This window comes from Alexandromys fortis, unplaced genomic scaffold (assembly GCF_014885135.2).
Source record: "Alexandromys fortis isolate MF-2015 unplaced genomic scaffold, M_Fortis_MF-2015_v1.1 scaffold_55, whole genome shotgun sequence".
Lineage (NCBI taxonomy): Eukaryota > Metazoa > Chordata > Mammalia > Rodentia > Cricetidae > Alexandromys > Alexandromys fortis.
Window position 1 is genome coordinate 10,217,415 of NW_026067936.1, and position 144,179 is coordinate 10,361,593.

At 45.4% G+C, this 144,179-nt stretch overlaps 1 protein-coding gene across 2 annotated transcripts; it reads left to right on the forward strand.

Annotated features, from left to right (window-relative positions):
- Positions 1-40,090: 40,090 nt before the first annotated feature.
- On the forward strand, positions 40,091-120,446 carry Mfhas1 (multifunctional ROCO family signaling regulator 1). Of its 2 annotated transcripts, XR_007592587.1 has the most exons (4): positions 40,091-43,211; positions 105,069-105,195; positions 112,412-112,522; positions 117,783-120,446. XR_007592587.1 is itself a non-coding variant. In XM_050146728.1 (3 exons), exons 1-3 carry the CDS (start codon positions 40,226-40,228, stop codon positions 117,814-117,816), a joined length of 3,147 nt encoding a protein of 1,048 aa, XP_050002685.1. In that variant the 5' UTR covers positions 40,091-40,225; the 3' UTR covers positions 117,817-120,446. The 2 variants fall into 2 exon arrangements, 1 of the variants encoding a protein (XP_050002685.1); XM_050146728.1 differs by lacking the exon at positions 112,412-112,522.
- The last annotated feature ends 23,733 nt before the right edge of the window (positions 120,447-144,179 follow it).

Here is a 144,179-nt window from a genome sequence, read left to right on the forward strand (position 1 = left end):
GTCTCTATGCAGATATAAGCAAAATTAGATGAGGTCATACGGGTTTAGGGTGGGCCCTACATCCCTTATCTGGTGTTTGTGGAAGAGGAAGGGTGGGGAAGACTTGACACAGAAACACACATGAACACAGAGTAAAGTCATGTAAGGACAGGTGGACACTGGGGTGATGCAACTCCAAGCTAATCTGCACCGAGGACTTCCAGCAGCCTCCAGAGGCTCAGGCCTGGAGTGAACTCACTGTAGGAGCTCTGGGCACCCTGATTTTAGACCCCAGGCCTCCAAAGAGCAGGTTTCTGATTCTCATTTATGTTTTGCTTTATGTTGTTTTGCTTCATCGTTGATACTGAAATGGAATTCGACTACATTACCTACAATGGCTGAGACTCCCTGGGCTCCAGTGATCTCCCTACTTCAGCCTCTAAGGAGCTGAGACTGCAGGTCCTCAGCAGCATTCCTGGCATGATTCTCATTTTCTACATCATTCTGTTTGTTGTAGTTGCCATAGCAGCCCAAGAAAATGAACTGAAATCCACAGGAGTAGCTGGACCTCATGACATAGGCCTGTAATTCTAGTACTGGGAGGCTGAGGCTGGAGGAGTGTAAATTACACACACACACACACACACACACACACACACACACACAGAGAGAGAGAGAGAGAGAGAGAGAGAGAGAGAGAGAGAGAGAGAGAGAGAGAGAGGCCTCATCTTAAAAGTAAAAAGAAGGCTCAATGTATATGTACTGGGTAGTTTTATGTCAACTTGTCACAAGCTAAAGTTGTCTGAGAGGAGGGAGCCTTAAGAAAAATGCCTACATAAAATCAGTTTGTAGGCAAGCCTGCAGGGCATTTTTAAAATTAGTGATTGATGGGGGAGGGCACAGCCCACTGTGAGTGGTGCCATTCCTGGACTTGTTGACTTAGATTTCTGTTCCAACCTCTCCTGCAGTCAAGTCGTTCAGTCCCAAAGAAACACACAGAGGCTTACATTAATTATAAACTGGTTGGCCTATTAGCTCAGGCTTCTTATTAACTCTTACATCCCACATTAACCCATAATTCTTGTCTGTGTTAGCATGGTACCTTTTACCAGTGAGGCATTCGCATCTTGCTTCCTCTGCATCTGTGTGGCGACTGCAGACTGCACCTTTCCTCTTCCCAGAATTCTCTTGCTCTCATTTTCCCACCTATACTTTCTGCCTGGTCACCCCGCCTATACTTCCTGCCTGGCTACTGGGCAATCAGCATTTTATTAAAGCAATACAGTTGATAAATCTTTACAGGGTAAAAGATGATTGTCCCACAGCATGGACTGGCAGTGCTGGGTTCTATAAGAAAGCAGGCTGAGCAAGCCACGAGGAGCAAGTCAGTAAGCAGCACCCCTTCATGATCTCTGCATCAGCTCCTGCCTCCAGGTTCCTACCCTGTTTGACTTTCTGTCCTGACTTTTTTCAGTGATGGACTATGATGTGAAAGTGTAAAACAAATACACCCCTTCCTCTCCAACTTGTTTAAGGTCATGGCATTTCATCCTACCAATAGTAACAGTATAACCCTAACTAAGATAGTATAGTAAAAGCAAAGCCCCAGGTTAAATTGTTGTCCAGTAATGCAAAATAAGTAATTAATTAATTGAAAACAAATTGTTTAAATGTAAAAAGGTTTTCTTAAGACAAGTTCTAGAATACTTTCTTTGGTTTGCTATTAACAGATTAAAATGCGAGCTTGGTTGCTCATTGATGCTTCTCTCTGCTTGGGCCACTGCAGTGTTTGGCCTAAACATTGTCACCCAGCCACAAAATAGTACAGAACAGTTCATGAGTGCGTGTTTCTCTTCCCTTCCTTTAGTTTTAAAATCTTGATATGCTTTTCAATATCATTATATTGATTTATATTTTTATGTTGTTGCTAGCTCTTTTATTATTAATAATATAAATATGATTATTATTTTGGACTAAGGCAAAATTAAAAAAAACTAAACTAACTCTAGTAACTGGATAAATGGGTATTTCTCTTCTCCAGGGGCAAGAGCTGAAATATTATCGGTCTTTATTATTAGCTCTGAAAGAGGCTAGATTAAACCTTGAACTAAATTGACCTTCTCATTTCAGAGGTCAGAGTTCAGTCTTCTCATCTTAGACTTAGGAAATGGAAGTCTAAGGTCAGATGACTGAATAGTAGTAGATGCCCTCCTCTGTGCCCCTGGCTATTCAGACACTGCCCACTGGGTATCAGCTGCAGAGGCCAGGAGCAACACTCAGTGGAATTTCACACAGTGGACCACATAAGGATGCAACTTGAAAGTATTTGCTATTGCTAATAATAAACAATTCTTTATTTGATAGCCTCTAAAAGCCACCCACCTACATGTTAATGGAAAGCTTCCCCGAGGAATAGCCTTTGCAGGGGGGGTTTGCTGGGAATGAAGCATACATAGGTCCTATGCTTCTAGGCCCACGCTCTACCACTGCGCTACACCCCTCCTCCCTCAAAACAGCCTCTTGAGTTACCCTACCTTTTGTTAATTCCTAAAGCTAAGTGATGTTAGCAAATGAATGTCTTGAGTCTACAAATGGTGGGCTTGGTTATTTGGATTGCATTAAGAAATTGAAAAGCCAAAAAGAATAACAGACGGAGACTCTCTCAGGTTTAGGTAAAGCCTTCTTGGGAATAACACCTGTAACACCTCTGTCAGCAGATGGGCACAGCAGAGAAAAGAGCAGATTGGCGAGAAGTAGCTCAGAATATGGATTTTCATAAAGTTTGGGACTGGGACCAGGTGTGTGAAGAGTTAGGGGTAGGAGGCAGGAGACAAGATGAAGGTCATCCTCAACTACCTAGAGAAGCAGAGGCTGGCCTGATCTAGATGAGACTCAGTATAAAACAAAAAAAGAATTTCAAATAAGAATGTCATAAATATGTAATACAGAGCAGAAAGAGAGACAGGGAGATGGAAGAGATGGGGAATTATCTAACACATTTTAATATATATATTAAAATATATCACAAAATCTCCTCACAAAAAGAAGAGAAGGTTTTAAAAAGAAAAGTGTGTGATTCTTAAAATAGTCACAGAATCGCTACTATGCCTACAAGTTTATAATTCCTTAATCTTTTAAAATATTTAGTCCAGGACATATATCTAACATCAGCATCCCAGAAAGCGGGGAAAGGGTGAAGAAGACTTTCATTTTCTTTTTTTTCCCTTTCTTTCTTTTTTTCTTTCTTTTTCTTTTGTAGCATTAATAGAAGACTCAATTTCTGTATTCACAAGACCAGTTAATAGTAAGAAGTGACATCTGGACATAGTTGAGTAAACTGGAGAAAATAAAAGACAAAGGGGGAAGGCAGAGGAAGCACAGAACGTCAGACTTCTTCCAAAGGGACAGCAATTAGAGGCACAGTGCGACGATCCCCGGAAATAGCTGCCCGCTGGACTCCATGATCATCAGGAATGGCCTGAGAGCCACTGTCTATGTTGATCACGCACTCCCATGAAGCACGGTAAACACAAGCCCATCAGAGGTGACACACAGACACACAGGACTCCAAAGCCTTTAGACTCCTTTACGCTAACATTCCCACCTATCCCACTGAACCAATACCACAGTTAATTGCATGATGTGAATGTCTCCAATCTCACACTCTTGTTTTGTGACTTAAAAATTAGCTTGTTTTATTTTTTTTTATTAGCAACAAGGTGTGGAACAGAATAAAAGGGTGAGTTGGATAGTACTCGCTTCACAAATAAAAACAATTTCAAGAACATTGTGACAGAGGTGGTCTCACATACACTAATTCTGCCTGGGGGTGAATAGCTTTGTATTAGAGTCAGTCGACTGGCATGCAAGTGACCCTAAATTCATTTCCAAGTACCAAGATGATGATGGTTTGATGATGGTGATGATGATGATGATGATAACAAAGACAGATACATACTAATTGCTGGATGATTGGGAAAGTACTTTGGAAGGCAATTTTGAGATTCTCAAAGTATTTATTCCTTTTGTCCGGTGACTCTAATACTCAAAAGTAGCTAACAATAATAAGTCTTCAAGTCAGAGGAATATGCCACAATATGCTTTAATAATAAAAAGTAAAAATACCATACAAGCCTTACAATAAGGTGGGCTTTCAAAATGATGCAAGTTGAGTCCAGAGAGATGGTTTAGCAGTTAAGAGCACACTCCACTCTTGCAGAAAGAGGATAGGAAATCCATTCCCTGCACCTACATGGCAGCTCATAACCACCTGTAACTCCAGTTCCAGGGATCTACTCCCTCTTCTGCCTCTCCAGATACCCAGTATGTGTTCCGCATAATTCTATGCAGGCAAATCACTCATATACACAAAATAAAAAAAATCTTTAAAAAAATGATACAGCCATGTAATGGGCATTTGTACATAGTAAGAAGATGTTTACATTGATAGGAAAATATTCATGATCCTATGTTAAGTGGGAAAAAACAGGTACAGATTGATCTCTTCAATAGGATTGCTGTAAATGTATATAAAAACCATATCAGTGCTGTTGGCCACTCTTGGGTAAGAATATGATGAGCCAGTTTTCTTCTTTATTTTTAGACTGCCTAAAACATCTACAACAAACATAGAAGAACACATGTATATATTGTCATGAAGAATTTGGAAATTGGAATTTAAAAAAAAAGGGAAAGTCAATGGATAGAAGAGTTGTTGGGAAAGCCAGTAAGAGTGAATAACACACAATCAGAGGAGAATTATTTAAATTATATAATTTCAAAGTTACATAAAGGTGATTTGAATGAATATACCCATAAATGTGAGCAGAACACCTCTTATTTAGAGTCCACAAAGGGCAAAGGTAGGTAATAGAGGACAAAGGGAGAAAATTCTGTTAAACTCAAATTCCCAGGGCCAGGTATAGTGGCACACAGTTTTAATGCAAGTGCACTGGAGGCAGAAGCAGGTAGATCTCTGTGAGTTTGAGGCTAGTTTGGTTTACAAGAATGAATGAATTAAATAATAAGTAAAAATTCCTCTCACTTTCTTTTCTCTCTGACTCTTCTTCTCTCCCCGCATTATTTATCAGTTAGGAAGCATTCTGGGCCTGCTGATCCTCAGACGTGTCCACTTGTCCCAATCCTGCTGTTAAATTCACTACCCCACGACCACAATAGGCTCATTGCTGGTCTCACTGCCACTGCCTAAGGGTTGCCAGACTGTGGTATCAAAGAGATGCATCTATCTGGTGAATTTATGCCCGAGCCTCCACTTTGCCCATTTGGTGCCAAGAACTACGGTCAGCAGTGAAGAAGGTACATTAGTGGACAAAACAGGCCACGCCCCTGCACTCAGTGAACGTAAATTCTAATAGACATAAATTATTCAGACCCGCACTTGGAGGTCTCGTCTAAGTCCTGACCTTCCTGCCTTCCACTCTGATGCTTTTATATCATTCCACTCACAAATCCCAGCGTTTCCTTCCTCGTGCTTTTTGTTCAAATACGGGTCTGCCTATTGTGGTTAAGCTTAGGCACCACCTTCCCTCTGAAGCTTTATTTTTTTCTTTTTTGAACTTCAGATTGGACTCTGTGACCCTCAACAGTCCCTCCATAGCCTGTGGTGTGTACCTTTTCCCTGGTCCTCCTGAGTCTATTAAACTGAAATGTATGTGTCTCCATGAGACTTCAAGTTCTCTGGAAACATTGGTGTTGTCTTCTTAATGATTTATGTACTTTCAGTGCTCCGTAAAGTGGAAATAGAAAAAAGTGGTAACTGGGATTAGCAGATTAAAACAATTGGCTGTGTGATATTGGTTTCATTCATCAAGGCTGACAAGGCAGGTGGCACTGGGAGGCTTGCCCGGATCGGTCAGGAGTAAGAATGTGGGCTGGAGAGATGACTCAGGGTAAAGGCTTACCTGGAAACATAAGGACCCATGTTCAATCCCTGGAGCTCTCATAAGAAAATCCAGGTGTGGTGGTGTGTATTTGTAATCCCAGGAGTGGGAGTGGGAGGCTGTCTCTATTGGTGACGATTTGTTCTTTCACTTGGACCCTCCCCCAGAGAGACTCTCTGCTCTGTCTGGGACTCCCAGCAAGCTCCAGCTGACTGTTTTAACAGGGATTCCCCATTCAGTGTCTGGTGAGTGTTCCCGAGTTCCTGATTTGATGTCACCTTCCTTCAATTATTTCTTTCATCTGGAAGCTTCACCAGAGGGGACACTCTGCTCTGTCTAGGCCTCCATCAGGAACTTCAACTAGATGTCTTCAAGGGGCTTCTCGGCACATACCTGCTGGCTATTTTAAGTTGTCGGGTGTGACAATGCTTTGCTCTCTCTCTCTAGAGGACAATCTATCTACAACTTGTTATTTGTCCATCCATGTTGGTTTACTCTATACTTAGTAAACTCAGGGAAAACAGAAAGTATGGCTATCACAGATCATTCTCTAAACCATACAGAACACCAAATAACCAAATGGTGAGTGAGCTAGGCCACTGAGACATCTTATTTAAACAAAAACAAAAGCAAAACAAACAAGCAAAAACAAAAACAAAACCATAATGTCAATGGTGCTGAAAAACCACAGCTGAGGTTGTTCCCTTGTTTCTGCATACATCACTAGCATATATGAACCTAGACCTAGACACACACACACACTCACATAGGCACACACAGGAGGAAAGAGGGAAGAAAGAGAGGGAGGGAGGGAGGGAGGGAGGGAGTAAAAGCCCCTTAGTAGAGCATTCATTTGGCAGGCACAGGGCCTGGAGCTCGTTCATGAACACTTTTGATTCTTCCTCAATACTCAGTTACTTGTGAACATGATTATGATGAGGGTGTAATCCTTATAAACAAGCTAGTACTCGCCCCAAAGAGACAAAGCTTTGCAGAAGACCAAGTCAGGTCTTTATTGTCTCGTTAAACTTCCTCACTTGATCCCCAAGTTTCTAATCCCCGTTGAAGCATGGGACTAGGACTTATGAGTGCGCTGATCCAGAAACATAATCCCCCAAACATGGATGAGGCACTTAGGCCTAATTTAACCTTTTTTTTCTTACCTTATGATATTACTTAACGTAATTGGCTACTAGACCTTTTAGTAAGTCATTAGGAAGAGTTAAGCTATTAGCTAGGATCAGACTAGGCACAAAGGTGATTAGACTCAATCCTTAAATGGAGAGACGTTTTCAGTGAAGAAACAATGTGTTATTTTAGTGAATAAAGCAAGTGGGGAAAGCACCCAATCAGAACTGCCACTTTAGCCCTTAGCAAAACAAACCCCACCCTTCTCTTTCAGAGTGATGGCCTTGAATGAATGTGAGGGCCAAACCGAATGAACAGGACAGCCGCGAGGCCACCGTGTAATTATGAGGTGGGGTTTAGAAAGGGATCAGGTATTGTGTTCTTCTAAACAGCAACGGAAGACCCAACCTAAGCACGTCCAAACAATAGAACGGCCTTTGAGGAGAGTCAGAGCGAAGGATCAGGGGAAGAAAGTGAATTAGTCAGGCAACCGCAGACTTTGAGTGATAATACAGTAGAAACTGACTTCTTCATGCAATCGATGAGTTCTTCTTAGTTCAGGTTTTCTGTTCTCAAATGAGCTTGTACTTTTATAAATTAGAGCCTTCATTGCATGGAGCTCTTCTCCTGGAGTACATATCCAACTGTTCTACTGCTCTCTCTTTCTCCATCTGACTACAAACAGTAAGCAGTAACCGCACTACAACCTGGAGAGTATGTTGTTTTGATCTTTCCTCTGTCAAGCAAACTAGTTCTTTGCTTTGGAATTCAGCTACACCTGAGATTGCATACAATGCAGTGAGATTGTATGCCGGGCTGTAGCATCAATGTCCCCTCATTCAGATCCCAGTTAAGTCCTTGATCCTCCTTGGAACTTCCTGAGCATTTTATTGCAGTATTAAGGTCTTCTATACTCTCACCCATAAGGAGCCATTAAGTTCTTCTCATTGTATCCCAAGTCAAGCCCTACAGCTTCTAACTCTCCCCCACTCTTTTCGCAAACCACCCCCAAAGGTCCAAGCGCACCCCAGGGTCACATTTGTCACACTACCTCTCTTTGGGACAAACTTCTGGTACCTTTCTCATTACTGAGATAAATACCCAAAGGAAAGAATTTAAGGAAGGACAGGTTTGTTTGGTTTTGTTGGGTCAGGGGTAGAGGAGTTTGGTTTGAATGAAGAGCGTCATAATTTGTGCATCCAGTCGTTAGCATAATTGTCAGAGCCTGAAGCGGGCAGTCACATTGTATCTACAGCCAGGAAATGGAGAGAGATGAATGCTGATGTCTATCAGGCATCATTTTTCCTCTTCAATCCAAGAGGCCACCCCATGGGATGGTGCCATCTACATTCAGGGCGAGCAGCTCAGTGGTATATTGCTTATATAATATGCATGAGACCCTGGGCTCAGTGTTCAGTACTACACATAAAAAATTATACACATATGTTTACATCGATTCCTTGATTTTTGTGAAATGTTTATTCAATTAATAGTCTTTGTTTTTGAAGATTGCAAAAACTAAATGTACTCCAGATCCTCAGATTGTTATTATCAATCACACTTCATGTTTGCAACTGGACTCCCATTAGCCCCGGGGAAAGAATGTTCAAGAAACTTGCCATGTGAAATTGAGATTGTGAAATCTAGACCATGTTCCCAACCCACCATCTTGTATTCTGGCCAAACCTGTTCAGTGATGTTTTCTACCTTTTGCTAACAGCCTGGCTGGGTGATGATAGCAGAGAGGAAGCAGGGGGGATGGGGAGGGGAATGGGGAGGGGGAGGGTTGAAGATAAACAGAAGAGGGGGCATCCAGGAGTGGGGATAGAATGGTGTGCTTTGTTCTCTCCTCCTACCTCCTCAGGCCATCTTAACCCTGTTATTTCTGGAAATGCAAAGCTTATGACAATGCACCAATTCAATAGGCATTTGTTTATTTAGGCTTAGCATGTTCTGGTTGCTGTGCAAAGCATGCCCCACCCAACCAGAGTGTTGAGCCGTGGAAGCCATTGAAGTATCATTTAGTAATCAATATATAACGAATATTGGAACAACTATTGACTAGCTTTAAAATGAGAATCCTATTACACACACACACACCCAAACCTGAGAAAGAGTTCACAGGACAGTGTGCATGTACACAGCATAGCATAATATGACCCCTAGCTTTGACTACCTGTGCGTGGTGTGTATGTGTATGATATGTGTAAATGGGTGTGAAAGCCAGTGTTTGATATTAAGAGTCTTCCTTAATCACTTGCTACCCTATTATTTTTAATTAGTTCTTTGAGAGTTATACAATGTGTTTTTCTTCACCATTTTTTTTTGAGACAGTGTCTCTCACTGGCTGTACATCTTGAGAACTCAGCTTGACTGGCTAGCTAGCAGACTCCAGGGACCTCCTGTCTCACCCTCCCTAATGACAGAATTAGTCCTGGAATTACAGACACGTGGATGCCTGCCCAGCTTTTGAGTGCCGGTGATCAAATTCAAGTCCTTATGCTTGTGTGGCAAGCACTCTACCAAGTGAGCCATCTCTCAAGCCCCGTTTGATTATTTATAAGCCACAAATAATAATAAAAAATAGATACACAGATGCACAAAGGAGTTAGCAAGGTTTAGAGCCCAGGAAATTCTAACTCACACAGGACTGTGCCAAGACTCTGAACTTAATTTTTTTTATATATAAAAAAGACTCCCAAACACTTTAGTAGAAAACCTGAAATATTCCCTATTAAATGCATGACTTGAATAATTTATTGGTATGGCATGTGATGAGCATATTTTTCTACCACACTCACAGAAGCCCTGTGTGGTGATCTCTTCCCACATCAACCATCCCTGCCAATCTTGGGTTTTCTATACCTTATCCCCTAGTGATGTTCTCTATATTCCATTAGTCTCCATGTTGCTTAGCCTTTGTCTTCAACTTGATTAGATTGGGAAAGACCTATCAGCCGGGCAGTTGTGGCACACACCTTTATTTCCAGCTCTCAGGAGGCAGAGGCAGGCGCATCTCTGAGTTTGTAACCAGCTTGGTCTACAAAGCAAGTTCCAAGACAGCCAGGACGATTACACAGAAAAACCCTGTCTTGAAAAAAACAAAATCAAAAGACTATCCATGAGACGCCCTTTGGATAGGTCTATGAGGACATTTCCAGAGAGTATTAGCTGGAGGAAGACTGACTGTGAATGCAGACAGCACCATTCCACAGACTGGATCCCAGACTTGAATAAAAAGCAGAAAGCTAGAGCCGGTGTTCTTCTTTCTCTGGTTCCTGTTCTGCCCAGATGTGAGCAAGCAGCCTGTGCTCCTGTCTCCATGCCATCCACGTCTGGATGGACTCAGTGCTCAAACCATCCACTTGGTCCTGGTCAGATATTGGTTACAACCCTGAGAAAAGATGCTAATCTAGTTTCTCTGCTGTCTCCACCCTCCCCTCTTCCTGTTCATTTTCCAATAAAAAGTTAGAGACCAAGACAGTACAGACACTTGTTTTTAGAACAGAGTTTGTCTTTCTCCTTCTTGTTCATCTCTTTCTCCTAGGCCTGTCTAGTCTCAGGTTCTTGGGCCACTTAGCAGGTTCAGGTACGGGTTTGATCTCATGGAGTGGGCTTTAAATCCAGTCAAATCATGGATTGGTTACTCCACTCCCATAATTTCTGTGCCACGGTTGCTCTAGGATACCTTGAAGGTAAGTTGTTGCTACTGCAGGACACAGCATTTGTAGTTGAGTGATACTGAAGATTACTTCTCTCCTCTGGAAGAAAGTCTGTCTTCCAGTGCCAGGCATGTTAGCCAACAGGGGTAAAACTTCAACTGGACAACAACGTCCAGAGAGTGAGAGACTTTGATGCACTCAGTCCTCATCACACCCCCTCCACGCAGGGCTCAGGGATCTATGTGACAGAGGAGGAAGAAAGATTGTATGAGCCGGAGGTGATGGATGACTTCAAGGGAACTGTCTTCCAGTACTAATGTACATGTGAATTCATAGAGATTGTGGCAACATGAACAGGACCTGTACAGGTTCAAGCCAGATGGGTTTCCAGCATCAAGAGGGGGGTCTCTTGTCATTGGGTGTATCAGCCATAGTCTAGGGCAAGCCCTATGACAAAGCGTGATTGGTCAACACAAAATGAACTCTGGTATTTTTTTCAGACTTTTCAATTTTGCTTTGTTTGGATTTTTTTTTTAAAACCATGTGCCCCCGTTGCCGGGCTCCATGGACGGCTCTTTTTTTTTAAAAAGATTTATTTATTCATTAGATATACATTGTTCTTCAGGCCAGAAGGGAGCACCAGATCTTACTACAGATGGTTGTGAGTCACCATGTGGTTGCTGGGAATTGAACTCAGGATCTTTGGAACAGCAGGCAGTGCTCTTAACCACTGAGCTAACTCTCCAGCCCCCTGTTTGGATTATTTTTTATCTTATTGGTCTTTTTGCCTATTGGATTTTCATTTTTGTTAGTTTTTTTTCTTTTGATCATTGCTTGCTTATTTGTTTTTTGTCTTTTTTTTTTTTTTTGAAAGAGAGAGAGAGAGAGACAAAAAATACAAAGTTTATTGGGTAAGGAGATTGTTGGCATCTGGGAAGATGAGGTCTGCCGAACGTTCAGTATTTGGCAGGGGTGGGGGATCAAGTGATATTTTTATAAAGATGTAGCACTATAAGAAACAGTCAGAGAGCCACCACCACTGCTTCCTATCTGAATTACGTCACTGTTCCGAGATCAGGAGAACTCGTGCCAGACTCACGTGCCTGTCTGACTGCAGAGCTGAATGATAGACAGCAGAACAAAGCACACAGCCCGTCCAAAGAGCTATTTCTATTCGTGCTGAAAAAGAAGGAAAATTCATCTTCCAGCTTCTGATACTTTCAAAATCTCTCAATGAAATGTTAGAGTAAAATCTATTAAATGGTGTGTGTTTTCTTTTTAAATCAGTTAATACAGTGTTTAAAAAGGGACTGAATGTACTTCTAAAGATGCAGGGGGAAAAGAGATAAAATGAAACTAAGAGCAGATTAGAAAAATGATGGGTGAAGATATGAAAATTATAGACGTGGAAGTACGTTCCGGGTCACTCTGTCAGCATGCCCTATATATAGAGAAAGCAGAGCTCAGACTCCGTTGACTCTGACTGCTGCAAGCAGGCCTCCTGCCTCCCAAACACTGCTTCCTCCTACCATGGCAGTCCTCTCCATTCTAAAGGGTCAGCCGACTCTCAAGAATATCGGTCTGCTACTTCTGCACTATTCTCCGTTAGGTGCTGTGGTTTGGATGCTGAACGGCCCCGAAAGACCCAAGCATGAAAGGGTTGGGCATGGTGGTACTCTTGGGAAGTGATGGCCACTTTGAGAGGCAGGTAAACCTTGGTGACGAGCACTTGGAGGGGACTGGGGGGACTCCAGAATCTTCCTCTCCCTTTTGCTCTCTGGCTATTAGAGGAGGATTTTATTCATCATGATAGGCCACCTTGCTACAGACCCAAAGCAAAAAAGTCCGATTACAGACTAGAACCTCCAAACCCATGGGGCCAAATTACACTTTTCTTTATGAGTTCCTTATCTTGTATATTTTGTTACAGCAATATCTAACAGAAGCTAGGACAGTTAGTTTGCCAGGTAGAAGGTCACTGGATGGCTCAATGCGTGACCACGGCATTAATTCACTGAGTACTGATTTGTTTCATTCTTTCAAGTACATATCACGAGACGCTGCGAAAGGAAGAGAGAAGACAAATGAACTCAGATCTTACAGAAACAGACGGCTGTTATTTGAGCAAGAGCAGGCAGATGATGAGTGTATGAACTATAATTGTGGTAAGTGATACTAAGGAAATAAGCACAGTGCACTGATAGGAAAGAATGATAGGTGGTGGTGCCCGCCTTTAATCCCAGCCCGGGAGAGGTGGGGCAGCAGGGTCTCTGAATTCAAGGCCAGCGTGGTCTACTTACGGAGCAAGTTCCAGGCAAGTTAGAGCGCAACGAAGTCCTGTCTTAGACAGAGACAGACAGACACAGAGAAAGGTGATATTTTGTTTGTGTTTTAACAAATCAAGCTTGCCTGAAGATCAGAGTGCAAAGCTAAGATACTAGAGGCCAGCACACACTTTTAATCCCAGCACTTGGGAGACAGAGGCAGCTGGGTCTCTCTGAGTTCAAGGCCACGCTGGGCTACAGTAGATTAATTCAGCGAAACAGATCCAGGTGGTGCTGGCTCACACCTTTAATCTCAGCACTTGGGAGGTGGAGGCAGGAAATGATACAGCCCGTGGAGAGAGGAATAGAAAAGTCTGAGGAGACAGGAGCTCGTGGCTGACTGAGCATGCAGTCTGAACACACAGTCTGAGGATTCAGGAGAGGTGAAAGGTCTCTCCAGTGCCTGATTGCGCTGCATCTCTGATATTTTAGCTTTCAACCCCTAATATTGACTCCAGGTTTTTATTATTAAGGCCAATTAAAATTCGTGCTACAAGAGGGAATCGCAATGAGGGAGAGGTTTACATCTAACATGCTGGATTACAGCTAATAAAGAGCTATTTTTCACAGATGCAGCTTTGTTTACAAGTGCCTTGCCTTGCTTGAATTACCCAGAGCCATCATCCAGGCCAGAAGAGCTGTAGCAAGGAGCAGCTCCAAAGCCTAGCCTGGAGCCGCCATTTCCCTCTATCAACAACACTCTCCAGCACCCTCTGTGTCCTACCTGTCTCTTTCTTCTCCCCACAGTAAAACCTGACTGCTCTTTCTATTGTCTTTATGAGCCATCACAGTGTACACATTAGTGTTCTGACTGATGTGATGTCAACAGCCCCAACCATGCAGAGAAGAGAGTCGAGAATTAAGTCTCTATGAATCCATGCTCCAAGGTCAGCCTTGCCCAGTGTCTACAGGTGATGCTGACGTGCAGTCATGTTGGCAAAATTGAAATTGCTGGTGATCACAGAGCTGGGAATTGTACAATGAATCGCCCAGGCAGGTGAGACAATGGTGGAACAGTCAGCTTTGGTGTGCAAATCAAAGATGTGGAAAGTGAAGAGTATTCTGCTCCCATTTTTAGTTCAGTTTTCTTGCTCTGGTGGCTTTGGCTGATGTCATCAACTAGGAGAAGTAGGATAAAGAAATACACAAGAGAAAAAAAATTGGATTATTTTTCTAGAGGCATAATATTTATATGTACACACATATATACATGCAACAACATGCTTCAAAGACAGACAGACAGATAGATAGATAGATAGATAGATACATCGAGTTCCCAGAATCATTGGAAAATCTATAAAAAGTTATGTGCCTGGGTTCTTTCTTTAGAAATTAAATGGTTTTTGATGGTCTCAGGCATGAATCTGGTTTTAAAGTCTCTAGGTGATTCCAATGGTTATAGAGATAGAAGATCAATTCAAAGCAACACTGTCAAACTTGGCCACATACCAAAATTACCCTGAGGGATTTGCCATGGTTCCACTGACTAGCTTCCATGGTTTTTTTTTACCCCTAACTTTGTTCCATGGAGCAGCCAGGCTGCCCCCCAAACTCATTTACAAAACTCTGGGTTTTTTTTTTTTTTTATCTTTGAGTTTTATACTTTGGTTCCTCTTTCCCAAACATTTACTAGGCATAGGAATTAGCTGGGAACATTGTTAAAAATGCAGGTCCTGGGTGTATATCAGAGACTGGGGACAGGAGGGAGGGTGGAGACTTGTACAACAGGTATCAAGTTTCCATTTCTGAATGGTAAAAAAGAGTCCTGGAAAGGGACTACATTATTATGTGAGCACACTGGATCCACTTATACGTATACTAAAACATAGCTATTATGGATAGATTCTAGATTGTATGCATTTTATTGTGATCTTTTAAAAGTGTAGATTCAGTAGGTCTGGGCATAGCCCAGGATTCTGCATTTCTTTTAAATAGCCAGGTGATTCTGATGCTGTTGTCCAGGGGACCACTTTGGAAGCCAGGATGGTCAAGAAGTGCATGAACATTCTCCATCACCATCTTCTGGAACCCTGATCTTAAAAGGTGAGATTGGGTCCAGCCAGGGGTGAGTGAGTCCTCTAAATTCTCTCAGAGCAAACTTTTCTGTTTGCTTTAATTCCAAAGGTGATGCGGGTAGATGGATCATTTACAGATGTGTACCACTGCTCCTGAAATTTCGCTTCTTGTCCAAGGTTCAAAGTTTTTGTGTTCTCTGCAGCTCTGGAGAGCACAGACCAGCCTACTAGGACTAGAAAAGATCTCTGTTGGAAGAGGGGGTGGGCTCCAGGATCTAATCAACCAGGGCTCATTTTGACAGACTGTGGGTTCATGATTGGAGCAGCTGTGGTACTATCTACCTCACTAGATCAGGATTCTACACATCTGGCCATACACTTCCAAAGCCCCCTGTGCTGCGACCAAACCATCCCTCATCCTGCTCAGGTCAGAAACAGCAGCCAGCCAATCCACGTTTATTCATGGCAAGTCTCTGGAGTCCCAGAGTAGCCCAAAGACATACTAGACTTTAGATCTTATATCTTGAGGATTTACTATTATGTTTGCCCTTTTATGGGTGGAAAAACAGAATCTTGGCAGAACTGAGTGACTTCCTGAAAGACAGAATAGAGCCTATTGATGACAGAGCCAGAATTTGAAAAACTAGCTTTGTCTGGGAAGGTTGTCCAGAATCTTCTCACTATGGAGACAATGTTCCAATGGGCTCGGAACCAGGGCCAGCAGTGGACCACTGCCCAGGAGCACAGATTAGCATTTAAATTGTGTCAATGATGCCTGGAAGGAGTCCTTCATTCAAAGCACGATTCTTCAGTGCCCACTGTCCCTAGTAAGTCATTCTGCAGAAGGAGTCATATAAAGAATAACTTGTACTAAGGTGTAAATGAGGCCTAGACTTCCTAAGAAGTAATAGGATTTGCTTAAGATCAATTCGTTAACTTAAATGAATTCATGGTTGCTAGAAAGTGTAAGAGAGGACCAGCGAGATGACTCGGTGGGTAAGGGCTCTTGTCTCCCAACCTAATCATCTGAGGTCAATTTTCAGGTCCCAAGTGGTGGAAGGAGAGAAACAGGAAGAGGAAAGAGGATAAGCTATCCTCTGACTTCTACACACCTGAGCACGTCCTCCCTCATACAACATAAGTCAATTCAATTTAAAAACAATATGAGAAGAAAGGAAGTATGAGAAAAATTCGTGGGCTGTGTTATGAGTGGGCACATTTCTTTTTCTTGAAGAACTTTTCTTTTAGATTCATTAAGACCCTTGGAAGGGAAGGGGATCTTAGACCACCTGGTCTCCTTTTCCTTGTTTCCAGATCAGTGCTTCTCAACTTTGAGTCATGAGCCCTCCATGAGTCATAACAGTAGCAAAGTGACAGTTATGAAGTGGCAACAACAATAATTCTATGGTTGGGGGTCACCACAACATGGGGAACTGTATTAAGGAGATGCAACATTAGGAAGGTTGAGAACAACTATTCTAGATGAATTTCCATCAAGCAACTTTAAGTACAAGCATGGTTGGATATAAGTTTCCACAAGGGCTTTATACATCCTTTTAACATCTACCTTCCTCACTTACCTTGTACTAAAGAGGAATTGGTGATGTGCTTATTAGCACATACTAGTACATACATCTACCTATTTATTCAGTGTGTATCAAAACACTTACTTACTAAATTCTGACAATGCTGGAGTTCCAGAGTAGTGAATGAAGTGTGAATAAAGTTAGTGAGTAGGTGTGGTGGGAGGTTATTGCTTATTTGCTCTTTGGTTTGCTTGCTCCTTCTGAAATAGTTTCGCCTTTTCTGAAAGTGCTGACAGGGACACTCAGGGGTTAATTCAACTCACAGTCCTGTGCTGATAGTGACCCTCAGGGGTTAATTTAACTTGCATCCTGCTGTATCCTCTGCTCCTTCTCAGCATTAACCCACTGCACTGCCCTCTCTGCTTCCTCTCAGAACTTCCAAGGTTGCTGCCTCAGCATCCAGAGGAGGCTCCTCAGGCTTCCTGACAGCTTCCCTGGACCACGAGGTCAGGGTGGTCTGATTGCTGTTCTCCCACCCTGAAGAGAGTATGATGGGATTCACAGCCTGCTTTTTTTTTTTAACTGTTGATGTCTGAAGAGTGGGGAATGTCTCTCCTTCCACCCAACCGCCAGCAACCTCTCATCCTCACCATCCACACAGAGGTGTTATGATAGCATAGCAAAATGACTGGACCTGGAAGTTCTTTGCCCTGAGAGCTTTACTCAGAGGTGAATTCTCTCAGTCATTTATCCTCCGGTGCCTTACATGGAGGAGAAGGGCCTTTGTTCTCTATGGAGCCAATATGAAATCTGGAGAAAGACTTTGGACTCCACTTAAGGCCAACATGAGTTAAGTAAATTGGGTTAGGTCTGGTCATTCAGCTGCTTAGTCACTAAGTTGAGCTGGTAAGTCAAATCTTAACTGGGCTTTTCTGCTGTCTGTACTTCCTGCCTTGAAAATGATCTTAACTGGTTTTATATATGCTGACTTGTTAACACCACCGCAATTAGAATTAGCTTCTTAATTCATCTGAATTATGGCCTATCATCATTAACTAGTTGTTTGGGTAAGCTAAGAAGACATTCATCATTTAAACAAGAATGTCTCAATTCTATTTAGAACCATTTATTGCACTTCCAGGAATTCATCTAGAGGAAGCATTTCAAAAGGGAAAAAAATGCTAGTCACGCAGAAATGTTTATAAATAGCTTTATTTAGAGAGCAGAAAGCAAGAATGAAGAACAATTTGGCAGTGATTAAACAGGTCTCGATTCAAATAGAATAATACACAATCACTCCAGAAATACATGAGGAGACATTCAAGAAGCAAGCAAGTGAATATTATGCTTCCTAATTGTATGCTATAGAGCCTGGGAATTCTTTTTATGTTACATTATCTCACTTGTTTTCACAACAGCCCTGCAAAATTAAAGCACCTTTCTCCACTTACTGTGTGTCTCGGGTCATTCATGCAATATTCATCACATTGACCACAGTGATTTGAACCACAGGCAAAGTAATCATGGTTGGAAATATAAGTTCCAAGATAGCTGCTCCATTAAAACAAGTGTTTGGCTGTACGCATATATACATATGCCTGTGGGGTTTTTATCTTGTCAAATTCCTTTAATCCCTGAGTATTTCCAAGATAAGTTATCTTAATCATAGAAGCTACGTCCTTTAACTAAATACTTAGTAAGAATTAAATATCAGAATCTTGGGATTCTCTAGGGCATGGGTTCACTTTGAATTAAATATCAGAATCTTGGGATTCTCTAGGGCATGGGTTCACTTTGAATTAAATATCAGAATGTTGGGATTATCTATGGCATGAGTTCACTTTTAATTAAATATCAGAATCCTATGATTCTCTATGGCATGGGTTCATTTTGAATTAAATATTAGAATGCTATGATCATCTACGACATGGGTTCACTTTGCTTTGTGTAGGCTCACAGGCATCATATTAGGGTCTGCATTCCTCTGTGGAGAAGACTACTAGAGGTGGCCAAATAAGTGATTTTGTCATCTGCTCTCCCCACCATGTTACCAGTCCCAACAATGTCTCAGACCCAAAGGATCCCATCCTCACTCTTCTTGGGTGACATTCACTTGAGTAGTCATTAAAGAGTTCCTCTCTGAAAAGCAAGGCCGTGAGTCTCTGGTCGGAGTTTTAGGAGGATTTCAGGACAGTCTCCTGTAGTAGTCAGAGTGATCTAATAGGTAGGTGTAATTAGATTCTGAACCTGTCCTCAAAGTCATGTGATGAATCAGCCATCCTCGATATTTTGTTGTTTCTTATTGTTCTATTTGAACCTCAATGTCTTTTCTAGAATAAAAGCATTCTGCTGTCGGAATGCTGTTTCCAACGTGAATATCTCTAATGCTGGGACCACTGGAGCATAAAGCAGGATCATGTGTCGCCTTGTCAACATAGATGTCGGTGCTCATGAATGCTGTGCCTCCCCTCTTGCAGCACAAGCAGCTTCTGCTCAGAGCTGATCTGAAAAGGAATGCCTCCTGGCTGCAACTACGAACAGAGGGCCTGACAGCTGGAAATAATATTCAGATATGACTGGATGCCTGAAGATACAGTGTGTGTGTGTGTGTGTGTGTGTGTGTGTGTGTGTGTGTGTGTCTTAGCCAGCCAAGTGTGATGGTGCACACTTATAATCCTAGCACTCAGAAAGCTGAGGCAGAAGGATTTTGCGTTTAGACCAAGCTACAAAACAAGGCCCTGTCTCACAAAATAAAAAACAACACACACGGCACGGGGGGGGGGGGCAGGAAGAGTGGGGTAAGGGGGTGAGGGGGAGATGATCTCAAGTCTTATAGATGGAGAAAACTTTCAAGAATCCCTGTTTAACACTGTTCCAAATCAGCTCTCTGTGCTCCAACCCTTTCTTGACTGAGCAAGCTTTATTGGAAAAATAAAAACCAAACAACAAAAAAAAAAAAAACCCACCTCCTTTTTTTTTTCTGTGAGGAATTCTGGCATTGGCCCCACTGGACAACTCCTGCCACTACACAACAACTGGCCTTCCAGCAGTTCCTTTTGAGACTAAAGAGGAAGCAGGCCAAGGCTAAAAACACTGTTGTACAGCTTTCTGTGTTCTCCTGACTCAGCGTGGAGTTCCTCCTGCAGCCTCTCACTACTGACATTTGCATGTGCTCGCACTGGAGAAAGCCTCAGTTAAGGATGGGAATCACCCATAAATACCCGAAATATTCCATCTTCAAGTGGAACAACTCACTTTTTACCTCCTGATATTTCCCCAGCTGTCTCTAAGAAAAACTTGCTTGGTAATCCCTAGCCCGCTTCCTTGGTTTCTCTACTCTCTTTTGCTCTCTCAGTTGCCATAGCCAAATAAACAGTTTGTTTCAACTCAACCTATCAGGATGTAACTTTAAAGGGTGCTAAAAGGAAACACTGAGTTCCTCCCCTGAAAGTGAGTCCTTCTGAAAGTTCCTAAAGCAGGGCTATTGGCCGCAAACAACCAGAAGGCAAGGAAGTTGGTGGATGGAGCAGCTCAGTGAAACCTGAGGCCTGACCTGTAGGAACCATCACAACAGACCACTCTAATGGGCATGGCAGAGTGGAAACAGACATCTGGTCTACCACACTACTAGGCTAGACTGCTGAAAGGCATGCAACATACACACAGGATATTTGGGGCCTCGATGAATTTCTTGATTTTTCTATAATTTATACATTTGATTTTCAACCAGAAAAAAAATTAGATGTATATTTACATATATAAATGTAGGAATTATGCTTTTAAATAAAATGGTTCTTTTTTCATGTAGTATATTTTGTTCAAAATTTCCCCCTCCTCAAACTTCGCCCTAGATCCTCCCCACCTCCTCACACCAATTCTACACCCTTTCTCTCTTTCTTTAAAAAACTAACAAAAACAACAATAAGAAAAAAATTAAGAAACACACACAACCCTCAACCCCACAGAAACACAGACACAGAAACCAAAATGTATAAACAAAAGATCATTGTTGTAGTTTGAATGTAATTGGCCCCCATAATCTCAGAGGGAGTGGTATTATTAGGATGGGTAGCTTTGTTAGAGTGGGTACAGCCTTGTTTGAGGAAGTGTGTTACTGTGAGGATGGGCTTTGAGGTTTCCTTTGCTCAAGATACTGCCCAGTGTCTCAGTCAATTTCCGGTTCCCTGCAAGCCAAGATGTAACCCGCACCACATCTGCCTGCCCCACCATGCTCCAGCCATGATGGTGAAAACGGTAAAAGAGCCACCCCAATTGTCTCCTCACAGCAACGAAAACTCTACCTAAGACAATCATTAAGATAAAAAAAAAAAAAATACCCAAACAAAACAAAGTGAGAGACCAGGTCTACAAAAATACCATTGAATTAGTTTTGTGTTTTACTGTGCCTGGGGCCTACCCTGAAGTATGGTTAATTTGCCTAGTGAGATTCTGTTGGAGAAAACTAATTTTTCTTTTGGAAATAGCTTATGGCCCAATCTTATGAAGTATCTTCTCAGTGGAGGCGCCTTCCTCTCTCATCTTGTGTAAAGATGTGCTGCATTTGTTTAATTACGTAAAGGTGTGTTGCTGTTTGATTTTCCCTGCCTAAAAATTGGTCTAATAAAAAGCTGAACAGCCAATAGCTAGGCAGTAGAGAAATAGGTGGGGATGGCAGGCAGAGAGAATAAATACGAGGAGAAATCTAGGCTCTAGGGAAGAGAGAGAAGAGAATGAGGGAGAGAAAGAGGGAGACTCTCAGGACCAACTAGCCAGCTAGGCACAGAGTAAGCAGGGAAGTAGGACATACAGAATGAAAGAAAGGAAAAGAAAGATAAAAAGTCCCAAGGCAGAAAATGTAGATGAAAAGAAACAGGTTAAATTAATGTATAAGACCTAGCAAGAAACAAGCATGAGTTGAACATTCATAACTAATATTATATTAATACAATAATATTATAATACTATTATATTCATAACTAATATTATATAAAGTCTCTGGGTCATGATTTGAGAGTTGGTTGGTGGCTCAAAAGAAAGCCCGCTACATGTTTTATAGAAACTGAGCTAAAATTATAAACAAGCACACTGTATTTTTCTCTTCCAAGTCTTTCAGTGCTGTGCGTGCTGGGTGGAGAACACGGACTCTCCTTTCTTATCTCGCCTTTTCCATGGGTAACAGAATTACCCAACGATATTTGGCTGTACCAGGGTTTTTCTTTTAGGCCACCAACAAGCTCCCAAAGCCTGACACAGAGATTTATTATTAGTTTTGAGTGCTTGCTTTAGTTTAGGAACATTTCTGACTAGCTCTTTTAACTTAAATTATTGTTTTTCTTCTTCTATGTTTTGCCTATGGGATTTTTACCTTTTTTCTTTCTTTCTATCTTATTTTTACTGCTTCTCTATGTCTAGCTGGCAGGCATCTGCCTGGATTCTTGTCTTGGGGTGAGTCCCTCATTCTCTCCTCTTTCTCTCATTCTTTTCTTCTCTCTTCTTCCCTTGAGCCTAGGTTTCTCCTCCTATTTATTCTCTGTCTTCCAGCCCCTTTCTCTGCCCAGCTATGGGTCATTCATTTCTTTATTAGACCAATCAAGTGCCTTAGGCAGGCAAGATGAAACAAACACAACACGTTTTCATCATTAAACAAATGCAGCATAAACAAAAGAAACACCCTTACAGTTAAAAGTAATATTCTGCATCATAAACAAATGTAACATACCTTTGCCTTGCTAAAATAATAATCCACAATAACTGGCTTCCGCCATACAGAATCATGTCTTTGAGAAACCATGGAACAGCTGCAGTTGATAAAGCTGCCTTCCATCCATCAGTGGTAATTTTCATATTGTTGCCATAAGTACTAGAATTGACCACTTAGATAAACGGATAGTGGAGGGTGAGAGCCAGGTGTCTCACTAGGAATGAGGGAAAGAACCTAGTATGGTGGAGGTAGACATGGAAGAACTGGCCTTATGTCTATGAATGTATGCTGGCTTAATATAAATGTGAAAAGCTACAGATAGAAATACTAATTGAGATGTGTATGTTTTTGTGAACACAGAGTTCCTTTTCCATTTTGCTCCGGGGCAAGGACACTCAGCAGCAACATCCATAGTTAGCAACCAGACTTCACTTCTGGGAATCCCCTCAGGAAGGGACAGGGGATCCTAGGAGAAATGACGGATTCTAGGACTGGGGTAGCTAATATATGTGAAGAGGTTGGATGAAGCATCATATGGAAGGAGAGACAAAAGAAGGCTGCCCCTGCTTTCCAACTCTGTAGATACAAGGAAGTTTGTCAAAAAGCCAAAAGACTCAAAAGACTGTAAACTGAAGGAGTGATGGATTACCATACTATTATAAGGAAATGACTAATTAAGTAGGAATTTTATATAATATATACAAATACCCTGCCTCAAGGAGGCATGCATAGTTCCTGATAACTTAAGTGTGGGCTATAAAGTGACTTCCCTCCCAATAGTGCAGAATAGAAATTGTGGGGACAGAAATTTGACAAGCACTCCCTCAGCCAAGTGACCAGAGGTCATTGAACAGTGACCAGTCCTGTGGATGCTAGGTAACCTTGGTAAGATGCGAAAACAATGGCACCTTGCCTCTGGAGGCTTCCTTAAAGGGATACTAAGTAAATGAAGTCTAATGAGAGAAACACTTGGCAGATCCCGCGGAGGGACTTCCTTTAAAATGCCTTAAAATGGTTAACTTCCTCGAAAAGAAACCAAGCCTAAAGCTAGACGTGGTGGCAATGCCTGTAATTCTAACACCTGATGATTGGGTCTGAAGGAGCATGGGTTCAACGGCAGCCTGGGCTCCAATGTGATGTTCTTTATAAAGGACAAGAAAAGAAAAAGAAAGAAAGAAAGAAAGAAAGGAAGGAAGGAAGGAAGGAAGGAAGGAAGGAAGGAAGAAAGAAAGAAAGAAAGAAAGAAAGAAAGAAAGAAAGAAAGAAGTATCTGTCACAGTTGGAAGGATCCCAAGGAGACACGGTGACTATATGTGTCTGCAATGGTATTGCTGCATGCATTGTTGGGGACAAAGAAGCTTTAGAAAGAAAGGGTTTGCTTCCGTTCAGTTCGAGGTACAGTCAATCATAGTGGGAGAGTTAGGTCAGCAGGAGTTACATCAGCTGGAGCATAGTAGCTGGACCCATTTCCTGGCCGTCAGGAAGCAGAGAAAGATGAGTACTGGGCTCAGCTCACTCTCTCTTTTGTACGTAGTTCAAGACCTCACCCAGGGAGTGGTGCTGTATTTAGGGTTGGGTCTTCTCACCCTAGTTAACCCAGCCTAGAAACTCCCTCACACAGATGCCTAGAGATTTGTTTCCATGATGATTCTAAGTCTCATCAAATTGACAATCAAGATTACTCTCACCCCTGAAGGGATTCCAGAACAGATAAAACCCAGTAAGCACAATGAGCTTTGCTAATCATTGTGCATGGTGATTGATGTAGTATCTCGTCATTCTGCTCACTATAGTGTAGGCACCATGCTGAGGTAAGATACTAACAATAGCAGAAATTGGATATGGGATATATGGAGACTTCGTATTGTGCTTGTGATTTTTCTATAAATGTAAAATAACTCTAAAAAGCCTTGCTTTTTATTTTTCATTATTATTATTATTATTGATTATTGGTGGCAGTGGTGGTAGTGTGTGTGTGAGTGTGTGTGTGTGTGTGTGTGTGTGTGTGTGCAGGGAGGTCACAGCACAGCTTTCAACAGTTGGTTCTTTCCTTCCAACATGGTGGCTGGGGCTTGAACTTGGGTTATCAGGCCATGAAGGAAGCAAGCATTTTTACCCCAAGTCAACTTCACTGCCCCACCTCAAACAAGCTTTAGTTTTTAAAGCTAGACTGTAGCAAGCTTTCTTGTTGGGGTATATTTTAATTGCCAGCCCCCAAATATCAGCACAGAGACCTCTTATTAATTATGAGAGCTTGACTACTAGCTTAGGCTTATCCCACTAGTTCTTATAACTTAAATTAATCCGTTTTATTAACCTACATTCTGCCATGTGGCTTGGTTACCTCTCCTCTGTATGGCACATCTACTCTGTACAGCCCTGGGTCTACTGGTAAAATCTGCAAGCCTAGATTACTCCTGCTCTTCCTCTCTCTCCTCAGAAATACCATCTATTCTCTCCTGCCTAGCTATTGGCCATTCAGCTTTATTAAACCAATCACAGTGACACATCTTCACACAGTGTAAACAAGTATTCCACAACACTAAACATATGAACCATGTCTGGCACACTGAAAGTATTCCCTCCATGAGTGACGATGACCTGAAGTTCTGTGTCTTTGGTGTAATTCCCCAGTTTCAGAGAACAAAGGACTTTCGCTGCCCTGGGTGTCTACACAGTGGGCCGGCATTTTGGAAACCTTTTCAAATTCCCCTGTTGTCTGTTGTGTGACTTTCACTCTTGAGAGCGAATATAGGATGTATTTGGAGAAAGAAAGCATATGGAATTTTATACAACAGTCTCCACTCAGGAAAGTATATAGGTGAAGACATCAGAGAGCGGGACCAACAGAAGCACAAAGTTAAAGTGGAGACTCGCTTCCCAGATGACAATAGCAATGATTCCTGGCTGACTGATTAGTCACACGCCTACTCTAATGGTGATTGCAAAAGCCAAACTGTCTTTATGGGCAACACCCAACCAGCCAGACTAAACAGGAGGAATTGAGGGAGTGCTTAAATGGGGGTGCTGAGTGATGACACCAGTCTGGTGGCTTCTGAGAGCCTACATCAAATACAAGCCCACAGCCTGCAGCCAAGCAGGGGAAAGGACGCCCCAAAATGACTTAAGCAAACTAGTGGCAAGAAAGGAGGAAGATCCATAGCCAGAAGGACAGTGGGGACCAGAGAGTCCAAGAGGATCAATGGTTGAGTCACTGGGTATGGCGGTTTTTAGCCTTAACTCTTAGAGAAGTGGCTTCATATGCTTCCTCTTTCTTTGGTATTTGTTTGTTTGTGTATTTATGGTGTGTGTGTGTGTGTGTGTATGTGCGTACACACATGTGGAAGTCACACGACAACTTGCGGGCCTTGGTTGTCTTCTGCCGTGGTGGTTTCATTTGTGGATTCTCTGAATTCCCTGGGGGCAAAGATACAGGCAAAGCCTGTGGCACGATGCTGTCCAAGAGCCAAAGAGATGTGCAAGCCCAGATCCCAGCACTGAAACTCAGCTCTTTGTAAGATGTTGAACAGAAGCGCTGTGACAGTCACTGCTCTTTCTTCTTGTTTGTTTGTCTCTGGCAATGGGAGCCACACATTCTAAGCAAACATTGTGTTGCTGAGCCACGGCCTCAATCCACTTCTGTTTCTTTTGACCTCTTGACCTTCTTGACTTCATTTTTATTTATTTTGCGTCCGCCTTGCTAAATTGCTCAGGCAACCAGCCTTGAACTCACTCTGTAATCCAGCAGGGTTTGAGTCTGTGCTCCTCCTGCCTCAACCTCCCTAGCAGATGGGTTTATCAGCCTGTGACACCAACCTTGCCTTAAGATATACCACATAAAAGTTATTTATTTTAACTGCATGAATGTTCTGCCTTCCTGGGCATGCCTAGTGCCCTTGGAGGCTAGAGTGGGCATTGGAGCCCCTGGGGCTGGAATTACACATAGGTGTGAGCCATCACATGGGTGCTGAGACCCACTCCTCAGTCCCCTGGAAGAGCAGCCCATGTTCCCACCCACTGAACCCTCTCTCCAGCCCAACATGGACCACTTTAAAACAAAAATAAACAGCTTTCCACAGTTGCAGGGCTAGGCTGTTTGGTTTTGTGGGTGTGGTATCTCTCTCTCTTGTACCTCGTGGCCGAGAATCCAGCAGGAGAGGGACAGTCTTTTGCTCATCAAGGCTGGCCAGGAAACAGGAGCCAACACACTGACTCAGTTGCTAGGCACAGACAGTGTCTGAGTATGCGATCTCAGGCATCATTTCTCAATCAATCTTAGTCATCACCTAAAGCTGCTCCATGCTGTGTGCTCACACTAGCGAGTCCTTCCTGATGTCCTCTCTTGAAAGCATCTTACAGGTACATGTCTGGCAGGTGCGCGTAAATAGGTATTTTGCAAAATTGATATTAAGCAGGCAGGGGTAATCTGACCACTCAAAATGCATTACGGTCAGGTCACTTACTTACTGAGAGGCCTGCATCTTAGAAGTATGTTTTCTCTGACTCCTCCCACATCTTTTCAGTCTACTCTTTGGTTTGTTTGAGGCAAGGTTTATCTATGTCTCCCTGACTGGCCTAGAACTTGCTGTGTAGACTAGGCTGTCCTTTGCCTCCTGAGTGCTAGGATGACAGACGTTTGCCATCATGCCTACCTCCGGTCTACTTTAAAAATAACGGACTGAGATCAGCATCAGAATATTATGCTGATGACATGAAATATAGTTATCTAATTCAGTGGTTTTCAACCTGTGGCTCACAACCCCTTTGAGGGTCACATATCGAATAGCCTACATATCAGATTCACAGCAAAATTAGTTATAAAACAAAATTAGTTATAAAACAAAATGATTGTATCACTGGGGGAGTCAGCACAACATGAGGAACTGAACTAAAGGGTTGAATTTAAAGCATTGGGAAGGTTGAGAACCACTGGTCTAATTATTTTTAAAATGTGCTGTGTATGATGGGCACTGGTGGCACACTCCTTTAATTCCAGTGCTCAGGAGGCAGAGGCAGGCAGATTTCTGGGAGTTTGCAGCCATTCTGGTCCACAAAGTGAATGCTAGGACAGCCAGAGCTGTTACACAGAGAAACTCTGTCTCAAAAACCAAAACAAAACTAACAAAAAACCCCAAAAGTATTAAATACAAAATTCAAATATGACTAATTTCACACTATTGCAAAATTCCTTTCACTGACATATAAGTGGTCTATTTAAGTAATCTTTTTTTGTTTTGTTTTGTTTTGTATTTTTCTGGCTGCTGTGAGTGCAGACCTAGAAACCACTTTCACAGAAGGCCCTTGGAGTTGCAGAAGGGAACATAGCTTTTACATCACCCTGGAGTCCAGCCAGCTGTACCCTCCTGACATATTTAAAAAACCCAAACATGGTATAGAATAAAATTCTCTAATCAGGTAAAAATGGCATTCAAAACACGCAAGCGTGGAGCATCATGCAACAGTGATGTCAAATGGGATTTAAAGTTTGAGGAATTCCATGATCCCTAATCTCTTGGGTTTGTAAATGGAGAAGCCAATTAAAGCCCCGGATCTTTTCCCTCAAAATATGGTGTGTCATTTGGCTTATCGTTTTTTCTGTCCATGTGTCCTCTGACGCGCACTGTCAGGCTTCAGGTTAAGAATCTGATGTGAGGAGATGTTCGCCAAAGGACACATGCTCACATCTAGGTAGGATTGATGAACAGGAGACAGAGCCGCACAGCATGCCTACCCATAATGCAGTGTACTCTCGCCACAAAAATGAGAATTATGAGAGGTAATCGGCACCATCTAACCCTCCTACCAAGTCTATGCATTTCAAGATATCGTGCTGGCCATGATAAGTACATGTAATTTTATGGTTAAGCTTTAAAAGAAAATCAATTGATTTTTAAACAGATGTGGACGTCATTTAATTCCTTCCTTTACCGTGGTTGGAACTGGGAGGCATGGCATCTGGAGGACGGTGTGCTAGGGTAAGGCGGGGTGGAGAGTTCACCACAGGACAAAGTAATCATTAATATCAGTTATGAAACTCCTTCTGTGTATTAGTGGGGTTATTTTTGTTGCCGTTTTTAAATCGTTGGGGCCGACTCCAGGACCTCACACGTGTAAGACAAGAACTGTCCCATCTGCTCTCTGTTCCTTACCCTGGTTATGAAACTTCTAACCAGATTTCACTTAACTTCGGTGGATTGATGTGGGAGGCCCCCTCCACCCAGACGTGCCCTGCCCCTCCACTTCAGATAGAGCCTCATATGCTCATATATAGGGTCCTTTGCTAACATGTGTCTAGTAACTTCAGCAAGCCTTTAAGCACTGTGCTCTGTTCAAACACCAGACACAAGTATGATGGAGTATGCTGTGGGCCCCTAGCCCTGAACCCAGGTCTCCCTACCTGCTGTGAAACTGGACCACGATGCCTGCCCACTGCTCCAAGACACAGCTCAACAGAGCACCATGGAGATGCTGGAGAGACCTGGAATCTCTTAAACAGCCTTGCCGAAGCAGACACAGGGCCAAAGCGTCTGGCAGGATTAACATTAAGCAAAGACAGCATTTGGAGGACTTCATCATCTGTTTCCTCTTTTTCTTTTTTCCCCCTTTCCAGCTAGAGTTCTGGAAATGTTTTGTATTATAATCCTAAGCAACTGGATTCCTGACATTGTTGAAATGTATTTTTAAAACCCCCCCAATTTTATGAGTCCCAGCAATTAGCTTGGATAAACTGCACATGCTGGTGAAGGGCCATGTTAAGGCCAAGGAGGAAGCTTCAATTGATATTCCAGGAAGAGAGAGATTTCCCTGTGAACACGTTTGCTCTCCAATGATCTCACATACAGAAATGTATCATCGCACGGAACAAGAGATTTTAGTGACTACCGAACACATATGTGTTACTGCACGTATTTCTTAAAAATTAAAAAAAAATAGTATTTTATGTGCATGAGTGTTTTGCCTGCATGTATGTCTGTGCACCACATGCATGAAGTTCCTGCAGGAAGCTAGGAGAAGGCATCTGATATGCCCTAGAACTGGAGTGATGCAGTTGTGAGCTGCCAACAGGGGTGCTGAGAATTGAACCCAGGTGACCTGGAGAAGCAGTCAGGGCTCTTAACCACTGAGCCATCTCTCCAGACTCATAGGCGTTTCTTTTAGGACATAAATGATTCTGATGATGAAGATAGTGCCTAGTACAGAAATTGTAAAGTACAGGAAGGGAAGAAATAAAATTGACAGAATTCCAATAAGCAGAAATGAAAGTGGCATGTGATGCATGCATTTCCAGGCTTCTTTCTCTGACTACTCATATATAATATCATTGCCCACGTTCCCATTTTAGATAAAATATGGTCATGTGTTATATGGAAACTGCATCTTGATATTTTCAACACATGTTACAGGATAAATTTTTTTAAAGTTATTAAATTTTCCTAGAAATCCTTTTTGTTTTTAATGTGATGCTGGGAACGAAATCCAGGGATGTGTGCCCGCTAGGCTTGTGTTCTCCACTGGCTGATTGTACAGAGGAGCCTTCTGGAAAACAGCTCTATCACGGCTCCACGCTGACGTCTATTTCACGCTTGCTCTGCTGTTAGCAGTCGGGGTATCTTCATTTTTCTCCAACGAATGCTGTTATGCATAGGTCCTTGAATATGTCTCTCTTTTTAAGATTCTTTTCAGTTTTTTGCCATCTATTACTAATATTGTCTATGTGGCTATATTAACTTGTACTCCCATGTACAATATATGAAGGTGCCCCCCCCTTGCCTATTCTCTTATGAACATTGGGTGCTTGAAAATTGATGGCAATTTAGTAGACTGAATATGGCTTCTGCTAGGGTTTGGTATGTCCCCAATAGGTTCCTGTGACAAGAGACATCCTGTAATGAACTTGAGTTTCATTGTGGCCATAATAAAGCTTGATGGATCTTTAGGAGCTCGATCTCATGTGCGGTCATCGTCACTATCATATATGTATCGGTGTTTTGTCTGTATATATGTTGGTGTACCATGTGTGCAGTGCCTGCTAGTGTTAGAAGAGCGTGTCAGATCCCCTAAAACTGGAGCTGTCGTGTGTTTTTTTGTGGTAACTCTAATGAAGATTTATAATGACAAAGAGCAAGATGAGCAGTAAAATACAAAATGGAAATTTTGAGAAGAAAAGAGCATCAGGTAGTGGAATAGAGCTATATTCTGTGTTCAAGGAGACAAAGAGATTAAGAAATCGAATATAGGGAGTGGTGACCTCAGAGCAAGATCCAGCTAAGTTTCCAACATGTGGAAAGGTGATAAAGGGAAGTTTAGAGCCAGTTGTGGTGGGGCACACCAGAACTTTTAAGGCAGAGGCTGACAGATCTCTGAGTTTGAGGCCAGTTTGGTCTACAGAGCAGGTTTCAGGACAGCCAAGCTTAGGCAGTGAAGGACAGAAAGCTGGTGAAGATGTGATTGCATAAGGGGCCATGTTCCAGCCCCAGTAAGGAGCAGAAGTTGGCAGCTTCGGCCACATGGCTCTGGCTTTAGGGTTAAGGATGGAAGAAATGGGTTATGGAGTTTGCTTCCCTACCTAAATAAGGCTGCGGAGGCCAGACATGTGTCAGGGGTGTCCCTGAATGGAGACCTATTAGGCCATTACGTGAAGCTGTGAAGTTGAAGCCTAGATTGCCTTGGAGAACTCACCATGTTAAAGATGCCAGAGCTGGGATACCTGCCAAGGAGAGCTGCTAACAGGGAGTGGAACCAGTCCAAGAGAAAGACGTATGTTTCAGTCAACAGACTCGAACAAAGTTGGAACTCTGAAGAGCATTTTGACATCAGACACGGAACTGTAGAGTTTGGAGTTTGCCCAGTTTTCGGTCTTACTTTGGTTCAGTATTTCCTCGTTATGCTCCCCTCTCTGTGTTTTGGAATGGTAATGTATATACTGTGCCACTATATGTTGGAGGTATGTGGTTTGCTTTCTTCTTTTGATTTTTACAGGGGGATTGCAGTTAAAAGATTACCATGCATCTCAGAGAATCTTTGGACTTTGAAACAAGTTTGAAACTGTAGACTATGGGGACTTTTGAAATCAGACTGAATAATTTTTTTTCATTGATAAGTCTATAAGCCTTTGAGGGTCAGGGAGTGGAATGTGGTGGTTTGAAGAAAAAAAAATGGCCCCCAAAGGGAGTGGCACCATTAGGAGGTGTGGCCTTGTTGGAGAAAGTATGTCATCGTGGGGGTGAACTTTGATGTCTCTTTTTGCTCAAGCTTGCCTCAGTGTGACTGCCAGTTGACATCCTCTTGGCTGCAAGATGTAGCCCTCTCAGCTCCAGCACCATGTCTTCCTGCAAGCCACCATGTCCCTTGCCATGATGATAATGGACTGAACCTCTGAAAACTGTAAGCCATCCACCCTCCATTCAACGTTTTCTTTCTAAGTGTTGCCACGGTCACGGCTCTATCAGCTCTGCTTCTCTAGAGAATCCTGACAAATACAAGTGTGTACTACCCTACAAGAGGCCAGAGTTACAGTCCCAGTACCCACTTCAGCTATGTCACAAACCACCCATAGCTTTTAGTAGGTGATCAGATGCTCTCTTATAGCCTCTGCAGGTACCTTCAGCTATGTGTGCACTCACCAACACACACGCACACACACACACACACACACATGCGCGCACTCACACAATTAAAATAAGTCTGTTTTTTCTTTTCTTTTTTTTTTTCCTTTTGGTTTTTCAAGACAGGGTTTCTCTGTGTAACAGTCCTGGCTGTCCTGGAACTCACTCTATAGACCAGGCTGGCCTTGAATCTACTGAGATCCACCTGCCTCTGCCTCCCAAGTGCTGGGATTAAAGGCATGTGCCACCACCAGCCAGCTAAAATAAGTCTTAAAAATTAGAATAGCAAGGTTCAAAAAGGAGGGCTTACTATTACAAATGTGAGATCCATTTATAAGTTACTCTTTTTTTATAGGTTACTCTTTTTTGGGATATGTTTGGAAAAACTGTACTTGTTGAAGTAACATCTTAAAGCATCCATCTGACTCACTGTCAGCAAATCTCATACAACTTTGGACACGTCATTGAATCCGTAAGAGAGCTGTGTAGGGTTCGTGTGCCACGCACATACTGCTCTCAGAGGGAGTAAGTGGAAGCTAAAGCCAGACTGGCTTCTCTGGCTGGGGGAAATCACTGTGAGGTCTGCCTAGAGTCATGCTCACCGTGGGGACAGAGGGGCGCCAGTATAAAGCCTGCTGTGGAGAATTCCCCGTCCCACTTTTAGCCCCTGGCACAAAGCAGGCCCTGCGCTTCTCCTGCACTCTATTTCCATCCGCCCTCCTCCACATACTTCACCAAAAAGCACCAAGTAAATCATAGCCAGCCTCGTTTGCCACAACTACTCCACGAGTGTTCTCCATTCATTTTTCTACGGGCCAATTTGCCTTCTTTTTCTCACGAAGAGGAGGCCGGCAGCAGGACTGGGACTGGAACTGGTGGGTAGCCAGTAAATGCGGTGGTGGTGAGGAGACGCACTTACACAGCCCTCGAGAAAGTTCTGGAATTTCAGGTGACAATGTGATAAATCCTCTGGCCTCCTGGGAAATCAGCTAGCCCCTGCCAAATATCCTTAGTTGAAGGTACTGTCGACAGACGCCAAAAGTACATCGTTGTTTATTTTCTCCGTGGGGAGCCTCTGTGTTCCCTCTTGACCAGAAAACAGAAAGAAAGCCGATGTTCAGTCTAATGCTGCCCATTCCAAGATAAATTTGTTTTCTGTAGACCCAGGGAAAGAACAAACAGTAGACATATTGGCGCAATTTGCCTTTGCCCTCTGGAGAAGCTGGCATCTCGAACCCATTGTTTATGCTCCCTGTTTGCAGACAGGTGATGAGGCTCAGGCTACTTCCCCGGTGCTGATGGGAACTGGCTTGCATTTAAACCAGATGGCACGTCCAAGGCAGATTGATTACATTTGGAGAGAAGAAAGGGCGAGATTTAAAACACACACACACACACACACACACACACACACACACACACACACAGAAAGACGTCTGATCTTTGCTTTTAATCTTGGCTTGATCAATTAGTGCTTGAAAAATATCCTTAGCAAAATATAGAACAGGAATTGCCTTTTAATTGAGATGCATGTTCTATAGACACTCATCTGTGTAAAACAAATCAAATAACAGCTAGCAGAGACCACATATGCTTTTCTTGTGGTAATGGTACCGAATGCCAAGCTCTGACCTGGGGCTGGGGGAAACTTTTGGTTTAAGGGATTTTTGCCTGCCCAGAGTGATGTTCTTCTAATTTATCTGTAAAAGCCCAGTACAGTGGCTCCTGGAGCCAATGCTAGTTCTCCTCTGCCCCTGGTCTTACGACTCTTCGACTTCAAACACAGCAATAGCTCTCAGGGACCCAGACTGGTCACATCCATCTCCCCAAACCCTCAACCAAAGGGACCAGCTATGTGAGTGTTGCACCCCACCCTCCTTTGAGCCTTGATTCTTCTGTTTCATGTCTTTGCTTTCATTTCTGGGGTAATATGAAGAGCTACTACTCAGGGAGGTTGTGAGAATTAGATGAAATATAGTGTGAAGAGCACATAGCACCATGCCTTGCAGACGTTGAAATGTGTGTGTATGTGTGTGTGTGTGTGTGCATGTGTGCATGTATGTGTATACAATTGCATTCACATACCCATATAGGGCAAGAGTGGTAGAAAAACATTAATCATCTGAGGACATTGAATTTTTTTTTTATTTTCGAGACAGGGTTTCTCCGTAGCTTTTTGGTTCCTGTTCTGGAACTCACTCTGTAGACCAGGCTGGCCTCAAACTCACAGAGATCCGCCTGCCTCTGCCTCCCAAGTGCTGGGATTAAAGGCGTGCACCACCACCGCCCGGCTTTGAAATTCTTAATATACCTCAGCTCCTATAACTGGCAGTTACTCTGGGATGTTGCAGTTATTGGGGCTCGATGACATGATTCAACCAACTTTGCCTTCATTTCTAGCTATGAAATGAGAACCACAGTGTTGGTGGAGACTGCTCATTTGTTCCTGGCCGCTCTGACCCCGATAATCACACATAAACTATATTAATTACAACCTTGTTTGTCCCCAATAGTTTAGGCTTATTCCTGGCTAACTCTTACATCTTAAATCAACCCATTTCTATTAATCTGTAATCACCATGAGGCTATGGCCTACTGGGAAGGTTCTATCTGGTGGCTGGTGTCTTTCTTCTCTGGCAGCCACGTGGTGTCTCCTTGACTCTGCCCACACACTCTCTATTTTTTCCAGCCTGGATATATTCTGTTAAGCCATTGGCCAAAGCAGCTTCTTTATTAGCCAATGGTATTTACAGCATACAGAGGGGAATCCCACATCACTACAGTGGACATTTCTATTCAAGTTGTCTGTCGTACCTTGAAGACTCCTGCCTTCACCAAGGACAGTGGGCCAGTGCCCCATGCTTCTCCTCTCTTGTAATTTTAGACATAGCCAGCATTTTGTAACACTGCTCCTTCCTATCTGGCTTAAGACAGCACAGATAAAATCACCTCCATGATTTTGAATAGACCATCTCCTTTTTAATCTGGCTTTATAGAAATGGAGGCCATCTAAGGGAGAAGGAACAGGTAAAGGGCCATCATTCTAAAAGGTCCTACGCTTGCTCCAAAGAGACACAGTAGTCAACCTTCCCAGACTGAGGGAGAGTTCTGATGTGGGATATCCTTCTGCGTTGCTTTTATTGGTTGATGAATAAAGCTGTTTCAGCCAATAACTTAGCAGAGTATATCCAGGTGGGAAAGTCGAACACACAGAAAAAACGAAGGCAGAGTCAGGAAGATGTTGTGTAGCTACCAAAGAAGGACACCACAACCTCATGGTGATACACAAATGAATAGAAATGGGTTAATTTAAGTTGTAAGAGATAGCTAGAACTACACCTAAGCCACCAGCCAAACAGTGTTTTAATTAATATAGTTCCTGTGTGATTGTTTGGGTCTGGGTGGCTGGGAAACAAACGTGCAACCTCTGTTTAGGGAGCTCAAGGTCACCTTCCTGTGAAGTGTAGTAACCCAGCCCTGGTTGACATTAGCTCTGCTGGGTCCATTGATTACTGAATTTCCTTAAAGACCAGACAGGTCCTTCCTATACTCTAACATTAGTCAGAACCAGAGCTAGTCACAACCTCTGGCCATGAGGATTTTTACTTTGAAGCTCCAAAGTTGCCGGGTGAATGAAATCAGCACTATTCTGAGAGCCTAACGCGGCTGGATTAAGAGAAGGAGCTGAGTTTCTGGGACACAGTGTTTTCTGGAACTCTGAAAGCATAAAAGAAGAGCAAAAGGGGGGAAAAAAGCTCCTTTTAAAGAGCCAGTAGGTGAAGAAGCGATACTCAGTTCCCAGGGCTGCCTGGTTCTGAGCCCAGACTGTCTCTCATTGTGGGAACCCCATAGCATTGTCTGAACTGGAACATTAGGTCACTGCAACAAAAAGGTGAATTGCTACTGACCAAATTAAAATTCCATGGCAGAGTATGCTTAATGGATCTTTAGAATCATGCCTCTTAATCCAGATAAAATAATGTAAACAGAAAAAGGTCAGGTGGCAAGTTGTCTCCTAAAAAAACTGTCACTATCTCAGGGATTCCTGGTCAGTTGTCCCTGTATTTTCAGTCCTTCGGTAGCATCTACTCCAATTGCAGACTTGATCCCTGGGAGGAAATAATTAATGCTGATAGGGTTCTTTTATTTTTTTCTTTTAAAGAAACCCAAACTGTATTACAACACCAAACACCCTACAGACCAAGGACAGTGTCCAAAGGAAGTTTCCCATGTCAATAATGGGTCTTCGCAGGAAAGGAGGGTGACGTGACCTTTGAGAGAAAGAGCAGCCTGGTGACATGCTGGAGATGGGGCTAGTGGAAAGGACCAAGTCGACAAGGATGGCAATGAGACTTCAGTCTTTGTGGGAGTCCGACCAAGAGGGAAATCTGTCAAGACAAGATGGAGGAGAGTTAACTATGCTGAAGATGGACCAAAGCTCAAAGATGAGAACGCTCACTGGAGTTTGTGACTGGTCTTAGTTAGGGATAACAACATGCTATGTAAATGGAAAGAGACCTTTACCTGGGATACCCAGGATGCTCCTGGCACCTTAGGCACATTTTGACAGCCTAGCTCAAGACATTGCCTTACACACACACACACACACACACACACACACACACACACTTTCCGACATTGCCTTACACACACACTCCACCCCTGAAAAGACTGGATGCTCCAAACTCTAGTGCAAGGCTCCATACACGGGATGTCACTGTACTCACAGGGCAGCTGCTCCAGGGCTAACAGTGTCAGAGGCAGAGAGACAGTTAAATAAAAAGGCCTATACTTGGAAGGTTTTAGACCGTTCATGAACTGGATCCATGACGTCAAACATCCAAGGCAAGAGAACTTCTGAGTCTTCCTTTGTCAAGCAGACGTTTGTGTTAGGAAAAGGGATCAAGAAGAGGCTTGCCAATGCAGAATGTGGAGGTAGCTCTATAGGCCCATATCCATATGCTGAAGAATATACATGTGCTACTTCATGCTAGCAGATGTGTACTTGCTTCATGGAAGCTGGAGAGAGAGAGAGAGAGAGAGAGAGAGAGAGAGAGAGAGAGAGAGAGATATTGGGAGGGATTTTCTTTGAGGGCACAGTCCTAAGGACCCAGCTTCCTCTAATAAGGTGCCATTTCAAAATATTTCGGCCACCCCTCAATAGTGCCAGGCTAGAAACTAAACATTTAGTATGGGGGCCTTTGGGAACATCCAAGAGCCAAACTACAGCACCCCCCATTTATGTTGGAAGCTGTCAACACCTGACATTTAAGTTCTTTCATACCTAAAATGTTCTAGAAGGTGGAGGGGGCATGTTCCCTTGGCACATCAGAAAATTAAACACTTGGAATTGGAGCATGGGCTCAGTAGACCAGGGTGGGTGTCCATGCAGAAGTTCTATATAACAGAGTTCCCCTTCCCTTCGTCCCTCCGGCCCTCCCTTTTCCTTCCCTCCCTCTCTGCTTTCCTTCTGTTATCTAAAACATTCTTTCTCCTGATTTACTATTTTAGTTTTCAATTGACTGGCTTTTAAAGAATTCCGTTCTCTTCTTTATTTGAAACACCATTGTAGCCAAAATTGGCTTCACACTTTAAATGGTCTTGGCCCTTAGGCTGCTGGAGCGACTGGCTTGCACTACCGCACGTAGCTTCAGAGACTCTGGAACAGGCTTCTCCCAAACTTCCTCAGCATTGACTTTGCTCCAGGAAGATACTTTGTCTCACATGCCTGACAGACAGTCTGGGCTCCTACTCTCATAGTGGTGGGGCCGGGTTAGGGGCGGTGGGGGAGCCTTTCTAGCCAAGGTGATCTTGAAACACTTTGCAAGCAGAGAACAGTTCCTTGCAGGCAGACTCACTCAGCTCATTTATACCAGGCTTGGGAGGGGCACAAAGGCTGACTGGCTGGACACCACTCAGCTCCCTCTATGAGCTAAACAGATTATCTAAAGATGAAGGGAGAAGAGTTTTCTGAAGATACTTCTATTGGAAGGGTACTATTTTTTTTTTTTGATCGCAACTGTTTAGTAAGGGCTTTCTAGATGCAATCTAAAGCACTTTAGGACCAAGGTGGGGCTATTTAAGATGCAGTAGGGCACCGAGGTCTTGCCTGGGTTTCCTCCTCAGGCAGAACTTCAGCTTATTCCATTTGTTAAAAGTGGAAGATTCAGAGCTGACACTCAAGAACAGCGTAGGCCAGGGTGTGCTCAACCACCCCACCCGTGGAGTCAGCAAACCTCTCAATATTTACTGGCGGATTAGAGATTGCTTAATGTCTTTGAGGCTCTTCCTACCTCCGAGAAAAACCAAAGGGTCAGCCTCCATGATTTAGAACACACACACACACACACACACACACACACACACCACCTCCAAGAGAATACTGGTGTCCATGAGTATGTAATTTCTCAGGATGTCCTTCAGGGTGAATGCAGATAAATATGGACAGCTAAATTACTGATTTTGCCCGAGGTATCCAAGACTAACCCTGGGAGCGTTCTTACTACAGGATGCTCGCCGAGGACTTGTAGTCATCAGTGGTGTGGATGTTCCGTTTGTTTCTCTCTCTGAAGAAACAAATGCACTGGACATGGATGGCCCTTGAATGTCTACAAGTGTGCAGTAAAGCTAGAGTATGGTAAGCAGTGAGTTTAATCAGTTTAATTTGAATCCCAGAGGGTGAGAACTATTTGATTACTTAAAAACTCCATTGTATTTATTCGTCGAGAATTTTATACATGTACAATGAGTATTAATCATAGCTAGTTTTCCCATTCAACTCCCTCTACCCCTCCCCCCCATTTCCCTCCTAACTTCATGTTTTTCCTTTCTTCTCTCGCTCTTCCTCTCTTTGAGTTCTTGCTTTCTGGAATCTTTATTGACTCCAAATAGCTGCCCTTATTTCAAGGTGTGGGGCCAACTGCTAGAGCCTTAGCTGCGCCCTCAATGAAAGTGACTGTCCTTTTCAACCAGCCATTACTCGCGAATGGTTCCTTAGATAAGGTGACGAGCCAACTGTGAACAGGGTTTCAAGTTCACAGATAAATTCGGAGGAGATTTTTTTTTAGTATGGATATGCTATTAGACCAACTCCTTTCAATGGGAACAAACCCAAGCTGAACACAGAGAAAATAAGTCTTATGCCACCGTCATTCTCTTGACTCTCCAGAGCAACAAGAATGTCGGATTTAAGATGTAGCATGTTTCATGAGGTTGTGACGCTAAATGGGTAGGGATAGCCCAGATAAGACACTAGAGAGGTGCTGGCTCAAACGAGGGGAGCTGGAAACTAGGCTTTAGTTGACCTAGTACACATGAGCCCCAATAACTACTTATCAAATGGATTAGAGGTTGTCTACTCTCACCTATCTGCCTTTGGTTTAACCACACTCTCGTTCTAAGCTCCTTTGACACCGGGTCCTTGCATTCTGCCTGTTCCGCAATGGTGTGGATGAAGGGTGCAGGGTAGGGAAAGTGAGTAAGAATGAGTAAGGAAGCCGGCTAACTCCTACGCTTTAGGAATGAATAAGAAATCCTTAGAGACCCACAGCCAACAAAGAACCCGATGCAGGGGAACCCAACTCAGAGACCCCAGAGTCCCACACAGCCTTGAGGGTCGTGTAAGGTGAGCCTCACAGAGGGACAAGGTCCACACCACTAACCCCACCAAGCCCGGCGCCCCCAAGCCTCTCAGTTTGCGCTCCCTTTGCAACTCCCGCCCCCTGGGCGGTGCCGGGAACCAGCAGCGCCTCCGCCGGTCACGTGGGGGCCGCTCCACCGGGCGGCGCTGTAGCTTTCCAATCGCGCCCTCCCAGCGCCGGGGACGCGGCGCTCGCGCTCCCGCCCGAGCCGCGGGGAAACGGAGACAAGGAGACGCCGCCGCCCCCGGCGCGCCCCGGCCCTGCGCCCGCAGCATGCCGGCAGCGGAGCCGAGCGCTGCCCTCCTCCTGCTGCTAGCGGAGGCGACGCCGCCGGCCTCCGGACCGCCGCTGCGAGGGTAGCGGGGCTGGAGTCGGCTACCCAGACACAGCGAAGCGGCCGGAGCTGGAAGAGGAGCAGGCATCCTCCGCGGCGCGGCGGGCGGCGGCCCTGCTGCCCGGCGCGCCCATGGCCCGGGAGCACGGAGAATGCGAGCCGCGCTACGCGGTCGCAGCCCAGCTCCGAGCCGCTTGCCCGGAGCCCCCCAGAGCTGCCCGCGTCGCCTCCGCCCCCCAGCTGCGGGCACCCGATTGCTGGCTGCGCTAGGACCCACGGCCGCTGGCCGCGCAGGGGTGGTGGCTCGGGAGCAGCGGGAGCGCGAGGGCCCGGGCGCCGGCTGGGGTGCAGCGCGGCATGCTGCTGCGGGCTCCGGTGCCGGCGTGAGGGTTGTCGGCGCGGGGCCCCGCCATGGCTGGCACGGACAGTGGCAACCTGAAGACGGTGAGACTGTGGCGGGACGCCGCCCTGCGCGCCAGGAAGCTGCGGAGCAACCTGCGCCAGCTCACGCTCAGCTGCCCGGGGGCCGGAGGCGACGCACTCGACTCCCCAGACGCCCCCCAGCTGGTGCTGCCGGCCAACATCGGGGACATTGAGGTGCTGAACCTGGGGAACAACGGCCTGGAGGATGTTCCTGAAGGTCTGGGGTCAGCTCTGGGCAGCCTTCGCGTCTTGGTGTTGCGCAGGAACCGCTTTGCCCGGCTGCCCCCTGCGGTGGCGGAGCTAGGCCATCACCTTACTGAGCTGGACGTGAGCCACAACCGGCTGACAGTCCTGGGTGCCGAGGTGGTGAGCGCCCTAAGGGAGCTGCGCAAGCTCAACTTGAGCCACAACCAGCTGCCAGCGCTGCCTGCCCAGCTGGGTACCCTCGCCCACCTGGAGGAGCTGGATGTCAGCTTCAACCGGCTAGCACATCTGCCAGATTCCTTCTCCTGCCTCAACCACCTGCGCACCCTCGACGTGGACCACAACCAACTCACCGCCTTTCCCAGGCAGCTGTTGCAGCTGACTGCCCTGGAGGAGCTGGACGTATCCAGCAACCGGCTGCGAGGCCTACCTGAGGATATCAGTGCCCTGCGTGCCCTCAAGATTCTCTGGCTTAGTGGGGCCGAGCTTGGCACCCTGCCCAGCGGCTTCTGCGAGCTGGCCAGTTTAGAAAGCCTCATGTTAGACAACAACGGGCTGCAGGCTCTGCCCCCCGAATTCAGCCGCCTGCAAAGACTCAAGATGCTCAACCTCTCTTCCAACCTCTTTGAGGAGTTTCCTGCTGCGCTGCTGCCCCTGGCTGGTCTGGAGGAGCTCTATCTTAGTCGCAACCAGCTCACCTCAGTGCCATCCCTTATCGCTGGGCTGGGCCGGCTTCTCACCCTGTGGCTGGATAATAACCGCATCCGCTACTTGCCAGACTCCATTGTGGAGCTGACCGGCCTGGAGGAGCTGGTGCTTCAGGGCAACCAGATCGCTGTTCTGCCCGACAACTTTGGCCAGCTCTCCCGGGTAGGCTTGTGGAAAATCAAGGACAACCCACTGATTCAACCCCCTTACGAAGTCTGCATGAAGGGGATCCCTTACATCGCAGCCTACCAGAAGGAATTGGCTCATTCCCAGCCAGCTGTGCAGCCCCGCCTCAAGCTGCTCCTAATGGGCCATAAGGCTGCAGGGAAGACCCTGCTCCGCCACTGCCTCACCGAGGACAAAGTGGAGGGAGATCAAGGAGGAGGGGACAAGGACAAGAGCTACCTACTCTTCCCTCCCCTTGGGAGCAAGGGCATCGAGGTGACCAGCTGGACTGCGGATGCTTCCCGGGGCCTGCGGTTCATTGTGTATGACTTAGCTGGTGATGAAAGCTATGAGGTGATACAGCCCTTCTTCCTCTCCCCAGGAGCCCTGTATGTGCTGGTGGTCAACTTGGCCACCTATGAACCTTGCTGCTTTCCTACTGCTGTGGGCACCTTCTTGCACCGGGTGGGGGCCCGGGTGCCTCACGCTGTGGTGTGCATTGTGGGCACCCACGCGGACCTGTGCGGGGAGCGTGAGCTTGAGGAAAAGTGTCTGGACATTCACCGCCAGATCGCCCTACAGGAGAAGCACGATGCAGAGGGCCTAAGCCATCTAGCCAAGGTGGTGGACGAGGCCCTGGCTCGGGACTTCGAGCTGCGCTCTGCCAGCCCCCATGCAGCCTACTACGGTGTTTCAGACAAGAACCTTCGGAGGCGCAAGGCCCATTTTCAGTACCTGCTTAACCACCGGCTGCAGATCCTCTCCCCCGTGTTGCCTGTTAGCTGCAGGGACCCCCACCAATTGCAACGCCTTCGCGACAAGCTGCTCTCTGTCGCTGAGCACCGAGAGATCTTCCCCAACTTACACAGAGTCCTGCCTCGATCCTGGCAGGTGCTCGAGGAACTGCACTTCCAGCCACCTCAGGCACAACGACTGTGGCTAAGCTGGTGGGACTCAGCCCGCCTGGGTCTGCAGGCGGGTCTGACGGAGGACCGGCTGCAGAGTGCCCTTTCCTACCTGCACGAGAGCGGCAAGCTACTCTATTTCGAGGATAGCCCGGCCCTCAAGGAGCACGTCTTCCACAACCTCACCCGCCTCATTGACATCCTCAATGTCTTTTTCCAGAGGGATGCTTCTTTGCTGCTGCATAAGCTGCTCCTAGGGACCAGTGGAGAGGGCGAGGGGGAGGGGGAGAGTTTCCCCACCATGGCAGTGCCCACCTCGGGTCAGGACCCACTCCGGGCCACCCAGCTTCATCATTATGTGGAAGGCTTTCTGCTGCATGGGCTCCTGCCAGCCCATGTCATCCGATTGCTGCTTAAGCCTCATGTCCAGGCCCAGCAGGACTTGCAGCTCCTCCTGGAGCTATTGGAGAAGATGGGACTCTGTTACTGCCTCAATAAACCCAAAGGCAAGCCTTTGAATGGCTCCACAGCTTGGTACAAGTTCCCATGCTACGTGCAGAATGAGGTGCCCCACGCAGAGGCCTGGATCAATGGGACCAACCTAGCTGGGCAGTCTTTTGTGGCCGAACAGTTGCAGATCGAATATAGTTTCCCCTTTACCTTTCCACCTGGATTGTTTGCACGCTACAGTGTCCAGATCAACAGCCATGTGGTGCACAGGTCGGATGGGAAGTTTCAGATCTTTGCATATCGAGGGAAAGTCCCTGTGGTGGTGAGCTACAGACCCGCCAAGGGGGTCCTGCAGCCGGACACCCTGTCCATTGCTAGCCACGCATCGTTACCAAATATATGGACCGCATGGCAAGCCATCACCCCTCTGGTAGAGGAACTGAATGTCCTACTTCAGGAATGGCCTGGACTGCACTACACTGTGCACATCCTCTGTTCTAAGTGCCTTAAGAGAGGGTCCCCCAATCCACACGCTTTCCCAGGTAGGTGGAGGGGGTATTGGGGTTCACTGGTGGTTCGCGTTACATTGCGAGTTTGGAGACATTTGTTTCTCATGTGTGGGGATGCTTCTGTAGCCTCCTAGGCTCTCCCAGGTGGATCCAGAGTGGCTATGACAATCGCCAAAAGCTACCTGAAACGCATACCGCCCAACTTAAAACATCTCCAAGTCTCCTTTATTATTCTTTGAAAGTCAGCCACAGTTTGTAGCGGGAAATCCCAGGCGACTGGCACAGAAGCTGGGATGAGGGTGGCATTAGCCCTGTGCTGAGCCTGGGTTCTCACAGCCATTAGACACATGTTGTCGCGGGGAGGAGCCTGAGTCTGTGTCGGTGGTCATAGTCTTTTGTTTAAAGTCCCGATGTAACCTCGCAAGTCAGAGTGAGGGCATGCGTTTCTTGAGCCATCCGAAGAATGTTCTGTAACCGTGGTGAGTGATGGCTGTGTGGTCTGTTAAAGCATGCTTGCCTCTGGAGAGTACAGACTTGACCAGCTCAGGACAGAGCGGGCTCACTCTGAGGGGGATTTCCTCCACTATTTCCTGGTGATATTTGAGTTTCATTGACATTGTCAGATATGTTCCTCTGGTGAATGGGACTTTCCAATAGTGGTTCATAAGTAACGAAAGGGAAAACGAGAAAACCCATGGGTCTCCTAGGGGGTGTTTCCCAAGTCATTTTTTTTTTTTGGTCTGTCTTTTTCTTTTGTAAGCAGTTATAGGCAAGTGAGAGAATTTGAGGACTGCTTGTTTGAGATTTAAAAGGAAAAAAAAATCCTCATGTTTGAAAGTGCAGCTTTAAAGGTGCAGCAGCACTAGGCAGAGGGTCTGGATTGTGTCCACCTGCCCCTCCCTCACATATGCATAGCCTCCAGGTCCTCATCCATCATGCTCTGCGCAGGAGCAGTCCAGTCCTCCATCCCTCCACCCACTGGAGCGAATCCTTGTCTGGGGATTTATTCCTGTGGGTTTGGGCAAATCTGTCATGACTGACACATGCCCATCATGGTAGTAGTTTCCTGGGCAACTGTCCTGGAAACTCCTGGTCCTTTTCTGCTTTGCCTGGGATTTTTCTTTTCTTTTCCTGATTAATGTGGCTCAAGTCTTTAGCTAGGAACTGTTTCCTCATCGTTTATAGTTCTGTGACAGCCGATTTGGTCGATAGTGTCACAAGCATCCTTAGCACAGATCCTGTGACAATAGAAACCACTCAGCCTTTCTCACCTTGGTCCCCACCCCTCGGGGTAGGCCGAGGGGTGACTGAATGCCGCTCTGATCTTTGTCTCGGCGAGAGTGCCAACAAGAACGCAGCTGGCAATAGTATCAGGGAGGCACGGGACACCAATATTTCCGAAGGGAAAGCCTTTCCGTTGCCCTAGATCTAGGTTTAATTCTTCAGCTTGAAAAAAGCCACCATATCGGGTTACCAGGCAATGGAGCCAGCCATTCTCTGTGATGATCTGGCATCTTGTCGCAGGCTCCAACTCGGTGGATGCCTCGGTTGTATCGTAGATTTGCCATTGTCTTTTATTCATGGAAGCCAAACACTTTCCTTTTCATGTTGCTGCGTTGCACAGAGTGGTTGGGCACACTGTACTCACCGCCTGCTCCACTGAAGGAGCCCTCTGGGACTAGTTCCTGCTCCGCGCAGAGGCCGGGTGTGAATTAAACTGACGTCATGCACGACAAAGGGAAGGACATAGTTGAACACGGACCAATCTGGGCTGAGGAATTCTGTCAGTGAAACAGTGAGGCTAGCAGGATTTTTTTTTTTTTTACCCTCACTTCTGCTCTTAAATTTTCACCTTCATCTATTGCATAAAGGAGCCGGCAGTGAGTTGGGAAAACAATAAGCAGGGGGCGGGGCTTGTGTCTCCATTTGCCTTTCAAATGAGGCACACCTCCTTGGCAATCCGGGTTATAAGGATTTTTCAAGTTGAGAAAGGGAAAGAGAAAAATTGTAAGAACACACATCTATATTGAGAAACATGGCATTAGTTATTTTTTATAACACGTATGGAATATTTCTGACAGAAATATTTTTTTTAATTTGTTTTCGCTTGTATTTTTCCCCCCAAAAGTAGCAGAGAGATCAGAATATTGGGAAAACTGACAATATTGTTTTTCTTTACATTATGGCAGTAGCAGCAGCAACAATAACAAAAGAACAGGATTTTTTTTCCTGTCATATTTTTCTGTGATTCCCAACATTAATTAGTAGTTGCCATAATTTTTAAAGATCTGGTAAGAACCAAAAATAATGAAATCTAGAATGTCACATGGGAGAAATGACAACATTTGATGTCCAGTTATTAAAGGACACGCCCATAAGCAATGGGAACATATTTTAGCTTAGGAGAAGCTTTGAATCTGCGTGTAGCTTTCTGTCTTTCTATGAAGTCTTTTTATGTCTTTCATTTCCTTTTGGGGGATAGGAAATTGGTGACTTCATTTTACACTTAAAGTATCAAGTTTTCTTGTAAACTCACGATTTTACATACAATGGTTTAAAAACTGATTTTTAAAAGTTTTTTTTGCTTTTGTCTACTCTGGGACATCAAGTGCCAATTCCCATGTTGCTTGGGACCATTCAACAGAAGCAGTCCCAACAGAAAGCATTAGTACCTTTTAAAACGCTCTTATACGGAAAACTCTCCTGGCCCTGCCCAGTTGCCTTTTCTGTTGAGAGCTACTTAGCTGGCTGGATGATGCGGGACTAGATTCCTCTGGCTTTCATTTTGGAGATCCTTAGCCAGCAACCATGAGTTTAAAATTTCTCACAGAGAAGATCGAATCACACTGCCAAAGGAATGACAGGTGTGTTTCACTGAAGGCAGTTGGGCCGACGTAGAGGCGTTTGTTTAAGTAAAGGTTTATGTACTTTATCTGTGGATGTTTAGTCTGCATGTGTGTCTGCATAAAGGAGAGGGGTTACAGACAGTTGTTAGCCGCCATGTGGGTGCTGGGAATTGAACCCTGGTACTCCAGTGCTCTTAACTGCCCTCCAGGGTTCTTCCAGAAACGGAAGACAGGTCTGTAAGATGCTTAAATGTCACGGTGGTTCAGCAGGTAAAGGCACTTGTCTAGCAATCCCAGGGACCTGAAACTGGCCTCCCCGTACGTACTGACTCGTGTGCGCACACATAAATGCAATAGTTTTCCAGAATATCACTGGGAGAATCTAATGCTTTCTCTGGGTGCCGACTCCTGCCTGTCCCCCCACCCTCTTCCGTTTCTGCCCCATAGTTGGTTCCATACTCTCGTTCCCAGAGCGCACTGCTCTTTCTATGGGGTGTTTGTTCACGTTTCATTCTCTTCGCCTGTGTCATTTAGACCAGAATGGTGGGCCCTCTGAGGCTGGCTGACCTGATGGACTGAGTGGCTAGAACTCTGGCCTGCAGCAGATCACAGTGGATGGATAGCATTTCTGCTATCAAACGCCCGCGGAGTGCTTTTAAGTTGGAAGAGTATGTCTTTGTCTAACTGATTTTGAATATAAGTTTTCACTTCTATTCAATTATTCACCCTCCAAGTTATGAAGTGTAATTTTTTTTTTCTTTGAGACAGGGTTGTTCTGTAACTTTGAAGCCTGTCCTGGAACTAGCTCTTGTTGACCAGGCTGGCTTCGAACTTACAGAGACCTGCCTGCCTCTGCCTCCCGAGTGCTGGGATTAAAGGTGGGTGCCACCACTGCCCGACTTGAAGTGTAATTTTTAACAATAAGGAGAAAGCAACCCAGTAAGCTTAATTAATTGTGTGGTTTTCTTTAATTTTGGATACATTCATTCACATATCTCACAAGTGTCCATATCTCACAAGTGTCCTTTGCTCCTTCATTTTCTACACCTAGTGTGAACCTGTCTGACTGTGTGTGCCCATGTGATGTGTGCCTATATGACAGTGTATTTGCCTGCCTGTGTGTACCCATGGGTACAATGTATGACTGTCTGACTGTGGATGGTTGTCTCATTGTGTGTGCCTGTCTGACTGTGTGTATCTGTCTAACTGTATGTACCCATCTGGCTGTGTGTGCTTGTCCGACTGTGTGTGCCATGTGACAGTGTGTGCCCACATGACAGTGTGTGTCTGCCTGACTGTGTGTACCCATGTAACGATGTGCCCATCTGGATATGTGTGCTTGTCTGACTGTGTGTGGCCATGTGACAGTTTGTTTTTACCTGACTCTGTGTATCCATATGACAGTGTGTGTTCATATGACAGTGTGTGTCTGCCTGACTGTGTGTACCCATATGAGAGTGTGTGTCTGTATGACAGTGTGTGTCTGTATGACATTGTGTGCCCATGTGACAGTGTGTACCCATATGACAGTGTGTGCCTGTATGACTGTGTATGTCCATATGGACAGTGTGTGCCTGTCTGACAGTGTTTGCCTATTCTAAAGTGCCCATAGGATGTTGTGTGTCTATCTGATAGTGTGTGCCCATCTGACAATGTCTGTTTGTCTGGCTCCATGTACCTGTCTGACCACTTGTGCCTATCTGATTGTCGTATGTACTCATCTGTGTGTGTGTCAGTCTAACAGTGTATGCTTGTCTGACTGTGTGTGGGTCTGAGTGTATATGCCTGTCTGATGGTACATGCCTGAGGATGGTGCACGCCTGTCGTCTGCCGCTTAGCATAGTTCTCCTGTCCCAGGAGTGGCTGTGTACACCATAATACGCCTTTGATTAGATTGTTCACTTGCTTCCTCTATGTGGAGACCTGCCCCAGGCTTTGTGGTCTCCGGAAGCCTCTCAGGTGTCCCTCCATGACTGGCGCTTTAGAAGAAGAATCTCTTTGTTGTCCTGTCAAGTTCCCAGGTGGTACCGGACAGCAAGTCTGCCCTGTCTCTCCCCCCCACCGGGCCCCCCCTCAGCTGTCCCAGCTCTCCTGCTGGGTTTGGACTGCAGCGCTTGCCCCTGAATGGGCCCTTCATTGTGACTACTGGAGCGAAGCAAAGTTCTTGCCTTATTATATCTAACTCTTACAATGACTGGAATCTGAGCATGACCTAGTTGCTTGGATTGAATTAATCATTGTTTTGTAACTTCACGAAGGTTCTTCAATACCTTTTTAGTTTAACTTTATTAATAATCGATGCCCCTGGGCCTTTATTTTCCTAAACAGGCCTCTTTGAACTCAGTAGGACTTTGCTCCAAATAAAAAGAAAGACTGGAGAGGTTTTAGTAGGGCTCAAATTATTGTAAGATTTAGGTGTTTCCGTTCTAGGGTGGACTCTCAAGGCTGTCCCTGCTCAGCTACTTGAGAACTTCCCAGAGAGAGACTCTTTGTTTGTAACACAGTTTTTCTTTCTAGTTTGTAGCACACTGCCTCCTGTTCCCCTTGCTCCCTTGAACCTGGCCTGGTTTAGCTCTTCCTTAAGTCACTTCATCTCATATCGAATACACTGATGGGGTACACTCAGGGATGTTTGGGGGCCTAAGGGAGGATCTAGAATAATAGTGTTCTCCCTGCGGTTGGGAAGAAGTGCCAGTGTTTGCCGATTACGGGGAGGGCCAGTTCTGGAGTGGATGTTGTTGGAGGTCTTCCCCGACTTGCTCCTCAGCTCTCTTCCCTCCACCGTTGCACCTTTCTCAGAGACCCAGCAGCCATCCTTAGCTTTCGTTTGAGATGAAAAACCAGAGCTAGTGCTGGTCCAGTCTTTGCTCTCTCCCGTCAGTTGCAGCTCCCATGCCCTCATGCCTGGTCTCTGCAGCAGGACACCAGGATGGTCTGTTTGGGGCAGGTGCCCTCAGCCAGGTCTCAGGTCTCTCAGACTCTGTCTTCCTGATGTAAAACCAGTTGCTGAGTCTTGCGGGTGTCGGTTTGTCTTTGTCTGGGGGTTGATGGCCTTTCCCTCAGAGGACACGTATTCTCTAGTCTGTTCTGGCATTAATGAAACTGGCCTTCTTGTCCTCCAAACGATTGATAGGGACCTCAGACACCTGCAGAATGCATGCAACCAACTCATAGACCTAGAGACACCCAACCCCTTCTGAAGAATGGTACTGTGTCCCAGAGACTTTTCTCTTTTTTTGCCTTCTGATGTTTTGTGTATTGGCAGTCATCTGGGCGGTACTGGAATGACGGAGCAGATGGGAGGGTCTCCACGGACCTGGTTTCTGAGAGCTCAAGACATGATGTTATCTCAATGATTCCAGCAAGTGGTTTTGGGTTGTTCCTAGTGTTCTTTATCTGCAAGTGTATACGTTGAGGTTTTCCGCATGATTTTTCTAGTGTGTTTGTGTGTTTTAAATCTTTGTGTATAAACTCTACACTTCCAGAAATGGGTGCATGGATAAGGGGTAGATGATTAGGATACCCAGTTGAGTAGGATGTGGGAGCCAGCCGCCCGCCGAAAGCCTTTTGTGACCTGACCCCACATTTATTCTCCTTGAATCACTGGTTACCCTAAATAAAGCACAGGTGTTCCTCCTCCGATCGACTCGTACTTTCCCCTTAACCTTGACTTCTATCAGGAGGAAGGGATCGATGCTGAGGAATACGAAGCCTTGACTGGTAGGGTGGAATGGGTACAGGAAAACAACTTTCTGCAGCTGCTTTACCCTCTCCCAGGTGATGTTGCCCCGAATTTAGCCTGCTGACTGGAGACCAGGGAAGCCCCTGGAGGAGTGACTGGCTGCGGTATAGACAACCCCCTGCGTACTGCATTCTTGGCAGCCACATCCATAACAATTCCCAGATACCCTTGCCAACAGGGCTGACTTATTTGTAGAGAATGAGAAGGAAAATTTCGGAGTTATTTTTGTTTTGGGCAGTAAGTGCTCAAAAACATGTCTTACTTATTTTTTTATTTTTAATTTTTTTTCTTCAGTGTAATATCCTAGCTAGAAATACTGGGTTTTGTTATTTTTCCACAAAAGGCAGTGGGGTGCAGTGTTCAGGGTGGTCTGAGGAGCCAGGCAGCCTTGTTGGATGCTAAGAGCCTGGAGACGCTCCTTGCTTGCTTCTGAAAAGTTCCTGCTGCTCCAAACCTTAGCCTTGGGCACCCAAGCTATTCCAGCTGTCTCTTTTTCTCATACAATTTGTACAGAGGCACTTGGTAGCAGAGCATGTTTTGGGGTGGGGTGGTTTCGTGAGTCACATGCTTGGTGTGGCTGCCTTTGCGGTTATTTGCTTTGTGTGCCTTCTCCCTTCCGTCCTCCTCCTCTCTCTCCTTCTCCTCTCTCCTCCTCCACTCCCTCTTCCTCCCTTCCCTCCTCCTCCTCTTCCTCCCCTTCTCTGTCCTCCTCCTCTCCCTCCTCCCCCATCTCCTCTTCCTCCTACCCTCTTTTCCCCATCTCCTCTCTTCCCTTTCTTCCTTCTCCTCTTTCTCCGTCCCCCCTCCTTTCTCCTCCCCTCCTCTTCTCTCCTCTTTCTCCCTCCCCCCTTCCCTTTTCTTCCTCTCTTCTCCCTCCTCCTCCTTACTTTTTTCTTCCTCTCAAGGTTAAATTTATCAAATGTAAGATCAACCATTTTAAATATGAATAATTCCCTGGTATTTCCTACCTTCACAGAGCTTTGGAAGCGTGACCTCTGAGCCAAGTGCTTGCGTAGGTAAGGAGCACTGAGGCAGGACTTGGCACCCTTCCTAGGATGAAATGTCTGGGAATTCTTCCGCCTGGCTCCAGGTGATACCTCTTTGCAGGACATGGCTTAGAGTAAGGGTTTGGGTGCTTCCCGCGGTTCCCCATTGACTGGACATCTCTCACATGACCATGTTGGGATCCTCTTTTTAGGATTGGTGAAGCTGCCTAGTCCCTTGGGTCTGTCTGTGGTAGGTAGTCTTTACTGTGTATGTGTTTGTTTTTGGTAATTTTTAAGCCATAGATACTCGGAGTGCTTGGTCCTTAGGTCATAGGTAGATAAGCAGATAAGGGCTGGGAATCTCTCAATATTAGGGTATTACATATAAGACAAGTCATTAGCTTGATTTGGCCATCGATCACTTTTGAATGCCTGCTGTATACAGACATTTGAGCTGAACCGGGAGTTTTAGGAGGATAAAATACGAGGCATGACCGTGGCCATAGAGAGCTGGGGTGGGATCTTAACATGATGGTTGAGCCTTTGGCGATAGAATCTGACCATACAGAGAAGAAATCATTGTGTGCTTGTGAGACGGCTTAGCTTTTGGTTTTTCTAGGAAAAAAAAAATCCGTTCATTTAGAATGAAGCCAACTCCCAGTTTGAATTTCCCTGAGGGAGAAGAGTGGACAGAGAGGAATGCCCACATCTCTCATTTTAATTGACTTGGATTTTAAATCATTTGTTGTGGTAACTCTGAGGCAGAGCCTGAGAGGATGCTGAAACCAGTGTCACCGCCGAGTCTTTCTAAAACTTTCCAGAGCGATTTTCTTGGTCATCTTTTAGGCTCCTGGTTTGGAAGGGTCAAGGCCATCGGTCATTTCCGAGGGCCTAAGACCATGACTGCTGACTCTGAAGACAGCACACATTAAAGTGGGTGTGGTCGCATCCCTGACTGCTGCTTACAGGTTTCTTTGTTGAGGGAGGCTTTGGTGAGCTGTCTTCCTGTTATTAACCTATTAAATGTTGAGGGAATCAAAGAGTTAAACATCTCAGATCCTCCCTGCTCCCAAGGTGAGTCATGTGCCATTGACTTGGTGTTGGAACCACGTGCCGATGAGGTGGCTCAGTGGGTAGCATGTGGACCTGGCTTAGGGTCGCCGGGACCCATGTAAAAAGCTGTTTGTCTTGGCGTGCAGCTGCAATCCCAGCTTGCAGAGGTAGAGACAAGAGGGTCCCTGGGATTTGATTGCCTGCTCGTCTTGCTGAATTGACCTCTGGCCTCCACATACACATAAATACACACACACACACACACACACACACACACACACACACTCTAAAAGTTTTTTAAAGGTAACGGGAGGTGACAGTGTCAAACCAGGAGGATACTTTGAGTTCTCAGCTGGGTTGTTTTAATGGTCTCAGCTTCCGTGCCATGCAGGTGATCTATTGTGTGTGTCATTGTGACTGTCTAAAGGACACGGCTGGGGAACGCCATGAGACTGAGTGTGAGCTGACTTTACAGCCTGCTCAGAGACTTCAGCTGGCTGAGCTCATTCAGATCCCTGGTAACCTTGTGAGATAGAGACCATTGTTGCCCTCCTTTTCCACCGGAGATGAGTTTGAGTAGGGGGTGAATTCCTGGTAAGAGCATTTTGGCTTTGCACCAGCCTTCTGTTTACCCCTCAGAGAGGTTTAGCTCCTTAGCAGGCGGCTTGCAGTGAATGTCTTTCATACCGCTAATAGCTGGGCCTGCAGGTAGTGTGGGTCAGCAGAGGTCATGGTCAGGAGTGTGAGCCACAGGGAAAGCATGCCATCGTGGTGCCTGCAAGACTGCTCTGCAGCTGAGTGTTAAAGAGAGCTTCCAGGTGACCATGGGAGGAAGATAGTGGGTCTCAGTATGTGAAGGGTACTGATAAGTTAAGTGGGTATGGCATGGATTGTGTGCCCTACGAGTTTGGTGTTGAGTTACGATGAGGAGGGAACTTCATTTAAATGACATTTCTGGACCCATCAGCTTTGGGAGCCACCCCTGCTGGCCCTTGAATGAGAGCTTTGAAGCACTGGTCCAGCATAGCCTTTGCCATGGACAGAGAGAGCTCTGCTGTGTCCTGGAAGAATTTGCAGCTGGGACCCTAGAAAGATAGGTAGCCTCAGATGACCTTTATGGGACGCTATCTAAGTGTGACTCTGGCCACATTCTCCAGGTCAGAGTACAGGGAAGAAAGGGCCATTGATTTTTCTCACAGTGGATAACTGCATGCCTTGGTAATCCATAGGACAGTATGTGAGAACATTGATTTTCCTCGCTGTAAATCTTACCATAACAGTCCCTGAGAAAGGCAAATTTGGATCTAACACATCTCCGTTCACTTTATGTGCTGCTTATGAAAATACTACTTTAATTAACCTTGCTTCCCAAAGCCCTTTTTGATGCCTACGGTTCACATGGATAACTGATTTCAGGAAGACAGGCTTTCTTGCATTGATCTCTCTGTCATTGTTTGAGTTTGTCCTTACCTCTGAGTTCATCCAAATGAACTGTATTGCTCTTTGACTGAAGTGCGTGGAAGCGCAAGATGTTTAAAAATATTCTTTGTATTTTTTTTTTCTGTTTTGACTCGGAACAAAGAATGTATGTTGCTTTTTTAAAATTGAAGCATTCTGAGCTGGTAAGATGGCTTGGTGGTGGAGGCGCTTGCCATGCAAGCCAGATGACCTGAGTTCAATCCCTGGAACCCAATCGAAGGCAAAAGGAGAGAGTAAACCCCACAAGGTCATCCTCTGATCTTTCTATTTGTGCTTTTGCACCTTATATATGCTATACATGTACTATACATACTATATACATCTACTATACATGTGTGCATGCACAAACATGCGTAACATGCATGCCATAATAATAAAATTTTATTAATTTAAAAGGGAAAGTTTTTTTAAGAGAATAAAATTAAAGCATGCTAATACAGTGGTTGGAGGTGGAAGGCTGGACTCTCTTCTATTTCTGCACCTGTCAGAGTTGTGACTTTGGGAGTCACAGTAGTTTTTGTCCTGTGGACTGGTCCCAAGGGGGTGAGATAATGCATGTATGTTGTTCAGAGAGCTGTCTCACACATGACCAGAACATCAGGGATTTCAACTACTACTGGACTGCCATTTCTCGGGAAGATCCCGAACTTTCAGATGTGCCTTTGAAAACTGGATAAGCCTGTGGGTAAAATCCTTCTTTTTTTCATAGTGCGGTCTTTTACAAGCTGACTTGCCCCGTACTGTAACATATAAATCTGGAGGGCGAAGGGAAAAGATATCACTCATAACTGAAATGTTCCACCATCACTCCACTCGTTTCTCCCAGGCCTTCCTTTAAGCTTAGGTTCTTAAACTATGTACTTAGCTCATACATATTGTACAATCATGTATAAATGATTCAAGTATTGATCCAAACAAGAAACAAAACTAATGTCCGTTACATTTCCGGGGATTTCTGCTTGCACAATAATTGTGAGCTCTTACACAATAGCGAGCAAGGCGGTTTTAGCTGTTTAATTAGTCGTGTTGCCTTGGCTCAGCCATTTGGACTCCTGCGTTTTATTGTTATAATTCAGTGTAGACCTCTTCCCTCTTTTTATTCCTTTTCTGATTTCATTTGTTTGTTGAGATTTTTTTTTTGCCTAGGATGGTCTCAAATTTGTAGCAACACCCCTGCCTCGACCTTCTGAGGATTGCAGCCATGAGGTACCACACCTTGTTTGGTGTATTTCTTTCTGAAACTAGTTTTTGTTTTTATTTTTTTGGTTATTTTTTTTTTCTATTTGGGCCATGAACTTTTATTATCATTCATTGGCTTTACAGATAAAAGAACCTAACAGAAGGGTGTGAAAACTGAATCTGTGGTTGTGGTTGTCCCTGTGTTTACACACAGGGTCAACACTGTTCCCACATAGGGGGCAGCAGCTACCAGATGCCCTCTGCAGACAGCCCTGGGCACACTTGGAGCTGCAGCATTCCTGCAGGAGGGCACCTGGTCTTAGCTGCAGCTGCAGGAGCTGGAGCAGCAGGAGCAGAGACTGCCAGTGGTGTGTGCTAGAGCAGCTGGGGTCTATTTGCAGTGCGAGCCAGTCAAGGTCCAAAGGAACCAGCAAAAATCGGCCATGCTTTTGGAAGGCATGCTACGAGAGTTTTGCACTGGGATGGCCTTTTCCAAAGGAGCACCACTGAGTGGTTGGCAGAGAATTTCATGGTCTCAGAACACGTTTACACTGCTTTCCCGCTACCTGCCAGAGCCCTTTGCCGGGCTTCCTCTCGACTGTCCATCACCTTCAGGATGCACTGAGATTTAATGGAAAGCAGCTCCTCCAGACGACTTGGTTCTGATTAGTGAGGATGTTCCCTCGTGTGCATGTTGCGTAATTATGGTGCTACTTTTCTGAGTTTTCAGATAATATCTTTTGGCATCATCTTACTGCCTTTCAGCTGTAAAGAAATTATCACACACAGTGTTTTGTCAGTTTAGATGAACTCTTCATGGAGTTTTGCTGCCGTTAAGTTTTCTTTTCTTCTTGCCTTTTTAATTATCTAAGATTTTTTCGTTTTAGCTTTACATCCCCACTCCCCCCCCCCACCCCCTCCACAATTCACTTCTTAGAGAACTTAAAAAAAAATGCATAACATCATAGCGGAGAGAGAACAGAAGAAATCATACAATGGTTCAAACAGTAAGAAAGTAGTAGCTGCTTATAGAGAGTAAAGTGAATAGTAGAAGCCCCGCCCCATCATCAGCTTCTCTTCTTTTCTCATCTGTAGATATTCTTTCAGGATAACCTGACAGAGGTTATGCATGCTCGTTTCGCACCTTGCATTTGGTCACAATGTACATTTTAGGGGCTGGAGAAAAGAATATGTACCACTCTCCCAGAGGCCCGGAGTTCGACTCCTAGTACCCACATTAAATGGCTTACAACCATGTATAACTCCAACTCTGGGTGGGTCTGACATCTCCGGTTCTTGGGGCACCTGAGCTCAAGTACACATACCAACACGCATACCCTGTTAAACCATGTATTTTGGCAATGCTTGCCATCATGGCAGTGTGAAAACAGGCACACACGGATACACGTTGCATATATGTCGACGACACATTGCATATTCTGGCCCCTTCTGTCTGTGCTGTGCGGACAGCGCATAATGACAGACCTCTGATCTCTTCTGAGCTGTGTTCTAGATTTTTAAGCTAGGAAGTTTTCTCCCTTTCAGAGTTTTTTTTTTTTTTTTTTTTTTTCCGAGACAGGGTTTCTGTCCTGGCACTAGCTCTGTAGACCAGGCTGGTCTCGAACTCACAGAGATCCGCCTGCCTCTGCCTCCCGAGTGCTGGGATTAAAGGTGTGCGCCACCATCGCCCGGCTCCCTTTCAGAGGTTTAACAATGAGCTTCTTTTAAAAAAACCTTTTGAGTTTATCAGACACCCTTTGTGCTCAGGATACTCTGGAGATGCACTTAGTCAGAATGGTGGGGCGGGAAAGAGGCTTGGGAATGAGGAGAGCTCAGCATTGCGATTTCAAAGGAGGTGACGTTTCTAGCTGGCTTCCTGTGGCATGCTGGGACGCTGTTGCTTTGAGCGTAATTATGCTTTTCACAGCTTAATTCAGCCATTATTGTGCGATGCGGTATTTAGACGTAGACGTAATTACAAATCCCAAATGTTTATAAATAAGATCACCGATCACAATAGGACTGTGGCAGTAGGCATAATGCTTGGCCCATGTAAGAAATCAATGGAAAGTAATTGGTCATGAACCATGTCCCACTAACTCAAAACACTGCCCCTGCCTCGCTGCTGGGGGCAGGGTGGTGAGTCTGTCCTATGCCTGGCCTCTGGAGTGCCACACCATCGCATCCTCTAGACCCATGCTCGGTGTGATGTCTATAGAACCAGCACTGGATGTCGGGTTCTCATAGCAAGTGGGGGAATACATTTTAAGAGGTTACCCACATGGTTTGCTTTTTTTCTGTGCATAATGAAGAAGGAATGGGTCTAACCTAGAGCAACTCAGGCCCTGGCCAAACAGGACAGAATTAAACTCCTACGTTTCAAAGATCCTTGCTGGCGCAGTTCGCTGGAAGCCAGCAATTTCAGAGTCGGCTTCTTCCAGCATGGGTTTCACCATATGTTCTTTAAAAATCCTCCTCCTCACCCCGAGAGCCCAAAATCAAGGCAGACAGTGTGGAGGGGAAGAGTGGCTCACATTTTCTGTGAACATTTACTAAAAAAATATATATATTCACTGGGACTGGCAAAGCCGAGGTGAATTTGATTCAAATATTGCTCATGAATTGCACGCGAAGTACTAAAAAAGAAATGTGAATTTTCCAATAGACTTTGCCATCAAAACCGACTCCCCTGTCTGCTCAGAGCTGGGCCGTTTTATGCTCGGGGGTACAGGAACAAAAAAAGACCTTTAAAGCCCTCCGTAGCAATTCATCTGTCCCTGCCCCTGACACGGCTGGTCCCCAGATGGCTCCAGAGCGGCACAGCCCCGGTTCTCTCCCTCTCTTGGGCGATGCAGGTGTTCTTTTCAATTTATTTCTTATCTTAAGCCCCTGCATTTTTACAGATGTAAGCAAGCCGCCCTCTGCTGCTCCCAAGGTACGCTGTTTCATCCTTTCCTCTTGGTGTAAGGAAAGGCCAGTGTACTGGTTTGCTAGTTGGTCATTTCAGGACCGTGGCAGGGGGCTGTGGCTCTGCTTCAGCGTATCCAGTTTATCTAGCCGCAGTCCATTCGCCTCCCTGGCCTCTTCTTGAACACTGTGGATACAGCTGAGCCTTGTCTCTCGAACGTGCTACAGAATTCACACTTAGCCAAAAAAAAAAAAAAAAAAAAAAAAAAAAAAACCGAGGGTTGATTGTATCTTGTTGATTACCAGAGTTGTCCAAATTCTCTTGCCTAGTCAAAAAACAAAACAAAAGAAAATGAAAACAAAGGAAAAAACAAGCAACCCTCAAAACAAAAACAGAAGGAAACAAAAACACAAAAGCAAAAAAACAAAAACAAACAAACAAACAAAAAACTAGCATCAGCAGCATCAACAGCAACAGCAACATAAAATCCCAGACAAAACAGTTTCCGGGACTGGAAAAATTGTTGCACCTGCAGCCTCAGGTGTTCTGTAGGCAGGAAGCTGTGGGGTCGGGGGACTCAAATCACCCATCTTTTACCGTCCATAAACCTCCTGATTTACAGGGCCCTTTGTGATGTGAGACACGCTTACTCATGGGGGAATCTCCATTGAGATCATAGCGCACCGGAAACCAGAGAGGAAGGATGGAGAGTTAGAATGGCGTCCATTGTTCTTTGTCAGAGAAGAATCCCATCCTTTGACCGTGGATAAATATTTGCCTTTGAAGAATCTGGTGGCGTGTCGGTGGCTTTGTTCATAGCCCTGCACAAACACATGCTCTCTCACCTCCGAGGGTGCTGAGGCGTGAGCTCTGTGGATTTTCATGCTTGGAGCCAGGCTGTATGCTATGCATGCTATGAATTGATTTCTGCCTCTTCCCCGTCTGTGGCTCGCCCCTCCTCTGACCCAGCTCATTTCTATAAAGGCCCTGACTTGTCTCGAGTCCACATGGTTTCTTATCCTAGTCGACACAGAACAAGTGTCTCTCTTGCTGCAGTCAGAGATGAGAATTGCCATACAGCTTTCTCTCATTCAGCTAAATCAGCAGCAGAGAAAGAGCCCTTGCTTCTGTTTTGTTTATGTGAAGTTCAAGGCCATGGGCTGATACCTCTAGGAAGCTCCTTTGCATTGGAAAGCCTCAGCTTCATCCGAAAACAGGAAAGAAAATTCTCTCAGTCCCTAAGCATTTGTTCCTATGTCACCATCTCCTTAGAGGTTGTGAGGACTAAGTAACTGAATAAGCATCCAGTCCCTAATACAGTTTCTGCGACATGGTGAACTCTCGATAAATGCAGACTGTGGTTGCCATGATCTTTGTTCACAGAGGCCTGAGGAACCACTGATGCCCGAGAGGGCTAAACACTTCGGGCATACTGTGCGGAGGAAGGGAGGCTGTTCCCCAGAGCCTACCATCTCTGCTATTTCTGAGTAGTTCTTTAGGGGGAAAAAATTAGCTTCCACCTGTGAGAAGTGAGGACTCCTTTAATGGAAAGGGAGCTGACCTATGAGCCATTCATATGAGTGTTTCCAACAGGGAGACTGGACTATGGACGTGAGCGAGGGCTCCCCAATGACTAGGCCCAGGGTGGGGCATGGGGTATCGGAGGAGAGTAAAGATGGAGAGGAGGAAGAAGAGCAGGCAGTAAACAGCCACCGGGCTCTGCAGTCAGTTCCAAGGGCAGAGGCCTTCTGAGACATGGGAGCCAGGTGCGTGGGGCAGGAAAAGGCCTCCAGAAGACGCATGCCCATAGATGTTCATGGAGCCCACTGGGGAGGAGAAAGGTGGTGGACACTCTAGGAGCACAAGTATTCTCTGATCAACACCCACTGAATGCAAATGTGGTATGTGTGTGTGTTTTATTTGTGTGGCTAGAAGAGAACTCTAGAGTGTTGAATCCCGTGTTTCCCCCTTGTGAGGCAGAGGGGCAGTATTGAACGGGCAGCTGGAACAGCTGGGCTTGCGTGTCATAGGCACGATCATGGCAGAGGAGGGAAGACACCTTAGAGTGACAAGAGAATGAAGTCTAGCGGCCACTTGAACTCATTTAGATGTAATGAGTGAAAAGGCCCCAGAGCATCCTTGGGGACCAAGGAGCCAGAGCCTGGGATGTTATGGAGGCAGACCTGGGTTCTTCCTCTGGTCCTGGCTCCCTCCCTAGGTGTCACTCTCCTTAACTGTCCTGTTCATGACCGGACCCTTTGATTTGAGTGGACAATTCAGGGTGCTCTTTAAGCGCCAGGAGACGAAAATTGGAGCATTTATTTTAAAGACAGAAAAAGCAGAAGTGATTTGATGACATTGGTCTCAACAGGACTGCTGGCCTGATTGGTTTATTTAGGGTTATTAGCCTCCCCGTCTCTGATGGATAACACATAAACTCCAGGAGATTTATGATCTTATGTGTAAGCTGTGCCGTTTCTCAAAATTGGCAGGGTCCTCTGGAAATAAGAGACTTTATAAATAGCATCTGGTAACTTTTCTCCGATTTAAAATATGGAAAGGCTACATGATGTCGATGGCGGCTCTCTTAGCGTCATGAATTATGTATGCTGCAAACCGTGGCATTCTCTATGGCGGCCCATAACCAATCTTCTTTTGTTCTAGTTCGTTTTCAGCGGTGGTGCCTGTGAAAGGGGAGGTCAGATTAAGTGCATTGAAGGAGTCTGTTTGGGGTAGGACCATCAGGTTTGCTGTCTGAGCCGCTGCATTGTTTTTGTTTGTGTTTTGTTTTTTTCCATCATCAGATTTGGAGCGGCTGGGAGGAGGGAACCATGTGCTGCTCACAGCTGTGGGTTGGGCTAATGATGGAGTTCCGAGGTGGCATACTCCTTGGTTCACGGCCCCTTAGAAGCTGCTCCCCCCTCCTCTGTGTCCTGACCAAACTCTTTACACTGCATGCAAAATCATGCTGGTTTGTAACCATTTTCTCATCTAGGAAGTGAAACAAATTGGAGCAAATGATTAGGAATGTGTCCGTGATCTTTTCTCATGGTGAATTTTCTCTAGTCGCTGGATGAGATTAGACAGGATTTCCAAATGTAAAATGCATGACCAGTGTGCCTCTCTCTGCTTTATTCTTCCTTTGCCCCACGAAGGGATCTGAGTGAGTCACAGAAGGCGGTGTTGAGGTTCCCCACATGAAAGTGGCCATGGCTGTAAGTTGAAGCCACTTGTGACGATGCTTACCTCTTCCTGCCGGGGAAGCTGCCACCCAGCTGCCTGATGCAGGTGTCCTTTGTAATTAATTGGAAAGAGCCCCAACCCGTGCATCTCATCTCGGGTGTGTTGCTGCCATTATCATCTGTAAAATGGTCTAAATCAAAGATCCAAGTTGTTGAAAGTGGCCTCTAATTGAGAAGAGCCCACAACCTGTGGGCCGCTTCTGTTTAGAAGCATAGGTCTGTCTAGCAAGGACTGTCTCCGAGGCATTTGTTAAAGAGATGCTGTAATCATTCAAGACTAGTTTAAAAGTTCTGGTGCTCCTTCTAAAGGGTTCATTTGGGGTGTTTGCTTCCTACTGGATTTAAAAAATCTTGGGAAGAATAATTAAGTTAGTTTATTGAGTAATGATGCGGCATTCTGCTCCTATAATATAGGAGATGGGATCAGATGCTGGGTTTTCATGGGCAGATGGTGGCTCTCACGATATTGATTCTTTCAGGCCTGCGCTCATTCAGCTAGAGTTTGTGGTGGCCTTCCACCCACAGGCCATTAGCAGGTCCAGCTTTGGAACCTGCCCTCAAGGACTTGGGCTCAGGCTGAGCAAGGCTATATAGCACAATGCAAGAGGTCAGTAGACCAAATGCCGAGAGATTTCAGAGGAACAGGAATCCTTTCAGTTGAGGGGGCCTGAGAAACCATTGTTCTGTTGGTTACTGGTGGAAGAGGCATATGGGAATAAATGCTCTTTTTTCTTCTACACAAATCATCAGGTCCCCGGGTTTTTAACTTGTCATAGACACTGTTCAGTCATTACTACTTTTGAATCACCATGAGCTCATCCTAACCTTTGTATTACCTTTGATATCCTGGGATTAAATTAAAGGAGTAGATTACTGAAAATGGTTTTCTAAGGGAAGCCATGTAAGGAGGTGAGTGTATGGGTCCTTTTATTTTTACAACCTATCAGGAATGCTTATTGTCGCTATCCTAGCATTTGCTCAAAAGCGCTCTTTTGTGAGTGTGAGATTGTATTCTTAACTTCTGCTATAAAAATGTAGCGGGATGTGGAGATGGAAAAGCATTTAGTTGGTCTCTGTGTACTAATTATGCGATTTTAATGCTGTGGGTTTTGTTTAGTTGTGCTCTCTTTTGGACCAGTCTTGACGTACTCAATTCATTTGCTCTGTCCTCTCCTTTTCTTCAACCCAAAGACATCCTTTTTCTCCGTCTGCGTTACATTAGTAGAAGAGGACACAGCTGAGCTATACACCGAAACCAGACCATACCAGTTCACCTCTTTTTCTGTGTTACCTTTTACATTTGTGTTATTTACAAATGATGACGTTATGCCTTACAAATTGTCTTGTCTATCTGTCTCTATAAGATGTCTATCTGGCCCAATCCTCTATACAAACTATCTTGTACATTCTGTAGATGTATATCCCCCGTCCTCTATACAAACTGTCTTGTATCTCTAAAGACATGGGCAACTACAGTTTCTTGATCCCTGAATTCATATCATAGCTACTTTCAAACTGCCCCAGGCAATTGTTTATTAGGAGAAACCATAAGGTCGAGAGAGATCCAAGTAGTGATAGAACATCCCCCCCCACCTCCTTGCCCCGATGTTATGGTGGGCGAGGCACTCACTTCTGTGTGAAGACATAGGAGCCAGAGGAAAGGGGGTTCAGTGGCCATCTGGTATCACAGACCCCCTCCCCGGGTTTAGGACTACTTCATGCTAGGTAGCCATCCCTCACACTTTCAACCCCCACTTCAGTGTTCTAAAACGACAGTCACCATTAGAAACGGACAGGCACAGGACCTGCGGTAGGACTGACACCCAGGAGACCGTGACCATGGGCCGGTGGTAAAGGACATTGAACCTCATAGATTCCCTGGGTCCCCTTTTCTATATTCATATTGCTTGGAGAAAAAGAACAATAACATCACTTTAGCTACAAATAAACCTTCCCCAAATTGCCCTGTTAGACCTCAAGGAGCCAGAATTTAGGTTTCTTTATCATCACCGTCTTTTTCAGGTTGGCTGGCTGGGTGATTTTTTTTTCCCACAGCTCTTCTGTGCGGACAGCCAACTGGCAGCCTGGATAAGGCGGGTGGGGACCTCTGTTCTGAGGTAGGAATAAACCCTGCCCTAGTTTTTTCGCTCTTCCTGAGTCAAATAATAGAACTCCAATTGTTTTATATAAGAAGCAGCCTGCTGATGTTTTGGCCTATGAAAATTAAAATTTCCCTAGATACTTAATATCAGGTTTGGGAACACAAAGTAGGCAGACTAAATGGCCGGGCAGTCTAAGAGTAGCAGCCTAATTTTCCTAATACTTGCTAGGTATTTCTGGGACACCTTAGGCAGTTGAGGGCTTGGCAGGAACCTGATGCAGTAGTATACCTGTATGTAGTCATTTTCTAAAACTAAGGGTTTTCAGAGAGAACTAATGTCTAGTGTCATCAGTGTGACTCTTCTTAGGGTTTTCCTGGGTGGCATCTCTGGGGGGTCCCATTCCATCTGAGTCAGGATGGTCCCAGCCCTCTTCTTTTCTAGCCCCTGAACCCGTGGCTGCCTATCCATTTTTGCCATATTCCAGCATTCCCAACCTCCATCTTTTAAGTTTATTATCTTAAACTGAGTGGTTCTATATTTTCTTAACCTCTCATTTTGAGGACAACCCTATCTTTTTATAATTTGATTTTTTTTTTTTGCTTAGATGGAATCCTACTTGATTTGTTTAGAAACTGGATATCCTTTTGAATATCTCACATGTGAGTCCTACATAAAATCATAAGAGAGCCCAGGCAATCTTTTAGTTTTGAGACCATGTCAGTGCTATAACTATATACGGCACCATCTCTTCTCAGCCTGTCCATCTGTCTGTCATCTGCCCTTTCTTTCCCCCTTTCTCTAAAGTCTTGTGTTAGTTACCTTTCTAGCTGCTGGGACAAAATACCTGACAGAAACAACTTAAGGGGAGAAGCATGAACCTGTCAGTCACCTTGGGTCAGCACACACACAGCGCCAGGAAGGTACCAACTTCCTCTCCCCTGAACCCCAGCCAAGGACCATGCACTGGAAAACAGGAACCTATGGGAGACAGTTTATATTCAAATTTTGGCCAGCATGTAGGTGAGCTTGTACTAGTGACTATCAAGTGATCCAAGCCCAAGGACCTCAGTCCTGAGATGCAGCTGTTGCACGATACGTTTCAAAACTGTCCTGTAGGTAGCTAAACACTGACATAAAATATTTGAGTATTTTAGGACAAAGAACGTTTTAGAAGTTACTGTGGTGGTTTGAATGAGAATTGCTCTCATAGGTTCATATATTTGAATACTTGGTCTCTAGAGAGTGGAAATGTTTGAAAGGATTAGAAGGATTAGGAGGTGTGGCCTTATTGGAGTAGGTGTGACCTTGTTAGAGGAAGTTTATTACTGGGGGGTGGGCTTTGAGGTTTCAAAAGTCCACATCAGGCCCAGTTTCCTTCCTCCCCCATTTCTCTCTCTCTCTCTCTCTCTCTCTCTCTCTGTATCTCTCTGTGGATCAGATGGAGAACTCTCAGCTACTTCTCCAGCACCATGTCTGCCTGAGTGCTGCCCTGCTCTCCATCATGATGACAATGGGCTAAATCTCTGAAACTGTAAGCAAGCTCCCAATTAAATACTTTCTTTTACAAGAATTGTCTTGGTCATGACATCTCTTCACAGCAATAGAGCAGTGACTAAGACAGTGACCAATGAAGAGTCAGAGTCAGGAGAAGGATATCTTACTGCTTGGTGAACTGAGAAGTGGGCCACTGTGTTGGCCATGAGCTGTTTCAGTTGGTTTTGAGTTGGAAAGAATTCATTTCATTGCCTACAGGCAAAGGTGGCTCAAGTGAGGTCTAGACTCTGAACTGCTCCAACATGGTCTAGCTTAAGGATCAGCATATTGAGGCGGTGATTCTCTAAGGCAGATCAGAAATAAATACATGTTTCTCTTATGGCCAAAACAGAGATTAGAAACCTTTCAGTGATATCGTATAGAAAAATTACAAAACTAGAAACCAAGTATTGAGGGGTCATGGTTGTAGTAAGAAGGAAAAAGTTGTGGCAGCCATATGAATCATGGCCAGTGGGATAAAAAAAGAAATTTGTACTAAAAATATAGGTGATGTCAGCTGCCTCATGTAAGCGAGAGATTGGTGTGTTAGAAGGAGCCTCTGGGAACATAAAAAGAACAAGAGATGATAGAGATGGAAGCCATATTGAATACACCTTCACTGAGAGTGAACTGGCCCCTGGAAACCAGTCTATAGTCAGCAAGTGATTTAAAAACAAGAGCTCTAAGTTAGAGACCTCACTACCTGTTTCTACTACTTATTTGAAGCTATAGTTACCAAGACAGTATGATACTAAATATAGACAGATTGGCCTGAAATATGTAGCCCATTGGTTTTGGATAAAGTTACGAGTATTCTCTTTGGGCATTTTCTTTTCTCTTCTCTTCTCTTCTCTTCTCTTCTCTTCTCTTCTCTTCTCTTCTCTTCTCTTCTCTTCTCTTCTCTTCTCTTCTCTTCTCTTCTCTTCTCTTCTCTTCTCTTCTCTTCTCTTCTCTTCTCTTCTCTCTCTCTCTCTCTCTCTCTCTCTCTCTCTCTCTCTCTCTCGTTCTTTCTTTCTTTCCTTTTTAGTTTTTTGAGACAAGGTTTCTCTGTAGTTTTGGTGCCTGTCCTGGAACTAGCTCCTGTAGACTAGGCTGGCCTTGAACTCACAGAGATCTTCCTGCTTCTGCCTCCCAAGTGCTGGGATTAAAGTCATGCACCACCACCTTGTCCCACAACGAACACACAGATTAATTTGAAATGGATTACAGATCTAAAATATCCAAAATTATGAACCTTCCTAAGAATATATATGAGAAACATTTTATGTACAGGCAAAAACTTAATATTGTGATTTTTTTTTTACAAAACAGACCTCAGTTTTTAACAATTGTTTGAGGTTCACAGCAAAATGTATTGAAAGGTACAGCAATTTCGTTTATGCTCAAATGTCCCTGAACATGCAGCCTTCAAGATGAACATGCTACTATAACAGACCTCTACTAAAACGGTCACTGTCACCTTGATTTCATAGTTCATGCTAGGCATCCCTCTAAGTGTGTTTCCTACATATAGTTGAAAAACGTACAATGACATGGATCTACCCTGTTTACAGAATGGTTTTCCTGCCCCAGAAATCCTGTGTACTCAGTCCATCCTTCCTGCCTAATAGCAACACTGGTTTTTACATGTAGAGGCTATCTAAGAAAAAAATGTGGTTATCAAAATTAAAAACTTTTGACTCTTAAACAAACTGTTAAGAAAATGAACAGGCAATATACAAACTAAAGGGAGTATGCTTGCGAAACACTTACCTGGTAGAAAAGACGAAAGGAAGAAAGGAAGGGAGAGAGAGAGAGAGAGAGAGAGAGAGAGAGAGAGAGAGAGAGAGAGAACTACAACCCTTAAAAAGTAGCCAAATGGATTTGAAGAGTCTTGGCCCTAACCCTAATGTGGTGTGGTATTGGGAAGTGGGTGTGTAAGAAGGTGCCATTGCAAGTTATTAGGGAAATGTAAACCTATGAGGCACCACTCCATACCCTTGCCCTGGCTGAGATGCTTATGAAATGTCAGGAAGGTATATAAGGGGACTTCCACCTCGTGATGTTTGGAATAGAAAATAGTGTAGACACCGTGAGAAAATCTGTTAGTGTCCCACAAAGTTATTCAACACAAACTGCATTCACCACGTAGCCCAGGAATTCATTCCTTATTGTTTCCCCAAGGGAAATAAAAGCCCGTGTTTAAAGATGACTTACATAGATACTCCTACAAGATTTGTTAGTTTGTCGTCGTTGCTTAATAATCATACACCAGAAATGGCATCCTTGTTGAATGGTAAGAAACTGTGGCCGTGTAACTGTGAAAAGCAGACAGTGCTGAGAAAGAGCTCGGATGCATCCCAGACCCATAATCCTCCGTGGCAGAAGCACACACGGAAAAGCACATTCCGTGTGCTTTCTCTCATGTGGAAAGTTAGAAGATGCAAAGCTGTCGTAATGACGGAAGGCACTACAGGGACCGATGACGTAGGGAGGTGTCATAATTTAAAACACGGCAGAGACGGCATCACGTGACTGGGCTCACATGGAGGGTTTTTTGTGGGGGGAGGGAATAGGAAAGGGGGAAGCGGAGGGGGAGACTGGTTTCTGGAGACAGAAGCCACAGAATTGAGGAAAGAGAAGCAGAGAGACAGAGACAGAGAGGAGCAGGCAGGGCTCACCTTTTAAAGCGAGCGAAGCACATGCGCACAGACACCAAGTAGCCAGGCCCCTGAGCAGGCCAGAGTACTGCCTGAGTACTGGCAAGCGCATCCTGCCAGGAGACAGTCCAGCATAATGCCTGAATGCTAATATCCCTCCTTTTTTGTTTACTATAAGGTGAGTAGTTAGAGGGAAGAACAAGTGGGGCAGGGATGAGGGTGCAGGGGTACAGGGAACTTTGGGGGTACATGGATGTACCACATTATCATGATTGTGTTAGAAATTGCAAGACGAAATAGGTTTATCAAAACTCCTCAAATTCAACAGCTAAAAATTATTGAATTTTATTACATATACATTATACCTTATTCAAGTTCATTTAAAAGTTATGGTCTGGTTAATATAATTTCCTTAGGTACTCTGACGTGCCCCCACCCTCAACATTCACTTGGCCTATGTCTCTGGCTATATGTAAAGATTCCTATGTAAAGATTTTCCAAATGGAATATTGTTATGAGAGCCACACTGATGTCTGAGATTGTGTGACTGTGTTCTCCTAGGTTGAAGCAGATGGAACCACTGATGCCCATTACTCTTCCAAATTTTTTTTCGACTTTTATTTATGATTATTGTGTCCTGGGGACACACATACTGCAGAGGGCCTGTGTAGGTCAGACATTCCTCTCCTTTTGCCCTCACTGCTCTCAGATGGTCCGCCATGCAGGGCAAAGCCTCGTTGCCTCCTGAGCTACCTCACTGGTCCCAGACTGCTGACCAAGTATACAGCCAATTTGACCCACAAAAGCAGAAAGTCCAGGATTTTTGTTTGCTTTTTAATGCATTGCAATGACTTGGCAAGATGATCACACCTCATGACTGTAGTGATTGTTAAATTTTAGGGTACTTTTAATTGTGTGTGTGTGTGTGTGTTTTTGCATGCACGTGTGTGTGTACAAGTGTCTGCATGTACTACAGAGACAAAGGGGAGGGTGTTAAATCCCCTGGAGCTAGAGTTATATGTGGTTGTAAGCTGCTTAATGTGCGTCCTGGGGACCAAACTCAGGTCCTTTGCAAGAATATTTTAGCCCAATTTAGTGGAGTGTGTGTGTGTGTGCATGTATGTGTATTTAAAAGACATTCTTAATGCCTTAGGGTTTTTTGTTTCAATTTATGTATTTTATTTTGCTTCATTACATTTTAATTGACTTCAATATATTTACAAGATGCACATGCATGCGCATGCACACACAGGTGTCTTTCAGGACATTCTACTTGGAATCCACTTGATTGGCATAAAGATGAATTAGATGTTGTCCCACTCCCAAACTTAGATATGATTAAGTTAAAAGACACGTGTAGAGTTTTGTCGTTATTAATAAGCTATTATGAAATATAGTTTTCTAGTCATGGCGTGCTTGTTATCCTTCTGAGAATTGTTTGGGCTTCAGACTGAAGCAATTAGCCGTTCTGGATTTGCATGCATACGTCTGCACAAACATGTATGCACATGAGCCTGAAGAAATGGAAGGAAGATTGATGATTCAGTTTGCATGAAAATTAGAACAGCCTGCCAAGAGCAAGCTTTGCTCTAAGCTTTCCAGAGAAGTCTGTGTGGTTTGTCATTACTTAGAGGGTGACCTCACCCTGGCTCCTCCTTTAGTTACTGGTTGAACACATTGAGCATTAGTCCTGTGAGATGGTTTGGGATGACTTCACGGTATTTCATTTGGAGGGAAAATGACCTGGGGAAATTGGCTGTCACTTCATCCTAAAACCTTATTTGCCACGGTGAGGGCACAGACCACCCTCAACTTCACACGAAGAGCCCCAGAAATGATGGGAAGCACACTCTAGGGAGTTCAGCTTGATGCCATGTTTTCATAGATCCATGCAGCAAAATGGAAATGCATGAAATGTATTCTTTGCCTCCCCAACGGTGGCGTATGCGCTTCTCTTTTTCTAATAACCGTGTATAGGACTGAGGACGCAGGTGGTGATTATTATCTGTGTACGTCACAGCAGAGCCCAGCAGTCGGGTGACGCTGTCCACACATGGTACTCGGCAGCCTGTTGTCTTTGGATATGGGCCACAGAAGACAGTGTGCCCAAGAAAGATGCTGTGCCAATGAGATTGGTTTCCATGCTTGCTCTGGCTGCTTCAAGGATTCCTGGGTCTGCCTGTGGGTTCCCTCTGACAGTGCCTTGTTCTGGATTAAGGTTTGTACTCTGGGAGGGAGCAGCTGTACCTAGATTAGTTACTTGGAGAGGCATTTTCTTTCAGAGGGGGCCACTTTGAGGCAGACTTTGGTGCTAGTTAAATGTGGCTTCTGATCCTATAATCTTGACCTAAGGCAGTGGTTCTTAACCTTCCTAGTGTTGTGCCTCTTTCCTCACGTTATTGTAGTGACTCCAACCATAGAGTTATTTTTTTCTTGCTACTTCTTAACTGTAATTTTATTACTGTTCGGAATTTTCATGTAAATATCTGTGTTTTCCAATGGTCTTAGGCAACCATGTGAAAGGGTTGAAAGGGTTGTTTGAACCCCCCCCCCCCCAAGAGGCCATGACCCACAGATTGAGACCTGCTGAGGCATATACTATTGGGGAAATTACTTAATCTCTTTGAGTTGTTGCTTTTTTTTATTTGAAAATAGGGATAGACTGGTTAGAATGTGTAATGGGTTTCACCACTCGTACCACAAAAAGAAACAAAATTAAGTAAGGGTTAGTGGTATACCTCAGAGGTACTGTGAAGCCCTCCATTTGATCCTAGCACTGCCCAACCCAAACCAAAACAATTGTCAGTTAAAACCAGAATATTATTTAAAGCTTATCACTTCATTAAATTGACTTTTTTGGTATATAGTTATGAATTTTAACTCATGTTTATATTCCTATAACCATTACCACATTTGGAGTACAGAATGATCTTTTATATTAAAGAAATCCCTCCCTCTTGTCCCTCTGCCATCCTATGACCTGTCTGTCTTATACTTACTCAACAAGAGGCTTGAGGTACAGATTATTCTTAGTTTATAGTACATATTACACAAAACCTTTCTTAGTAAATTAAAACACATATATTATAAATAAAAATATGTAAAATATACAATATACAAATATATCTGAATATATATTTCTATATCTGACAGGAGGGAGATGGCGGTATGTGCCCTTGTTTTTCTTTCCTTTGCCCAGAGAAACTGGCACAATCCTGTACCTCCTTGGAGAAGTTGAAGCTGCAGAAAGTCTGGTTCTGTTCTCCCCCTTTATATAGTTTTTTTCTAATAAAATCACACATGGTCATGAAATTCAGCAAAACTATTTTGGGACTGGGACTCGGTAGCTCAGTGACAGAGTGCTTGCCTAGCACACACAAGACTCTGGGTTCCTGGGTTCAACATCCAGCATCGTGGGGAAATACAACAAGTATAACAATAAAAACACACACACTCCTTAGTGCCATACTTATCTTCAGCCCCAAGGAATGTTGGAAAACATGCAAAATATTACAAAATAGTAAAATTTGTGTGCAGTTTTGTTTTACCTTTTGAGGCAAAAACTATTTTTGATATAGTTGCATCCTTTTCTGTTGGGTAGGCCTAGTTTGTGACTGTAGACTCCGGTAAAGTCAGTCTGTCACAGTTGTCCCTTTTAGCTTTCATAATTGGATGTGCTATTTAACTAATTAGATTTTCTTATATTTAATAGCATTTTAAACATTAAATTTAGATGCTCTTTCACTTAATAGAATGATGAAAGGGTCATAGAAAGTATATAATTAGTAATTTTGTATATTTAGATTTCAATAATACAAGGACTTCCAAGCTCATTTTCTTGGTTTTAAAAAGCCAGAATCTATTTCATCGGGCTAGTAAAGGGTTAAATAAAATCATTTATGTAAAAATGCGTTAAGACAATGTTTGTCATACAGCATTTGAAGCATTTCCTTCCTTCCATTTCCAGTTCCTTTCTTTTCTTTACTTTTTATTTTATGTGTGCAATATTTTGTCTGCCCATATGTCTGTCCACCTCTTGTATGTCTGGTACCCACAGAGACACGAAGAGGGCAGATGCTCCTGCATCTGGAGTGATGGACAGCTGTCCATGTGAGTGCTGGGGATTGAACCTGGATCCTCTGGAAGAGCAATCAGTGCTCCTAACTGCTGAGTGAGCCATCTCTCTAGCCACCCTTCCTGGTGTCTTCACTGCCTGCCCCCACTTTCCATCCTCCCATCCCTCAGTTGTGTTCAAACACTGGGATGGCTGTCACTTTGAAGTAGACCACAGGCGCCAGATTTGCGGATCCCTCATACCCTCTTGCCCTTGAGTTGGAGCATTTTCTTGTGTGTTTCTCGGGTAGCCAGGTCATCCAGGTCTTCCTCACAGTGACTTCTGGGAAAGGAGTCCTGGTGGGTGGGGATAGCCACGTGTGCCTGTGTCAGCCGGTAGGGGCGGGTCAGCAGGTGGAGCTTATACTTAAGTAAAGCTTGCTTTAAGCTGTAGCTACTTGAAACATGAATTTCTAAAAGCTGCTTTCTGTTAAAGAAGCAGTTAAGAGGCAGTCAGATATCAAGTGAATTTAGAAAGCCCAAGACTAATTTTGAACTTACTTTTAATTAAAATGTTTATTTTACTTAGTAGTTGTCTGTACCTATTTAACAAAATTTTATACACACACTACTTATGTTTTATATATATATATATATTTACACACACACTGCATATACACACACGCACGCACACACACATTTATCCATACATATTAATGTGGTTGAAGGGGCTGAGTAAGAGAAAGTCCCTAGACCCAGGAAATTGGCTTTGTTTCAAAGTAGAAAAGGTGACATATGATTGCCTGGAGGATACCGCATTTTGGAGTCAGATACTTAAGTTACTCTAATGCCTAGCCTGTGTTGGTAAGCCGCGAACACCCTTGACTATCTATCGTACACTAAGAGAAGAGGGCCACTTCTGGAATTTATTTGTTGATCTCTTATGAAATTTCTATTTAAACTTTACTCCTTGGAAATGGTGAAAAAATTCCCTTTACATTCTTTAAAATGGGCTGAATTTGGGGCCCTTTTTTGTTCATCTTAGAATTTGTTATTGCTATCTGTTTTCCTTTGAATTGCTTTCAAACAAAATTATAAAAAGGTTCTCACACGCATGCATACATAGTGAGTTTTTTTTAAAATAAAATATCTGGTTTGGGGTGAATTATAGTGCTGGGTCCCTGAAAAATGAGAACTCAAATATACTTTCCTTTATCAATTAGAGTATCGGAGTAGCTGGAGGGATGGGGTATAAACAGAACTATGTGGTTGCAGTGTTTCCTGTGTGCACTAATAAACGACTGTGTGTTGGTGGGGACCCTGGCTCCTAGAGTTGAGTATCTGTGCACACCATTCATTGACAACAACTGTTGGGACATTTGCAGTGATGCTATATATGGGGAACTAAGTTAGTACTCACATGTCCCCATCAAGATCTTGTAAGTAAAATACTATGAAGCTAATTACTCAATTACCAGACTCGAAGTGTTGGTACATCTTTGAGCCTTGCCTGTTGCTCATACCTGTCGTCCGGCTGTAACTGTGCTCTTGGAAACTCCAGCAGGAAGTGGGTACACCACCTCTCACTTCTGGCTTCTTTTCTTCCCTGGCATCTTATGAGAAAACACAGGTTATAGAGAGTGAGCTCCAGATGAGGTGGTGTGATGCAGCTCTTCGGGAGGCCCAGGGTCAGCTATTTCTGTGCCAGGCCGTGCGCATCACACCTGCCCTGACATCATGATAAGGACTAATGTGAGCTTGGAGTAGGTCACGGCAACGCTACTCTTGCTTGACCTCACCGGAACAGTCCCCTCTGGTGCCTTGCCCATCTCTCATAGCCACTGGAGTAAAAATAGCTGGAGGGGTTCCATCTGTGGGGCCCAAATCTCCCTGCGTGCAAAAGTGTGTGGGAAATCCTTCACTTTCAGCAGCATAAGTGGTGGCGACTAGCTTCTAGAATGTTTTTGAGTCAGGGACCATCCAGGCTGTCAATACTAGCTTTCAAAATAGAAAATGATTCATTTTGCATGTGTGTGTGTGTGTGTGTGTGTGTGTGTGTGTGTGTGTAGTGGGTTTGTTTTTGTTGTTGTTCCTTTAGATTTTTTTTAAAAATTTTAACTGTTTGTATGGATGTGTGTCTGTGTGGGTTATGTGAACATGAGTGCAGTTGCCATGGAGACTAGGAGAGGGCATCAGAACCCCCAAGGTACTGAACATGGATGTGGGGAACTGAACTCATTTCCTCTGCAAGAGTCATTAGGATATACCTTCAACTACTGAACCGTCTGTCCCGCCCCATCCTTAAGTTTTTCAGTATGTTTAATGACAGTGTGCTCTAGGTCCCTTCACATGACCTTGGCAGTAACACCCTTCTGACATGGATACAGGCAAAGGGCCTCATTCATAGATATTTTCAGTTACTTGGGTTTTAAGGATTGTACATGAAGTAGGTGTGGAATTAGTAATTACTTTTTTTTTTTACTAATTGAAGGTACTAATTGAAGGCATGTCTCTTGCTTGCCTATACTGTTAAATTTGAATTTCTAATAAATGATCATTTTTTTAGTATTGAAGTTGTCATGAAATACTCAGATTTGATTGCTTGCCCTACATTATTATTTGCTATACTACACAATTCTATATAATGTACACTACTTAGAAACTAATTTTTAAATTCAAAACAAGGCATGAATTTATAACATATCCCAACTAAGGCATATCAAGGTGTTTGGAGATTTAGGCTGTCCTGTGGAAGGCACGGTGGGCGTTGCAGATAGCATCGTAGCCATACTAAGCAAGCCCTGAAGTGAGGACGGACTTTGACCTACAGCAACTATGTGACCTTGACACAGGGTGTGTATCAAGGGCCTGAGTTTTCGGTGCTTCTAGCTTTCTCTTTTCAGGCACTTGCAGTACCGGAGATTTGTTATTTAATAATGAGCAGACATCTCTGGCAACAGTGCTGATTACCTAAAAAGGCAGGTGTGTGGGATTCTGGAATTGTGATTAGAGTCAGGTTCTCCCCTCAACCCCCTTCTGCCTCTGTTGCTGCAGCTGAGGTTCTCAAGATAATGCCATATATATATATACACATATATGCATATATACGCACACAAACACACATATATATGTACATTTATACACACAATATATACATATATATGTTCACACACACACACACACACACACACACACACACACACACACACATGATTTTTCAAGACAGGCTTTCTCTGTGTAGCCTGCCTCTGTAGACCAGGCTGGCCTTGAACTCAAGAGATCTTCCTCTGCCTCCCAAGTACTTGGATTAAAAGCTTGTGCCTGCCTGACCGTGTCCTCTGTTATTCCTTAATTTCTGATCAGAGGACAGCCAGGCAGAGCAAGAGGGTATCATCAATTGAGCTAGAGGGATATAGCCTCGGAACACACTGTTGGCAACATGGGTGTGTTAAGCCTCACGTTCTCTCTGGCTCTGTTGCACGTGCATGTGTGTGGGTGTCAGGGGAGATGTGTGGGTGTGTGTGTTGGTGCACATAAGCTCTGCGTAGCTCAGCTAGCCTGAGTGGATGATGGTAGCCTCACTTTTATAATAGGAAATAGGGCAGGTGGGGGCAGCAGGGACAGAGCTGACCTAACAACGAGGCAGTCACTGCTGCTGCTGATAGTCAGGATCTCAGTCCCCTGCATGTGTATTCCGCATCCCATGCACCTCCCCTCCCCTTCCTAACCCCAGAGGAAGACTTGGAAATGTGCTGGGTATAAATGTTTTTATAGCACTATAAACAGTCCTGACCTTCCCCATGTCGGAGAATCAAACCATTCTCCTGGCACATAAAATTGACTCGTTAGGGCTAAAACACAATGACAACCTTGTATTAGAAAGCATATCAAGACAGCTCTGTTGTCACCCACAAAAGAGCTTCACGTGAAGGTGTGCCCTGTTGGCTGTTCCCTCGTAAGGAATACAGAAGCAAAACGTCTGTTCTCTGAGCTTCAGAACTCAAATCAGTGGTCATTAAAAGCATCAGTGGCCTCAGAACTTGGAATCTTGGCTTTGGTGGGTGGGACAGAGGCTGGAGAACCCATGTGCACAGACATGAATGTTGCCATTGACTTTAAAGCCCCCACCCTGAACTTTCCAAACGGGGCTGTGTGTTGCTGTTTTAAGGGACCCCTCAGTTCTTATTAATGATCTGCTTGGGGATAATGAACTTCATGCTGAAGCTGCACTCTGTCAGAGAAGATACTACATCGTCAAGTACGGGGGTGGGGGATGGCAGACACGACGGCTCTGCATAAGCCAGGAGAAGTCTTGTTTTATGGAAGGTTCGAAGCATTCTGTTTCTCCCGTCTATCTATTATAGCACGAAAGTTATGGTGAGGTGAACTTGCAGTGTTTGTTTAAACACATTCTCTCGCTAAAGCGTTGGTGAATGGAAGAAGAAAATTAAGGCAAGAGGATGTTGTTAGTGAATGGAGATTTGCTTCGAGTTGTTTTGCAGGGGAGCATGTGAGCCTTTAACTTCCTTTTCTGCAATTGTTTGCCAGCTCCTGAAAATACTGTTTTGCAGTACAATATGGTCTGATAAATTTGCCTAGACAGTCAAATAGGTTTTTATGTTTAAGTAGCAACTCTACATTTAGATTTGGAGAGACGTTTAATTGTACCTAAATCTCACTTTTTTATTTGTTTGTTCAGTTGTTCTTTTTTGAGACAAGAGACTTTCTTTGTAGTCTTGGAATTCACAAGATAGCCCAAACTTGCCTCTACCTTCTGGCAATTCTCCTGCCTCAACCTCCTGAGTGCTGGGATTAAAGAGTAAGTCATCATGGTCTCTTTTTCTTAAGTATTACTGTTACATATAGGTGCATATATAAATATATATTGAGTATATATACATAATATATATATATAAATACAATATGCCAAGTCTCTTTAGTATTTTTTGAATGTATATGTTTTTAAGGATGACCACTTGGAACTGGATAACAAATTAGGAGCTGATTCCTGAGGAGAGTTAATCCTTCTTGTCTCAGGTTGTTAATTGCCTATGTTTAGGGTAGAATCCCATGAGATTTCCCTCTTCAGAGTTAGCATGTCTAGTTGTATTGTCCTTACTCAAGTCTTGTTTAGACAGCCACATTACTGATCTTTAATGGGTGTTAGCATCCTGTCATTTCTAGGGGACATAAACTCAAAGCATACTTCCTGGGCTTTGATGTTTCTTCTACCTTGAGACAAGATCTCACTATGTAGCCCCGGAATTCTGGAACCTACTACATAGACTTGGCTAGCCTAGAACTCACAGAGAACCAGGAACTAAAGGCATGCTTGTCTTTAAGTAACTGTTAAATTAACCTTTACCAACCAATAGAGCTAATAGTTTATAAATGCTAACCAGTTTCCGAGCCTGCATCTTTCACTACAGCTAAGTGTTTACATTTTGACTTTTAGCTTTGGTTGCTTTAAATCTAAACAAGACAAAAAACGGTTCAAGGAAAAATGTCTTCCTGGGAGAGGGGTGCTATCGGGTGTCAGTGTTGCTCACCGTGAGCTTACATTGCTCATTTCCTTTGTCTTTCTGGAAGGTTCCAACCATCCCGAGAAAAGGCCAGCAACCTCTCTGAAGAACTAGTTACTCTCTGTCTCAGAGGATTTCAAGGAAAAGTACATTTTCTCAAAATGGAATTTTCCCTGGGTCACACCAGGCAACGAGGGCTTTTGAGCTGTGAGGTCTCCCAAGACTTGGTTGCCCTTGCTAGAAAGTAAAGCTATCTCCCCTTATCTGTCTGTTGTTTCGGCAAAAGGCTTCACTTGACACAGAAGCATAGCTTCCTTGGGGCACAGTGAAGCTGCAGCCTGGGCTGCTCATTCCTAGATTGCAGTTGGTGCCAGACTTGGGCCGAATAACAAGGAGACTGCGAAGAAGTAAATGGGGCCGGGTAAAGACCTTTAAGATAACCCTGCCTCCTCCTTCCTTACAGGCACGAAAACACATGCACACACATGCACACCTGCACGTCTGTGCTGGCAAAGGAATGGGAGTCAGTGAACTGTGGACCCACAAGGTTAATCACTGTAAAAAGCTCCGTGCCTTCCCCGTGCTGTTGGGAGGAAGGGCGAATTCAGCCGCTTAGTAATTAAGAGGAAATAAGTATCATGGTGGTTGGAGTTGGGAGTAAATCTCTCTCCCACCTTCAGTCTGGGGGGTGCGGAGAGCATGCTGATGATCTGATTCAGCGGTCTCCTAAGCCAATATTACAGGAAGCTGCTTGGCCCTGCTTGGGGAGAGCCCTGTTCTGGACAGTCCTCCCTTTGTGCTCAGCAGCCTCCTGCCTGCTGGTGCCTTCCCGATGGGCACGCTCTGCTTTTGTTTGCTTTGAAAAGGAAAGGACTCGTGTGAAGACCAAAAGTTTGTTCCTTTCTCTGTCGAATAACTGAGTGATTGTTTAAATATGACCTACTCTTTGGCGCGTCAGGAAGCTACCCTTCACCTTGTGCGGCGTTCTAATGTTCCCGCTCAGGTTAAACGGTGACGTGATGTTGATGTCCCCATGAGTCCCTTTCGCTGTCAGACAGTGGCCTCTGTATTAATGGTTTTTACTTTTACTGGATTGGGGGACCTTTTTTTTTCTTTAAATCTTCTTTATTTTGAAGCCTAATTGGCTTGCACACTGTAGAATAGAAAGGAGTCGCTCCTTCAAAACAGCTAACGCGGGTCAGCTGTGTGTGAATTAAGGTCACCCTCCTTTCTCTGAAGACCGGTGGGGTCGCTCTTATGGTAAATGTTGTAGACATTTCTGTAGGGCACACGTGGCAGTCTCGGATCCTTTGGTGCCGTGGCACTTGCGGACTGAGCAGCAGCAGCAGAGTGGATGAGAAGCCATCTTATAGATTGATTTTTGAAGACAGAGTTAATGAACCTGTTGCTGTATTGGTTCTGGGTCAGGCAAGAAATTAAGAAAATGAAAAGACAAGCCCCTAAAGAAAGAGTTGAAGGTTTGGGGCCTGAGCAAGCAGGATGATGAAATTGCCTTTATTTGTCAGCCTGTGTTCTAGGGAGGAGCAGGCTGAGAGCAGAACATCCGACATTAAGTGTGACACCTGCTTGGTTTTCGATGTAGGAGCTATGGAAAGCTGCGCTTTCCTAAGTCATCTTACTCTGTTTCCATGGAGATAAGCGTGCTTCTGTTTGTAGTTCCCGGGGTGGCACTAAACTTAAGGCATGGAATTTTTAAGTCAAGGAAAGAAAAACTCAGGGACGAGGACCAGAAGAGGCAGTGAGGAGAATGTTTTCCCAGAGCCTGACACAGGCCTGGAAGGCACCTTCGAGAACCTGTGCATGCCTGCATGAGCTCACTCCTACACAGGCCCACGGATGGGGCAACGACTGAGCATGCTCCCTGGTATAGAGGTGGCTAACCAGAGCACTGTGTGCTAGTATCCATGTCACTAAACAGGAGTCTGGATTTTTGTTCTTCTTAATAGATCAATCAGCCATCATTTTATCAATATTGATTATTCGCTGGAGGGCTCTTGTAAAAGCTTTCTAATTCTGTTTTGCATTCTGGGAATTAAATCCAGAATCGCATGCATGGTAAGTACACAGTCTATGATTGCTCTGAAATGCTAGCCCTTAAGCTTTAATTTTTTTTTTTTTGTGGAACTATTTCTGACAGTGTGTTTATGATGAGAGAGTATGAGTATGGCCCAGGTCTATGTGAAACATGCCTGTGAAGGTGTGTGTGTGTGTGTGTGTGTGTGTGTGTGTGTGTGTGTATGTGTGCGCGCACATGTCTCTCTGTGTGTGCATGTGTGTGTGCATGTGTGCATGTCTGTGTGTGTGTATGTGTGCGCGCACATGTCTCTCTGTGTGTGCATGTGTGTGTGCATGTGTGCATGTGTGTGTGTGTGTGTGTGTTGTGTAGGAGCACACAAGTGGGAAAGCAGGGGACAAGGTTGGGTCCTCTACTCTGTCACTACCTGTTTTATTCTCAAATGACAGGATCCCTCACTGAAACTGGAATCAGGCTGCCAGCCAGCAAGCTCCAGCAATCCTCTTATCTTTGACCCACACAGGACTGGGGCAACAGGCAGGTGTGTAGCCATGCCAAGCTTGTTATGTGGGTGTTAGGGATTCAAGCTCAGGTCCTCGTGGTTTGTACAGCAAACATTTCTACCCACTGAGACATCTCCTTAGTTCCTGGTTTTGTTGTTGTTTGTTTTTTTTTTTTTTAAGTAAAAAAAAAAACCCTTTTATTCTTTGTGGCTTTCACATTATACATCTGCATCTCATTCATCTCCCTGTTCCTTTGTATCCACCCTCCTCCCTTGCCACCTCCCCATAAAAATAAAATAAAATTTAAGAGAGAAGAGAAAAAAAGAAAGAAAAACAAGAAGAAAAGTCTCGTCGTGGAAGCTACACTGTGACACAGTGAGTCAACTCAGTCCATATATCTTTACCTGTAAGTGTTCATTGCAGAGTCCATGGTCTGGTTTGAGGCCTCTGTTCCCTGCTCTACCATCAATACAGAGCCTCACTGGGACTCCTCTTGGCTATCCTGTTGTTGCAGTGGAAGGGGTTCAGGCAGCCTCAGTGATGAATAGAGAGGAGTGGTCCTGCACCTCAAGAGTGGAGAATCCGGGGCTTCAAGGATGGAAGGATCCAGTGTAAGGCATCTAGAGTAGTATGAACATCTAGTGTCGTATGAACTTGAGGGCAGGTGATAGAGAGTTGAAGCATAGAGGGGGTGGGCAGTGTGGAAAAGACCAGAGAAGGTGGCACCCAAAGCATACGTCTGTGTTTTTACAAACACCTCAGCTTTGGACGTAGTCCTGCCTCCTCAGACACACACACACACACACACACACACACACACACACACGCACACACGCACACACGCACGCAGACTGTCTTGTTCCAGATCTCAGATAAGATGCGAACACAAAGTCAGGCTAATTTTAAACAAGGATGGGAGTGGCGTCTGTGCCAGTGCATATTTTATTTGCATTTTTGTAAAGGAAGCCACTGAAGTGTGAACAGAAGTGTATTTTGAAGAAGAGTGCATTGTTTCCTATAACGACATTGAAACTGTCTGCTGAAACATCTGTGAGGTTTTTTTTTTTTTCTTTTTTTCAAATTTTCCTTCTGGTTTTAAGAGAAATAGTGATAATGGAGCAGTGGCTATTTGATTTAGGGTCAGACAGTTTGGGGCAAGATTCTGGGGCTTCTCCTGGCTGGTTTCTTCCATCTCTTTGGATGCCAATACTGAGGCTGAGATCCCCTGTCAGCATTCCCAGAGAAGTCTATAAAAGGACAGATGCTGCAGGGGTAGCGGCTCTGTGTCCCTGTCATTCAGCATGAGTGACACCCGTGCCGTTGGAACCCCAGAGAAGAGCAGACTACAGACGACTTCAATTAAGTAGACCCTATCACTGCCTAGGAAATGGCGGAAATAGCTTTCTGCTCTTTGCCTTTTACCTCTTGAGGCAGGCAGTTCTGCTTCAGAGATTATGACAACGGATAGTTCCTGACTTCTTTTTCCCTGACCGTAGTGTGACAGTTAGACTTAATAGATCTCATTTAAGCCCGGGGATGTCTGCATACATAAGGGAGCTGATGCTTCAGGAGCGGGCACAGGGGGAACGATGGTAGATGAGCAGCCTCTGCCCTGCCCGTCCCCTGCCTCCATCCTGCTGGCACCTGCCACCCTAGACTCTGATTCACACTCTGTGCAGTTCTCTCTCTGGAGTGGGAACCTCTCTCCCCTGCTTGCTTCTCTCGTTCTTTGATGCACATCAAACCGCTGCTTTCTTGTTTGTTCTTTCATTAGTCAAAGCTGCTAAGTTGTCAGAGGCACAAGTGAGGAAGTGGAGAGAGGATGGGGAAGGTGGGCATGTGTACCTGCATGCCCCCAGAGCACCGGGTGAGAAGGACAGTCAGCCGTGCAGTGCCCTCACATGGCTTAGGGATGGGTTATGTGGTTAAGTGGTTACTGAGCTTGGTGAATGCTTCTCCATCTTTACTGTGCTGGGAAAGGGAGGGAAGCTGGGCAGATGGTTCAGTGGATAAGAGTGCTTGCAGCACACGCATGAGGACCTGAGTTTGTATCATGTTAAAGAAAATATATAAAAACAGCTAGGTGTGGCTGCATGTACCTGTGACCCCAGCTTGTGGAGGCTGGAGCCGCAAGTATTGCTGGAGTTTGCTAGCCGCCAGCCTAGCTTCACGTTCAGTGAGAGACCTGTCACAAAGAAATGACCCAGGGAGAGGCAGAGCAGGGCACTTGGCATCCTTCTTTGGTCTCTGCATGTACACAGGCATGTATACCTGCACTTCAGTGTGCATGTGTGCACTACCCATATACGCTAAAAACACACATGTACACACACACAAAAAAAACTGCGAAAAAATATATTCTCAAAACTTTTACCCTGCTCACCTAGTGCCCTCAGATGGGGGTCCCCAATCAAGGGGTCAGGACCAGGGCTGCCATCCAAGGCCCGTGTTTCTGAGCAGCTCCAGGTGAAGCAGCTTCTCTGCCTGTGGTGCAAGTATTTAGCGGGATTTGTGTCTGCCTCCAAGTCACTTTGAAGCTATGATTCACTGTTCGCAGAGGAAGTGATAGTATCTAAAATTAGGTTCTGCAATTGTAGCCACTCCAGCAGCCAGGGTGGGGTGTGCTTCCCCTTTGGGGGCTTCCCTTGAAGACCTGCACCGGGCAGTCCTGTGGCTCAGGCCGGGTCATCGCAGAGGAAGAACCTCTTTGTACTCTGCTGCACGTTTTTGCTCTAGAGGCAGACCCTAGTTATTTTTAGCCTTAAGCCTTGCTGAGACTGGGGTGAGGTTTATTTCTAGTACTGGTACAGAACACACATCCTTTTTTAAAAAAAATGCATAAAACCTCACATGGAGTTGCCAAAATAGGATGGCATATTTTATAAAAATATGAAGTAGCAGAGGGAGTGGCTTGCTCTGGGTAAGTGTGGTGAGGCTGGCTTTTGTCTTGTTCGGTACAGTAGTGAATCCAGGGTGCTGTGGCATGAATGGGGTTTTGCGGGGGCTGTGAAGTGAGGTCTGCTTCCTAGGACGTTTCAGGTACTGCCAGTTCCCAAGGCCTCTTCTGCTTGGTGTGCTTGCTTCAGGACAGAGTGGGGCATTTGTCTGTGATGAGTTCATTCCTACATACGAGAAAGAGCAGTAAGTGCAGCCCCGCATTAGTTACTGCTTTCCCTTGTCAGTGTGCTGTTTGGGGCTGGAGTCCAGATACAAATGTGTGCTAAGCATGTGCTCTGCCACTGTCCAGATAAACACACATGCTAGGCATGTGCTCTGCCACTGTCCATGTACACATGCAAGCCCGATGGTCCATGAGCTGTCTGCTCCCGTGTTATTAGAGCAGTAATATTAAATGCATGGAACCACGTGTATGCACACAGCCCCACACTGTGGAGCACTGAAAAAAAAGCACCATTCTCTGCCACTCCCTGCATGCTGCATGGGATGGACTCACAATGTTGGATGAAAAAGCCGACTCATGCTTTATAGCATGCATGTTAAAAAACAGAATTTAGAAGCTGGTATGTCAGTGTAGAAGATAATAGCTATGAAAAGAAAAAGTCCTGTCAACATCATATTGGCATGAAAATGTCCTTGTGTAACCTGGTACTATGTGCAAGGAAAAAATAGAACAGAACAATTAAAAAAGAAAGAAAGCCTAAAAGAGGTCTATTTTCCTTGTGAGTAGCATGTCCACATCTGCAGTGCAGCATTGGTACGGGGTCTCCTTTGAACAGGGTTAGCATGGAGCAGTGGTTCTCAGCCTTCCTAATGCTGCAACCCTTTAATACCGTTCCTCATGTTGTGGTGATCCCCAAGCATAAATTACTTTGTTGCTACTTTATAACTATAATTTTGCTACTGTTGTGAATCATAACATAAATATCTGTGTTTTCCAATGGTCTTAGGCTACCCCTGTGAAAGGGTCGTTCAACCCCAGGGGCTCACGACCCATAGAGTCTCTTCTGTATTGTCCCTGACTTGCCTGCTGTTTTTACTCTTCTGCACCATGGATTTTGTGGGTCTAGCCCTCCTGGCTACAAGGTGGTTACACACTAACAGACCTCACATCTGTACTTCCACGAAAGAAAGGGGCATAAGGGGGAAAAAATTAGTGAGATGGCCATGTCTCTAGTAGCCTAGAAAAGTATTGAGAAACCCCCAACCTCCTTGTACCGATAAAGCATTGGCTAGAATTACCCCCGTGGCTTCCCAGATCTGCAAGGGGCTCTATGAAAGCAAAGGTTTTCATTAGGCGTGTGTTCTGTCTTCACACACAACCCAGGGTTCAGCAAGTGTGGAAGAGGATGAGAGGGGTTGCTAGGCAGGCAGGAGAGGTGCGGGATGCAAACAGCCTCACGGCTGGGCTGTGTCCATTGACACTGTCTATGGAATGTACCTGAGAAACGGATCAGCCATTACCTCTGCAGAATGGCCGCCAGTCAAGAGGAAGACAGACAATTATTTTTCACTTTATATTGTTCTTTTCCACTGAGATTGTTCTTTTAGACAATGAGTATGTTAACTTTAAAGGAAGGAAGTTGACATCAGTCCATGGCCAGAATCCGCGGGGGGCAGCTGTCCAGTTCGTCTGGTATTCCAAGCTGGGTCATGGATGGTGTGTTTTAGCTTCAGCTGTCCAATCAGAGGTTGCCTTAAGTGCCGCTGTGGTTCCCTCTATACTAGATCTGCCTCCAGGTAAGTGCACAATCCCAGGGAATGTCCACAACCCAAACAGTTCCTTACTGTGTGCTGGGTTCCTTTGTGGCCCCTCCAGATGCCCGTGTTGAAGATATGGCCCCAGTTCTGAAGACTGTGGTTGGTTTTTGGTGGGGGAGATCTTTGAGGAAGTAATGAAGGCTAGGATCTCCCTTCATCCAGCAAGGCCGCTCTCCCCATAAACCCGGAGATGGGCTATGCTATACACAGAGGACGCCTCCCCTGCCTCCTAGACACAGAGAAAGACAGACGAGATGCTGTTTCCCAACTAGCCAGAGAGGCTTGCAGAATCCAGCTCTGCCAAGCATCCGTCTCAGTGAGACACTGAACATCCGTTAAGTCCTGCAGCCTGCGGACTGCCCCAACAGCCCGGCACGGAAACTCAGGCTTTTGCCCTTCCTGCTTTAGTGAGGGTGGTTGGTTCTTCATGCTCTTTTCTGCTTTGTGTTCTGTTGTTTGGGAAAATGGGGATGGGCATGAGAATAGGACATGGCCCAGCAGGGGTTGACCACTGCTGTATCACTGACCATCTCTAATCCAGGAGGGTAGCGCTATGTTTTGCTGGTTCTCTGGGACAGCATGGATGCGCACTAACCCTGGCTGCCACCTCTGCCCACTTCCCTGGTGTACACAGGGAGTCTAGCCTACGTAACACTGACTTGTGGGTGAGGAGCAGGAAAGCGAGCAAGCTTTCTCCAGGGCCTTGAAGCTGAGTCCTGGTTTTCTGATTCCTCTAGCCTGCCTACCTGTGGTCTGATGCTGAGTACTGGTTCCCTGGTTCCTCTAGTCTACCCACCTGTGGTCTGATCCATCCGTTTTCCCAACTTCAGAAAGCACAGGTCCTCTCCTGGGTCCTTGTCTGGCTTCTGGATGCTAAGTCTGTTCTGATCAGAGATGCTGCTTCTGTTAGAGATGGTCCGTATCTCTGCAGTGGGTGAGTTACCTGGATCTTAACTGGACCTTGGTGTGTGTTAGGCAGGTAATCAGCCACTGAGCCACAGCCCCTGTCCCCCAGAGGCACCTTGTGCTTTCCCCTACCTGTTCTCCTTCTCTCGAACCCAAAGGTTTTCCGCATGCTACCGAGTACTCTACCACCAAGCTATATTCCCAGGTCTTTTCTGTCTCTGGGTATATGGCAGAGTTACACAGTATAGTCTCGGACTCACTATGTGTCCCACGTTAGTCTCAAGCTTGCAGTCCTCCTGCTTTAGCCCCCAAAGTAGCTGTGAGTACATGGGTATTCTGATGAAGCAGAAAGGTGTTTGTGTGTGCATGCATGTGTATGGTGTGTGTGTGTGCATGTGAGTGTGGTGTGCATGCGTCAATGTGTGTGTGTGTGTTGCAAAGTACTAAAGCCCTTCAAACCCTCATTCCAGCACTCTGGTTTGAGCTGGTGCCCAGTTAGGGCCAGAAGACCCTGCCATAGCCTGCAGTATTCTAAATTAAAGGAGACTAATAAGGGGCACGGGCCTTGCAGGGGCATCCTGTGTACTGAGGGTAGTCAACCAGGATCACGTGCCCGGTGAGGATAAATAAAGATGCTGGACAGGATTGCATGCCCAGCAAGGAAAACTAAAGGGACAAAGTGTGGAATTTGAGCAGCTAGCCTCTTCAAGGAGGCAGCCTTCTTCTTCAGCTTGCCTGCTGTTTCCTGACTTCCCCCAAGGAAGTGGGGCTGGAGTGAGGATGGGGGCATCCTGGTTAGTCAGAGGTCCAAACAGAGCAGCACTTCTGTAAATGTTTAGGTCTGGCTCAGAGGTATGGAGCGGTGAGCTCCTGTTCTGCTCGGTGGGCAATGGAAGGAAGAGGTCCTTATACAGAAGAGCTTATACCCATGATCCCAACACTGAGGAGGCCGAGGCAGTGTGGGAGCAAACAAACAAACACAGTAATTTCATTCAAGTGAAGACTTAAGTGTCACCTTTTCCTGGAGGGAATAGGTATGGCTTGCTGTTGTTTGTGTCCCTCTGGGGACCTTGGCTGTGATGGAGAGCAATGACCTGCCTTCTGTGTGAGCACTCAGCATGCATGATAAGCACCATGGGGTTGAGCTCACATGCTAAGGTGGTAGACTTCCCAGCTGTTCCTTTTCTTTTGCTTTTTCACCTGGCCATAGCCACTGTGGGTCTGCTTGAAATGTCACAGGTCGTCCTTCTTGGGAAGCTGAGGGGCAAGGGGTGCTGGTGGAGACAGTGCATGGCAGGGGGTGACTCAGGGGAGCCAAGGATACGTTTGTGTGCTCAGTTTCAGAGGTTGCTCTACTTCAGGCTGAGTTTGCCAGGATTTGAACTTGAGACACCTAGAAAATCAAGTAGCAAATGTATCTGCATGGTATTTTAAGCCATCACTCACTGACTACTAAAGTTGAATGGCCCTCAAGATAAATCAGTTCAGTCTCTTCCTTTAGAGCTAACACTGAGGCCCCAGGGTGCATGGTTTGCCAGAGAGGAGTTAGTTGCAAACCAGTACCGGAGCCCAGTGCTGAAACCCAACTTCTGCCCTTTCTGTCTTTGGCTCGAATGCCTACCAGGCTCGCTCACCAGGGTTCCCTGGGTAGAAAAGAAAAAAAAAAGTTCAGCCTAAAGCCAAGGTTTCAAGAGTTTTCTTTTGTAATAATTTATTAGAGACACTAATAATTTGCAAATAATAACAGCTATCAAGAAAGGCACACTCTCCATAAAAGCTGCCTTTAACTAGTGTGGTCTAGTCAGAGCAGATGGGCTAGCCTGAGGTAGGTAACCAGGGTTCTGGTGAGGGGAGGGCGATCTCCAGAGTCTAGGGACAGGAAAACACACAGCTTTTTGTGGGGGCTGTCCCATGCCCCATGCTTCTGTCCAGCTCCTTTCCCCTGTGTACTTCATCCCAGGTCCAGCAACTGTCTCCAGTGCCCTCAGGTTGGGGGCACAGCCTGTCTCGGTCTCCCTTCCCTCATCCCTGGCCTCTCACTGTGTTGGAGATCCCCAGCTCACTTCTCTGGCTTCATCTGGGCCACGTGTCCCATTTTAAGATTGGCCACTGTTCCCATCTTGGTCCTCAGCCCCTGCCTTGGTTCAGTGACTCCCACTCTGGTCCACTGTTTCCTGCTGAGCCCAGTGTGTCCTTATCTCAGCCCTGCCACACACACACACACAAACACACACACACACACACACACACACTCCAACTGAGCAGTGGCCCTTCTCCATTTCAGTCTCCTGTCCCCTACCCACAGATGAATGCATGGTCTCCATCTAAGTCACCAGACTTGCTGTATCCTCTGCCCCTGTGCCATGCCTCTGCGTCTCCTGCTGCGAGCATGGCCGAATTGCAGCACCATCTCTGCCGCTCCCCAAGGACGTGTTCTCTTTCTGCCTTCTCCCCAGACAGCTCTCCGCAGCCATACTGGATAGGAACACCTCCTCCTGCCTCTTCACTTCGGTCACCTCACCCACCCACCCCCAGATTAATTCTGCCTCTCACTCCAGTTTCTTGCTCTGCTGCAGCTTTTCTCCCATCCTGCCTGTGGCTGCCACTGTGGCCTGTTAGAGTTCCACAGCCCGGGTTACTGGGAACCCCTGCTAGACACTTGCCTGTGTTAATCCTAGCCTGTCCTTGCAACAGCCCCATGAGCTCTGCGGTGGAGATGCAGAACTCAGGGTAGAGCCGTGAAACTCATTGCCAGGGACTCACTGACAGAACATAGTAGATCTGGGAGCCGCTCTCTGCTGATAGTAGTGCCCTGTCTGTCGATGCAAGGGTTATCTGAGGCTCGTCAGCTCCTATTCCAGCAGTTACCCTTATCTGTAGGCCACTTGTCCCATTTCAGTTGTCCTTCCAAGACCTCCGGCGCCCCTAATACTTCTCTGAGGGTGCCACTTGGCAGCGTGACTACAAGAATCCAGAGAAACCAGAGTTCATCTGTGCTGCCTATGCTTGGGTGCCTGCTTTGCATCCACATTCTTGTGCCTCGGGCTCCCTGTAGAGTCGGTGTAGGCCTCTTGAAAAGCACCGTGGCCTTTCAACAGGCAATATGATAACGGGACTCGCTGCTAATGACTAATGGTCAGGAACACAGCGGGGATTCCCTGATGGAGGGGTAATTCCTATCCCAGGAAGAACAGACAGACAGTGGTTTTTTTTTTTTTTAAAAATGATATTCAAACAGTGCACAGTATAAAACTTAGCAACTGCTTCTTTGTGGAATTTCCCATTTGACATTTTGGACTGCAAGTAAAAGGAAGGGAAATGGGAAGGGCCTGAAGCCAAGTGAGACAGTACTGTGAGAACCCAGTGTCTTTGGCATCTAGGTGATTTCTAAGAAATTTGGGTCGGGAAATTGCCTCCCGCTCACTAATGGACTTCTCGGGCTTGGGTGTGGGGAGGATTTTCTATGCTGAAGTTCAGTACCCCATAGACACATCTGAGGACGTTTTAAACCATTGCTGCTGTCTAGCGAGGTTTTTAAAAGCTGCGCCCCTCTCATTAAACAAATAAATGTGGGGCTCTGACATAATTGAACAGTGGGTGACTCATTTGTATTCCCCAAAGCCCTAGAGAGACTTAAAACTGCCCTGAAGCCCGAAATTCTGTCTGGGAGGTGAGCGTTTCTACGCCAGCCTTCTTGCCTAGATATACTTGTATTCTGCCAATCTGCCCCGCTGAAATCTAAGAACCAAAAAATTCAGGGTGGAAATAGGCTTAGCACAAGCACCCTTCCATTTCCCCCACCCCTCCTTGTTAAGATTCTGGGATCTGCTGCCAGGTGGCCTGAGAGGCATCTGTAAGCTTCCACAGAGGCCGCTAATCCCCTCCACCCCCGCCCCGAGATCATTCTGTATCCATCTGGCATCTGCTTCTGCACACCCAAGGGATGGGCAGGGAGTGGCTGCTGGGCCTGCAGCCCCCTGGCAGGTGGAGAGTGTGTCCCTGTTACAGTGGCCAGCTACTGTCCCTGCTCTGATGCCCTGACTGACTCTGCCAGCTTCGAGAGGTAGGAGGGGGAGGGGAAGGACAATGAAACTGAAAGCTTCTGAGTTTTTCTTTAACACTAGTGCTATCTTGTCTTAATCAAAAGTGTGGTTTGGGTTGGCAAAGTCATCCAGAGTCATTTGGGCTGTTCAATTCCATGCTACAAACAGCTCTGCATCTTTTGCCTGGAATCACATCCATGCTTGGCCAGAACCATCATTTACGAGTCCAGCCAGAGGCTAGGGGATGACCAAGGGACCACAGATGTAGTCCCATCCTAGGAGAAGGGGCAGAACCCAAGGAGAGCCTGTGGAGAACCATAGGGTTGTCCTGACGACATGAGGATTCAGCTCCATGGAGATGGGAGGCTGATGTTTAGGAAATGTGGAGACTCATGTATGTCCAGTTGTTTGTGTGAATGGCTGGGGTGTGCATTGAGATTAGGTGATGGAGGCTCTCAATCAAAAGTATACTTCTCCGATGGCAGTGCGTGTCAAGGAAACGAACAACAGTTGCAGCTATACCCCTGGTAAGAGTGTATGAGGAAGAGAAGAAATCCACGAAATGCCGCTGTGGATGAAAAAATGAAGAAGAGTAAGGAAGGACATATACATCAGGCAAACTTAGGAAACAGAAGAATAGGAAAATTTAAAAAAAAAAACCTGCCTATTTCATTGATTTCTTCTCTTCCTCATACACTCTTACCAGGGGTATAGCTGCAACTGTTGTTCGTTTCCTTGACACGCACTGCCATCAGAGAAGTATACTTGTGATTGAGAGCCTCCATTACCTAATTTCAATGCACACCCCAGTGAGAAAGGAGGGAGGAAATCTTGTTCAAATGAACAGAGAACTAACTAAGGTAAACGGACTAAGGCAAAACATTATTGTCTCTAACTAAGGCGAAACATTGTTGCTAACTAAGGTGAGACATTGTTGCTAACTAAGGTGAAACATTGTTGCTAACTAAGGTGAACATTGTCTCTAACTAAGGTGAAACATTGTTGCTAACTAAGGTGAAACATTATTGCACTCAACTTTTTCTTTTTAACCTTAGGTAGGAGAATGTTCGTGAAAAAAAAAACCTGCCTATATTAACTTATGTATTTAAACTAGCATATATGAACAAACCTTCATGGTAAAACATTTAAAAGATAAGCAATGAGGCTGGAGAGATGGCTCAACAGCTAAGAACTGGCTGCTATCCCAGAGGACCTGGGTTCAATTCCTAACACCCACGTAGTGGCTCACAACTGCCATTAACTCTAGTTCCAGGGAATCCAGTGCACGTTTCTGGCCTCTGTGAACACCGAACAGGAGTGTGATGCACAGACATTCACGTAGGCAGAACGCCCATACCATAATATGAAATAACAATATTAATAGCTAAAACGTAAGACAAATCATTTATATCAGTTCCTTTGACATTTTTATGACCGTCATACCTGATGGAAGCAGGCAGAAGGAGGAAAGGTGGACTTTCACTCCTGTCTTAGAGAGTTCAGCCTGCTATCCTGGGGCGGGCATGACGTAGCAGCCCGGTTTATGATGCCGGAACATAAGGGAGAGCTATTTGTGCCACAGTCAACCAGGAAGCCAAGCATAAGGCAGGAACCGGGGCAGGTATAAGTTTCAAAGGTCCACTCCTCGAAGACCTACTTCTGCAGCCAGCCTTACCTACTAAAGGTTCCTCCACCTCCCTCGGAGCCTCTTGCTAGAGAACAAACATTGAAAATGTGAGGGCTAGGGGGACATATCAGAATCCAACCATAACACTGTTCTAGGGAGGACCCAGAAGTCTATGAAACTCATTCAGTTGTTGATTTAAACAAATTTCTTTCTCGTTTGTTTGGTGATTTTGAGACAGGGGTCTCACTGTGTAGTTCTGCTGTTCTGGAACTCATTCTGTAGACTAAGCTGGCCTTGAACTCACAGAGGTCTGCCTACCTCTCCTCTTGGGATTAAAGACGTGTGCTACAATGCCCAGAGAGATTATTTCGTTTTATTTTTAACAGTACAAAGCTATAAAAAGTACAAAAGGCCTGATGAGAAAATGAACACCATTATTGCATCTCTCCATGCCTCTCATCATTCTTCCTCCTGGAACTGACTGGCTCTGGGCATGAGTACACACACATGCATACACACACACACACAAGTGCACACTTACACACACTGTGTGTGCTCATTTGCACGGGGGAGGGGGAGGATAGAGTGTCAAATGGTGGCATAGTATAAACAGTGTCTTGTATCCTATTTGGAAGTTACAGGGAGAACTCTCCAGTTCTTTCTCAGTTGGCTGCCTGATGTTGCCTATGACAAGTGGTTTTATCTAACCAGCCTTCTGCTCCTGATCCAGCTATTGGTCCTCAGTTGTTGGCTCAGAACTCAGTCCTTCAGTGAACCCTCTGGACTTTGCCTACAACTTTTGTGGCCCAAAGCCAATATCCTGAAGTAGAATTGCCAAAGGCCTTCTATGGAGGAAGTACACATATCCTTCCCTCTGGAACGTAGGAAAGAGGGAGACCATCAGAGAATGGGGCTGCTTTTGAGGTAGAACGGGATCGATTGGTAGACACAGAGATTTTTAGAGAAGTTAAGTGGGAACCTTGAATGAAGTCCTTGCAATGATGACTGTTTCCAGAAGTTACTTTTACTGAAACTTGGGTTTTTACATTTTAGTTGAACAAGAAAAAAAGGAAGGAAGGAAGGAAGGAAACATTTATCAAGCCACTGTTCTGTGCCTATAAGATATTATAGATATTTCTATTCACAGTTAACCATTAAGAAAAATGAGGTTCAGGGAACTCAGTGAGTAAGAATATAAGCCAACTTTTCAATAGACAGACAGACAGACAAACACACACACACACACACACACAGAGAGTGAGAGAGAGAGAGACCAAATGAGAAATTTCTGTACATTTTGCATTATGAAAAAAATCTGAAGATTCATTGAGCATTGAAGTAGGTGTAAGATCAATTTCCACTAAAGTTGTCACGTGACTCTCTGTGGCTCGGTATCTCAGAAGTCCCTCTTAGTAGGTTTGTGCGGTATGCAGAAGAGGCTTGCTGTTAGATGATATGAAATACTTTTAGCCATAAAGGGGCTACATTCTTAAAAATTCTTCTCCCACTGTCTGTAAAGCAGAGTATATAGCCCTGAGACAGCCTTGGCTCTGGTTGGGCTTCCAGGCTAGTCCACAAAGTCCACAGTATTCTGAAAGATGCTGGTGGCCTTAATTCCTTCATGCCCTCAGTCCCCAGCAGAATGCAAGGCTGGGAGTGGAGACATGCAGGATAGAACTGCAGCCAGGGTAAACAGGACAGATGCACTCTCCTCTGTCTGTGCACAGGAGCTTGTGGGTGCCGAAGCTGCCAGGAGACGGGGCTGGGACTTAAGGTCCCAGGCAGTAGATGCCCTACTTCAGTGGCATTATTAGAGGCCTGAGAGAAGGGAGTGGGACCGAGAGAACAGGACCAGTTGCTATTTTGAAGATCAAGTGTGTATGGGTGAAGGCCTGTGCGTTACCATCCCAAGCAGCCTCGTTAGAGTACTTGGTAGCATTAGATGAATACAGCCAAGCTCTCCTTACAGAGCTTAGATAGAATTTGGTACAGTTTTTCAGCTTAAGAAACCAAGTGCTTTTGTTGTATTATTATTGTTGCTTTCGAGCTAAGAAAAATCTCCCCATAGACGATAGAAAGTATTATGGCAAGTATTCATTTTTTAGTTCAGTTTCTCAAAAATTAGAGCCGATGGGGAGAAAAACAGTGCCCGTTTGAACCAATTCTGCGCATCTGCCCCTAATGCCTCGTGGGCTTTGATCTGAATGTAGCTACTGTCCTCCCACACACCACCAGCCCGGGCTCCTGGATGTTTGGTAGAATAGTGTTGGGTCAGCTTCAGTTGTGGTTCATGTTCAAGTTCTACTACCTGATAAAAAGCAGGGTGTCAAGGAGAAAGGAGAGGAGGGAGCAGTCAGGCTTCCTGTGTCCAGCTGATTCGAGCTGTTTACCCTAAGCACCAGCGCTTCCATGTTTGCCCTTAGCAGCAGTCATATGCCCACATTGCTGCTTTCCCTCTAGCACTTAGAGCCGTTAGCTAGCTTTAACTCTTTGGGCGTACAGCATTTAACAGCCATTGGCAAATGGTGGTGTCCCTCAGTTGTTAGATGCTAGGTTGTTAATATTAGATCCACTTAGGTGACTGTACAGCTCTGACTTGGGGTTGGTCCAGCCGGGCATCCTTTTATAACCATCACGGTGGCTCCTAAGTGCCTTAGCCATAAATAGATTCCAGCAGAAGCGGCATTGCTGCCTTCTCACAAATGCAGGTTAGGAGATGCCCCAGCTCCACAGTGTGGAACATGTCCAGAAGAACGGACACAATGCGTTCTTCCTGCCGTCAAGCAGTTTGCTGGTCTTGAAGACAGATGGCTGCCGCATTCTGAATATGGGTGTCCTCCCAAGTCTCTAGGTCTGGATCTAGGAACCACTGCTATGATATTGAAAAGCAGAGTCATTCAGAAATGGTTAAGTCACATACGGCTCCACCCTCATGGTTGGAATGAGATTGCTTATTAAAAAGCTTGAGCAAGCTACACCACCCTTCCACCGCTGCCCCTCTCCACTCTCCCCACCCTCTGCACCTTCCCCACCCCCACCCTCCCCACCCCCACCGCCGCCCCTTCAGTCATGGGAGGATATAGCAACATGGGACAGAGAGCTTTCACCTGATGGGGTCCTGGCCGAGAGGTGGCCTCTCAGGACGGCATCCTAAACTCTCTGATGGCCTCCATACCTCTCTCCAGACCTGGGTGCTTTCATGGCGGTCTTTTAGTTTGATCCCTGTGGGTTTGGGCTTCAGTTTGGATGCCCACTGCCTCTGTTTGCTGCTTGAGACACACCTGAGAAATAAAGAGCCACGGATACACGCCTACAACGCCAGCACTCACGAGACTGAAGCAGGAGGATCACTAGTTCGAGGCCAGCCTGGGCTCCGTGGTGAACCACATAGAAAGAGAACTCTTGTTTGGAGTTGCAGCTCTCAGCTGTCGAGGCTAAGGAGCCTAAGGAGCGTGGGGATATGTCCCTTCTCAGCCTGTTCACACGCGTGGGTGGCATTCCTGTGTAACGTAGTGAAGTGGAGCTGGGTCAAGGCTCTGTCTGGCCTCTAAGCACTGTGTCTCACTCCAGGCCTGTGGTTTTTCTGTCTTCCAACCCCTTAAGAAACACCCCCACCCTTTCTCTCCCAGCCCCAGTTTTCATTTCTCTTCTTTCAGTTTCTCTCTGTGGGGAGAGGGGAATGAAGCTGCAGAAAACCTTCTGCTTCCTTGTTAGGAGACAGAGACAGAGACGTGAATGCACATTTCTGGAGAGCTCCCAGTCCTCCCCTCTCCCCCTTCATGTTGCAAAACCAGAGGATGCTGATAAGGCCTACAGACCAGCGGTTCAGATTGCAAGCCATAAAGCCTCCTTTTACTTTCCTCTGGAAACTGACGCTGGAGAGGGAACCTTCCAGTGTGAACTCCTCTGTGCTGGCTGCATCCAAGTCTCAGAGCCTGGAACCTTTGCCTAGAAGTAGGTGACAGGCCATGCAAATGAAGAGTCACCTTAAAGCTCTTCAGCCCAGCTGAGCAGGCTTTTTATGATCTTGTTGAGTGTGAGGTGGAGAGGGCTGGGGAGGGGGAGGGAGTAGGATCTGCTCCCCTCCCCCTCCTCCCCAGCCCCTCAGCACACTTTGATCTGCACTGTTTGTCTAATCCTCAGCCAAGTGCGCTGGAACTTTAGCCAGAGCAGGAAAAGGAGAAATAGTTTTCCTTTCTTGGGTGGGTTTGTATTTATATAAACCCTTAGTCCTGAAAAGGAGCCAAGTGGCAGGCACATGCTCAGAGGGAAGGTGCATGGGATCCAGTGGGATGGTGGGGAAGGCAAGGGTCCTCTCTCTGCTCCTCTGCCCCAGGGCGAACCAGGGTCAGACTGTGTCTGGCGCTTTCAGGGGCCAAGAAGGAGGACAGGGTGGTGTGTCCTCTGCATGTTCTAAGGACGCCTAGGGGCAGGGCTTCTGCAGACAGCAGAGGCGGAGCTAGCAACTTGGTCAGTCAGCTTTGGTACATTGCTACTGTGTGTGCATGCTTCCTGCTGTGGATAGTTAAGTACATACATGAATGAGCAGCCCCCTCTACACCGTGGAAAGCATCTTGGAGAAGCCTTAGGTGGCCTCCGATGTCAGTCCCCTGTTGATTTACTCACCTGAGTTTTTTTGTTTTTTGGTTTTTTTTTTTTTTTTTTTTTTTTGAACAGCTCTTCTCTTTCTCGGGTAGAGGGGGTTTGTCGCTTATGTTTGCTCTTGATTTCTTCTCACATCCCTTCTGGCCAGCTTCATAGTTCCCCTGGCTCTGCTTTCTCTAGGACATAAGGTGACTTACTTTTAGCCCCTCTAGAGCAGTGGTTCTCAACTGTCCTAATGCTGCAACCCTTTAATACAGTTCCTCGTGTTGTAATGACTCCTCAACCATAAAATTATCCTCGTTGATGCTTTATAGCTGTGAATTTGCTACTGATACAAATCATTGCAAATGTCTGATATGTAGGATATCTAATATGTGACTCTTGTGGAAAGGTATTTCCACCACCACCACCACCACCACCAAAGGGTCATGGTCCACAGAGAATCACTACTTTATAGAATTCTCTTGTGGAATCTAAAACAAAGGTCTCGTTCCTCACCAACCCTCATTATTTGTATATGTCTGGGCTAGTCTGGGACTGGGGGAGATGCTGAGGATAGTTGTTAAAAGAATTTGGACAGAAAATGACCTTTTACTTTCTTGCTGGTTTCTCTTTTGAACCCAAAGCAAAGCCCTTCCACTTGGGTGACACAGCTTCCCATAGCCTCCCTGGAGTCCTTTCTTTCTCCGGCTCATTCATAAGCTTGGAATGAGCCATGTCGAAATGTCTCCTGAGATGTTCATTCTGGCCCCAGCAATATTGTTTTGTAAGTGTCAGAGCCCCACACGTCCAAGTGGAATCTTCCTGGAGTCCCCACCTGGATCTCATCCCTAGGAAGCCTGAGGATGCTCAGATGTGGCACTTCACTCTAGGTGCGAGTGCCGGAGGAAAGGGAAGCCATGAGGACTGGAAATGAGAGATCACAAACAGCAAAGGGGGCTGGCTTTATGAAAAAGGCTAAGTTTGTGCTGCGAGAGGGGGCTAACCTCGGGTGGAGTTTGGAAAGACACTGCTGGTACCTTTGCCCCTCAGTTCTCCTGGGTGAGCGTCTTGCCGCGTGTTTTAGGAATGGCTCTGTGATCCAAGGCCAGAGCTCCCCCATTTTGATCTTTCAGAATATTGCACAGAACTTTAATATTAGAATATTTACCCCAAATCCTCATAATTATATGTATAGTATTATTAGTGCCTCTCTAAAGGGTTATAAGTTACGGCTGGCAGAATTAGGAGTAGTCTTAGATTAGATCTTTAACTTCAGGTTTTATTATCGTCAGAGATAGAAAACAGATTTGTAGCCAGGCATCATGGCTCACACCACTAACACTAGCACTTGAAAGGCTGAGCTAAGAGGACCACTGTGAATCTAGGCCCGGTCGGGCTACTTAGGGCTTTTCCTTCAGCCTGGGTGATGGTGTAAGGCCGTGCCTCAAAAGAATTTTTTTTCTGTTTTCTTTCATTATGAAAGGTTTTCTTTTTCCTTCCTTCTTTTTCTTTCTTTCTTCCTTTTTTTTTTTTTTTTTTTTTTTAAATAGAGTCATTTCTATAGCCCAGCTGTGGCTTGTAGAACACCTAGCACCAAACAGTCATGAGTTGATCTCCCTGCCACTGAGCGAGGGAGGGGCCTTGAGTCCTGATTTGCTGTCACAGGATGGTGATCCAGAAAATGTCACATAGACAGTGGCACAGCTAGTCACAAATCCTCCTGACCACAAGGTTAGCACTACCGGTCTGTTTTCACTAAGGAACATGGAGTTAGGGTCACATGTGTGCCCTGTGTGTGAGGGTAGAGTACATTCTCTCACACCTGAATGGAGCGTTCCTTCAGCCCAGGCTAGCCCTGCCTACAGATCTGCATTCTGCCTCCTGCCAGCTCTTTCCTGTTTGCCTTGGCTTCCTTCACACATTCGCCCCAGATAAAAGTCTGTAAAGGGACACCTTTGCAGTGGATTTGAACCTTTCTGAAGTCACCCCTTGTTAGTCTAGAAGAGTCCCGGGCGATGACCCCCCCAGGGACTCCCATGGACCAAATGGAATTCTTCTTTGATTGATGTACCCGAGATATTTAGTGTCCCTTTCTCCTTTCTCTCAAAAGGGAGAAAGCCTTGTGTAATTAGCAGGCACTTGTTAGGGAACGCGGAGCTTGTTTGCCTGGATGGTACACCTGCCACCGAGGGCCACTGAAAGGTGGAGATTGTCGCTTGTACCCGAGGACATTGTACAACAAGACCGACGGGGTGGGGATGCTGTGTGAGTCACCCAAGAGTCATGATTATGGTCGCTGCTACTCCTGTAACTGTCACCTGTCAGCACTTCGGAGCACGTTTGGAAGCACGTTGGAAGTTCGTTGCTTCCTGATGATCAGACCATAAACACTCACTGGAGATAGATAGGACCACTCAGAGCATAAACACTCACTGAAGATGGTTAGGACCACTCAGAATCAAAGCAGACACGAGCGGTGAACAAACAGATGGAGGTAACAACTTCTTCCCCCTTGTAAAGTCGACTAGAGCTCAGGGATTCATGATGAAATCAAGTCATCATTTTAGAAGAGGATGATGATTTTGTTTTGTTGTTGCTGCTGTTGTGGGTTGATTGGCATTTGCATCTATCTCTATCTGTCTGTCTATCATCTGTCTGTCTGTCTGTCTATCTATCTATCAAAGACAACTTACCTGTGATTTTATCGGCACCAGAGGTCAATTCCAGCCTGCTAGTTGGTTAACTGAACGTGGACTGTTCTTACCCGGGTTAATGCAGGGACCAACATTCACAGTCCGGGGACCTGAATTTCATACTGTCCAGTGAGGTCAGCATCTCAACCTCCTGGAGGGCCACCCTCACTGCCAAGTTTCTCCCCCCTGAATATTCCTCTTCAGTCTTTAATGTTCTCTTGTGATCCTCGCCTTGGCTGTTAAGACCTGTGTGTAGATAATGTTTATTTCTACTGAGCTGGACTCTGTAAAGTCTGTCTCCTATTTTTTCATTCCTTCACTCAGTCTCTTCTTTTATGGTCTGGGTGTTTTGTTTTCTCCCTGAATATCATCTGTGTGAATTTTATAAGTTCTTTGTTTTGCATGATATTTATACCTGGCATCTTTAGCCTAGATCCGGTTATTTGTCCTGAACAAACATTTTGACTTGCAACACAATGGCTTGCATTGTTGGTATGATAACTTTTTAGTGTTTTTACATAATATGCCCAATTGTGGAGTGCTCCGATAGGGTGGGGGTGGGGCTCATTTCAATGATCAGCTGTTGATTTTTTTTTTCTTAATGTCCTAGTAGGACGTGGTGTTCTGTTCTTTAACGGAGGAAAACATAGTTAAGAGTCGTCTGTCATTCTCCTGGCACAAATCTTGAGCCTGAGTAATGAATGAGGCAGTTCTCCACAGCCTTGAGGCACACGGGAGGCTGCGTAGTGGCCTCAGTAGACACCAGGATGTGCTCAGGAGGCTTCGCTTCCACATCCTCGCTGATGACCACAAGTGTGCACTTCCCCCAGAAGGAAAGCCCATCACTTAAAGTCAAGTGTCAAAGAAGTGAACGATTAAGACCATCTAGTCCCCAAGGACCTATTTACTCTTAATTCATGTTAGACAAAGCTTCAATGTTTACATGGAAACGCCATCCTCATAACCTTTATGCTCTATAAAGTGTCCCTTGTTGTCGTGTCTTACAGTAGCATTTCCTTATTGCAGGACATTTGAGGGTGTGAACACACTTCTTCATATTATAAATAGAGTGATCCTGTTGTTTTTGTCAGAAATAAAGGCAGGCTGTATTTATTTGTTTGTCAAGTGTGTGTAGTATATGCGTGTGGGGTGCGTGTGTGTGTGTGTGTGTGTGTGTGTGCGCGCGTGTGTGTGAAGATACCTACAGATATCAAAAGGGATGTGTCAGGTCCCCTGGATCTGGAGTTACAGAGTGTGTGTGTATGTGCGCATGTGTGTGTGTGTGTGTGTGTGTGTGTGTGTGTGTGTGTGTGTGATATCTACAGATATCAAAAGAGATGTGTCAGATCCCCTGGATCTGGAGTTCCAGCCTTGTAGAGCTGCCTGGGTGGGTGCTGGGACCCAGACTCTGGTCCTCTGACAGAGCAGGAAGAATTCTTAGCAAACAGCTGGGTAATCTCTCCAGCCCCATCAGAAAGTTTTAGATGTAATTTCTCCTTAATTTGTTGCTATAGTGTCCTCCGTAAACTTACCTTTGTCATAGTGCCTGCCTCTCTGGGAATTATTGTTTTCGCTTACTTCGCTGTGGATGGCAGATGCATAATAAAATCAAATGTTTTCATTTGAGTTATTTTAGTTTCTGGCGAGGCAAAGTTTTGCATGTGGTAACTGAAGGTCTACCGGATTGTCTCACCGCTGGCCATCTGGTGCTGACCGTGTGCTTATGTGAATTCTTTATAGATTTGGAAGACTAAGCTTCTATAGAATCCTGTCTCAAACTTATCAGATGCCAGATATAGTGTTTGGTGATTTCCATGTGTTATCTAATTTAATTATCACATTATCCCTGTCACGGGACATTCTGATATGGTGTTTAAGAGTTGAATTCGGGGCCGGGCGATGGTGGCGCATGCCTTTAATCCCAGCACTCGGGATGCAGAGGCAGGTGGATCTCTGTGAGTTCGAGGCCAGCCTGGTCTACAGAGCTAGTTCCAGGACAGGCTCCAAAGCCACAGAGAAACCCTGTCTCAAAAAACAAAACAAAACAAAACAAAAAAAAAAAGAGTTGAATTCGGTAGTTCTTGGTTCAAATTCCATGAAGTCCTCTTGTGATCATTGGTGAACATTATATACCCTGTAAGCCTTCCCTTGTATTATGTTTTTATTTTGTGTCTGGCTGACTAGCTGTCCCCACCCCCATAGATATGGATGTTTGTGTAAGTATGTATATGTGTATGTGTATATATATGTCTGTATATGTTTGTGTTTGTATGTGTATCTCTCAGCGTGTAGAGGTCAGAGGAAGACATGGGAGTCTCTAGGTTCTAGTGTTTGAACTCAGGTCATTAGCTTGGCAAGTGCCTTTGCTATCTGAGCCATCTTGTCAGCCCAGTTTCCCTTTCTATGTATTGAGAATAACTTTCCCTATCTTACATGGTTGTGAGGACTGAGATAATACATACACACGACACCCAGCACATAGCACACGCTCGTTTAATGTCCATTGATCCAGTGTGCATTGTTGTTGTTTTTCTTCCCTGGGTTAGATCAGGTTTGTTTTCAGTTCAATACTTATGACAACATTGTGGTATCAAAATTACAGTTACGAAGTAGCAACGAAAATTATTTTATGGTTTGGGAGTCACTGCAACGTGAGGAACTGTATTAAAGGGTCACAGCATTAGGATGGTTGAGAACCACTACCCTGGGCTGGTACTGTGGAAAAGAGCCGTAAGCTCTTTTTGAAGTAGAGCTTTGCTCAGGCTTATAATTTTGGAGTTAAACCCAAGTCCGGGCAGCTCGTGAGTTTGCACAAGGACAGCACATCATGGCAGAGCAAGCACTCACATCTCTAGCCAGGAAGCAGGGAGAAAGGAGAAGATTTGAGGTCCACGGTTCCACTGGCATGCGTCCAGTGACCCAAGGGCCAACTCAAGACCTCAGCTTGACGTCTGCAGCAGCTGACCAGTACACCTGCCACCCGGGGATCACGTTTCGATCTCCGAGGAGCCCCCAGCCCGTTGCGCTGGGCCTTTTGACTTTTTTTCCTCCACAGTCTGCTAGTATCTCTGTGAATTCTCTTGCCATCCAGGAGCAGGACTGAGAGCTTTGTGATTCATGATGAAATGAAAACTCAGGGTTAGAAATTGGGGGTCAACCTAAAGATCAGAAAAGTAAAACAGCCAGCCACTGGCTCTTACCTGGACCTCAGTCTGAAATGGCGATCCTGCCTCCCAGAATCTCAGGAGGAGACTGCATCTGAGAACTGTCTTCCCTGTCTTATATTCCTCTCTAGGGCTGGGATTAAAGGCGTGCACCACCTGATTTCTGTGGCAACTAGTGTGGCTACTGGGATTAAAGATACATGTCATTGTGGCTACTGAGAGTAAAGGTGTGTGTCATTGTGGCTACTGGGTTTAAAGGTGTGTGTTACCACAGTCTGGTCCGTAAGGCTGACCAGTGGGACTGTTTTACTCTCAGATCTTCAGGCAAGCTTTATTTATTAAAATACAGTTGAAATGCCACTACAGCTTTGTGCCTCTGTCTTCCTTGGGGTGCCAGGCTCCCGCTCTCACAGGCCTGCCTTGAGGCGGGGACCCCCATCTTCTGCAGTCCTTACACCCATCAGGTGGCTGCTCCACCAAACGGTGCACATCTTAAGCTCTAGCTTTGTGATCAAGCTAAGGGCGTTTAGATCCGTTGTTTTCCTCAATAACGTACGTATTTCTGACCGTTCTTCGAATTTCTGGTAAGGCAAGTTTTCTTAGAATAGATCACTCCTCAGAATACTGGCACGGTACAGTAGGTTATTGCTGGTGTGGGTGTACTTGAAATGACGTTCTATTTGCGTGTTCATTTGTTTTCTTTTTTCATCACGCCGATTTTTCACACGTACCATCTTCCACGTGTTATCCTTCCACTATCCTTTACTATGACGGAACACCTGAAGCAAGCTAGCCATGTAGAGAAATGCGTTTCTTTAGTTCATGGTTTTGGAGGCAGAAAGTTCAAACCCCGTGACACTGGCTCTGGTGAGGGCCCTCTTTGGTCGCCTCATCTCACAGCAGAAGCCTGCGTGGAAAGACAGATCGCACCAAACATTAGGAGCCAGGGATGGAGAAAGGAGTCCTTCTATTTTCTAAGCACGTGGTGGCGATTAACCTAAGATTTTCCTCGTCTCTATCTCCTCTCGGAATCTTAACAGGTAGGGCAAACCTTCGACACACGGCCCTTGAGGGATAAACCACACCCACAACACAACCAGACGTGGCCTAAGCCAAACCATCTACCTGACTCTGTCAAGAGGGCAGAGAGGCTGCTGGGTTTTTTTTTTAGAAGTTGGTAACCAAGGCTTAAAAATCTGCAGTTTATATCCAGTTCTGTCTTGAAAAAAAAAAAAAAAAACTGGCCTCGTGCTCACCAAAGACTATAGCGTCTTTAACAATAAAACAGCTGTGTGTGGCTGGTGCCAGGGATCCGTGCAGGGGATAGGGTTTGGCACCTGCAGTCGCTATCTGGGTATGCAGGCAGTCCAGAGCAGATGGAGCTGGGGCCCGTGCGGCGTGGCAATCAATCAGCAGAGGATTCCCAAGGGGAAACAGAGAATCCCGAGCTCTACTCGGGCTCCTGGGTGACCTTAGGATTCTAATTAAAAATACCAACGAGGAGCCAGGAGAGGGATGGCCAGGACCAGCTGAAAGCGCTGTGTGCTGGAGGCCCTGGTGGTTCTGTGAGTCACTGTAGGCTGCCTGGATTGCCCAGATGCACAGCTCTTAGCAACTCTGTTAGAACTCAGACATCTGGCTTAGCCACCGATGCTAGACTGGATGGCTTCCAGGTGTCAGCGAGCTCTGACTTGCTCTTACTCCATCCCTTGTATTGCTTTGACACCACTTACTGTTGCCATTTGTAGCTGGCATCTTTGTTTCTAATCATTCCCTGGCTGGTGTCGGAGGACACACGGTTCTGACACATAGGTGTCCCCAAGACCAGCCGATGGTACTAGATTGACATTTGCATTACTTCTTATATTTGCGGGGATTTGGTGAATGGACTAGTGGCCGTTCTTAGTGTGCAAAGCCACAGAAAAATGGTCCATTTGGGGAATTAACACAAGCTATAATCATTCCAGAAGAGAGAACTGTTAATTCCGAGTTCCAGTCCCACAATTTTGAGTCAAAATTCAAGAAGGCTTTAATAAATACTGGCCAGGTGGATGGGCTCTAGCTAGGTCCACCTCTGGGTTCCCATAAAATAGCCATGAGTCACATTTTACAGAAGCTTCAAAACTTATAATTTATTGCATTTCCCATCTGGTCCAATCAGGGGCAAGCATACATCCTGACATATTTCCTGCCTATGTACCTCCTGCTTATGACCAATCAGAGGCAAGCATACATACATCCTGATTTATTTCCTGCTCACTTACTTCCTACCCACATGTGATCCAGCGCATCCAGTACAGATGGTCCAAACAAACAGGACAAACAGAAACGTATTCTTAACTGTCTCAAGTGCAAACAGAACCTTTAGCCTTCAAGGTATATTTTTCCTGCTTTGGTCTCAGAAGAACCTCAACTGGGGAAAATGCCCCTACCAGATTGGCCTTTGGGTAAACCTGTGGTACCTTTCCTTGATTGATGATAAATGTAGAGGGCCCAGCTCATTGTGGGCAGGCCTACCTCTGGCCTGGAGGCCCTGAGCTGAACAAGCCAATAAGCAGCATTTCTCCATGGTCTCTGCTTCATCTCCTGCCTCCAAGTTTCTTCCCCGTTTAAGTTCCTACCCTGACTTCTCAGTAGCAATGGACTGTTACCTGAAACTTGTAAGCTGTACTTAGCTCCTCTCTCCGGACTTGTTTATGGTCATGGGTTTTATCACAACAAAGGAAACCCTAAGTGAGGTGGCAGCTTCTTCATTTGTAAAATGCAGGTGAGCCCTCAGTGGGATGTGGTAAAGACTTACATGATGTTCATAGACTCCAGGGTTCTGATTCCATACGGAATGTGCTCCATCATTGTGAGCTCAGCTGAAATGTGTGTGTGTTTGAGTGTGCGTGTGTGCGTGTGTGTGTGTGTGTGTGTGTGTGTGTGTGTGTGTGTGTGTGGCTGCGCATGCCATGTGGATATATGAAGGTGAGGACAACTTTGTGGAATTAGTTCTTTCCTTCTACTTCCCATGTGGGTTCTGAGGATTGAATTCAGGTCATCAGACTTTTGCTGCAAGTACATATTGCACCAAGCCACCTTGCCGATTTAACTACAGGATTTGAAGCAAAAGTGCTTTCTGTCCTTGTATATCAGCATATACCCTGGAGTCTCTAGAACTTCAAATGGTCATCAAAACTGATGAACATGGGCTGGAAAGATGGCTCAGTGGTTAAAAGCATTGCCTGCCCTTCCAAAGGTCCTGAGTTCAATTCCCAGCAACCACATGGTGGCTCACAACCATCTGTAATGAGGTCTGGTGCCCTCTTCTGGCCTGCAGAGATACACACAGACAGAATATTGTATACATAATAAATAAATAAATATTTAAAAAAAAAAACCTGATGAACCTCAGTAGGATCTTTCCCCAATTTGGCATGCCTCTTGTGTCCTTGGTTTGAGTTACTTGCTTCTAGACTTAAGCAGGGCCATCATGCAGAAACAAGGACTATCAGGAGCTAGACACTGTTGACTGAGTATTCCAAGGAGAGAAGCCTGGAGGACTGGACCTGAGGATAGGAGGAGGAAGGACAAGGTGCCGGATGAGGTATCTGCCAGGGGGAAGCTCAGAAGTGGAAGTTGTTGCTCCTCCTGAAAAGCTAGTGATTTCATGGCAGAAAGATGACATACAGGTGTGCCCAGTGTCTGATTTCTCTTAGGTATTGAGTTAATCCATTAAATTAATCACATGTTTTTACTAGGCAGGCCCTGTTAGTCATGTGATAATACCGCGTGCTTTCGACTCGGCACTCAGGAAATCCTCTTGTCTGGGAGGTGGGACTGTGGTTCTGCTGTTTCCCGTGTTAACACCTCGAGCCTGCCGCCTGCCCAGATCATTTACACAGAACTTTGCTGCGAGCCTGCTAGCGCTGCCGAAACCCCATATGCCCAAATCTCAGTTATGAGCCCCCCTCACTGGCAGCCCTGCCTGGCTGGCATGAAGATCTCAGGAGTCAGTCGGAAAAGAAAGGTGATTGTGGCAGGTGCTTCCTTCGTCTGGAGGTCACACCTTCTCGTGACTGCCTTCATCATGTATAAGAGTGCTCTCCATGGTGATGTGCTGAGCATCTGGGCAGCTGGCACTGGAACCCTGCAGTCGAGCCATGCTGGCTACATGCTGGTTCTCTGTCTCCCTGTCTATAGACCATTTACTTCCTCACTACTGGCCTTCTGCCTCCCTTCCCCACCTTGGAAGGGCTGTATTTCTCTGTGTAAATGAGTCCCACTCTTTTGGACCTGTTTCCTGATGATTTTTTTTTTCTCTCTCTCTCTCTCTCTTCTTTGCAGGGGAGTTGCTGAGCCAGCCCAGGCCAGAAGGGGTGGCAGAGATCATCTGTCCCAAGAATGGCAGTGAGCGAGTGAATGTGGCCTTGGTTTACCCACCTACACCGACTGTGATCAGCCCCTGTTCCAAGTGAGTCCCCGAGTCCCACCAGCCCCTGCTCCTTGTTGCAGATTCTGGCTGTGTAGTTGTGATAGCCCAAAGCCAAATTCAACCATGAGTGCATAAACCTTGAAAAATCCAGAAGGCAGGCGCATCTCAAGTGGCAAAATAGAAACTTATTTTTCCTGCCTTTGTGTGATATTTTACTTTGCTGATGAGGTCAACATTTAAAAAAAAAAAAGCTTCTCAGATGTATAATTCATAAACCACAGAGTTTACTCATTTAAAATGTACATATAGTTCATTGGCTTGTTTTCTATTTTCTGGTATGTACAACCAAAAAAATATATGCCCCCCCCCAACAGCATTAATGCAGAGCTTTGTTGAGAAGCTGTTAGGGTCCACGTGAGCCTCATTCTTGTCCCAAGTGAGCGCTCTTAACTGTCATTGCAGAATTAAATGGCTTTCACTTCAAAGAACAGCAAGGGGCCATTAAATCAGAAAAGCCTGCAGAAAATCTATAATGATCTGATTTTTGCAGGGGTCTCTCATTCTTTAATCAGTCCCAGAAAAGCAAAGACTGTGGACTGGCTACAACCTTTCCCCCAAATGGACTGACGGGGAATGCACCTGTGCAGATAAATATTCACACAGGATATGTGCTGCACAGTCTACAGAAGACACATCCTGTTGGCTCGAGGCTTTTACTTGGATGTTTCTGTCATACTAGAAACCAAAGGGGCTGCTCTTAAACCGAGGTGAAACGACTTGAAGTTGGTAAATCAGCAACCACAGACCTTCCTGGATTGAAGCTCGCTGTCTTGGTGATAGCTCCAGTCACTGATTGGCCCGGTGGCCACAGTCGGGCAGCATCCTGGTTTTCTGGTCATAGAGTGTGCCTACCCTCTCTACGCATGCACACAATGAACAAGGTTTTATAAGGCATTCGAAAGTTTGCCCTTGAGAACCGTGACCTCTCTGTCATCCAGTCAATGTAGGTAGAAGGACAAAACCAGGCTTTCTTCACCAGGAACCTGCTGTCTGGTCATATGCCAGAGCTCTGTGGTTAGGAGTGTCACCCAGGCAGGGCAGCTTTCCTCCTGTCGTGTGCTTCCTGTACAGCCAGGTCTCTGTGATGTTGTAATACATCAGCAGTAGAAGGCAAAGCCAGCCCCCATTTCCTCCAAACTGAACAGCCCACTAGGCAAAGCCTTTACAATAGAGCTGTGTTGGAAACTACCCCAAGCACCTAAGGGAAATTCCTCTCTAATACTAGTTTCAGGGTGCTCTTTTAACTAGAATGCACCCAGCATCATCCATCCCTGGTGGGGTTTTGAGGTACATCTCAGGGACCACAGTGGAATCACACAAGGAGCCCTACTAACTTGCATCTCCCCTGCCCTGAACGTATCACAACCCAGGCATTCGCCAGCCTTGCAGTTTCTTTGAGTCTGTGTCTTCGGCTCCTTGCCTTTCAGATACACCAGGGCCGGGATAAAGGGGCATATGACTGAAGCAGCAAGGTGCAGGACACAATATATTTCGTATTGATGTAAATGTGCCTGAGCCACCGGAGACACTAATCTCTTGTTTTCACGTGGATCCTTGCTGTTTAATAGACAAGATAGATACAGCGGTTGACTATCGGCTTGTGCCAGACTCCCTGGTGGCACAGAGCCGGAGTTATCAGGCCAGTCCCATGGGCGGCTTTGTAATCTACCACAGAAAGACCCCGTTACCAACCTGGGAACAAAACCATGCTATCAGCCTCTCCTTGACAGTTTATTGAATCTAAATGAACAAGCAGCTTTAGATTTGGGCGTCACCGGAATGCCTATTGGTCCAGACCTCTCTAGTTGCTGGAGAGAAACACTCCTGGGGTCTGAAAACCTGTGGATGTAGCAAAGATCAGCTGGCTTGGTGGTATAATTCTCAGCTCCAGGTGAAGGGCTATTCCCTAACTATGAACGTTTTGCATCTTTGGCAAGACTAATTTTTTTTTTAGTACGGAGACCAGGATAAACGCTCATTCTCATGACTCTGGATAAGAGCCTGTGCCTGTGGGATGAAGTCTGAAGCTCATGCCATGAAGCATCCACACACCCCAGCAGTGAGCACAAAACAAGAGCAAATATGCAGGCTAGGCCACGCCCACCGGAATGTCAGAAGCGTGATAACTGACAGTGTGTCCTAAACCACAGATAGCAGTCAGAGGGGCGGCCACTGAGTCATGTGGTTTTGACCTAAGCCTGAGGCTTGGTGTCCCAGTAGGACCATCAACCCAAGACTGAGCCCTGCCCTTGCAGCTCCAGGCAGTTAAGTAGCTCACACAATAAGTGATCCCTTCCTCTATAGCAGCCCATAAAATATAGGCAGATGGGCAAGACCGGACTGTCCTCAGCAGGCACATGCATCAGAATGTCCAGAGACAGTAGTCAGGTGTGCCTCTCTGAAGAGACACTGGAGTCACTGGGCCGGTTCTAAAGTATGTTTGTTGGACTTTGTCTCCTTGGTTTCTCTGCCCCTCTAAGGATGGCCTCTCAGCCAAGAGTCCTTTGCTTTCCCCATTGAACCTTTGCACAGTCAACCCCAAAGAAGAACCTGGTATACACAACAGTGTTGTCAGCCACTCTTGGCTGGGGTGATATTCTCTTCCTGTCAATAAAGGATAAAGAGTCCCGGAAAGTATGTTCCTTGATATGTTGTGACAACAGGTGCTAACCAGAACAGTCCCGGATACCAGAATAAACCCCTGCTCTCTGTCCTTGACTTTGGTCTTTTAATGCTTTGAAGGAAGTCTCTCCAAGCCTTTATTTGCCCAATTTCCTTGCTCCTAGGGTATCAGAGACTTGGCATTTAATGGACTGCCTTCAGCCATATGTGAAATCGTGATAGAGCAGAGTTTACAAACAGAAAAGAATCGATGATGGCTATTTAGTGCTGCCTTATGAATCCCATCTTTTCTGTTTCTTAGGAAACTTTCCAGGTGTAAACTTTTAAAAACAACAACAAAAGCCAGGTGTGTGTGTAGAGAGGACTCTGCAGTGCGTTGCGTTAAGAGTACTAACTGCTCTTGGAGAGGAGCCAAGATTGATTCCCAGCACTCACATGGGATGGCTCACACCAGCGTATAACTCCAGCTCCCAGGTCTCCTCTAGCCTCTGCACCCGCACCCGCACCCACACTCAGACATACACACATAATTAAAAAGACAACAAAAATTTCCAGGCATTTTTCTCCTATGAAAGAGAGGTAAAAAGTAAGGAGTAAATAGTAGGTTTGGGGGTTGAGGGCTCATAGTAGGTCTTCGTTTGAGGGCTTATTCTCCACGCGGCTTACCGCTATGACTTGTCTTGGTAGTGGGTAATTGAGGCTTCTCCCAGCATTTCATTGAGAAGAGGTTTCAGGAATGGAGGAGAAGCTATTGCTCCCCATGTCCTTCTTGCTCTGGGGGAGAAATAGGTACCCGGAGATGTCTTGTGCACTTTGCTAATCTGCTCAAATGTGAATTATTTCCATGCTTTGGAAGTATGTTGGTGAAGGATCCCTTGACAGTCATGGAGTCATGATTGTGGTCACATTATGGGATGGCCAGGAATCTGATAGCAGAAGTGCTCAAAGACCCAAACAAACAAACAATAACTGTCCTCGACATGGAGTGTGTCAGACAGTTCAAAAGCCCTGTTGATGTCTAATTTACACAGTGCTTGATGATTCTCGGTGTGTTTTAAGTGGTGTGACTGCTCCCTTCCTCGCCACTGTCTTATTTTAAAGCATCCCCGTCACCCTCAGAATGGCATGCTAACTGCCATTACTTGTGTCTGATCTAATGTGGCACCTCATTTGTGCAGCCAGTGTCTTTAGTATCATTTTCCAGAATGGTGTTGGTGGCTGATGTGTTGGTGTTAAGCAAATTCTTAAATCTGAAATAAGTTCTCATAATTCCTTTGTGACTGGCACATCTCAGTCCTAACAGAATGTAGTGATTGACTTGCACCATGTATCTCTCCCAGCCCCTTGTTTCCTGGGTGATGAAGGAGACGTTGAGTGGCTTGGACGGAGGTGAGGAGCTTCCTTCAGAACTTCCTAGTTGTAGCCTCTTGACAGTTCAACACCCAAGCATGCTATCCCATGGGTGTGAGGAATTGGTGACCACTTGGGGATTGTAACAAAGCCCCACCTCTCTTAGCCACCAGAATCAGAAGGTTCTCAAGTCTTTGTATAAAATGGCACAAGCTGGGCCTGTGGTGCTGCTTGCCTATAGTCCTGACACTCGGGAGGCTGTTGAGTTCTAGACCAGCCTGAGCTACAGAGTAAGACCCTGTCTTGGAAAGAAAAAAAAAAAACCTTATTAATGAAATAAAATGACGTTAAATAAAATGCATACCCTCCTGTATGCTTTATATAGCCCCTAGATGACGTTGACCCACTAGAAATGCTGTAATTGTTCCATCTGATAATGTAGAAACCAATGGCGGTGGAAAGCGTATGGCCAATACAGACACACTGGCTCCGCGTTGGTTTCATCTGAGGATGCAGTCTCAAGAGGGCATGGAAGGAGGAGGCTGAGTGGACTTGCGGTGGGAACAGTAGAGAGAAAATAGAAGGTTGATTGCTTTATACTCTGAAAAATATTTACTTTGGACGGTTTCATATGGACATATATTTTAATGATCCACCACTCCTTCCCCTAGTTACTTTACGCTCAGATCCATTCACCAGTTCCTCCCAACTTCACGTGTTTGTTGTTTGTTTGAAATAATCCACTAAGTCCATTGTGTGCTGCCCATGTAATCATAGGTTGGGAGGCCATCTGCTAGGATTACAGCCTCACAGAAAACTGACTCTTCCCCCAGAAGCCTTCAGCTGTCAGTACCTCCTCAGTTAAGGGTGGAGGATTGAGAATTTATTGGGAATTACCCTACACAGGGGATAATGGTCTTCCCAGAAGCCATAGGATGCCAAAGAAAAAGCCCAGTGCCAGATGAAGGATACCTCCATGGAGTTGTTGGCTGAAGTGTCGTGGTGATACCCCAGAACAATGCAGGCTATTGCCATTGTCTCTTGGTTACTCACCTGAACTTGACGTTATGACCCTACTGCTGAAAATACCCATGTCCTTTGATCACAGGATGTGGAAAAATCAAGTTGGTACTATTCAGGAAGCTTCTTCCTGCTGGTTGGCTTTCATCAACTATCTCACCCACCAATAAACTCTGTGAGCTACAGTGAGCGGCCAGCATGGCAGAGTAGGCTCGTGGATGCCCTAGAGGCATGACTGTTTAGTGGGTAACCAACTCTTTTCTGATTAGATTTAAAGCCCACTCCACAGGAGGAAACACATGCCTGCTACTATAAATCTAGCCAAGAACCTAAGGGTAAGCCTACTACTACTGTTTTCTAAAGGGACCTAGTAGCACACTGCACTCTAAATTCTTACTTCTATACCTGTAGATTGGTATGGCTCTCAGACCTCATCGGAGAAGTATCTCGGTGTGGTAGATGGCAGCTAGTGCCGAAACTCACATCTGATCAAGATGCAGAGAATAAATGTCTGCTGAGTGCTCTGATACAAATGGGACTTCTATGTCAAATTCCTGCCCGCCATGCTTAGGGACTGTTGTAGGAAGGGGTCCCAATGATTGTAAGAGCCAGAGATGGGGGGGGGGGAACCAGAACAAAACAAGGTGTTCCAGAGAGAGAGTTTTGAAATGCATATCTCAGCTCTGCCCTCTTTTGTCACCTTCTGGACAAGAAAGACTCCTATACTCTGTGATCTCCCAACTTCTGCAGTCACCTGCACAAGCTGGTCAACATTCCAGAATCTGTTGCACTGTTGTTTGTGAATCCCTAGCTCTGTGCAGTCTCTTTTCTGGTTGAAACCCTTGATGTTCTAGTCTGCGGGTGTGTGAGCTTCTGGGCAAACAGTAGATACCCAGCCACTCTTCGTTTTCAGGTGTCCTGCACCTGAATATTGTTCTCTTTTTCTTTCCGAGGAAATTCTGACCAGTGTCCTCCTCCACTAACCAAACTAACTGTGTGTACTCTGTTATAAACAAACCCCAATTTTCCTGTGAAAACCAGAAAGAATTCAACAGGCTAGCCAAAAAAAAAAAAAAAAAAACCCAAACCATTTACCTCCCAGTATACTGGCATACCACACATGTTCTTTTGTGTGGTTCCTTTAGTGGGCTGATCCTGGAACATGCAGGATATATGGATGTCTGTTTTTTATTTCTTAATAGTTGACCTTTCTCTTGTGGTGGTATCATGTCTGTGTGCTCCATCACCTGGGAAGAGGTGGAAGTTCATAGAAAACAAAGAAGTTAGTTCTAAGGGACTGGAGAGATGGCTCAGAGGTAAAGAGCACTGACTGCTCTTATAGAGGTCCTGAGTTCAATTCCCAGCAACCACATGGTGGCTCACAACCATCGATAATGAGATCTGGTGCCCTCTTCTGGCATGCAGGCATACATGCCGGCAAAACTGTATGCATAATAAATAAATCTTTATTTAAAAAAGAAAGTTAGTTCTGACTTAGGCAGATGGTGTGTTAATGGAATTAACAAGAATGTTCTTTGTGGCTTAAAAGTGTTTAGCTACGCATTTGCACTTTCCAGAGTGGATTAACAATAGAGGGCAGAACTGAGATATGCATTGCAAACTTCAGTTGTTCTGACAAACCTTGCTGATTGCCTGGGTACAGTAGAGTTCACATCTCAACGAGAGTCCAGTAGATACCAGTTTCTTGCTATTCTAAGTATTCTGAAAAGCAGTGATTGCTTCATTACAGGAAATTCTGCAGTGACATTGTTATGGCATAAGGATATTTAAGACCCACCGAAATACCCTTTTATATATACAATCGGGTGAAGACTGTGGCCTGTAGCTCACCAAACAATTAGGCAAGAATTTTAAAGTCTCCCTCGTTTAGTTAATATGGATCTGCAAACATTTTAAGGAGAAATGGAATGATCTGAATTTGGCTTTATCACAATGGACCATATTCATTGACCACAGAATTTTAAACAGAAAGTGGGGGTGGGGGGGTTCTGGTATTTACAGTTACGTGTGGAGGTTGCCTGTCTGGAGGCTCTCTGATGATTTGATTTATTTATTTTGTCCTTGGCAAGGAGGGACAAGCCCATGGCCTGGCTGCCTTTCCTGGCTGGGAGGAACTGTATTTCTTGAATTCTGTAGTCTCCCGTCAGCCACATTGATCCTGGAATTCTCCCTCTCTGCTTAGGTATCTCCACACTTTCTTGGACAATTAAGTGGAAAGGATAGTGCTTCTTTCCCTCTGCCACCATTTTTACTGTACCCAAATCTGTGGCTTTAGGAGCACCAAGTTTTAAGGGTAAGTCTCTGGGAATCACAGAGTCTCTGGAATGGGTACGGCCATAAGAACCTGGAGCAACTAGGGAGGAAATGGGGTGGTTGGGGATGAAGAGCATCCGTAGGGCAGAGAGTCCAAGACTCACTCATGCTTGGGATAGAGAAGTAGCAAAATGCTCCATTCTTCGCTTGACTTAAAATATTATGATGAGTCAGGAATCTTAGATCTATGTTGGGGAAAAGTGTGTGTGTGTGTGTGTGTGTGTATGTGTGTGTGTGATTTCCTTATTGTACAGTCTATAATAACACCAGGAAGAGAGCAAGTTGGTTAACACCTCATGTAACTTTGTAAAAACAATATTTATTTTTCTTAAGTTTGAGCTTTGGGGTTCCACTGCACTATCTTGAATCTCCCTTCCTCCCTCTGTCTCTCTCTCCTCCTCCCTTTCTCTCTCTCCCTCATTTCTCTCATTTCTCTCATTTCTCTCTCTCTCTCTCTCTCTCTCTCTCTCTCTCTCCCCCTTTTCTTCCTTCTTTCCTTCCTCCCTCCCTTCCTTCCTTTCTGTTAACTTTAGGCAGTCTTGCTGTATATATAGTCCAGATTAGTCTATAATTTGCCTTCTCCTGTCTATGCCTCCTGAGTGCTTGGATTACCCACATGGACCACCCAGCCTGGCTACTGAGTCTTTGCTGTTTGTTAAGTACTGCGATGTTAGACATCTGTAAAATGTAGATTGCGTAGGTACTTATTTCATGAGGGTGTCTCGTGAGACAGGCAATTTCAAACACAGCATTTGATATAATTACAGAGAGCAAATATATGCTCAATAAATACACCTCCTGTTGTATATGTAGTATACACTGGATGACTTAGACAGTAAAAACAATAAACCAAATGTTTCTATAATGTGGGTATTATGGTAAAAATTTATCCGCTGGCTTATCTAGACACTTATTAATTAAAAAGGTCTGCCTACAAAAGGTTAATGTGTATGCTGGTGAGGTAAGTGAGAATATTGGCTTCCCTTCCCATTGCCAAGGGAGAACAAATGAAGATTTGTTTATCGGGTGTCTCCGGTGCCTACCCCTGTTCTCATAAAATGGAGGTGTTGGTGTGTTGTGCTATCTTTTATATTGTAGTCACTAACACCTAGAACACTGGTCCATTTAATGATCCTGTAAGGCATATAAAGCAGAGAATGCTGTGTCCCACCCAACAGTGCTTCCCCCCAACCCCAGTTACTGAGTGCATGGGCCTTCCATGAGCCTCCAAAACCACCCAAGGCTTCAGTGCTGTTTTTACAGTGCCGGATGCTCTCATTTCTGTGTCTATTTTAAGATGCAGTGTGTTCGCATTCTGAAGGATAATAAGGCAAACGGGCCAGCAGAGAAGGGGGCAAGCCACGCAGGGAAGCATGGGCTTGCTCGTGGGACAGACATAGGAGGAACTATAGGCAACGGCCTTGATTTCCCAGGCAAGGTGAGCATGTAAGTATAGGTTTGGCTGGTGTGGATACAGAGGCTGTTGCTAGTTGTCTGTTGTCAGGCCCTGGAGTGATGAGGGCAGGACAGTGAACCAGACTGGGAAAGCAAATAACAGAAGTGGGTGGGCTCGGAGTTGTGACCTGGCTAGTTTAGGTGTGGAAGGACAGCCCTGGCAGGCAAGTTCATTATGGTTTCTAGGAAATAGATTCCTCCAGGGGAAAACCAGTTCCACCAAGATCAAGGCCCCGTACACATATCTCGAAACACAGAAAATAAAAGACACAATAATTCATACTATAGCTTCACTTTCAACCTAGAAAACCAAAGACTTCGAACCATCATTTCTTTTTGCATCCAGAGTTGGGACAGGTGCACCAGTCTAGGAGTCTAGTTCTAAGCCCCAGCAGAGCCTTCTCAACTCCTCACTTCATGGACCAGCATCCTCTCTGGCAGCCCCTTGAGTGACCTGTGGGCTTCATGGGGAACCGAATCCACTCCCTTCTTCTCCCAGAATGCTCCATCTCTTCATTTCTATCCCTGGTGATGGTAGAGTTTTGTACCTGTCTGTTCGTGCTAGGACCTATATAGTCTGTCACCTGTGACCATATCAGTGTGTCTTGACATGGGTGCCCCTTTTTGTTAGCTCTGTGATTTCCTCTGACTCCATATCCGCCAAGATTCCTGTCAATGAGACTCAACCTATCAAATCTTCATGTCCTTCAAACTGGTACTTTTTAAAAAGATTTATTTCTTTTCTTTTATGCATGTGTGTGTGTTGCCTACATGTTTGTCTATATACCACATGTGTGTCTGGTTCCCTTGAGGGGCAGAAGGCCTTGGATTCCCTAGAACTGGAGTTACAGACAGCTGTGAGCCGCCATGTAGGTGACAGTTAATTGAACCAGGGTGTTCTGTCTGGAAGAGCAGCTGGGGCTCTTACCCACTGAGACATTTCTTTTCAGGCCCCTCTCCAATGTTTATCTTTTAATGTCAGTGCCTACCACATATCTCCCTTTGTTAAAAGTCTGAAGTAACTCCCGGTGATTTTAGGCTCAAGTTCAAAGTGCCAGGCATGGCTCACAAGGCTCTTCACTGTCAATCTCTTTGCTAACTTAAGAGGTAGCACCTTACTTGAGGGGCAGTTGATCATGGCGGACCCTGGCTAGCTCTCAGCCCTCAGCTAGCTGTCACCTGGCTCCCTTACCAATGAGAGTCCATTGCCCGTGAGCCAAGGGTGTGTATCTTCTTTCCAGAGAGTCCCATTCTCAACATTTCTACCTCTTAATCAAGCATTTTGTCCCGCATACTTCCTTGATGTTTTTATGCTATTTAATACTATCCTGTCATAGGAAGGAGCTCACAGTATCTTAACTACTTTTTTTTTTCCTGTAGCCGTTCTCCCATCTTATTCTTTATTTGTGTAGCTCTGTTGAGTGTTTGCACCCTAGTGGGCATTGCGGCAAGTGTAGGGGAAATAACCTGCCCCTCAGAATCACAGAGTTGGAATCAAAGAAGTAGCCAGACAAAGGCATGCCAGTGCCAGACTGAGAGAGAAATCTATCTGATGAAGGCTCTAAACAGCAGGAACCATAGCAGGAAAAAAAAAAAAAACAGGTAAAGGTCCAGAAAGTGGCATTTGGGGTGGACCTTGAAGGGCTGAGGTGGCTCATTGAGATGAGCAAGCAGTGACATAGAGAAGGTTGGGAGTTTGATGGATGAAAAGCGTGATTGCTGTATCCTGGGTTCTTTTCCCGTTGCCATGGTACAATACCCTGACCAAAGCATCTTAAGGGAGAAATGGTTTATTGTGACTCACGGTTCAAGAGACAGTTCATCGTGAAGGGGAAGTGAATGCAGCAGGATCTCAAAGCAGACGGTCAACAGCATCCACAGTCAAGAGACAGAAAGCTTGGCCAGGCAGGGGTGGCTCATGCCTTTAATCCCCTCATCCCATCACTGGGAGGCAGAAGCAGGAGCATCTGAGTTTGAGGCCAGCCAGGTCTATTAGAGTGAGTTCCAGGACAACCAGAGCTACACAGATAAACCCTGTCTCAAAAAAAAAAAAAAAGAAAAAAAAAGAAAAAGAAAAGAAAGAAGGGAAGGGAGAGAGGGAGGGACGGAGGGAGGGAGGGAGGGAGGGAGGGAGGGAGGGAGGAAGGAAGGAAGGAAGGAAGGAAGGAAGGAAGGAAGGAAGGAAGGAAAAGAAAGAAAGGCAGCGAGAGCTACTCAGTTCTCTGCTTACCTTGACCAGAATCCAGCCAGGGAATGGTCCCACCCACAGTGGGCGGGTCTTCTATACCTCCCCCTCCCCCCCCCCAGTCACTGTAAGCAAGATAATCACCTCCAGGCCCTTCTCTCTGGTGAATCTAGATTCTGCCAAGTTGACATTAACACAGTTAACCATCAGAATGTGGGAAATGCCGCTCATGCTAACGGTGGAATGTTCCCTGGAGCAGCCTCGGTTAGGTGATCTTGTGTTTCTCAGACTTCCATGTGGCTCTGGGGAGCAGAGAGCAGACACAACCGTCTGGATTTCTGGAAGTTCATTGTGTTCACCGAGGAAAAATAGTTACTGCCCCGTGAACCGAGAGCTGGTGGCCACACCGCTCCCTTAACTGCCCGGGTGAGCCGTGGGTTTTTACATGGCCATCCTCTTCCAGTTAGATGTATCATATTCTTACTGGACTTTGAGACAGTTTTGGAACCTTCCCTGCCAGGAGTTTATTATATTACTAGGTTTTTGTACACTTTCTTATGACCGAGAGCCAAAGAAATGTGAAACTCTTCAGGACCCCAGAGAGCCAACCTCTCTTGTATCCATCAAGCACCATTTCGAGTCTTGCTTGTCCTATAACAAAGCTCAGCTATACCATCACCCTTGGGCATCTCACCCAGGACCTGGTGGGATTGGTAAAATATTGAGAAACTAAGCCGCGCTATACTACAAGGAAAAGTACATTCCTGGTAGGTGAGTAATAAGCAGAGGCTTCTGGTTTTGGTTCTACTGATATGAAGATTGATTAAGCTTATTCTTGCGTGGGCTGCAAGGGCACATTAGGCAGATAGCAAGTTACCAGCCTCTGAAATAAAGCAGCACGGAGAGAGATGGAGGCCCGGAGCAGACCAGAGCCCCTTTGCTTCCATTGTCTTTGTATGCCATTAAGTGTCATTAAAACACTTAGAAAATCCATGGCACAGCACTGTAGAAAGCGAGAATAAAAGATGCAACTCTCTGACCTCTGACCACCCTCCCCCCTGTTGTTTCAATCAAATGCCACTGTTCAGTTGGCTGAGAATGCAGCAGAGTTTTCATCCCAGGCTCAACCACCCCAGATTTCGGCTGACACCCTTGCTTGTAACACTCTAAATAAAAGCGTGCTTAATGGTGGTAGACAGCTATGCTCAGGTTGAGGCATGCCTTTCTGAGCCTGGAGGGATTGTTTATGCTTCCGTGTGTGTTTACTGAGGAAGCAAGTCTGTGTTTAGAGCCTGTGCTTGTTCATTAGGAAGCTAGTTCATCTCTGATGTTCCATTCAGGTAAGTGGTCATAGCCATTAACGTCCATCCCCCTTTATGGCTGACAAAAAACCACACTTAGCATCACGGACAACATTCGACTAATCTAACTGCTACAGGGATTGCTTGCTTGGTGGGTCATCGGGACATCTTCGTGATCACAGAGAATTCTAGAAGCAGAGCTGGGAACCTGTACAGACTCGTTTAAGTCGTCTCTCTCTTTCCTTGTAATCGAGACCGCTGTTCTCTCTCTTGTCGCTTTGTCTTCTCGTCCCATCTAGGAAGAACGTTGGTGAAAAGCACAGAAACCAGTGACATTCGTGGCTGTGGAATTTCCATGGAGCAAGCAGAGCATGGAACTGACTGGGACATCTCTTGCCCCTGGCGAGCCCGCCGAGCTCCCAAGCGCCTTTGGGGCCCAGGGTGAATCCATGCACCGGGTGCTTGCTGAGGACCCTTGGAGGGGCTGGAGAGGGCTGGGAAGATGGGGGCGAACATGGAGCAAATGTTTCACAACCTGAACCTCAGAACTGTGACCCTCCAAGGAGAGCGCTACTTGAAGAAAAGAAAAACAAAATGTTGAATGGCTTCTCAGGGATTTTGTTTTCCGTGTACACATAAGCCATAGTTCCAGTCCGGGTGGCAGTATTTCGAGCACTCAGATTTCAGTTCTGTTCAATGTGAAGGAGGGATCGACTGACGTTCATTGCTGTTCCGTCACTAGTGTAAAATATGTATATGTTAATCTTTATTTTTATAATATGCAAAATGCATTTAAATTTATACAGTTTGGACGCCTCTAGCATTAGTTAACACTGGGTGCAATATTCTGCATGAGAACTGTGCCAAGATGGGGCTGATGTCTTCTTTTAGTGTTAGACTTTTTGTTCTCTCATCAATCACCCTTTAGCCAGAACGGGAAAGCTACCCTCTTCCGGTTAGTTCATGGATGGATTCAGTGTTGCTTCCTAGAGCTCTCTAGTGGTCCCCAGGCACATCCAGCCCCCTGAGACAGAGTCCCCTCCCATCTTTTCATCACGCGCCAATACCTGTTCGTCAGTGGGCGTGGTGGTAAAGATCCCTACACATCCCCACTTCCGGGGCAGAGGGAGGCATTCCTAGGGGCCAAATGGGGTGGAGGCTCCATGAAAACCTGACTCTTGGAACAATTTGAGATAATCTGAGGTCAGTTCTCAGTCTCTCAACTATTCTACTGTTCTGCACCCTTCCCCGCTCCCCCCCCCCCCCCCCCCCCCCCCCCCCCCCGCCGGAACAGTGTGCATGATTTAGCCGAGCCTTGTGTGAGTCCACCTCTGCCCGTGGACCTCCCGGTAGGAGCATGCTTTCACAGAACTCCGTCTCTCATTGGCTGTGTATTCATTCAGAGCCTCGTGGAGGACATCCGCTGCCAAGATCTAGTAAAGCCCTTGTTTTGAAGTCTCCGGGAGGTAAACACTTAAAAACAAACCCCATGAATCACTCTCTCGTGTGCTCCTACTTGGGGCCAAACAGCACATGCTACAGTAGTGGTACCACATTCTCTGAATAACGGCAAGGTTTCTGTTTACATCTGCGTCCTCCGTGTGTTGACAGGAAGCATGTAAAACCAACTTCCCCGCAAGAAAAGCAAGTCAGCTGGTCGTACTCTCTCCCTTGTTTATAAAGTATCGCCTCTTGGAATGCCGTAGCACATGCAGTCACCATGAATCTTTAAGGGAAGTGCAAGCAGGCGGCTACACTGTGAGAAATTACCAGCCAGTTTGTGTAGAATTTGTCCTGTTGACTTCCCCGCCCCCGGAGCCCGTTCCACAAAGGCAATTTCTTGGAAATCAGAATTGAATGGGAATCCTCTTTTTGTGTTTTTGAATACTTGACTTTGACAAGTCTAGTTTAAGATTTTCTTTTCCTTTTAGAACACAGTCGCAGGACGAATCAGAATTTGGTTGATTTTTTTTTGTCACAGTTCTCATGTGTGTGTGTGTGTGTGTGTGTGTGTGTGTGTGTGTGTGTGTGCAAGTGTAAACCGAAGGGTTATCATTCTGTTGCTTTACGGACCACAGAATTATTTGGGCGATGATTCGGTTGTTTTTGTTTTTTTAATTGGCACCAGTCAGTTCTGACACCGTCAAATCAAGAAACTTTGACCAGTCTTATCATGTCACGTATGACTTTGGGTTTACTCCCCAGAGGGCCATGTTAAATAAAACTAAGGTTCCTTGGGGGAGCCCACCCTGCAATTGGTTGTTGTTTTCATAAACACAGATGCCCATGTTCTGAATATCTGCTACTTCTTTTGACAAATGATGTTTTGTGTTGTCATCTGAACCCCTAGAGAAGCGGTGTAGATGAGGGAACCTTGGTTGTCACGCGTGTGTGGCCAGGGTGGACATGGTCAGAGGGTCATGTGCCTGAAAAAGCTCCAGCAAAGCCTGAGAACTAGCCTCAGTGTGTGGGGGAGGGTTGGAGAAACAGAAACCACTCCACTAAGAGGAATTCCAGGAAATTCTCTTTCCTAGTTTCAACACCTGGGAAGACTCAGCGGCCAGCAGCTGAGGGGCCTTTCACTAAGCACAAGAGGCATGGTTCTACCAGAGGAGCCCCTTGCCTGTCAAATGCTCTCCAAGTTTGTTATGGTTTCTATTCCTACAACTATAGTGGTAGCAAAACCATTTCCCGGGATTGTAAAAGTGCTGCCAGAATAAATGTTTCCCCCTTCTAAGGAAAACAAAAAAAACAAAAAAACAAAAAAAACCCAGACAGTGCTCATATTTGACATGTGCACTGAACTCTTTTGAATGAATAAAGAGGAAGGGCTTGATGTGATTCCAATGGAGTGTGTCTTTTCATGCTGAAGTCTGTGGATCGTGGTTGTGGTTTCCCTGTTCATTGTCCTGACAGGGCAGAAATTAAAAAAAAAATCAATAAAAATACAATGAAATGTTAAAGCCATGGCAGCTCCAGAGTTTATTTCTGGGTTGGGTTGGGTTGGGTTGGTGTTTGTTTCAGTTTTATTGGTTAAAGAGAATAACAACTTTCTATTGTGAGCTTCAATTTGGGCGATGGGGAGCGGGGCTGGCTGTTTTTGTCTATTTGGGGCTTGGATTCCCAGAGGCAAAAAAGCTGAAAGAGCCACTATTTTAAATTTGTTGCATTCCATTTATTGATTTGGGAATGTGTGTGGGCATGTGTTTGCCACAGCACACATGTGGAAGTCAACAGGAAACTGGAGGGTCGGCTTACTCCATCAACCATCTAGGTCACGGAGATCAAACTCAGGTGGGCAGCCTTGGTGCTGGGTGCCTTTGCCCACTGAGCCTTCCCTCTGGCCCAAGGGTCCCTTAAAACTCTGCCTCTGGAACATTGGTTCTGTCTTTTGGGACTGGCGCCTGCTTCCAGGACCTTGTACCCACCAGGCAAGTGCTCTGCCCCTCAACCACATCCCAAACCCAGCACCATCTGTCCGTTAAGTCAGATTCTTTTATGTTGCGAACTGTTATGCTTCCAAACTTATTGACGTGAGATTGGTTCGAAAGTTCCCATCCCCCCAAACTTCCTTTTTAAGGCTCATCACAGGAAGCATAGCTTGTAAATACTGTCTGGGATCACCCTGAAAGGTTGGAATTACAGGCCCCTTAGGGCCTGTCCAGAAGCAGCATCCCCCTGTTTGCTTGTTTGTTTTAAAGTAGATAAAAGATAATGGAAAGAAAAATGCATGAAAACTAGACAAGTCCCAAGCTGTGTGCACAGACATAGGCAAAGGACCAGCTCAGACCAGAATGCTGAAAAAAAAAAAGTTCTGAGATTTTCTAAAAACCTCCTAAAAGGAAGGCGAGGCTATTGGGTGCCCTGATTTAAATATTACCTCTCTAGTGAAATGTTTGAAACCACCTGAGGTGGAAACAAGAGGCCTGCTTCCGGTAGAAGAATGGCTCGCCCTTACAGCTGAGCCCAGTAAGTTCTGACAGCCATCTCTACCGCTGCCTGCCTGCTTCTGCCTGCGAGAGCAGAGTTTGAACATATGTCAACACTTGCGCCTGGATTTTATTGAGACACTTTGAGTTCTTTAAGCTTGCTCAGCAAGTCACACAGCAAAGAAGGTGTCGGTGGTAACAATGAGAAATGCTTAGTCCTCGCAGTTGTCGGTCCCTCCAGGGGCTGTTTCCTCATCTCAGCGAGAGCTTTCTGGAGTAGGCACCAACTTCACACAACTCCAAATCCATGCTACCTATAACATGCAAGGAGACAATGTCTGCTGAATCCCAGTGCCAAGGGTCCCTGTGCCCATTCCTGCTGATGTCACCCAGCGTTATCACCCAGTGTGGTAGGGATGAGGGAATCTATTGTGCTGTGTGGGAAGGGGCTGTGTGTGTGTGGCTGAAGTGGAAGTGGGGGTAAAGGGGCCTTTAGAAAGCAAATGAAATTATCTGGGTTAGCATGAGAAACTGCACCTGCTAATAGAACCTCATTTAACCACGTGTAAACTCTTTCGGGAAGGAAATAGCGTTTGTTTGTATATACAGACATTCGTTTTCAGTGAAATGAAGATCATTCTAAACACTGAGCCCGAAAAGCCTGGAGTTGGCAGAGAACACCCCAAGACCAAGTTCTTGGCGCAAACATTTATTTAACCCTTTGGCAAGGAATAAGGGACAAAGACAGGAGACAGAGGAAGAGAAAGAAGGGAAAAGGAACAGGAGGGGGGGGGGAGGAAGGGGTATTTGCCCCCAGGGACAAAGGACTGCCTCTCGGAAGAGAGGAAACAGGTGGTCCATAGCCAACTGTTTATAAAGGGAGAAAAGGAAGCCTCGTGTTAGGATGAGGTGTTTAATTTTGAGTAGACTTCAGTACTTTGATAGCTGGACCTTGGTCATCAGCCTCAGGAGGAGGAAGTGGCCAAATAAGGGAAAATACCTTGCTGACAACTTTAGGAACATAACCTAGTGGTTTTTGGCAAGGCAGAGGGAATGGGGGTGAAGGCCATGTCTATCAGAGCCATGTTTGCCATGCTCAGTCTGCTCCATCCCTTCAGAACCCTTCTTTTCCAAACTGGTCCTTGGAACATCTGATTTCCTCATTGCTCACACACGCTTCACCATGGGCTCCAAGATCCAGACACTTTAAAACATGTTGTGTTAAAGCAAATGAGTCTTTGCTGCGGGATTCTGAGAACCTTTTAGATACTAATACAAAGCAGAATAGTATACTTTACAGACCAGAGTGTGCTTTTGGGTGTGAGAGGAAGCCTTCTAAAATGGTGTGTGGACATGACCTGTACCAGCCAACGATATCTAGGGGAATGAAATTACTAGAATGAATGTGAGTTAGAAAGGGGGGTTATTAGATTAATTTACACAGCAGGATCTAGGTAGTCCAAATGTCTGTCTGCACACTAGAGTGACAGAAAACCAGGCTGCTGGCTAGCCTGCAGAGTTTGATGTGCCCACAGTCCCACTCTGGCGCTGAAGGCTGGATTCCTGGAGAATTGCTGGTCTCTGGTTCACATTCAGAAGGCAGAAGAACCCAGATTATGGTGTCAGTGAAGGATAAACACACCAGGATGAAGCCACGGCAGGCAAGTAAGTGGCACAGCGTTCTTTTGTTTATTTATTTGTTCTTTGTGTCTTTCATATCATGCATCTCCATCCTATTTATTTCGCCGTCCCTTTGGATCCACCCTCTGCCCTTGCATCCTTCCCCCCAAAATAAAATCAAGTAAAACTTAAGAGAAAAAAGGGAAAAGAAAGAGAAGGAAAACAGCTTGTCATGAAAGCTGTGGTGTGTCACCGTGAGTCACATAGTAAACCCTTTTATTCATCTCTCTTTACATGCAAGAGTTCATGCAAAGAATCATTGCTCTGGTTCGAGGCCTCTGGTTTCTGCTACACCCTCGATGCTAGGCCCTCACTGGACCTCCTCTTGGTCATCCTGCTGTTGCCCTATGTTGTGGAGATCCTGCAGCTTTGGGGCTGCAGGACCGGTCCCTTCACAGCGACACAGATCTTTGTTGGAACCTCTTGGTATCAGTGCTGCCAAAGGAAGGTAACCACTGTGGGAGGGGGGTGTGCATTCTCTCAATTAATTTCTCATCAAAATGGCCTCATACACCCAACCAGAGGTGTGTGTCTCTGCTGATTCTGAATCTGATTAAGTGGACAAAACGAACCATCCCATATCCCCAAGACCAGTGTGTCTAAAGTGTGGCAGACTTTTAATCTGAATGGGTTGGGATGAAGTCACTTTTCTCTCTCATATGTGTGTGTGAAAGAGATGGGACAGCTAGGAAGTTGGCCTCCAAGATGCCGCTCAGTCCTGCCTCTGCCATCTATTATGATGTGCCCCAGTTTCCTTGTATAAAAAGCAAAAGGAACTGTCCATGCCACATAGTTATTGAGATTATGCAATGAGATGCTATCTGTAAAGTACTTACTACAGTAAACGCTAGTCAAGGACGTTCACTCTTATTCCCTCAAACACAGAGTTCTCTTGTCACCGCATAGGAAATAGGCCCCTAGTGTAGCACCCCTCACAGTACCTAACTAGAATTTTTGGCAAGATTTTGTTTCCTAATTAGCCATTTGCGCTAATGATAAAATGGTTTTGTTTAAAAATAGTGCATTCAAAGATATACTCTATGTTGGTGCCAAGGGTGGAACCTAGGTCCTCATCCATGCTAAGCACGTATTCTGCCACTGGCCTGTACCCAGAAACACTTTAGTATAAACCAGAAAGAAAAAGTTATGTGAATGAGTGCAGGTAATATACAAGAATTGGGAAAATACTTGGACTGATTTCCAAAGCTGTGTAACTGCTGTGTGCTCGTGTGGATAATACAAGAACAGAGTAGGAAACCAGTAGGCTAAGAAATTTGTCCTGGGTTAGCCCAGCTCACAGAAAGTCCAAGCAGTTTGTCTCCTTGTGTCTAAGGGACTCCTAAAGCTTTTAGAGATATTTCTTGTAGCTTAAAATTTCCAACAGAACCTGGCTGTGGTGGGTGCACACCTTTAATCCCAGCACTCGGGAGGCAGAGGCAGGAGGATCTCTGTGAGTTCGAGGCCAGCCTGATCTACAAGAGCTAGTTCCAGGACAGGCTCCAAAACTACAGAGAAACCCTGTCTCAGAAAAAAAGATTTCCAAGAGAAAAATTCACTAGAAGAACATTTCAGAAGTACATTGTAAAATTCCTTTCCTAAATTAAAATTTTAAGGTGTGTTAGCATCTTGACATTCTGTTTTTGTATAGTCAAAGATACCACCACTCTGAAAATGGGAGACGTTTGTTTGATTTGTAGAAGCTGACATTTCTTAAGGAAGATGCCCTAAGTATGTCCCATGTCTCTGAGAGTTTTGCTGAAGTGAGAAACTGAACTCACACAATAGACTCATTAGAAAAAGAAAAAAAAACTTACTAATTGATTTCGTGAGATGGAACAGCACAAATTGCTTGGCTTTATTTTATGCTCAGTGGTTGAGAAATCACAGGATGAAATTACGCTGCATGCAGGCCTCCGTGCATGCGTGGATACAGGCCTCTGTGCCTGTGTGTGTTCCCGGACTGTGTGGTGCCCTAGGAATTGACAATGCATTGGCTTGTGCCTCTCCCACCGACAGCTGAGCTGGACTTCCCAGATGGCAGAGGACATTCTTGCCAGCACATTAGGGTGATGAGGAAAACCTGTTTTCAAAGACAAAAAAGCAAAAACAACAGCCACTTGGACTCTTCAAAAAATTTTCCCAAGGACATGGGGCATCTGGAGAAACATTTGTTCTGGAAAATGTAGGTTAGGTCTCCTTCCTGGCCCCATGGTTTGCATCCGTGGATTCAGCAGTGAAGCCTGTTAAGAGAAATCGAGGATAGTGAATTTGCATAAGCTCATTTCTCATCATTACCCTCTAAACGATGCAGTGTAGCCGCTGTTTATACCGCGCATACATAGCATCAGGTATGAGTAATCGAGAGGCGATTTCAAGCCTGTGGGAGGAGGCGGGCAGGTTAATACATAACTACTGAGCTGTTTTACCCAAGGCCTGTCCAAGTGAGCATGCTTAAGCAATCATGGATTTGATATACAAGGGGAACTCTGAAATTCTTCTCCAGGATACTGAAGGATCTGTGTACTAAATATTGATAAGAATGATCAGTGTTGATAGCATTTGAGAATACTGTCACCTCCTTTACCATACCTGTCCCTTAGCTCCAAGCTCCCGAACCACATGCTCCCACCCCATTTATCATGGGATTCTGGAAGATTGGGAAATTGACTTGTGACTTTGTTTCTCATTTCTCCTACTGTGGGCCAAGAATAAAAATCTTCTACAATGCCCCATTGCTGTCGTTTGTTTTGTTCCCATCACTCTGAGAGAAGAAAAAGGACCCGGTTTGGGGATAAGAACTGGTAACAAATAGATTAATGATTTTTAATTTTTCTCCAACGAAAAGACCTGGACAGGTACCTTCTATCAGACATTAAAAGAACTATGTGCTGACTTGACACAAGTTAGCATTGTCCGACAGGAAGGAACCTTGGTTGAGAAGATGCCTCCATTAGCTCGGGCTGTAAGGCATTTTCTTAATTAGTGATTGATGGGGGAGGGTCCAGTCCGTTGTGAGTGGTGCTATTTCTGGGCTGGTAGCTCTGGGTTCTGTAAGAAAGCAGGTTGAGCAAGCCATGAGGAGCAAGTCAGGAAGCAACACTTCCCATGGCTTTCCCCTGGCCTCTGCATCAGCTTCTGTCTCCAGGTTTCTTCCCCGTCTGACTTCTTGTCCTGACTTCCCTCAGTGATGAACAGTGCTGCGGAAGTGTAAGCCAAATAAACCTTTTCCTTCCCAAGTTGCTTTGACCATGGTGTTTCTGTCATCAAACTAAGGCAAATTATTACAATAATTTCTTCCAAACTGCTGCGTTGGAAAACAACAACAACAACAAAACAAACTAAATAAACAAAGACCCCACAAACTGTATTTCTCATTAAACAAAGATCAACACAGATTTCCACGGCCTCCAAGTGCGCAGGATCATTCTTCCCATCCAGAAGCTACAATCCCTTCTGCGGAGTATCTACCAGCTATCAGCCCATTCGGCTCACTCCCACCACTTTCGACCAGGCCATCACCAGACCCCACAGATTAAGACTCAGTTTCCAAAACTGGCACCACCTCAGATGCCATCACCAGCCCCGGGTAGTTTTTCTTGTGCTTCTCTTCTAAGGGTTCCAAGTGCTGGTGCCTCCGAAAGCCAGCTCCCCTACTAATGGACCGCCAAACTGTCCCTTCGTTTATCTTCAGCCAAAATTGTATGGCATGAGCTGAGCATGCCCAGTGGCATTCCTGTCCACCATTTTAACCTTACATTTTTTATGCAATCTATTTTTAGCATATTCTTTCACTTCCCCCAGCTTTTCCAAGATCAACCCTCCACTCCCTATCCACCCCACTCCAGGCTCTTTTACTCTTTTAAAATAAAAACAGAAACAAAAAACTATAGATGTATAGATCCACTTTTTGTGGACTAAGTCCTGAGCACGAGGCCTTCCTTCAAATATGGTTGTTAGACTAGTATCACCTTTCTCCACTTCCAACAGCCATCAATTATAAATATATTTTTGGTTAGAGGGTGGGACTCTGTACCCACTTCCTCTTCTCTGTGCTGGACATTTTTCTGGCTTGAATCATGTAGGTTTTGGTTCCTGCCGCCACAACCCCTGTGAGTTTCGTATGTGCATTCACCCTGTTGGGTCTGGAAGACACTGTTTCCTTGGAGTCTTCCATGGCCTGCGGCACTTATGATCTTTCCACCCCCTCTTCTGCATAATTCTATGAGCCTTGCGAGGAGGACTGTGATAAAGACATCTCATTTAGGGGTGGGCTGAGCGCTTCCATGTTTCTCACTCCCTGTACACCGTCAGTTGTGGGTCTCCGTGTTAATAACCATCTACTGCATGCAAAAGCTTCTCCAATTAGAGCCGGGCACGGCACTGATCTATGGGTATAGCAATATGTCATTAGGAACATTTTATTGCTATGTTCATTTAGCAGAATAATGGGTTTTTCCCTAGGGCGCATGACCTATCTAGTCTCAGGTTCTTGGCCTCATTAACAGTGTTGGATATGGGTTCCATCCCATGGAGCGAGCTTTAAATCCAAATTTAAATTGGTTACTCCCATAATGTTTGTGCCACTATTTCACCAGTGGGTATATCTTATGGGTAAGTCACTTCTGTAGTTTGAAGTTGGTAAGATCGATGATAACTTTCTTCTCTGTTAGCATGCACTTTCAAGCACTACGAATGCTAACCAGTAGTGATGAAGCCTCTAGTTGGGCACCAGCTCGATATCTCCATGATGACATAAGTCATCAGCAATGGGGTCTCACCATCAGGTTTTAAAGGGTAACCAGGAGCATTGGCAATAGTTGTAATGTTTGGGGGTTTCTATGGGCTCCCTTTAGTCAGTGATTCAACAAGATGTAGCTCATTTCTGCTACTGGTGATTTCTATTTGATTGGATATAATATCTAGTTGGTTATTCTCTCCCCTATTAATATGATAACTCCTTTCATATGCACATATTCTTAGGAACCTTTTACAGTAGTTGAAACATGTATTCTATGATCTTGAGCTAAATATGCCCATAAATGTGCCTGTCTATCTTTCCTTCTTAAGTTAGACCTTAATTTAAACTGAAGAAAGACCTTAAAATAAACTGGGCATGCTCAGAAGGGTAACCCACAAGTAAATCACTTCTCCCTATGAATATGTATAGGCTACCTGAATAATTACCCCTCCCCCCATGCTTCCTTATTTCAGGGAAGAACATTGCTTTAGAAATGACTTTAATAGTTTCCTTATTGCTTCAAGTGACATAGCTTTCGTTAGTATTCAAGTGTCTGGATTGGCCTGACCTTGGGGTACACATCCTCAGCTGTAGCCCCTAAGAGCACCTCCTGTGTGCATTCATTGTGTTCCCTTTTAAAAGGGCCCTGCCCTCCTCCCATCCCACCCACTTTCTCTCTTAGTCTCCCTTTGTCTCTCTCCCCTTCCCTCTCTCCTCCTCTCCCCTCCCCTCCCCTCCCCTCTTCTCCTCTCTTCTCTTCGGCTACTCTTTTCCCCAGAGGCCTGTCTCCCCTCTCCCCTCCCCCTTTCCCCATTCACTCCCCCCCCCCATAAAAAAAATCCTCCACCTGCGCTTTGTCCCGTGGCGTCTTTTCTAGCCTACTGCTTTTTCTAAATTACAACATTGGTTCCCTGACTGGGCAAGGCTCTTTTGGAGCTTCCTCCTGCCCAAGGGCAGTTTGAGGCCCGCCCAGATCCTGGAACCCAGTCCATGTCAATAGACTTGCTTCTCTGGATTGTGGGTCCCTCCATCCCAAATTGGCACCATTAGTGAGCCCCTCCCTTTCCCCTACTTCTGACTATTTCCTGAGTGAGTATTCGACTTGTCTCTCCAGCGTGAGGCTTTTTGGCCTCATTAAGCCCTGGTATCATTCAACCATGGCTCTTTCCAACTCAGAGCCCTTGGCCTCTGCCCTTTGCGAGGACCCACTGGGCAGCCTGTGCCGGTCTCATTCTCGAAACCTTAGGTTCTTCCGCCCCTGCCCCGTGACTGACAGATCACCAGGCACCTTGTGCCTTTCTCGTGATCCTCAATAAAAAGCCATTGGATCTTGTTCTGCCTCACTCATGGGAATAAGCCCAACAAAAATCCGCTATCTGGCACTATGTATCCTGATATTTTATGGGACCTTTGCAACATTCTGCCAGTGATCCCGATCTCTGTTGCATGCAGCGTGCTTGCTCAGTGGCAGAGCTCACTGAAAGGTAATCATTTCGTGCCCAGACCTTACCCACATGCTCCCTCCTTAACAGATCCACCCTTTTCCACCTGCAACGAATCTGCTTTGTGATTCACTTGAGGCTTTGCCTTCCATTCAATATTGTCAATGGGGTCTTTGGTGGGGCTACCAGCCTCTGACCATTCCCCTGTATGTGAGGCTTCCTTCTCGAGCACAGTCGTCTCCTCCCCTTGTGGCTTTTCTCAAAGTCCCGGTACCAGGTGACTGTGTCTCTCTAGGGCTCAGAGGCCTTGGCCCCTGCCCTTTGTGTGATGACCCACTGGACAGCCTGTACCTGTCTTGAAACTAATCCTCTCTGACTTCTTGGGACGCTAGGAACTGCAGACCCTTGACCTTCTCTGCCTCACTCATGGGAACTATGTCATCGTCTATACCTCCTTCCTTGCTCCCATTGGGATGTTTTTCTGGAGACCCACTGACCAGTTCTGATCAGCTATTGTTACAGGACTGCCAGCTGTTGGCCACAGAGCTAGAGGTTCAAGACCATTAAACATGTCTGGGTAATGCTGTGGTGATAGCAAAGGATCAGGTGTTTTAAGCCCTAGGGAGTCGACTTGGGTCTACCTCGAACAGCATTTTGCCTGATCCAAGTTGCGACTAGCAGTTCTACAGAGCCTGGACGGTGAAGTGAAAGAGCCAGATACTCCAGGATATGGCCAGCGCCCCAGCTTTCCCAGGTTCCCCAAAGATGAATGACTCCTTCCCAAGTCAGCAGGAAGTAGTCTTGAGAACACAGCATCCTCATCCCTGACTCACGGGCCACCCCTTTCCACCTCCTCACATTTTTATAATCAATAAAAAGTGCTCAAGCATCTGGACTGGCCTGACCTTGAAGTATGATCCTCAGCTGGAGCCTCTAAGAGCATCTCCTGTGCACATTCACTATGTTCCCCTTTCAAAGGGCCCTGCCCACCTCCCATCCCTCTCTTGCTCCCGCCCTCTCCTTTTGCTACTCTTTTCACCAGAGGAATACCAAATAGCGTGAAACAAGCGCATGGGACAATAACAAATATTATTCCAACAAATAATATGGAACCATAACATGCCAGAAAAGGTACAGTGAGATGGTTAACCTGGAGTTCAAACTAGCTGAACTTTCCCGTACAATCTCAGTTACCGCGCCAGCATGTGGGCAAACTAGTTATTTGGGGGCTTTGTCACGTGACCAACCAGTAATTAAACAGAGAGGAAGAAAACACAATAAAATCCTCCAGGTGCAAAACTGTTTACACAACTCTGCTGAGACAAGCTACTGTGATGGCATTGCCGAGGGGTGAGGATGTTGGGGTCAGGAAACAACAGTTCTCTACCTACCTATTTTGCCGAGGGTTGTTTTACATCTCATTGGAAAGAAACATTGCTTTGGTGTCAGCCCTCCTTTAGTAAGGAGCTAGGGAAATGAACCAAATCTTCAACGAGTTTTCTAACCTCCCGAGAGATGAATATGCAAAGAAACAGCCTTGACATTTAGAATGCCCTGGAAATTTCCACTGAGGATGTGTAGGTGTCAGCAGTATAAAGCAACATGAAAGGTTTTCTGCGTGTCCAAGGCCCCCTTTCAGCCTGTTCTGCTAAGTCTCGGGGGCCCCGTAAAGCCCCTTGGACATGGACTAGAGAGACAGATAATGTGTAACTAGAAAGAACGCCGAGCTTGGCAATCAGAGGACCTGGTTAAAGAGAGCCTCTCAGGCTCCTGGGATCCTGGGCGCATCTCTGGACCTCCTCGGGCTTTTGCTTGCTTGTGTGTTCTCTGCGATTGTCTTTTCACAGGCTTGAGTCCACGCCAGTTCATCAGGCTGCTGTCCCAAATCTATGACATTACTGGAACTGACCCATCAACATGAAGGTCACTTTCTAATTATGCTGACTCACATCCATGTCCCGGCCTGGCTCTCTTCATGACTCACCCTGCATCTGTCGCGTGGTGGCCTGGGGCCACCACAATGTTTTCTCTCGTCCATGCAGTATTCAGGGCACAGCGTCTAAGATGGCAGCCGCCTTCTCCTCACAGTCTGCCAGACAGCTGATGGACCAGTCCCTGTGATCTGCAAGGATCTTAGCCAAGTATTATTACTTATTTATTTTGATTTTTCGAGACAAGGTTTTTCTGTGTAGCCCTGGCTGTCCTGAAACTCAGAGATCCACCTGCCCCTGCCTCCTGAGTGCTGGGATTAAAGGCGTCCACCACCATGCCCGGCTTCTGAGTATTACTTTTAACCTCAAGCAAAAAGAAGTAAATGTTTAAGTTCTTAGAAATGTTTGATATATTTTCTGTGAAGACACGATGGCTTGTGAGAATGGAGACATTTTACACAGCCAAAGGAAAGCCAGAAATCCCACCTCACCCCAAATGCTCATGGCTTGGGAATCCTCTGCAATGCTGTCCTCAGAAACCATAGTGTGGAAAAGCAAAGGCTATCATGAGAGGGGATTCTGAACCTAAACTTCCTGAATGGATTTCCAAGCTTATTTGTAGTCTATTATCAGAACTGTAAAATAAACACACTGAGAAAGAATAGCGATTCACTGTGCTCTTGACACCTTCTGCGATCCTCGGGACATTCCCACACGGTCCCTTTGAGTTTTTTTTTTCTCTGTTGACTCTCAGTCTGAGGCCAGGACAGCAGGCGTTGTAGCTCTCTGGGATGCAGGCTGGAAGAGTAGCTGTCAAAGGTTGCCCACTTGTCTAGCTCTCTCATTAGGTCATCCTACTCACAGAACCTATCCCAAGAGAGTAGGGAGAGAGTCAAACCTGTGTATAGGGATAGTTCCCCCAATAATGTAAAATATGATGGAGAAATAATTCCATATCATTTAAGCATGTGATGGGAAAGGTTACTAAAACGATGCTTTTTCTGGCACACGTTCCAGTATCACACAAGCATTTTCTGCTGTGGACGCAAATGGAAACGAGGCCGGAAGCTTCCTATGTGATATTCTTGACCATCTGAAGACCAAAACATAGGCGAGACGAAGCAAGGCAGAATGCTCCCGGGGATGATTGGAGGTCAGTACAATCAGGGAGCGCAGGCTTTACCTTCTGCTTCTTCATGCTTCATCCGTTTCCCAGCTCACTCACTGAGAGCTTTCTCTAAAAACAAAACACCAAAACCAAAACGCAGGTCCAGTCCCTTGGGTGAACCAACTGCTGCCTCCTGTTCGTCATCACCACTTCTTCCTGCAGCCGCAGTGAGGAGTGGGCCAGAGCCGCAGATGCGCCTCACCGCTGTCTGTGAACGTCACAGCCTGGGCAGACAGGTTTAGAGGAAAGTCCCAAGGCAAGTGTGCAGGAGCCCTCTGTGTCTATTTTCAAATGACTGTTTTGCGAACACAGGAAGAGACACAGCAAGAGGGTTGGCCATGCACGAGTCGGGTGCAGCCCTAAGCATGGCTTAGGGTCGAGGGAAGCAGATGGACTGCCTGTGGCTGTGGGGGGGGGGGGGGGGGGGGGGGGGGGGGGGGGGGGGGGGGGGGGGGGGGGGGGGGGGGGGGGAAGGGCAGGTGATGATGCCACAGTTTTTCTTAGGCTGTGAGAACTCCAGACTCTCAGCATTCCTACGTTTATTCACCTTTAATTGGAGAGCAGGTGTTGAGGCTTGAACTTTACAGCCATGCCCGGTGTGTGGAAGTTTCTGGAAGTTTGGCTTATGGAGTAACTGAGTATGCTCTGTAAGTTTCACAATAAGAAAAAAAAAATTAACATACAGAAACTATCCAGGAGGGTGGGCCTAAGTACATACAGATCAGGAAGCTACAGGGAACAGGATCTAGAGGGAACTCCCCAAGGGTACTTACATTACATGCACAATGAAATTGTTGGTAAGGTTATTTTCTTATGGTATCGTTCTGTATTTTCTGATTTTTCAAAACTGCATGTATTAAAGACTTTGGTGATAGTGGAAATATATATAATTTGCATTTTCTAATTGCTTTACAATAAAACTAATTCCAATTTCTGCCATAAAAGGCATACAGTTGTCTATAGACACACATATTTGAATATATGTGAATCTACAAAGATTCTAAAGCGCAGTTCATGCCTCTGCTGGCTCTCCTTTCATTTCTGGGGGAGGAAGGGAATTTTGTTAGTGCTTCTTTGGCTCTGGCTCATCAGGGGCCCACAGACCTCAGGTCTGATGCTGCCGCAATTGTTTACAGAGCGTTTGTTTAAAACTTAGAAGGGTACATGCCCTCCCTCACGTTCCTCATTCGCTCCATTAACAGACATCGAGCACTAAGCTGTAAGAGGATTGGTAAATGCATGTGTGTTTGTCCTGAACAAACTTTCTTGCTGAGATCAAAGACAAATGAACCCACCCACAGCTTCAGCAGTTCTTAAAATTTTAGTACACATCAGAAATTGCCTGCAGTGCTTCCTAAGTCGTGGTTGCTGGGCTCCGCGATAAGCGTTCAAAAGAGAGGTGTACAGTGCACTGTGGGCACACAGTCATGTGTCTGCATCAGATAGTGTCGGGGCTGAACGCTACAGAAGCAGAGATGAAGGGCAGGATAGGAGCTTTGAGGCAGAATTTAAAACCTGTCCGTGCAGTCTTTGAAGGTTCACTTACTAGTAGCTCTGGGCCACAGCACCACTTCTTTCCCAATCCAGCAACAGTGATGCTCTCTGAGATAGAATTTTCCCCATTCTGTTTTCTACTCCATCCCCTCCCCTCAAATTCTCCAGGCTTCAAAGCAATCAGGAGGGCTCCACCTTCCAAAACAGGCAGGTCCCGCTCGAGGTCTGTGTTCGTTAACTTCCTGTTTCTTTAACAAAGATGGATCCCACTCGGTGGGATCCAAGAAGGACAGATGTTGGTTTTAGATCACAGTTTGGAGTTTTCCGTGTGTGACCGTTTGGCTTGGCTGCTTTGGTATGAGATAGACCCGACAGTAGCAGCACATGGTGGAGCCAAACCATTCAACTCAAGGCCAGAGGCGAAGGCTGTCACATCCTTCAAGAGCCTTCAATAGTCATCCAGTAGGCACCACCTCTGACAAGTTCCATCCCAACATTTCTCTGGGGAAGTAACACATGGAGTTTTGGGGACATTCCTAAGCCCAACGACAGCTAACAACAGCAGGACTCGGTGCAGTTATAACACCATTGGCTTCACAGAATGTGACCTCACTGCTGCTGAGTCAGACCTCTGGAATGAAATGCTTTTAAGAAAAGAGGCCTCACTAAAAATATCAGCATAGCTAGTTCCTATAGAGACCCCTCGAACGCTACATGCATGGGGAGGGGAGGGAAGAAAAGGACCCAGAGCTACGAAGTCTACTGACCTTCGCCAAGGTACAGCGACCCATTAGTGACTCTGTTTAAGGTGCATTCATCTAAGGATCAGAAGTAAGAAAGAGTGCCTGTTACTTAAAATAGTAAGGCACTTATGAGATGCTTTCTATTTTTGTTTATTTATTTATTTATTCATGTTTTGAGATGCTTTTATATGAGCGCTCCTAAAGTGATGGCAGTTTCCCTAGGGTGAGTCCAGCTGGATGTAGCCAGACAGAGTGCATGTTTCATGACCTGCATCCATGAACCTTCTCTTTTGCTACTGAATAACAAAAGGACAGATAATGCCGGAAAACACACAGAACAGATCATTTTGTGGCAGGACATGTATTCACTCTGCAATTTCATTTTGACCTAACTGTGCAGTTTCATTTTGTTTTGGTGGTGCTGAGGATCAACTCTAGGACCTAGCATATGATAAATGGATATTCTGCCTCTGGGCCATACCATAGCCTGCAGACTCTGTCTTATTTGTTGTTAGGGGTTATAAATACAATAGTTAATAAATCCATAATGATGAGGGTCGATATGTCATAATCTCCTCTTCAACATATATGGTGACCCCCAACCACAAAGTTATTTTCCTTGCCACTTCATAACTGTAATGTTGCTACTGCTATGAATCATAATGTAAATATTTTGGGAGACAGAGGTTTGCCAAAGGATCACGATCTATAGGTTGAGAACTAATGTCTAATCAAACAGGCAAGTTCTAGGTTCAGTGAGAGATTTCCATTCCTCAAGAAGTTGATGACCTCTGGCTTCCTTTCACATATATGTACATGTATATGCACACACACATACACACATGAGGGTGCATGCACAGAAAGAGATACAACAGACTAAACATGTTTCTGGGAACATGAGCTTTGAAGTAAAGAGAGTCACAGATGTAACTCTCAGACTAAAATCAGAATCCACAAGTGGCGATATTGATAGAAACAAATGAAGAAGCATTGTTGGCGAGGAGTGGCTTGCCAGCTAGTAACTGAGGATGGTTGGACTAGAAATTCTCTTCTGCATAACCACCATTATAACCAGGCGAGCAGGGCTGGGGCTGGCAACCACAGCAGGTGAACTTTTGAAGAATAAAAGGCCCCTGTGTCTAGTCCATCCCTGCTGCGGTGTTTAACTACCAAGGGTGAAGTTGCCATTTTTAGAGGAGAACAGATCAACAGACGCCACCTTAAAGGATTAAATTTACATCACCAGATGCGCCCATGTCCTTCAACAGGAGGCCCTAACAGAAAGCATGACATGACTCCCGTGATATTCTCACACAGCAACGTAGCAAGCCGATCACGAGGAAAGCTCAAAATGCTCAACTCTGGTACCAAGTGTTTGATCAGAATTCTTTAAAACGTCAAGGCCAGAATGAAGCATACTAGATGACTATCTGTTAGGACCAGAATCTGCGAGTGTGTGGAGATGTATGTAGATGAATAGACAGGTACCATATGTGTGACAGGTTACGTTAAGCATGTCCTATAGGGCAAATGCTACAATAGTATTAATGTTGTTTCTGAGTTTTGAAAAACTGAATGTAGCTGAGGATAAGTTGGGTCTTGTTTCCAGGAAGGAAGAGGAATTGAGTATGCAATTTATAGGCAATTGGATCAGAGGAAGTGTGAGTGCGTATGTGTGTGTGTGTGTGTGTGCATGAGAGGGGGTGGGGGCAATGTAAATGAAATACATTACTGATATTTCGAGTCTACGTGAGTAGCATTATAATTAATCACCGAAACAATTTTTGCAGCTTTCCTGTATCTTTGAAATCATTTCAAAGTAAATGGTAGCAATAGTGAGAAGAGGCAAAAAAAAAAAAAAAAAGACTCTCAAAGATGCCTGATTGCATGTTACATCTGAACTATGGGCTGCATGCGACTTAGAAACTCCCTTCGAAGTCAGTCTTCTTTACTCAGCCACACACACGGGTTCCGCTCTGCCTGTGTCCCTGCCCCTGCCTCTCCTCTGTCATCATACTGCCATGCAGATATACCCTGCTGGACTCCAGCAGCTGCGGTGGAGCTAAAATAGTTCCCGATGAGACAGTGACAGTAAGACAGCTGTAGCCTCAAGTGACTTGGAACGTCACATGGCTTGTCCCCAGGTGCTGAGGATACCATGTGACAGGAGGAATTCTAGAAACGGCTGCGTCTACACTCTGGTATAGGACCCCCGAGAGCTCCAGGCCAGAGTGTGGACTTGTGTGTCTGCAAAAGTTGTCATTGGGAATTTAAAAAAAAAATTAAACTTGGTATTTATTACAGATTGATAGAACACACCCCTCTTAATGTTTGGGTACTTTGGGGTACAATTCTTTTTTTCCTCTAATCTGGTTTGCTTGTATGTATGTACACACACGCAAATGCACATGCGTGTGTGTGTTTCAACTTATTTATTTATTGTTTTGTTTTTGAGAGCGAGAGGCAGAATCAGCATATGGAGGCCCAAGCTGTCCTTGAACTTGTGGCTCTGCCTCAGCCTTCCAGAACACTGAGTTGAAAGGTGTGTGCAACCATGCTAGCTTTGGTTGTAGTTTTAAAAATAAGGTCTCAAAGGGCACTTCTCCAATGTTGGCCCGAGATAGCAAAAAGTCAGCCAACATGGCACTGACCTGATGGGGTAATGGCGAGCAATGGGTCCTCTCTGGGTGGCAGGAGCAGTGAGAGCTCTGTAGTCTGAGCTGGAAGGCTGGGATGAGGAGACGGGCCTGGTAGTCCCTGACACAGCTCATTCCCGGCTTTGCAACATCTGCCACCACTTGGAACTGATATTAGAGCGTCACTGGTGTTTCTTTCGGTCTCAGACAGAAGAGTACTTATGACAGGATTCCAGAAGGCGGTTATTTCCCAGAGGCTGGCAGATTCACAGGTAGCCCAGGTTGGCCTCAAACTGACTGGCAGCCGAGGATGCCCTTGAGCTCCTGATCCTCTGACGCTAGCCCCTGAAACCAGAGAATATCAACCTGTACTGCCATGTCTGGTCTATACTGCTCTGTGGCTCAAATTCAGGGTCCCACGCTTGCCAGGAAAGCTCTCTACCCTGCCAGCTGAGCTACATTCCTATCCTGCTTCCTAACTTTCTCCAAAGCTTCTAGAGAATGCTTTTCCCATACATCGGCAGGCATTTTGGATCTTTCATCAATCAAAATCCGCAACGAATGTGTATCAGGCCTTTTCATGTGCCAAAGGTGTTTTCTGTGTCGCTTTTGTGCTTTTGTGGTTATTTGGAAGAAAATGGTCCCCCAAAGGGAGGGGCACTATTAGGAGGCGTGGCCTTGGTGGAGGAAGTGTGTCACTATGGAAGCGACTTTTGAGGTCTCTTTTGCTCGAGCTTCCTGCAGTGTGACAGTCAGCTGACTTCCTGCTGCCTTCTGGTCAGGAAGTAGCCATGTCTGCCTCTACACCACCATGCTCCCCATTATGAGGATAATGGACTGAACTTCTGAAACTGTAAACCAGCCACCCCAAGTAGATGCTTTCTTTATAGCCGTCATGGTGTCTCTTCACAGCAATAAAAGCCCTAAGACAACTGTGTTTTTGAAGAGCCCCATGAGTGAATATGCTATGTCTTTTTACTTTCTTCCTGTTACTATGAGGGGTCATTTCTTGCCTTTATTCCCAGAGGCTGGCAGCATTCTACGCTGGGACATATTCCTTTTTTTTAATTTATTTATTTCTTTATTAATTAATTAAAGATTTCTGTCTGTTCCCCACGGCCGCCTCCCCTTTCCCTCCCTCTCCCCCAATCAAGTCCCCCTCCCTCGTCAGCCCAAAGAGCAATCCAAACTGCCTAAACTCCCACAAAACCAATAGGTGCAGTAGGATCAAAAACCCATTGCCATTGTTCTTGGGGTCTCAGTAGTCCTCATTGTCCGCTATGTTCAGCAAGACCGGTTTTAACCCAGGCTTTTTCAGACCCAGGCCAGCTGGCCTTGGTGAGTTCCCGATAGGACATCCCCATTGGCTGGGACATATTCTTAATCCCTCATTGGTCAAGTCAGACTCTGAGGTTCTATGAACCTAATTTTTGAGCCACTTCCAAGACTCAGGCACTTTGAGGCCTGCTTCTACGTTAAATAACGTGCATTTGGAAACAGCCCAACAGACTTCCTGCTCTTTACAGACCACTTTAGGAAATCGAATAAAAGCCTTTGAAACAAAACCTTGGGGATTCCAAGTCTTCTCCCCAAAAAGTGCAAAGGAAATGTCTGACAGTGAAAATTTATTATTTTTGTCATTACAAAATAGTGAATGTGATACTATGTTTAGCCTTGATTTACCTGCAGAGAGTGAAGGTCAACCATGGTGAGAAATTAAATGTAAAAATCTAACAAGATTATAAATGGATTTACAGGCTTCGGAGTGATTCAGATGTGTCTCTGCCGTATGTATGCATCACCACGACCCCAATGTTAGCAGTGCTAAGGACTCCACTGTCCTCTGGCAGTAAGAATAGCTGGCAGTTACAGCCGGTTCAGGCAACTTCAAAGCATCAAATCACTAAGTCTTTGGAGTAAGCATATGAACTGGGTTCTAGCACATCCATTTGGCAGTGAAGGGATGGGTGTGAAGGACCAGGGGCCCACGGTGTGTGGCTGATGACCAGCAGGACTCACAGCCAGACCCTGAGCGCTGACTCCAGAGTCCAGACCTCTAGTGATGTGTTTGGCTATGTTTGAGCTATTATCAACAAACTCCGCTGTCCCCCACAGTAACTCACTGGGTGGTCTCCCTCTCATCTCAGACAACCAGCCTCAAAGGAGTGGATCTGTAACATACTGTAAAGTTTCTTCCCATGGACAAATTCAGGTTCCCAAGCTGAGAAGAGACACACGCCAGTACCTCTCCTAGCATGCTATTTTTTTTTTTTCACACAAGCCCAATAAATGGCACAGCTTCAAGTGCATGGGAAATAAAATAAGAGCCAGGAAATGACAAGCCCTTTAATTTAAATATAATTTGATTAATTATACATTATGTAAATGTGATCGCTATAATTTAATATTAATTAAAACGTTGAATTTCTGGAAATTCACCAATTTGATCTCAAGATACCACTCTATCAGGTAATTCATTTTTCTGGAAGTTTTTTTTCTAATGTAAAATTAAATCAAGGGTGAAACAGAAGCTTTGGATTACAGTCTCTATGGCGTCTAACACTTACCGAGCCTTCCCATAAGCAAATTTCCAGGGTCACAAAACTGCTAACCTAAGGGGAAGTGAGGCCTGACTTCTACTACCCAGAGGTTTGCGTTCTGCTCTGCCACCTGGTGGTTGTTATTGGTAACTGTCCCATCTCGCTGAAGCTCCCCTACTCAAGCTTGGGGTTCTTGTTGAGCCGTGGGGTCCTTCTTTGCATTCTATCAGTTTCAGCTACTAATTAGGACTCTTTCAACCCATCATCCCATATCCTAAGATCTTTTAAAGAAAGTCCCACACGTGGGGGAAGAGGGCACTTGAGCGTCACGTGAGCAGTTTGTTCAACCAAGAGTCTCCAGCATCGTAGCAAAGCTCAGTTTAAGAGGTTTACAGGCACCTCGCGAGTCAGGGTTTTGAACTCTCCACCTTGAGATTCTTTAGTTCCCGGACCGAATGAAACCAAAACCTCAGCTTCTACCCATCAATCCTACATTTCCGTCTAGACCTATATTTAAGACAATGAAACACACATCTACACTGTCATTTGGAAAAGATTAGGGCGACAATGTTGCTTCTGTTGATCCACGTCACAGATCCCTTCTTTAATGCGTTTAAATGCAATCCTCTATCAGAGGCTGGCTGCCAATCATTTTCCCATCTGCATTCTTGTGTCTGCTACTTGGTACTCTTTAGTACCACAGACATCTGCCTAGCTCAGCGGTGACCTGGTTTCTTGGCTGGGTGGTGTAGCCCCAAGATGAAGGCGGAATCAGGGACCTGCACTGGAAAGGCTTGGTGGGGTACACGGAGAGGGTAGGGAACACTTCTAAAGCTCTGTCGATTGAGCTATCCCGGCTCAGAAGGGAACACATTTGGAAGCATCTGATGAAACAGGATTCTGTGGGTGCTGCTGGTCTGAGCAACTGGTTCTAAGCAGAAAGGTTGGCAGGGCTTTGCGAAGGCCATTAGCTGACCTCCAAGGCATGTGGAAAATTTGGTTAGAAAGAAGCAGTAACGAAGACCGAGAAAAGAAATGACGTCTTGGAGGACTTTTGCAGAACCTGGAGAGCACATGGCTGGGAGGTCCGGAAGCAGCTATAAAGAGAAATGACACCAGAAACCAGCATGGGGCCAGATCTTAGATACCATTATCGTGACAAGAAGTGTGGACTTCATGTATTTAGAAATAAAAGAACAGCCTTTTAAGCCAAGGAGGCAGAAGGCCAGATCCGTGTGAAGTTGTCCATCCAGCTTTGCGAGTTATCTGTGCCAAACCTGGGTAGCTTTCTGTGATTTATGCCAAACCATTAGGTTTCTCACACAATGGTGACGAGGACATGGACATTTTTAACAAGAGCTACGGCTCCAGAAGTCACTTCTGCAACGCTCTGTCGTTCGTTAAAAGGCATGGAAAATTAACCCCAAATAAGGAAATAAAAGTCATTAGAAGAAAAAGTCATCCCCAAAAGCCCAATGAGGAAGAGTAAGAGGGGAAAGGAGAGGAGGAAGAAGAGGAGAGGGGCTAGGGGAAGGACGGGGGAGGGGAACTTTGAGCAGGCCAGAATAAGATCTGAGGAGTGAGTAGGGTCTAAGGACAGCCCAGGTGACACATCGTCTTCCTTGGATGAGGTCAGCAGGAACAGGAAATTGAGATCTGTGCGAAGATAATTGATAAGGTTCATTGATGTCATGAGGGAAGCCAGAGAATTTAAAATGATCCAGAGAGCTTTGCTACACTTGACCTCAGCCGAAATGCCCAGAAGCCAGCAGAGAGTATTCCCTAGAAGTGATTTAGTGAAACATCACGAAAGGCTCAAATGTTCAAGTCACTGACTCAGTACGTCCACTCCCAGACAGGCTTGACAGCGCTATCCCAGATAAGCCTCGTTTGTGTGCCGTGTGTGCACTTCAGTATTGTTCAGTGGAAAATGAGCTAGGAACCGAGATGCTTTGCTTATACTTGAAATAATTAATAAATAAATTATCACGCTTGCCAAGAATGTTTAATGCACAGCTAACCACTTTTTATGGCTGTAATTATGTTAAATTCAAAGCAGAGGTGCCTCAATTCACAGCGTATTATTCCAGCTTTATACCAAAACCTCCAGACGCATACATAGAAATTAAGGCAATACATATAAATTACTAACTGTAGCTCTTTCCAAAGGGTGAAGTTATATGTTTATTATCCCTTAGACCTTATCAAGCACTCCAGTGATCTTATATAATTAATCTAGATTGTTCTAATAAAAAGAAATGAATGCAGTAAAAGATAAGGAAGGAGACAGCACCTCGGCTTAAGTTATAGAAAACTGGCTAAAACTTTACATTTAAATACAGCTTATTATAAGGTTGTAAATGAAAACATTTTATCATGGAGTAAAATGTCAGGATTAATAAAAATGAGATTATACCTCTTTTAATTACAAGGTCTAGCATAATAGCTCTGATTCAATTATCAATTCTATTAAATTTCTGACAGTTAGAGCGTGATGGAATACCAGGATTAGCTCCATCGAAACAGTTTTTAATAACACTATGTAATCGAGGCTCACAGCAGACTTACGGACATATTCAGTGTTTTAGAGTATTGCTTTCTGAGCTAAACTGCTTAGCCGGGTCTATGATCGGAGAGCCTGTGTGAAGTTCATATCAATATGCACTGTCATTTTAATGAAGTTATATAATCATGCCGTGCCCGGCTCTCTTTGTTATGGTATTGCTTATAGCATCTTAGGATATTAAACGAGAGCCAAGTGAAAATGTCTGTGGCCAGAGGATACGACTAAGTGTGCCTCACATAGTGAGACTCCCCAAACTAGACCCAGAAATAGAACCTGTATTTCCAAGAAGAGCATTGATGTCTTAAGCCATCGTGTGCTTCAGAAATGTGTGTGTGTGTGTTGTTCGTTATAGGAATGGTTTCCTAGCTTTTCTCCATAGCGGTTCCAGGTCGGCTGGGATGGGGCAGAGTCTAGAAGCCTGCGTAATAAAATGTGAAGTAAGCCGCTTTGCTCCACTTGTGCGTGTGGCCCAGGAGACACCGGTTTAGGGAGACAGATTGTCGCCTGGTGCCATCAGCATCTTGCTAAACAATGTCAAGAGTGTTTCCTCACGAGCTCATCCTATTGGGAAGCGCCAACAGTCCTGGGGTTCCAAACAGGTAGTTTCCAAACTGGGGTGTATCCCTTAGGTCAAACAGAGGGTTCACAAGGGCTACTTGTCATCTGTTTCTCAAGACCTTCATTGATTGAGCCTGGACTTCCTAGTGTGCTATTTCTGATACCTCACCACCCTCCACAGAGGGGGCTGCTGTTTTCCACAAATCCTTTGTCCCCCTTTATTCCTCTCCCACCCAGCCTATTTGTTGTCCTTCTGGCCAGCAAGCAAAACTTGATATTTGATATTGTGTCCAGCTACACTCTGATACCTTGGAGAAAATGCTTTCTCAAAAGCCAGGTTTAAAATAAAAAAAAAAAAAGGAAGTACCAATGTGGTGGCTGAAAATAACTTTTTATTATTATTGTATTTTATTATTAAAAACAAATTTTAAATGTAAATATATTCACATTCTTCCTCGCCCCCAAATCCTTCCAGATCATCTCCTCGTCCCCACCCACCCAACTTTAAATTATTAAAAAAACCAAAACCTAGAAAACAAAATACAGTAAAATACAATAACATCCAAAAAGAAACAAAACAAAAAAATCCAAATAGAAGTGTGTGCATACGCACCACACACACACACACACACACACACACACACACACCACACACACACACACACACACACACACCTATGGAGTCCATTATTTATTATCCAGCTGCTCCTGGACATGAAACTGTCCCTGGAGTGTTGATATACCCTTTGTCATTTCATTGGAGAAAACTGTTTTTTCTTCTCCCAGGTAGAAACAAAGGTTCAGTTGTTACCTTTTACCTTAGTGGCTAGGTTTTCATTCATTCATTAAAATAAAATAACAAAATTTAACAAGCTAAAACAAAAACTATCAAACTGAATTTAGACAAGACAAACCAGTGGAAGGAAAAGAGCCCACGAAAAGGCACCAGAATCAGGGACCCACTCGTTCACACACTCAGGAATCCCATAAAAACACTAAAGTGGGAGCCAGAAGGCCGTGTGCAAACCTGCACAGGCCCTGTGCATGCTGCTTTGGTCTCTTGTGTCCATAGGAATTTTTACAAGGCCTTGTTCCCTTGGGGGTCCTCCGTTCCCTCTGGCTGCAAAATTCTTTCTGCCTCAGGGTGCCCTGAGCTCTGAGGGGAGGAATTTGATGCAGACATCCCATTTAGTGCAGGAGACTGGAACAAAGGAGCTCAGGTCTTCAAACCTCTTTGAAAGGCTCTGAGCTCTGGACTTCTGGTGTCATCA

Coding starts and splice junctions, on each gene's coding strand:
- Mfhas1 (XM_050146728.1), top strand. CDS start 40,226: ATGGCTGGCACGGACAGTGGCAACCTGAAGACGGTGAGACTGTGGCGG. Junction 43,212..105,068: donor CAATCCACACGCTTTCCCAG/GTAGGTGGAGGG, acceptor TCTTCTTTGCAG/GGGAGTTGCTGAGCCAGCCC. Junction 105,196..117,782: donor GTGATCAGCCCCTGTTCCAA/GTGAGTCCCCGA, acceptor CGTCCCATCTAG/GAAGAACGTTGGTGAAAAGC.